General features: G+C 40.3%; 1 protein-coding gene and 1 non-coding gene across 2 annotated transcripts; both read right to left on the reverse strand.

The window, feature by feature from the left end:
* Positions 1-14,850: 14,850 nt before the first annotated feature.
* On the reverse strand, positions 14,851-15,006 carry LOC136885829 (5.8S ribosomal RNA). The gene has a single exon (XR_010861625.2). It is a non-coding gene; the product is annotated as a 5.8S ribosomal RNA (ribosomal RNA).
* A 528-nt stretch (positions 15,007-15,534) lies between these two features.
* LOC136885368 (gastrula zinc finger protein XlCGF57.1-like) lies at positions 15,535-102,757 on the reverse strand. The gene is made up of 5 exons (XM_067157880.2): positions 102,733-102,757; positions 98,972-99,101; positions 82,494-82,577; positions 37,424-37,506; positions 15,535-16,507 (listed from the first exon to the last, which is right to left on the reverse strand). Exons 2-5 carry the CDS (start codon positions 99,035-99,037, stop codon positions 15,535-15,537), a joined length of 1,206 nt encoding a protein of 401 aa, XP_067013981.1. The 5' UTR covers positions 99,038-99,101; positions 102,733-102,757.
* Positions 102,758-144,179: the final 41,422 nt, after the last annotated feature.

Below are 144,179 nucleotides of genomic sequence, written 5' to 3' on the forward strand. Positions count from 1 at the left end.
TACAGGACGTACACAACATCGAAGTAAACAGGGGCGAAGAACACGAAGTCACTGTAACAGAGGATTTAAAACATTCTCTTGAAAGCAGTTCTTGGAACCCAGATTCGACAGAACTGCTCAAGCTGTGATTAAGTACGCAGGTCAGAGACCTAAAGCACTGGACTTGCTTCAGTGATGTGCCAGCTACGGTCAAGTTTATAGCTTGAATATAATGTTTTATCACAATCATTTAGTCTTTTTCGTGTTTAAACGCAGAACTGTGTTTGGCCACACAGTTCGCTAATATCTGTGGACCTTGAGCATTTATTGCAAACAGAAAAGTGTCATCTGCATATGGCAGATTATTTATTACGATTCCTTTAATAATGCAGATATCCTGTTTCCCTTGCAGTGCTTCAGAAAAACACATTTTCACAGCAGTTACTGAAGAGGAGTGGAATTATGGCATAGCCTGCCTCATCCCTCGCTTTATTTCTAAAGAACAGATGTTGGTGTGATCAATCTTAACAGATAAGGACTGATTTTAATACAGGTTGGCAACGGTTCGTTTGTCTTTTCTACCCAGACCAATACCATATAATATGGTCAATTTACTATGTAAACAAAAAATTCTCTGGACAACTGGGAATAAAGCAACACCAAGATGAATTAGTCTCTTCTGCAAGGGAACATCCTGCCTTTCATGAACAGTGATAACTTGATCATGACCAATGGTTTCTAGTTTAATGTGGAATCCGAACCAAAGGATGTCTTCTTCATCTCATAACTCCCATATTCCGTGGCCGCAACTGCAAACGCAGCCAGCTCAGCGACAATGATACTAGGTTATCATGCCCCCTGATCCTTATCGTCATATTAGGTCAGCAATACCCTTATGATAGAAACATCGGTCCTGGTCGGAATGGGCCTGTACTTTGTGTCGAAATTGGATGTCATCATCTAAGGCACCATTTGGATGGTCGACTGACAGAGAACACTAGCAAGGGAGATGTTGAGCTACAGGCAAGAGACCAAGAGATTTTAGAGTTTTGGGTAAATGTGTTGTAAGGAAGATATTTTAAGATGTGGTCACTTCAGCACTGCCCGCTCCTTAGGCTCGAGAGCTTCCTGAACTCTTTGAGATTGTCGTTTAGTCTTTCACGGCCGGTATCTTCGCTGAATGCCGTGGTCGAATTTCGTCAGTAGCTGTCAATGTTTCGCCGGAAACTGAGCGAGGCATTCTCAGGAATCCACTCTGTATGAAGGTCTGTAGTGTACTGAAGGTGTGGCATCCAGTAAATGAAAGAGCAACCCGAAGTGGCAAGAAATTTCTCTGAAAGGAAACATAAAACATTTTGTAGCAGAATGAAACTGCCGTGAAAGTGCGAATCTGGCAACGCTTGTGCCCGTCGAGTGGAATGGACGTGTTCCTAAAAGCTGTGGCTCAGCTTATCACGCCTGTCCGTTATGTATAACACAGGAAGGACTGTTTACTACTCGGCCATGTGTAGATATTTGAAACTGCACTCAACGTACAACAGCCACACCCAGAAATCTCCTGAGCTGTATGGTGATTATCTTCCTCATGACGGAACTACAACGTGTGTAACAATTAGCCAAGTCTACTCCATCTCTTCGTGATGTCATGATGGTGATGTCTAGCTCCTCGGCCCCTAATGGTACGAAATGTAAAAAAAAAAAGGTCCAAAAATTCATCTTCTGACCAGAATTCAAATCTTGATTGTGAATAATGAATGGATGAATTCGATTGTAAGATAATCAGCGGATCCAACTCACAATATTCAAAATTAAAAAACTCCAAAATCAATCCTCAGACTAGAATCCAAAAATCACGACGATGAACAACGATTATGAACATAAAACAATCAGTGGAACCGATACGCAATGGCCCACCTTCCCTCATGCTAACTTATAACAATGGTATGGTACTCCAAAGGACATCCCTGAATCAATGATGCTTTCTGTCTAAAGAGCTAAAATCCAGGTCAACGGCCCCTCATAAATATACGTATCTCTAGTAAAGCAGAACCATGTTAATTCTCACGTAGCGGTACTAATTGCAAGTAACGTAGACTCACGGTGTTTTTTTTTAACATAAGGGCGCAACCCAAAGGCAACGAAAACCAATGGCTTCCCTAGATACGGATACGAATCTCAGGGACGCGTAATATCCCGTAGTGTTTCTCACATAGTGAGTACTAATCACAGTAACCCGTACTATCCAGTGGTGTTCCCCAAATAATGGGTACTAATCAAGGGACCCGTACTATCCCGTGGTGTTCCTCACATAGTGGGTACTAATCACAGTAACCCGTACTATTCCACGGTGTTCCTCACATTGTGGGTACTATTGACAGTAACCCGTACTATCCAGTGGTGTTCCCCAAATAATGGGTACTAATCAAGGGACCCGTACTATCCCGTGGTGTTCCTCACATAGTGGGTACTAATCACAGTAACCCGTACTATTCCGCGGTGTTCCTCACATTGTGGGTACTATTGACAGTAACCCGTACTATCCAGTGGTGTTCCCCACATAATGGGTACTAATCAAGGGACCCGTACTATCCCGTGGTGTTCCTCACATAGTGGGTACTAATCACAGTAACCCGTACTATTCCGCGGTGTTCCTCACATTGTGGGTACTATTGACAGTAACCCGTACTATCCAGTGGTGTTCCCCACATAATGGGTACTAATCAAGGGACCCGTACTATCCCGTAGTGTTTCTCACATAGTGAGTACTAATCACAGTAACCCGTACTATCCAGTGGTGTTCCCCACGTTGTCTGTACTATTGACAGTAACCCGTACTATCCAGTGGTGTTCCCAACATAATGGGTACTAATCAAGGGACCCGTACTATCCCGTGGTGTTCCTCACATAGTGGGTACTAATCACAGTAACCCGTACTACCCCGTGGTGTTCCCCACGTTGTCTGTACTATTGACAGTAACCCGTACTATCCAGTGGTGTTCCCCACATAATGGGTACTAATCAAGGGACCCGTACTATCCAGTGGTGTTCCCCACGTTGTCTGTACTATTGACAGTCACCCGTACTATCCAGTGGTGTTCCCCACATAATGGGTACTAATCAAGGGACCCGTACTATCCAGTGGTGTTCCTCACATAGTGGTACTAATCACAGTAACCCGTACTATCCCGTGGTGTTCCCCATATAGTTGTACACGTCTCAGGGACCCATACTATACCGTAGTGTTCCTCACATAGTGGTACTAATCACAGTAACCCGTACTATCCCGTGGTGTTCCTCATATAGTTGTACACGTCTCAGGGACCCATACTATACCGTAGTGTTCCTCACATAGTGGTACTAATCACAGGGAGCCGTACAATCCCGCAGTGTTCCTCAGCAACCCTTACTATTCCGTAGTGTTTCTCGGAAGGCGGACCCATGGTGTTCCTCACTTAGTTCTACAAATCTCAGCGACCCGTACTATCCCGTGGTGTTCCTGGGAACGAAGACCCATGCCGTCCACAAACAGATTTGATTTGATTTGATTTGATTTGTTTATTTATCATCAACAGAGTTATTGATTCTCCAATTACAGATGATATAATACATTCAAATAATAACAATATTAACAGAACTTACTACTACCACTAATTATAAATAAGCAATATATAATATATACATATTTACAAAACACATTAGGAAGGAAAAAAGACATGTTTTGAAATGACCGAAGGAGGGAGGTATAACTTTCAGTTACTAAATGGGCAGAACAAGATACAAGGAACACTCTGTCTATGAAGCGTCCATAAGATGTCTGCGAATTTCACTAGCTGACGAGTGAAATATATCCACTATCCCGCTGATTTCGTTCAGGGATCTCAGGGCCTGCATAAACCAAGAGTTCCTGTGTGATTCCGTTCTGCACCTGGGTAAGTGAAAGGTGACAGCCTGTCGGGTATTGCGGGAAGGAACATGAATTGGTAGCAATTGCAGTAAACTGGGACAATCAAGCAAATTACCGATACATTTGTGTATGAGACGTGCGTTGACATACCTGCGCCTAGTCCTAAGCGACTCAATACACATATTTCTACAAAACAAATCATAATCTGTCGATGACAGCTTGATACCCAAACACTTTTTACTAATCCATTTTGAGAATCTGATCTGTACTCGCTCTAAGACATTAACTAAGTATTGCTGTGAGGGGATCCACACTTCAGAGCAGTACTCTAGACTAGATCGTATAAGCGAAAAATACAGGGTTTTCAATGGGACAACAGATTTAAAACTCTTGCAATTTCTTTTGAGGAAGCCTAACGTTTTAAATGCCTTGTTAACGATATTTAACACATACTCATTGAAAGACAGACCATTTTGATTACTAAAAATAATACCAAGATCGTTAATTTTATTAACACGCTTCACTTCTTGATTCCCTACATTATAATTGAATACATTAACTTGCATTTTTCTCGTGAAGGATATCGCACTGCACTTTGAAATATTTAGGGTTAAATGCCAGGTTTTGCACCAATCACTAATATTATTTATATCAGACTGTGACAATTCGCAATCACTCATCTTTTCAATTACCCTGTAGATTTTAACGTCATCAGCATAGAGCAGGTAGTTGCTCGAATGGATTTGTGATGGCAGATCATTAATAAATAGAAGGAAACATAAAGGTCCCAGTAGTGAACCTTGTGGGACGCCAGACATAGGCTGATAAGGGCGAGAAATGATACCCTCGTATTTTACTGAATACCTTCTTTCGTTAAGATAGCATTTAAACTATTCAAGCAAGCTTCCATGAATGCCATATGCTGACAACTTAGTCAGAAGAGCATTATGCCGCACAGAGTCGAAAGCCTTGGAAAAGTCCGTGTACACGGCATCAACCTGCTTGCAATTGTCCAGAGCGCTAGATATGAAGTGGGAGTACACAGCAAGATTGGTGGTAGTTGAGCGTTTCTGGACAAACCTATGCTGGTTAATATTAATTAAACCAATGACTGCACTGTACACGGCTTTGTATACGACTCTTTCCGCTACTTTGGATATGAGTGAAAGAAGAACTACTGATCTGTAATTGACAAATAAAGATCTGTCACCTTTCTTAAACACTGGAATAACATAGCCTTTCTTCCATTCCGACGGGAAATTGCCTGTACGAAGAGACCAGTTGATTATCGTAGCTAGTGGGGTTGCCAGCTCCTCAGCACACTCACGTAACACAATTCCTGGAATTTGATCTGGACCACAAGACTTCTTCGTATCCATCGACTTCAAGATGTTGCAGACTTCCGATGCCGAAGTTACTACTGATGATAAATTAATTTCCCCTAATTGTTCGGTGTTAGAATTACAGGGAACACTGGGTGGATGGAATGTTTTGAAAGTGTCAGCAAAATTATCCAGAATTTCCTTCAATGAGCTAATTTCCTTGTCTTCATTAATCATCATAGATGGTAGCCGCCTAGATTTTGATTTGCAATTAATAAATTTCCAAAATCTTTGTGGGTGTCTGATAATATCTTCCTCAACAGACCCGACATAATCCCTGTACTTTCTCCGCTGCATTTGTTTGTATTCCTTTCTTAGCGCCGCGAATTCGATGTAATCTAAAGGAAGTGAAGACTTTGCAGCTCGTTTCCTTGCTCTTTCCTTTGCCCGCATTTTGTCTGTAAGTTCTGAATCATACCAAGAGGGAAGACGCCTGGTCTACATTATGCGGGAAGGTACGGCGTCCTGAAGAGCGCTGTGCAGTAAGTCATAAAACAAGTCAACTGCGGCATCAAGAGATGGGCAGGATTCGAGCAAGTTCCACGGACAACGGGATAAGATATTTCGTAGATGGGGAAAGTCTGCTTTTGTCCAAACGAATAATGATTTTGTAGTCTGTGGTAAACGAGGAACACGGGAAATATGAAGTCTGAGCTCAAGCGCAGAATGATCTGATTGTACTAACTGTTCTGTTGCTTCACACTGGGTATTATTAGTGACTTTTTCATACACGAAAGCAAGGTCCAGGAAGTTATTTCCTCGTGTTGGAAAACCGCAAACTTGGCGAAGGTAAATTCGTTAGTGATCTCTAAAAGAAAGCAGGCTTCCTCGTTGACATGGGCGAGAATAGGATTAATAGATCCCGAATCGTCTGACGCCCAGGCTAATTGGCTTATATTGAAATCTCCGCACATAATAATAGTGTCATTTTGTTTTGCTACGCGATTGATTCGAGCCAGGGTTTCTCGGAAGTCTGCGAGCCGTACTTTCACCTCGTCCGGGGGCAGGTAACAGCAGACTATGTATAGCGCTCGGCCAGGGGATGGGGTGGCTTTCACAACAACACATTCCCAGTTTCCCGTTAAGTCAGGTCGTTGCACTGGACCGTACGCAGAGTTCACTGCTATTAAAACCCCACCTCCCTTGTTCTTACTAGTAATGCTATTTTGCATATCTTGGCGGAAAATAACATAATTGTCATTCAGTATTTCACTATTGTCGATTGAAGAGCCGAGCCAGGACTCCGCTAAACACACGCAGTCGTAATGTATGTCACTCAGAGCGACGTTAAAGTCCACGAGTGATTTCTGAAGACTACAGACATTCTGGTAGTAGATGCTAAGGCTGGACATCGCCGGCAACTGCTAGTAGTAGAACACTCAGCGTCAGGATGGATGTGTCACTGGCCGAAGGCTTGTGCTTTACACGCTGACTGGACGCCATTCTCTGCTGCTTGCCGTTAATACACAACACGTGGACACTTATTTGCAGCTTATTATTGGAGAGTATATCTGAAACACACGAGCGAGTTTAGCCTCTTTTTATCTACCTTGGATTCCCCAACCGAATGCGGGCAAAGGGATAGCCTCCGTCATAATGGTGCGTACTATACACTGGCACATTAAACCAATAGTCATCCCCTAACAGACCCATGGTATTCCTCTGTTTGTGGTACTAATCACAAGGATGTTGGATCTAAACACATGCAATTTGGTTCAAAATTCAGCATCCCTTGGTGTCGTCTCCCACCCACAGGAGTTTGTGTGTTTGGTCCGCGAGAGCTCATGTCGACCGGAAAACCAGGTAGGACACCCTACTCACCACGTGCGAGTCACTCCTCTCCCGCTGCTACGACAGCCCTCCTGGCTTACCGCTCTTACAACTGTCAAAGGCTGCCATGCAGAAAAGCCGCATAAAATGACTATACTCTATTTCTTCTGACCATAATATTTTTAAGTCTGATGGTGAGGTTGTGCTGTTGTGCCCCGACTTGTCTTCTGTACCGGCGATCCACATTACACTACCATCCGCTGGACTTGTTTTCCACAGAGTGACCGCACTTTTGAACAATCAGCTGACTGTACAGCTCACCTGACGTCGCTCTAAAGTCTCACACACATTCTAGAATGAACTGTCGATTATATAAATACGCCTCAGATCGCCCAGCTGGGCAGGTTGAACGAGAGGCTGTTCCTCACTGGATGTGCGAGCACACCGCACTGGACAGAGCTGGTTTTCTAGTCCCTTCGACTGCTGCTGATTTGGTTTCAGGTGATACATAGAGATTAATTCGTGTAAAATATCGTGCATTCATATTTCGAAACAATGACGGACTTGGGAGAGAAATAGAATGCTAGTGATACTTGGACTTACACGCTCTACCATATTTTTAACTACTTCACTCTTCAAGGAAATTTTATCTTCTGTGCCTGCCGTTACTCTTATTGGAACTCTCTTCGCACCAGTCGTGTCTCTCGGTTAACTTATCCCCGTCCTGCCTCGACCCCTCATCTTTTTAAACCTTGTACGATTGTACGGTATTAGGTATTGACTATCGCTTGATCATTCTCACTGTTGATTCTTTTGAATTGTGTTACTCATTCAGTTAAATTTATGTCACTTGTTAACGATTTGGCGTAAGAGTTTCCACGTCTATGCATCTGTACTTTTAAAACTAAACCCGTACCATACAGTCTCAACATTTGTCCCAGTATCCATCGAATTATATTTGTTATGGTTTGTATCCGCTGGTCGGCTGTGTACACACACGTATATCTATTCTAGTGAAAGGTTGTTGTTACGATTATTGACATTACCTTTTCATTTACAGTAGTTGTATATCTTGTCACCATCCCATACGTTCCGGATCCCTCTGGGCTATATTCCACTGCGCACAAAAGTGTTTAATTACATTTTTATTATTAGTAGTAGTAACATTAATATTAAACCTGTACTCTGTCATTGAGCAGTAGCTTTCGCCTAACATACGGTCACCACATATTGCCAGAACAACCCCAAATGTAACAAGGTTTACCATTTTCCACGAGCTGGCGGGCAATCTGTTTACCAGATACATTCGCATGACCATCTCTAGCTGTTGGATAACAACTCAGACGCTTAAGAGACCTGCAAGATTTCTGGCTACTCTTCCTTAGATCATTCTCCTCCATCGCTCCCGTTATTAGATATCGCTTTTAAGAGATCTTCGACAGCTTGGACGGAATCGGAGCTCAAAGGATCGTTGCCGAAGAGATCACGATAGTTTCTCACTATTTTCCTAGCTTATGTATAGGTATATAGTGTGCAGCCTCTGGGAAATAAGATACGAGAACAATGCTTGATAATATTTACAAATTCATCATATGATTCAGAAAAAGACTCTATATTCAGAACGTTCTCGTCCAGTGAAATGGTACATTTATCCCAATCAGCTTTCTTAAATGATATCTTCGTCGAAAAGGAACTCAGATTCTAATGATTTAGAGATAAGATGTATCGAAGACGATGCCACAGAACTAGCTGCAAATAGTGGATTGTGGTGGCGTTTTGTAAATTCACAGTGGGTCGCAGACAACGCTGAAAGGTATAACAGTCTGTAATGAAGATGTATCTAAAAGAACTGTCTGCGGTCAGATTGCAGCATATATCTGGCATACAACAGGACTATGCGGGATTGCTTGACCCACTGATTTCTCTGATAATTGAGATATGCCCCAGATACCGTAAGTTAATATTTGGATTATATCCAAGCCTCCATCTCGCACTGTTGAATGATGTTGGAAGTTTGTTATGCAGTAGAATTAGATCATACGAATCTGCCCATTCTACACCAGCATCTCCGCTTTTGTCCGTACCTGGGTAGCCCCATGTTGTATTATGACTGTTGGAATCACCAACCACAAACTTCATATATTGATGCTGGAAGGCTACACGAATCTAAATACAGTACCTGGTGGCTTATTAATTGAGCTCTACTGTGAGAGTTTCAATGTCATCACGGGAGAGGATCTGGATGTTGGATAGCACTGAGGGTGTTCAACCACCAAACGCATGCCCTTGATTTTTGGACGGCAAAAATTCTAGTTTCGGTGAGTTTCCTGAATGAATATTATTAGCATGTGGAGAAAACTGCGAGGGTATATATATTTTGTGCTGTCTTTCAGATTCTTAGAATTAAGTCAATAATAGAAATAAAATAATGAACATGCAAAACACTATTATGCAAACTTGCGTAAAATAAACCAGTAAATCCATACATACAGAGGACGACGATGAGCAGAAAATGGGAGATGATAAGAGTTAAACATAGTCTGTGCATTCCAGTAACTTCTAGAACGTAGCCAGGTGTATTTTTATATGTGTAGGGCTGATTTTACCTTGTATTATTTTAGTTGAAGTTTATCACAGTTTCAACTATTCATTTTTGTGCTGAGAAGACACGAGGCAAAATTGACGATGATTGCTTATGTTAGAAGTGTCACACTGTTATAAAAGAAATGCTGTCATATTTTTCCTCAGGACGGGACGTTAAATTTAGTGCATTTCTTAATGAATTTTTCAGACGTAATGAGGTACATGTTTGCAGTAGAGCAGTGAAATTTAGAGGAATTTTAAGTATGTTAATTTGCGAGATTTCATGTCCACTTATATAGAATCAATTGTGTATGCAAACTGGAGAGTTTCGGTCAACTTGCAATTTGTAGATGTCAATAATTGTAATGATAATTATTTATTTTGTTATTTGGCGTATGGATACGTCACTAGAAACAATTAATATTTACAATAATTCTCATACTACTAACATTAATAATAAATGAAATAGTAATTAATTCCACCATGCTAATAAGTTGAAGACAGAGGAGAGCTCGATTTTAATCTATCTCAGCAGTATAAGTAAGGTATTTAGCATTAGAGGTTGCCTCAGGACATTTTCTGGCAAACTAGGTAATGATAAAATTCATATCAAATATTTTGCCTTCCCATATGGTCGTTATTTTATACAACAATAGGCAAGAATGAATTCAGTCCCCGGAAAATCGTCGTGCAATTGTATCTAAAACGAATCTAAATCTTATATTAGAAAACCCGACACATGGAAGTATCTACTCGATACTTACACAAACAAAACCTGGTAACTCAGTTTGGAAAAATTCCTCAGCTAAATAATTTCCAATACTTGGGAAAATCATCCAACCATCTGCATTAAATCATGAAGTAAACAGAGAGAGATTTCTATATTAAGAGTAGGCCATGGAATCACATGGAAAAGGTACAACAAAAATTCAATAACCCGGAACGCTAATTTAAAATATTATTACACCGTAAGTAAGCCTGGAGAATTACACACGTCAGAAACCTTGATCACTGGAGAAAGATCATTATCTAAAATTATCGAAAAACAATACAGAGAAGTCCTCAGGGAAATCTTTGGCCCAGTATGCATATGAGTGTGGATGAATAGGAGGTCTCCGGAGTTATACCAACATTCCGAGAAAATATCAGATACAATTGGAAAAAGGCGATTGAAATTTGATGATTATATTCAAGGAATGGATGATGAAAGACTCACTAAAAAGATATTTAATTACACCTCCTCACTAAAAGTCAAGAATAACTGGATAATCGAAATCAAAAAAGACCTTCACGAAATCAGCATACCAGATGAAATTATATGGGACACGCCTAGCTTTAGAACGTTAGCGAACAAATATCTTTTGCTAAAAACCCAAGATGAGAACACCACTGCATCGACGGAAGAACGGATGAAAAACACAGCGAGGAAAGAAGATATTCTCGGAAGAGGAGAAAGTACACTCATCTGAAAAATAAGTACGATCGCGCTCCTTAGTTGGGCTCAACATTATGAAATAATAATAATAATAACAAGTAATGGAATGAGTAATAGTTACTATCAGTGTGGTATGCGATAAATTTGTCAGGAGGTGATAGCACAGGGTTCAGTCTAATGAGGTTTGAGGTCGATGTTGAAGTCAGTGTGATATGCGTCTGGAGTATTGTACATCCAAGTAAAATGAGAAACTTCGTAACTGTCCATAACTGTCGGTGGCAGATATGTTCTATGAAACCATGTGACTCAGTAAGACATGTTCCTAGTAGATATCCAAGATGCAACAGTGTAGATAATGCCGAGGATTCTTCGTAAAAAGGCCTGAGGGAAATTCGTCAGGACGTAATGTTTTGTAATATGATAAGGTCCATGGTTTGAACATTGAATAGGATCCTACATCCAGAGGGATCCGTTGTTCACCTAATACCTCCATTAATACCAGTAAAATGCATATCATTTTACAGAGATCCCTTTAGACTTGAGTTCATTCGTGAAGGCAATAATATCAACTGATAAGTTGTCTGAAAATACACGGATTTCTACGTAGATTTGTGCTGTAGTAAAAGGCTGTCCGTGGCGATATGTGTTTGCTCACTTGTAAGCCAGCGGAGAGCGGCAGGTATAAATCTGTTTGACGAGACAACAGGTGTTCGGAAATAAAAGGGCGTGTTACAATATTAGTGATGTTAAAATAAATGGGGGAGTTATTTGTATTTCAATTCTATTGCGTAGGAAAATGTTCAAGTGGATTCTCAGAAACAGTTCCGAACATTTGACTTTGTATTCCAGTTTTGATGTTTCCATAACACGGTCATTGTTCATATTCCCACTGAGCATTTAAATAATTATTTTGGTGTCAGAAGGATGTCCTTAGATATTTAGGGTTTCCACTTCTTGATATGAGGACATAATATGCAAAAGCCGCCAAGACCACACTGACATTTTGAGAAATTGAGAAAAACGTGCCTCTGTTTTGCAATCTGCAGTTATCATGTGTGTATTGGATAAGTGATATGTAAGTGGTTTTGGAATAATATGAGCAAAGAAAAATGAACATAAACTTATTATTTTCGATGTAAATGTGGATTTTATTTTGGACTTGGAGGGTTTTGGTTGGAACATGGTAGTAATCATCAATTCAAAATTCTGTCATGTACCCAAGTTAAGTCTCTGCAGTCAAGTATTTTGCGTTTAACAATGACATATTTCAATATTAAAAAGCTTTTTAAAAATGTAAGCTCAAGGCTAATTGTTAATTGAATTAGTTATGGTTCACCAAATAGATCTTGACAATGGAAACACGTTTGGATGTTATTGGCACAATGTGTTTCAGTATGAAACTATCCTGAACCTTTTTTTCAGGTGTAGCATAGAACAATTCATGGAAATATTTGATGTCGTGCATAGTCAGGAGTTTACATTAAAATGCTTGACGTGGCTTCCCAGCATGTTTGCATTTTGATAAAGCGGCAATGACTTTGCAAATTATCTGTAACAATAATAAACAGTATTGTCAGAATGGTGGTTTCATATTACAGCATTGACTCAAAATAGTACTAACGTACAGTATAAAATATCATAGCTAAACATACTTACCTTATCCTCTTTTCTCTCTCACGTTTCTGGTTGCCAGGATACGCTTTTCACTTCCGACCTCTACCTGGATCACATGGAGTTATTTTAACAGGACAATCTTCCATATTATTAACCACCTTGTTCATCAGGCACGTTCAATTAACTTAATTGAATGAGGCTTCACTTTGGTCGTCAGGCACGTTTCCTTAACCTTAAACATTAATTTTACCGGGAGAGTTGGCCGTGCGGTTAGGAGCGCGCAGTTGTAAGCTCACATCCGCGAGATAGTGGGTTCGAACCCACTGTCGGCACCCCTGAAGATGGATTTCCATGCTTTCCCATATTCACACCTGGCACCTTAATTAAGGCCACGAGCGCTTTCCTCCCAATCCGAGGCCTTTCCTGTCCCATCGTCGCCATAAAACATATCTGTGTTGGTGCGACGTAAAGCAAAATAGCAACAACAAACATTAATTTTATTGGATAAGTATGATAGCTGAATGATGTAAATTGGTGGTTACTCAGATTCAATTTTAGGGTCCAGATAACTCTCCTATGCTGATGGTCAAATAGTGTACAGCCTCAATTAAAAAGGTCTGGTGGTCACTTCCTGATATTTAGATGGTTGTGAAACAGGAAGCATAATGCACAGTTGTTTATGGAGCTATGCAGATTGAATCTCATGATGTTATTTTCTAGTTAACCACAAAGTGCTTTTCTATAAATAGCCCTTCAAGTTTTTTTGTGGTGGATATTAATTTCATCCTGAAATCGTCCAGCCGCAGCGTTATATTCATGTCATTGACCGCATTCCACTGTTTATGGCCATATTTGTAAACACACCCGCCATCATATTTCATTGCTTTTGATTGAATAAACATAGATTCTGTATGCATTTAAGTAAGTAGGCCTTCCTTGGTATCCAACTGTAATGTCTGGAAGTGACAAAGAGCCATTAACATCTCCTGATACACAAGAGTTGTCAATTCATGCTGAAGACCTGGAACAGGCAAATATCAGTTGACATGACGAAAAGGGTTCTGTATTCACTATGTCTTTTCAACACATGCAACGTTGAGATATAAGGGATTTTAATGACTTATTTGAGGTTCCATTAGAGAAAAGCAAGTGGCCAATACTCTGCCACACGGTAAAAAATGGAGAAACTTATGCACAAGTATACTGCAGCTCTCGCATACGAGTCCTTACTTAAACACGCCTCCTCCAGAACTATGTGATCTTCATGAAGAGCTACGGTCACTGAAGTTGAACTTTCAATTTGCATTCAGAACAGGTTGACAGACAAAATATTATAGTTCAAGAGTCGAGGGAACAGGTACAATTTTGAGGTACAGGGCTACTCATAATTAAAAGAACACACTAGTGACATGTAGGAGGGAGCAAAGGTGTGCTCAGTTTTCGCTTCACATTCTTCAGTTTCATACCCTATCATGACATGATTTTGCACTTATTTAATCCCTTGAAATATTTATTCAAACGTTTTTCCTGCAATTCTAGTTTTTACTACCTGTCTTTGCCATATGATTCTTCCGTGTTCATACGGATTACTTCTTATTCTCGCATCTGGACGGCTCTTCAATGAGTGTTAACGAGCACACTTCTGCTGTAGCCCGAAAACAGAAAAAGCGTCGTCCATGGCTGAGAACAAGCGGGTGTCATATACTTCGTATGTGTGATTGATGAAGAAATAACTCATGAAATGTCCTTTGATCCTTTCGCACACGGACCTGGCATTATGCCACCAGAAGATTCCATCTCAGAGAAAATGGCACAAAGGGACGGACATCTCTCCAGCGTACACCATGAGGTGTGCCTAAAAATTGTCGTTCTGGCTGAAGAACTTATTATTACTTCTCTGCTGTGTACGATCGCATGTTCCTGGCTATATCTACAGAATTGGAGAAGGTCGTGTGGAACACCGAACTCTCTTGCACTAGTTAGTGGGATGTAAAGCAAAATAACATTATTACTTATTCTCGTGCGGCTTAATGCCGGCGTGAAGTGAAGCTGGTGTGCCATCTAGCCCGAGTGCACCAACTGCGTGCGAACGATTTGCATCAAAACACGGAGAAGTGCGGCCAATCTTCAGTGTGGTTCAGCTACCACACTTCGAACGCAATGCCGCGTTCAGTTTTAGCAACCGACCCTCAGCCAGGCGTGGTCAGAGAACGCAATCCATGGACCGCAATATGCGTTCGAAATGTCGATGTTTATGTATCCTGCAGTTCACATGTAAACGCGCAATTTTGCTGCGTTCTTCATCGATCCACGAGCCGAGTGATCGACCGTTCAGGATGGTTTTTTTCATTTCACGATCGTTCTCTCCACTGTAAGTGGAGGAGAAGCAATCATTTTCATGGGCTTCTCGTCACAGCGCTAAGAAGTGTTTCGAGCAAGAGCGCTACGTTCATTTAAAACCTGCCCGCCAGGCCGAAGCCGGACGTGTGAACGGTTGTTACATGGTACTTTGAATATTTTAACGCAATACTGATCGTTCGTGTGCCTTAAAACCCCTACGCATTCGGATGCGAGCTAAATGATAGACCTTCTGAGTGAAAAATTTGCCCCGGACAGTTCAACAGAAAAGCTTCTCGTCTCTGTACGTTCACATGTGTTGCGAGGGTCAATTCTCCCGAAGAAATACTGCACAAGAACTGCTACAAACCTGTGTGAGTCCGCATGTTACCTGCAAGGTTGCCTTTCTATATGGATTTGCCACAAACATTATATGAGTTCGGCTTATCACTCGTGTGAGTCCGCACGTGTAGAGCTACGTGGGAATTACTGCTGAATGACTTGCAACAGACATTGAAGCAGTATGGCTTTTAGTGTGTGCGTGTGTGTGTTCGCATGTGGTATACTAGGTTGCCTTTCTGGGTGAAGGATTTGCCGCAGATATTGCAAGAGTATGGCTTGTCGCCTGTGTGAGTCCGCATGTGTAGTACTAGATGGGGTTTACTGTTAAACGACTTGCCACAAACATTGCAACAATATGAGTTCTCACCTGCGTGAGTCCGCATGTGATGAGCAAAGTTGAATCGCTGTCCAAAGGACTTGCCACAGACATTGCAACAGAATGGCTTCTCGCCTGTATGAGTGGACATATGATCTGTTACACCGGCTTTCTGGCTGAAGGATTTGCCACAGACATTGCAACAGTGTAGCTTGACGCCCGTATGTGTAAGCGCGTGACGTGCTAGGTTGGATTTTGTGCTGAATGACTTGCCACACGATTTACAATAGTTTGGCTTGTCGCCTGTGTGCATCCGCATGTGGTACGTTATATGAATTTTCCGCCTGAAAAATTTGCCACATACATTGCAGCAGTATGGCTTCTCGCCTGTGTGAGAACGCATGTGAACTGCGAGATTGCCTTTGATGCTGAAGGATTTCCCACATATATTGCAGGAATGTGGCTTGAAGCCTGTATGAGATCGCATGTGGGTGGTTAAGTGCCACGAATTTCTGAACTTTTTATGACATATAGAGCACTCGTTTGCTAGCCCACTTTTATGTAACTGCATATGCTCTGTCAGCATCGTCGTCTTTGTAAAGTATTTATGACAAAATTCGCATGTTAAGATAGGGTGTATCCTGAGATGTTCCCACAGACTGCTTCCACTGCCGCATACCTTTCCACAGTGATCGCACTTGAAGGCACGATCATCTTTGTGTCTCTTCAGATGTCGCAAGAGGCCCAACTTCCCGGCCAGGAATTTACCACACACATTGCACCTAAAACAAGGCGCTCTGCCACCCGGAGGTTGATGATCTTCGCTCCTAACCTCGGGCCGCGATCTACAGTGACAAAGTAAAAACATGTGACCAATAGTTCAACAGCCAACTCCACTATAACTCTCACACAAAGGAATTGCTACTGAACATTCAACTCACTGATATCCCATTCAGAGGGCTCATTATTCATGACATCATATTCCTGAGGGTAAACATCATCTGAGGTCAAATTCAGAGTGTAGTCTTAAATTTCGAAAGCTCTCACTAGTTACCAGGATGTGGTGCATCTTTTCTCTCGAATCACGATATCACGAGCAAGAAACTTGTGCCCATTTAGGAATGTACGAGCTCACAGGCAACCTCATTTAAAGAATGCATGAAAAGAGGTCCAGCCTAAAAAGAAAAAATACAAGCTCTCTAATGCAGCACACATTTATCTATTGAAACCTTATATATCTGTTCTCCTGCACAGTCAAAGTACCATGGCGTCGAGTGAGACGGTATAGTAAAGTTGCTCTTACTGCCCCCTGTTTGAATTGCAAGTTAATTAGCCGAAAGTTCTAATCCGTGTTGACAAAGTTATATATTTAAGTGCCTTTTTCTTCAAAAAGTAAAGGAAGTTGCTAAGAAGATATCGGCTCTCGGAGATTGCATGAAAGACTTGCAAGCCCGCCTAGACTCATCAGTCATTGCCGCCAACCCACCGAACATGCTCCAAGCGCCTGGTGGCGAGTTCCAGGCATTCAAGAAGCAGGTCAGCGAAGACATCTCCAAAATTAAAGAGAAGATCGGCTCCAGAAACAAGATGAAGTGTTGGACGAGACCAAACAGTACAGTCGCTCGAACTAACTTTTATTGCATGGTGTCCCGGAACAGCCGTCCGGGGACGTCTATATTAAAACGCTGGAAAACTGGAAAATAAACTATCGGTAGAACTTTCAATTCCTGATGCGGATCGCTGCCACAGGCTACGCCGCCGAAATAGAACGTCTGCTGAAGTGGTCTGACAGGGAAATCGACATATCACTATTAAGTTATTTCGATAGCATGAACCTGATCGAGTGTGACGCGGGAAACGAGCTTTGAAGGGCAGTGGTCTTATGCTGAGTCCCTCAAAGTGTGAGAAAACATATCCTTAATCAGACAAGGGATTTATGAGGACTGCGAAAATGCCAAACTCAAGCTGGACGCATTTGTGTATTACGAGGAGAATGAATTAAATCTCAAATATCCACGATGGAACAGTTAAAAATCATTGCAGGGAGAACGATGAACTCGTGAACTTAAGAAGTAATTATGTGCGTAATAAATAGTTTATATTTGTGTGTGTGTAAGTGTGTGCTTGTGAAAGTCAGTGGATATACTCACCAGGTTGCTCGGGTGAGCTTATTTTACATCTTACTTAATTTTTGTTTCCATGCTGCTTAGTTTCAATGTTTGTTGACCAGTACAACGGTAATGACAATTACCTGCATTCCTCTCCATAGCCCTCACCCTCCCCTTCTCTTTCGTCCCTACCACCTTCAACAGGACTTGTGTTGCAACAGTAGCTCAATAGCCACCCGCGGTCGCTACATGGTTGCCAACTAAATGGCCAGTCATTATTAGCCCATGTGGAGGAGGTTGAAGTTATTTTTAAGTGAAAAAGATACACATTATCGGAATCAGTGAAAGCTGGAGGCGTACATACATACCGTCATCAGCAGCTAACCTTGACAGATACTCAATATCGCGCCATGACTGCACTGCCAAAATAGGTGGTGGGCTTCTACTTTATTACAGAAATGACCTAAAATGCAAGATGATTTCTACTTCTGACCGACGACTTACACTGCGGCCGGAATTTATGTTTGTAGAATTAGACTGCAATAAAAAGATATTAATAGGGATTGCCTAGAAGTCGCCTAAAATAAGACAGACTGATGATTTTGAAGAGGCATTAGCAAGTCTTATCTCGGCATACCATGACATTATAATAATGGGCGACGATAACACTGACCTTTTGAAGCAGACTAGTGACGCGAACTATATGCTGAATTTATTTCTCGCTACAAACACGACAATTTTATCCCTCAACGCAATGTTCATTACTCTGACCGCACAAGTCATACCTTAATTGATCATCTTGTGACTAATCAACCTCAAAAATTAATTAAGCACGGACAGATCCCTGCTTCTGGCATCTCTTCACATGACCTATTGTAACGTGTGTTATTCTACACGAATACCTAAGTACAAACCACGCTGCATTACAATACGAGACTTACGACATACGGACCGGAACAAACTACCCCACGATGCATATAACTTGCCTTGGGACAGTATACGTAATTTTCACAACATTAAAGTAAACAAATTCAAATCACTGGTACTGGTAATATTTGACAAGCACGCACCAAAGAAACAGGTATCACCCGCCATTCTTCTGCGTGACTAACGGCCGAGATAAGATCTGCTATGTCCAGTCGTGACAAACTGTACAGACAATACAGACACACGCATAGCAGATAATTTCGAACGATACAAGATTCTGAGAAACAGAACCAAGCAGTTAATTGGGAATTCTAAATATAAATACTTTCAGGAACTGATGAACAGTAACGGCCCGAGACAAAAATGGAGTAAATTACGCACATTAGGTATAGGTAAAGCCGTACAGCAACATGTACCGAGCATATCGCTAGTGTTTTAAATTATCATTTCGCACGGACAAGAATAGCCTCTACTTCCTTCCCTAAAAAAAAATCAGTACCCTTGTTACAACAGCAGTCTGTGTATGAGCAATTCTCTGTTACAAATTTCAGCTCGAATGAAGTTAAAGGTCTGCTGATACACTCTATTACATCTAATGCCCCAGGTAACAATGACATTCCTATATCGCTTATTAAGTATATCGAGGGAGCTGTTCTGCCAATACTAACTCATGCATTTAACTACTGCCTGACAAATGGAGTTTTCCCAGATGTTTGGAAAGATGCACTAATTAGACCCATCCCGAAAAGCTCCAAGATCGATTCTCCTTCTGATTATCGTCCAGTGTCTATCCTACCACCCTTATCCAAGGATCCTGGACGTCTAGTTCATACAGAAGTTACTGAATACCTTACCAAGCATTCTCTCCTTATTCCCTTCCTATCTGGCTTTAGGAAAGGACTGCGACAGCTTTACTACGACTGACAGATGATATCAGACGTGGAATGGACCAACGGGACGTGACAGCACTGATATTATTAGATCTCAGTAGTGCCTTCGACACTGTCAATCCTCAGTTACTACCGCAGAAACTTCGAGAGCTAAATTCTAATAGTGTATCCATTCGTTTCTTTTCATCTGACCTTGACAATCGCCGGGAACGTGTGACAGTTGGAAATTTGAGTTCAGGATGGCAAAGTAAAACCCTCGGTGTCCCTCAGGGGTCGGTTCTCGGACTACTGCTATTTATCATCCTAATTAATGATATATCAAAAATCTGCAAATTGCAAGTGTACGCGGATGATGTACAGATTTACTATCATTCAAAACCGCGTGATATTGATACTGCAATTACTAAAATAAATTCCGACCTTCAACATCATTGTGACTATGCAAATTGTTACCTGCGTAACAATTTTTGCCTCTTGGGAAATATTTTCGAACTAGCCTCATGGCTGTGGAAAAACTGTGTTCTTAGAAGTGGTTCGCCGCTTCTTTATTTCTTCTTTTCAAAACTTCGCCGCTGAGAAGGTTATTTGTTGTCCAGCCGATCGTATGCACGTCCTGTCTGTGCCTGACTGTATTCTCCTGCACTCTAGTGGCGTAGGTATGTACTACCTCGTGAACTACGTTACCATTCAGGCGCTTACCCTCTGTGCACATGTGATCGTTGGGGCCGTGCACTGCGGAATCTCGGGAAGTCGCCATTGCTGTTTGGTGAAAAGGAAGAGATGGACGCGTGTGGCTTCTCTCTCCCTAAGGAGATGATTTCTCCGAAAATGTTCGAGCCTGGTTAAGGTTACATACGTAGGGCTTTTGCCCTGGTGAATTCTGCAAGTTGTTTTGGTTTATTATTCCTCGTCTGGAATTTGCACGTTATGTTTTTCTTCAAAGTAAGTAGCGTATACTACCGAAGCCGTCCTCACAACTTCATCTGGATGAAACTGTAAGTGTTGTTACAACTAAACCTTTACTGATTTTTGGTGAAAGACCTGAAAATTTTCCTATGTGAAGAAAGTGTGTGCGACACTATGTAACTGGCGTCATCTAATAACTAAGTCTTGCCTTGTGGAATTTCAAATTTTCGGCTTGTTAATTGGAACTTATAGCATGTGTAATTATGTCTGTTAAATTGGGGCTTGCGTACTGTGTGAAAGAACGTTTTGGATTCTTCGAAATCGTAATTGGGTAACCTAGTGTTTATTAATGGCTTTTCTAGGCCTAAAAGTTTTGTGCTAAAAGGCTATTATTTAACTAGAATAATTTAACAAGCGAGTCGCTTCAGGGATGTGGGTGTTACGTGTACAGTGTGTCCCGGTACCTTTCTTTCTTGCTTCTCTGGTTAATTTTATTTTAATTTAACTTAATTTTATTCTTCCTTTTGGGTTTTGGGGTTATTTTCTGCGTCTGTTTTCTTTGTCCTTTGTTAGTTTCCGCCTATTGTTGTTTGCGGCCTGTGATTGGTCCCTTCCTTCCCTTGACCCATTGTTGGTCGTTGCCATGGGAATGCTAAGGTTGTTGATGTTGTTGTGATGGTATTGATAATTTGTATTTGATGTGCCTGTGATGAAATCTGCCTTGTGCGCGGATTACCTTGGTCCATTTAATTTTTCTTTGAGATTTTAATTTTTCCTTCTGCTCATTTTTCCTCCCGGTGTTTCGGTGCTTATTATTATTAATATTTTAATTTCGTGAAAAGTGCACGTAGTACCTACCCATCCTTGCAGGGGGTCGTTTGACACATCCTGAAAAGGGGTTTTCAGTATCAATATTAAAAACTATTTCTGTCAAGGTTGTTTCTCACGGTTGAATGGATGTTAAAAAAAACTTTGGTACTGTACAAAGAAAACTTTTGGTTGTAAGAAAACTTGAGAGTTGATGAGGTGTTTCATAAATCTACATTATCTTACCAAGTCCTTTAAGAACTAAATAATTATTTTCTTTATAAACGGTCGACCGTAGGGTTTTGGTTTGAGTTTAAAAATTTTTAAATTTTTAATTTAATTATTTTCCAGCGAGGATATTCCTTCCTATTTGTTTATTACTTAATTATGCTGATTAAATATCTTTGTTCCCCAAGGTGTTGGTGTTTTCCTTTAAAAGGGGTGTTAATTTGATATGACCAGGTGTATTTTGTCCGCTCCTTTGGGGGCCCTGTTTTATTTTCTAATGGTAAGTGCCTTTTTTCCTTTTATTTGTCTTTGTCTAGCACGTTTCCACGTATCTGAACCGTGCCTTTGGTACACGGTCAGACCCTTGGTGCTGTCACTTGGGGTAATTATGCCTTTAATTGCTCTAAGTGTTACACAAATAAAACAGTTTATTAATGAACCCAAATAAGACTCATGTTATTATTATCGGTACCAGTAAAAACCTATATTAACTCAAGTAACAGGACATCTTCCCAATAATTTTAAACAATAAAATCATACCCCACGATACTTCAGTGACTAACCTATAAATTATTATGACTGAGACCATGAATTGTACTCAACAGGTGATAAGCACATGTAACGAAGTACATAAATGCTTATATCCCCTTAAACGGTTCACTATGTATTCTCTGTTCGACTTAAAGTACAAATAATTCGCTCTCTTATACTACCTATATTTGACTAGAGTGACACTGTGTTGACTGAAATAACCTGCGACAGTAACAAGAAACTTGACCGGAGCCTGAACGGCTGCATAAAATATATCTTTAACCTGGGATATGATGCTCATGTATCACCTTATTATAAGGAGCTCTCGTGGCTTCGAGTGCACCAGCGCTGTGAACTTTACATGCTATCACTTCTGCACAAAGTACTTTCTACTAATACACCCGACTATCTATCTTTATCTTTTTCTTACCTCTCATCCTATCATGAACATAATACAAGATCTGGCTCCTGTCTTCCCATACCTGTAAACCGCACTGCTGTGTACAAATGCTCCTTCATAATCTCTGTGCCTAGGCCATGGAATTTGCTACCTGCGTACATTAGAGATAATCCTTCTCATCGCATGTTTAAAGTGGCTTGCCACGAGCATTTGCTGGGTACATCCCACTTACTTGCTGAATAATTGTTGAGTGAATGAAGGAATGAATGAGATGAATGGATTACTGTAGTTTCATCAATTAAGTGTACATTATTTTGTGTATTTTAAAATTAAGGATTCTTTCATTATCATTATTATTATTATTATTATTAATGCTTTTGCTACTAATATTATTTGTTTTATTTGTATTCAAAATTATAAGTTATGTAAGTGTATACTCATCTAGTGGTTAAGTTTAAGAGAGGGCCTTGAGTCCTCTCTTCGCCACCAATAAAGGCATTATCTATCTGTCTACATAAAATACGGCGTATGCTTTGGAGTTTTGATCTTGTTCAACCACTCTGTGCTTTGTGGCAGGCCAAGTAATAATTTTTGTAAAAGCAGTTGTTGTTGAGGTTTTTGAGAGAATCTCAGTGTTGTAGATATTAATAATGTTTAGAATATTGTTTTCGACAGTTAGCAAGATCTGCTAAACCATGGGTAATCAATTTTGAATGTTATTTAGTGTCATGCAGACATACATATTGTGTTTATACATTGTTGTCATGTAAGTGAAGTATTCTATCATGTCAGAGTGAGGTTATTTCTAATTACATAGCTTTGATGTGCAATCAAAAAGAGGTGACCTTCATAGAGGGCGGTAAGTCTATACAAGGAAGTTTATACTTATTACCATGTATTACATCAGTCTAGGTGTTAATTGCTGTCTTTAACAAAGCCCGTATCCATCATGGGAACCACTAATCCTGATGAAATCTTGAAAAAGCTAGATAATAACAAGCACATTACGGCTCTTTTTCTAACACTGACGCATTCCGTTCTCCAGCAGAAACTGCCGTCGTAGACATAATGAAGGTGACAAATCTTGAAAAAGCTAGATAATAACAAGCAGATTACGGCTCTTTTCCTAATACTGACGCTTTCCGTTCTCCAGCAGAAACTGCTGTCGTAGACATAATGAAGGTGACAAAGGATATGGCTTTGGTAGTAGTGCTTTATTACAATGTTCTGATATCCTGAATTTGAACCCAAATGAAAACTATCATGCCTTTGAATATTCTAATAGTGTTCCTTTAACACTACAGTTAGAAGGAGCATGAAAATCAAGGCTTGAGAGAAATTTAAAATGACAGTGCATTGAATTTCATCGTAGGAGATAATATTGCTATGTAAAACAAGAAATGAGATTACTATTATTTCAAAAGATCACAGACAAAGTGATTATTTTTAGTGGAATGATGACATCGTAGGATAGCATCCAAGTCTGTGCCTGTCTCCCCACTGCAGAGTGGTTCTACATATTCTAGGAAAGAAGAGCAAGAAATACAAATTTCTAGGTTAAACGTGAGATCAGGCACATGGGAAAAGTCGATCACTCTGGCCAAAATATATTATAACATGAAGCGGCACTTCCCAATTCATGCTGCATGCACTGAGTTCACATGACCCAGTCGAATGCACGAATTCCTTACAAGCAAAGTAGTGGGAGGCTCGACCACATGTTGTTACTGCACTTTTGGGAAAATATAAGTGAACAAATACAAGGGGACATTGATTCCAGATACGACAGGCTAGACCTCTTGATCATCATACAATATATATTGATGTAGACACCACTAGACAACAGGGGCAGAAAATATGACACAGGATTGTATGTCATACGTTTCGCGGCCTATCACGCCAAGAAAAAGGAGCAGAAACTGTGTGACCATTCTTCTTTACATGATTATGTGATTTTTGTCACAAGTGATTTATCAGGTTCACAGTAAGTTTTTCAGTAAAAGGGTATTTTGTTTTGACGGATAAATATTCTCCACGAACCATCTACATTGCTGTAACACATGGCGCATTCCAGGCGACGGATATGGGTTTCCCACTGGTCTGCCGGCAGGAGCTGAGCGAAATATAATAGCTCTCGCGGACCAAACACGCGCAAAGTCCTCAATATCAACTTTGGCGGAGACTGAAACTTTCGGTACGAAGCAGTTGAATGAAGAGGTACTCTACCATTCTGTAAGTTAATGCAGAAAGGAGCTTAGCGTTTCTTCACTAGAAGAGCGGCTGAAAAAGGCGTCAGTTCCCCATGTCCGGAGCGGCGTAACTACCTGCTGCCATCAGCTCCAAAATGCTTGAAGACAAGACGGCCGTAAAATAATACCGTCACATGATTACAGAAATATGTCTCATGGAATCGGAACCAATGTTAGGGCGACCTCTGGAAAGGACGCGCGTTGGCAGTGCCCAGTCAGCATGAAAAGTATGCAAGATTTACCGTTGCATGGGCTGTGACGACAAAGCAAGCATGTACCCCCATTCTGTATCGCATCACTGAACTATGTCTGGATGAAGCAGCAAATTAGCCAGAGCACTGGAGAGAAGGCATATAGGGATCTGTGATGCACAGGAAAATTTGGAGTGTAGAAATGTCATGCGAAATGGGGTGCAGTTACTAAATGATGTACAACGGAAGCCGAAAAACAACTAATGGGATTGGCATTGGTATATAAGCAAAATTTGACGGCTTAATCTTCGAGGTGCGAAAGTATGACAATCGCTTGATGCAACTCGTCTACACTGGGAAGAGAAGGAAATTCTAATTTTTTAGTGGAACGCTCCAAAACTGGCCAGGGCATGGGCACTGCCTGACGAGAAGACCGCTGATTATCTTATCGTTGCTGGTAATATGAATGAATGTGTCGGACGGAGGAAAGAAGAACACACAGTCCATGGTGGACATAGATATGGATAGAAGAACGACGATGGCAAAAAAAATCCCGAATATGCAGAAAGTGACCATCACGAACACACGGTGCAAAAAGCGTGATATTCATCTAGTCACGTATTACAGTGGCTCCCATCCAACTCACACTGACTAAAACGTCGTGAGACGAAGGAATCTCAAAAGTGTTCTAGAGACAACAGTTGTTCTTTACGAAAGCATTGCGATGCAACATCGACCAGTCATCTGTAAGCTGCGGATGTCAGCAAGAGCCCAATAATGTGCAGGAAATGGACCAAATGGGATAAAATGACGGCGCCTGGAGGAGACCAACGTTGTTGCCGAACTTACAGTGCCACAAATCATCATAGTTAAAATGAGCCGGACTATATTTAAAGACGCCGCATACCCTATTCTTGGAACAACTAAGTCAGGACGACGATATCAAAAGATTAACTATGACACGTGGCTTCGGAATGACGATGTTAACCCGCGAGTGGTCGCTATATGATGTTTTCTTTCACATTATTTTTTATGATATTACTTCACAGTGATGAAAGGGAGGTGACTGTTACCTCTTCTAGCTGAGATTATAACTGTCATGAGTAATGCGATTCACATTTGAAGGGTAAGCACCCCTTCCCCTAGTCAGAACAAAGGTTCCAATGTGTGCGACTAACGACGTTGGTGTTATTTTGAAGTGGAGCGGAAACTTACTCATGTTGTACGCTTTAATATTTGTATTATGAGCACTTCTTGTTTCTGAAAATGTTATTGTGTTCAGAAACCTTGCTTTGTACGTAAATATTACTAGATATAATGCATGTGTGAGATTTTATTCTTTACAAATTCAGGACGGAAGTTATTTTTATGTGCACTGCATATGTTATTTTAAGTAGTAATTTGTGTCTTTAATAAACAGCTAATCATGTCCGGCTCCACGGCTAAATGATTAGCGTGCTGGCCTTTGGTCACATAAGTCCCGGGTTCGATTCCCAGCGGGTTCGGGAATTTTAACCTTAATTGGTTAATTTCGCCGACACGGGGGCTGGGTGTATGTGTCATCTTCATCATCATTTCATCCTCATCATGACGCGCAGGTCGCCTACGGGGGTCAAATCAAAAGACCTGCATATGGCGAGCCGAACTTGTCCTCGGACACTCCCGGCGCTAAAAGCCATACCCCATCTCTCTCTCTCACACACACAGCTGATCATTTCATGTTTAAAATATACAAGGTAGAAATTACGTTTCATTTCAGTACTAAATTTCTGCCTTACGTCCCATAAAATTGTGAAAATGTCATATTTATTTTTATGTGAGAGAAAGTCTCACGCGCGACCACTCGCGGGTTAAGTATGCAGCACGGTTGAAGAAACAGCTGTACCACGAGTTTCTTGCCCGTTGGAATGCCTGTAAAGCAGCCACTAGTAATGCGAAGGAGATCGTTTCTGTAACAAAAACAAACCCGTAAGCAGCTCTACATGTGAAATGTGACACGCGCGAACACGAGCGGAATATTTAACGGCTTGTCAAATCGAGGCATCGCAAAACGGAAGAAGTTCAACGATTTTACGTCATCAATGAGGAAACAGATGATTTGCTATTCGACTGGCGTACACGCGAGTACACTGACGGAACTACTTTGAAAAATTTCAATGTTGGAATTTCCATATCTACCAATCTCCTGCGCTGTAGAAGGTCCAATGTAGGAAATTGACGTCACCGAATTCCAGGCTATGCTAAAGGAAATGAAACCAGGGAAAGCCATCTGTCCTGATTTCCTTCTGGCAGAGTTTTGTTTCTCTCAATAGGGGGATGCAGCAGTGTGGCTAAATCAAGCTTTTCTGCTAGATCATCAAAGGAGGACAAAATCCAAAAGACTGGCGACGGATTATCCATTCAGATACAAGGAAAGTTCAGCCGATTTTTCTAATTACCACCCAAGCATACTTGTAAGCCACGCAGTGAAATATTTTGAACAAAAATATTAGCGATTTAGCCAAACACACAACAAGCCAAGCTGGATTTGTATAAAGTGTTGGCGCAACACGAGCAACCCACGGTGCTGGGCTGTTATTTGAGAGACACTGTGAAAAGAATAAGAGGCTTCATCACGACTTTCTGTACCCTGAGGAGGCCTTCCATTTGGGTACCTCATAACTTAATCAGTCAGCGCTACAAGAACATGGCATTCCAGAGCACCTTGGTGAGAGGGTATAATTGCTCTACGAAGTACCAGGAAGTTATGTTCAAGCTGCCGCAGGAGCGTCTAATGAATTCCGTATAACTGTAGGAGTCCGCCGAGGCGCCACTGCTGTTCATTATTGTGATGGACTCCGTTACATCAGAAATGCAGTCAATTACCATGGACACTTCTCTATGTAAATAGAATAAGCTTGATCTCCAGTGTCAAACAGAAGGCTGGAACAATCGATTAGCACAATATGTCCAGCGGCTGAACAAAAAAAAAAAGACAGAATATATGACATTACATCATCGAGAAGTTGGAACCATGCATGTTGATGGTGAAGATACAGCACGAGTAGAGAAATGTAAGTATCATGGCTCCACAATTTCTGATGTTGGTCAACTTATTGATGAAGAAAAATTAAGGATTTACAAAGCCTGGCTGAAGTTGGGAATGACAACGGGCGCCCTTGCGACCATCGGATGAAGGACCATGTGAAATCTATGATCTACAAAACTGTTATCATGCCTGTCATTTTCTAAGGCCAGCTAAAGAAGATGTAGAATGCCAACTAAGCATCATCGATATGAATATGCTTAGGTGGAAGGCTGGTAGAACTAGACTGGATCACATTTCAACTGCTGTTCTTAGAAAACGTTTTGGCATGGCACCCATCCAGAAGAAAATTGAGGAAAGGCATGTGTGCTGATATGGGCATGTGTTGCATGCACAGGACGATATATTGGGAAAGTCAGCCTATACACAGAAATCCGGTGAAAAGAGGCGCAAGGGACAAACAAGACAGCATATGGCAGCTAAAGTGCACAACGACCTGAAAGCTGTGAGACTACACACAGACATAGCCCGACACCGAACCGACTGGAGGCAATGAATCATAACACTGCACCCTGCCACCAAGCAGGAATACACTGAAGAAGCAGAATAACAAGAAGCAGATTGGTGAATATTCTGTTACAAAAATGGGATACAATGGATATTTTACAGATCCTATCATTTAACAAAGTATGTTCAAGTTCTCCCCTTTAAAGCCTATGTCCTAAAACTACGAAGACTTATTTTCACAAAATGGTGTTGGAATGACAGAACACTTCTGGATTTCACATTTAACTAACTCGCATAAATGAATTATAAAGAAATATATATATATAACTCATAAAAATAAAAAATTCAGAATCATCTCTGTTAATCGGGAGTGACGGTGTGACTATCTGTTGAAATTTTAGGAGTACCTACAAGAGGGGATTCCGTCAGTGTATTCTAGCCTGAATGGAATTTGCAATTCATATTTCTGCTTACATTCATCATAGATAGCAGATGATCAAAAGAATCAATTTATTATTTTTATCCCGATCATGTTACAAAATATCAAGACCATGAAGGAGTGGCACAGAGTAACACTTGACACTCTACAAGTTGAAGGCAACAGCATCATTAAGTGGTTAGTTCACAAATGGAAGGTAATCTCATCACTAATTGGTAAGCTAAAACATATGTGTCTTTCCACAAGTCAGCAATTAAGAAACTTTATGAATCTTAAAACAGGTTCTTATGTAATTCAGTACCAAACTGAAAAGGCGATTCTTTCAGACATTTTAAAAGAAGTAATTTAAGTTAAGTTCCTTCATGATATTTATAGACTGCTGAAATGAGAGTTAGGATGACATAGCGCCTGAGGTAAGATATAAGACGAAGTGGGAAGCGGTATATAAAGGTCCGGTCGACTGAATCCTTCACAAGCATCTAAAATCTATGACATACAATGACTAAGGTATGTAAACAATGGACTGTCCTCTGCCTTATATACAAAGGATAAAGGATACAAACGGAATGCTTGTCGCTTTGCTGGTTCGAGAGTGCCTCTGCACAAGATATATTTAGGGAGGAGAAAGCTAATTTAAACTTCATCCAAGAATAGAAATATGCATTTTGTGTGTGAAAAGTATTCAATAGCAACATATATATTGGTGGTCATAATACGAGATGGTTCTCTAACGTAGCCTAAATTGTCCTGTTACACAATGATTACAAAGAAACAACAGAATTTGAACCTAAAAGAGTTGACATATATGGGCGATGTTCAGTTGTGTCATTGTTCTACTCTGACTAATGAGAGAGTGTAAGTTGGTACTGGGTAATTCTGAGGACTGAAATGAATATTTCTTGCCACTAGTTGTGAATGTACAGTAAGAACAAGGCAATGCATCACATAACAGTCGAGAAGACTCCAACCACCCACAAAATCAGATAATCTTTCAGTATTCATAGTTTCCATCAGTAATCTGGTTTTGAAGTCAAATCTTAGGCTATGACTGGCCATTGCAAAACCTGCTGATAAGAGGTCTCGGATAAGAGCACCAATTCAAGATTATACAATCATTTCCCAGGGATTATCGAAGACCGTTTCACACAGTAACTAACAAAGGTGTGAGAGCAGAAAAACTAATTAGCAAGTAGTCCAAAGGCACACCTACAGTTCAAAAATCACTACTGAATTAAATGTTTGAAAATAGGACATACACTTGTGCTACTTTGTAATGTCAGTGACTTGGGCGATCTTCAGTTGTGTGCATCGTTCTGCTCTGACTAACGAGAGAGTGTAAGCTGGTACTGGGCAGTTCTGAAACATGCTCGTTTAGCATGTTCATAACATGTAGGTTTATCTGTGATTGCTAAGAGCTTGCATTAGCTCTCGTTTGACTTCACTAAACTGGCTATTAACTATTTCCCAAACTGTACCGCAGAGGGCAGCGCCCCTGCTTTGTAAACGGATGGTCCTTCCTTCCGCGATTCTTTGACTTTTATCTCCTTGACATGATATCTTTGTTGTTGTTATGACCTAAAATTAAAAAAGATGGAGTCGCCTCTACTCGGAGTAGCATTTTTGAATTATCGATGGGTTTTTATCAGGTTTAAACTCTGCCTGTATTCATATTCTGATATTTAATTGATCAGCTTCAACCTCAGGTAATGCGATCTGTGTTTTCGCTTTTATTTTATGTTTATCTTGTGGCTGTTTCACGTGCCTTGTAATCGCGACTGACTGATATACGTCTTCACCCCGCGATATGAATGGGTGTGTGTTTGCGGGCATTATTGTGGTGGTGGTGACGAGGTAACTGGGTCTCTACGAGAATTGTCATTATGTGCACGACATTATACTTCTTTATTGCCACCAAATGTTAGTAGGCTCTGGGTGTCGACACGGAGATACGTCGTACCCAGCGCCTGTGTTGGTGGGCTTGTACGTGGGCCGTGGGTCCATATCGTCCTGCTTATAACATATTTGCAGTGTGCACATTTCTACATCGTGTGTTGGAACTTACTTATGGCCAGGTGAGTCATACTACATGTGTTTACGATCTGTTTTGAAAAGAGGTTATTGACCCTATTGTTGCCCGATATTGACAATGCCTGAATGTTTGTGTGTATGTGTGAGAGCGAGCGAGGGGCTAAAAGGATGTCGTATCGGTCAGTTAATTTATGTTTCCTTTTTATTTATTCCTCGTACACTTGTTTTTTCACTTCGAGTGCGGCGTTTATTATTTTTGTCTTGGTCTATTTTATGACCGTTTTGCTTGTTCTTATGGCCGCCATTTTTGTTTCATTTTAATGAGGTGATGCGCACACCCGCTTTATTTTCCTTGCCTTTTGTGTGCTCTTTGGTGCTCCTGGCCATCTCGATACCTTCATTGCCTTCATGTAACTATTGTTCGCTCTACTCCGAGAGGCTGCGTGATCGTTTATCCTTGTGATGGTCATTGTTGATGCTGTAATAATGATGGAGGCTTGAGTAATGTTTGGTAAATGAAATGTGAACTACTTCGCGGAAAGAAATGACCAATATAAGTCCGTGAGGATCTTTTCTGTCAATGATTTTTCAATATGTTGTGAATACATATATATTAAGCAGTGAGCATATCGTAAGGTATTGTTTATCCATATATTTATGGTATGTTGTGCTCGAACTGTTACGATGCTAGCTTCTACTACCCTGGAGGACAAAAGCACGTATGTAAAAATGTTTTATGTTTCTTGGGTGGCTTCTTTTCTTGCATTTACGTTTTATCTTAATAAACCCTCATTTAATTTTATTTGATTTTTATTGCTGGTAGTTAGTTTCTTTTTCCTTGTCATGAATTATTATTATTAATCAACGTCTTCAGTTCGAGGCTGTTATCTGCCTCTCCTGATCGGAGTCCACGTCCTCGAATCTCCCGTCGTGTTTTTCGTATTGGGTTCGGTGCAGTTCTGAGAACTGAAATGAATGTTTCTTGCCACTAGTTGTGAATGTACAGTACGAACAATTCAATGCATAACATAACAGTCGAGAAAAATCAAACAAACATTTCAGAATTTGTAGTTTCTATCACTAATCTGGTTAGAGGTCAAACCTTAGGCTATGACTAGCCAATGCAAGAGCTTGGGTAAGAGCACCAAACCAAGGTTATAAGGCAAGGGGGGTAAATAAGGCCCACTTACAGATAGACTGCCGTTTGCCTTTAAAGTAACAGAGATACAAGAATATGTTTCAAATAAAAAATGTTCTTTGATATATATTTTGACCAAATACATACATACATACATACATACATACATACATACATACATACATACATTATCATTATAGACTGTTATGCCTTTTAGCGTTCAGTCTGCAAGCCCAGTGAATTTACTAAACGTCGCCACAATCCTCGATTTGCAACTAGTGTTGTGGCCTCATTTAGTTCTATATCTCTTATCTTTAAATCGTCAGAAACCGAGTCTAACCATCGTCGCCCTGGTCTACCTCTACTTCTCTTACCCCCCATAGCAGAGTCCATTATTCTCCTAGGTAACCTATCCTCCTCCATTCGTCTCACACGACCCCACCACCGAAGCCGGTTGATGCGTACAGCTCCATCCATCGAGTTCATTCCTAAATTAGCCTTTATCTCCTCATTCCATGTACCATCCTGCCATTGTTCCCACCTGCTTGTACCAGCAATCATTCTTCCTACTTTCATGTCTGTTACTTCTAACTTATGAATAAGATATCCTGAGTCCACCCAGCTTTCGCTCCCGTAAAGCAAAGTTGGTCTGAAAACAGACCGATGTAAAGATAGTTTCGTCTGGGAGCTGACTTTCTTCTTACAGAACACTGTTGATCGCAGCTGCGAGCTCACTGCATTAGCTTTACGACACCTTGATTCAATGTCACTTACTATATTACCATCCTGGGAGAACACACAACCTAAATACTTGAAATTATCGACCTGTTCTAGCTTGGTATCACCAATCTGACATTCAATTCTGTTGAATTTCTTACCTACTGACATCAATTTAGTCTTCGAGAGGCTAATTTTCATACCATACTTATTGCACCTATTTTCAAGTTCCAAGATATTAGACTGTAAGCTTTCGGCACAATCTGCTATTAAGACCAAGTCGTCAGCATAGGCCAGACTGCTTACTACATTTCCACCTAACTGAAACCCTCCCTGCCATTTTATACCTTTCAGCGCATGATCCATGTAAACTACAAACAGCAAAGGTGAAAGATTACAGCCTTGTCTAAGCCCTGTAAGTACCCTGAACCAAGAACTCATTCCACCATCAATTCTCACTGAAGCCCAACTGTCAACATAAATGCCTTTGATTGCTTTTAATAATCTGCCTTTAATTCCATAGTCCCCCAGTATGGCGAACATCTTTTACCTCGGTACCCTGTCATATGCTTTCTCTAGATCTGCAAAACATAAACACAACTGCCTATTCCTCTCCTAGCATTTTTCAATTACCTGGCGCATACTGAAAATCTGATCCTGACAGCCTCTCTGAGGTCTGAAACCACACTGGTTTTAATCCAGCTTCCTCTCAATGACTGATCGTTCCATCCCGTCCAAGGTGCCAGTGAATACTTTGCCTGGTACACTAATCAATGAGATACCTCGATAGTTGTTGCAATCCTTCCTGTTCCCTTGCTTATAGATAGGTGCAATTACTGCTTTTGCCCAATCTGAAGGTACCTTATCAACACTCCATGCTAATTTTACTACTCTATGAAGCTATTTCATCCCTGCCTTCCCACTATACTTCACCATTTAAGGTCTAATTTCTTCTATTCCTGCTGCCTTATGACAATGGAGTTTATTTACCATCCTTTCCACTTCCTCAAGCATAATTTCACCATCATCATTTTCCTCCTCCTCATGAGCTTGGCTGTTGACAACACCACCAGGATGATTTCCTTTTACATTGAGAAGATGTTCAAAATATTCCCTCCACCTCTCCAGTGATTCACTGGGATCTACTATGAGTTCACCTGAATTACTCAAAACACTGTTAATTTCCTTTTTCCCTCCCTTCCTAAGATTCTTTATTACTGTCCAGAAAGGTTTCCCTGCTGCTTTACCTAGCCTTTCCAGGCTGTTACCAAAATCTTCCCATGACTTCTTTTTGGATTCAACAACTATTTGTTTCGCTCTGTTTCTTTCATCTACATACAACTCCCTGTCTGCATCGGCCCTTGTTTGGAGCCATTTCTGATAAGCCTTCTTTTTACGTTTACAAGCTGTTCTCACTTCATCATTCCACCAAGATGTTCGCCTTTTCCCATCTTTACACACAGTTGTTCCTAGGCATTCCCTTGCTGTTTCTACTACAGCATCCCTGTATGCCACCCATTCACTTTCTATATCCTGAACCTGCTTACTGTCTACTCTTCGAAACTTCTCACTAATCATATCCATGTACTTCCGTCTAATTTCCTCGTCCTGGAGATTTTCTACCCTTATTCGTTTGCAGACAGACTTCACTTTCTCTACCCTATGCCTAGAGATACTTAGTTCACTACAGGTCAGATAGTGGTCTGTATCATCGAAAAATCCCCGGAAAACTCGTACATTCCTAACAGATTTCCTGAATTCGAAGTCTGTTAAGATAATGTCTATTATGGACCTGGTACCCCTAGCCTCCCATGTGTAGCGTCACCAAATATCACAAATAAATAATTGTATATGTATCCGTGGTTCCCACAGAGCTGAATTATGTAATTAATGTAATTGGGCCTTATTTCCGGCTCTAACATGTATTAACGCCAGCAGTGGAAGAGTACCTTAACCTCATCTCTATGGGCAATTATGAGGTCAAACTGGAAGAGGAAATGGCATGTTTTATAGATAAGAAGTTTTAAAAGACATGTTGATTAATTTGAAAATATTTATGTTGAATTTTTAAAACTGAAAATATAATATGGAACATTTCACCATGCTAAGTTAGGAGACCTGAATTTACCTCTTTAAAAGTTTCAGGGAGCATCATTTCCTCTCATATTACTTCGAGAAACGAAGCTAACGTGTTTTAAAAACTAATCATAACCACTACATGTAAAATTCTCGAAATGTAAATCACACAAACATTCAAAAATCCCTTAATTTTCAGGCAATGTCACTTTTAACTTTTCCTTTCACTTATTTAAAAAACGAATTTACTTTATGATAACATTTAATTCTGCATGAAATAAGAGTCTTTGATGTTTCGAAAACCAAGTCTGAAAACAATCTCCCTTGCCGTTTATAGTCAGTTCAACAAACACTACATCTCTTCTCTTGTTACTTCAGTAACGGTCACAGCGAGCGGCAATCTCGAACAGGAGTGAGCGGCTACTGACGCTCCGCTGGTGGTACGGCCACATGCATTTGCTAACGCAGGTTTGAGTTTCATCTATGCCGCCACACAACGCAACGCTCCACTCGCCACTTGCACTGTGGCCGAATACTAACGCTTCCCTCAGTTTTTGACTGAAGCCACTACTCACAATTGTTCTCACAACACTGAGATAACGCCATTCCAGATCTCCTGGCCTCCTGGCTTTTCTAAGTTACGTGCCAATACTGGGAATCGAATCCAGGCCGAGGACCTAGAATGCTACCCTGAGACCACCGCGGTAGTCTTTAATACAAAAGTCATGTGTAAGAACGTGTGTTCGACTTCAAATTCAGATCAATAACAATGTGTACACTGGATAGAAAATATAAAATTGTTTCCTTATTTAAAATAACCTCGGTCTATTTAGTATATTTGTGAAACTTTACGACCTAAAATAACATCGGGTTAACATATTTTTGTATTAAAATGAAACTAAATATTTCGTAGCAGCTGCAGGAAATAAGGCCCACATGTTGCAAAGCGTGGGCCTTATTTCCTGCATCATGACCTTGAGGGTTTTCGATTGCATCATCTTGTGTTCTTAACCAAATTCTATAAAATGTACACCGTTTCATTATTTATTTAATGCACTATTAAATACATATATTATTTTAATGCTATCCTAGCACTAACTTAACCCTTTTTTACTTCCCTTTCCAAAGAAAAGTTATTGAAATGAGATCAACTCCCCTTCTCGAGTCTTGGCTTTGGCCTAGCACACAAATACTGAGGAGAGCGGAGTTCTTACTTTCTCCAACATGTAGCAGGCATACACAGTAAGCAGACGTGTAGGTTCACTACCGACCACAGTGGGCCTTAATACCTGCTGGGCCTTATTACCGCAACTTACCTTACAATGATTTCCCAGGGATTATCAAAGAACATTTCACACAGTAACCAACAAAGGTGAGAGAGCAGAAATTAATTAGCAAATAGTCCAATGGCATACCTCCAGTTCAAAAACCACTATTGCATGAAATGTTTGAAAACAGGATATACACACTTGTGTTACTTTTTAATGACAGTAACAATTTTTTTTTTTTTTGAAATAATGTTATATCATTACATTATTATTTACCTACCTTCATGAGATAGTAAATTCACTTACTTGAAGAATTCTGAATTTTTAGGTAACCTCTACAAATTTAAAACTTCACTCGTAGTTGTCCATTTTATTAGTTTATACTAATTGTGTAAATGTGTTTGCAATGAACACCCTACTAGCACTTCACTGACAATGAGCACAAAAATGAAAAGTGGGAATTGGCGACAATCAGCAAGTGCGGCCTCAACACTCGAACAAATAAATGCAATACCACACTTTTTTAATGCTTAAAACAATGTGGAAATTTTATTTGAAAGCTATGATAACTAAGATGTACCACTAATGATCTGAATATTTCATGTCTACAATACATTATCTGCTTTAGCATTCACAAATGGAGCAATATGAATTACCACACAACACACTTAACACACAAAACAACAGACAAGATCATGAAAAAAAAGAATCTAACCAAAATGAACAATTTAAAAATGATATTTTTGAGTTATCACACTATTGGACTCAACCAACATTATATCGATTAATTAACCTAATTAAGTTAGTTTGAAATTATTGTGTTGTTTACAAAGTACATAAAACTTAAAATTTTGAATTTGTAGATTTAATTTATAATCTACAAACATGGCTTTTTCTGTGTGTCACTGTTTGTACGAATGTACAAGATTACTGAGAATATCAGGTGGTAATAGTTGCAGATGGCATTTCATATGATGGGAATGTGATGAACAAACAATGCAGTGACAATGAAAGAAAGAACACACTTTTCATGGTTCCTTAAAGGTATTGTATACAAAAACACTTCAAAATACTGGAGATTACTTTTGTAGATATATAGTCAAACAACTACATGACAGAACATTAAATTTGATCTTAAAGTTTCTAAATTTTTGAGATAATTTGAACCAATAAAATTTTAAGATATTAGTGTTTAAACATGACCTCGTAAAGAAGGGATTAAATGGATAAAAATGGCCAGATTTGGAGATAAACCAACCACCATTGAACACTACTGTGAACAGGTGCAAAATATTCCATACTGCATAGGTTTTGTAGTGTACGTACTTTGTTTCTTCTTTGATGTATGGCAACAGCTGATCATCAGTATGTTCTTCTATGAATATTTCCTCCTTAGTATCTTCGGAAGGCTGTCAGTAAAAAATAAGAAAAGTAGAATAAAGAAGTAAGGGAATAAAAATATACACGCCTTCACAAGAAACAGCTGAGAAAATAAATTTCATAGCGGCACAAGAATTTAATTTATCTCCCATTTTAAAAACAAAAGAATGGAAAGGTACAATCAAAAATCACTTTAAATTAAAAATAGGTGTCTATGTTGGTGGCAAATGGTACACAAAAATACGTTATTATCAAGCACTAAATATTAAATGAACAGATAAGAAGACGATTTAATGAAATACACTATTATAAAATTAACACTTTATCCTATTAAACACACAGCTCGTCCTTAATAAATTTATATTATTTACGAATTTCTACTCAATATGATCTTCTGTATTTAAAAACATGGTCAACTCACATAGAACTTGTGGAATTACTTCAAATCACACTATAAAACTGCTATTATATTAAAATTTACATTGGGGCCGATGACCTTAAATGTTAGGCCCGTTTAAACAACAGTAATCATCATCATCACTAAAATTTACATCGCATGTAATTATTTAATCTTTACCCTTTTTTGGAACCTAACTTACATAACGACCTGCTGCGTCTTAACGCAAGTACCTTTTGCCGCCATTTTTCGGATAATTGATAAGAGAGATAAAAACTTGAAAAACATAGTAGGATAACACTAGACAAGATAGTATAGAAAAGGAGGATAATTTGTGAATATGTAAATTAAAATTGCCTATATATTGGTGAATATTCAGCAGAATATACACTGACTGACAGAGCAAATGCAACACCAAGAAGGAGTGGTCAGAACTTCATGCCAATTGCAGGGTAGACTGACGTCACTGAGGTATGCCCATGATGTGAAATGCGCCGCTGTGCTGCGCACGTAGCGAACGATAAATGGGACACGGCGTTGGCGAATGGCCCACTTCGTACCGTGATTTCTCAGCCGACAGTCATTGTAGAACGTGTTGTCGTGTGCCACAGGACACGTGTATAGCTAAGAATGCCAGGCCGCCGTCAACGGAGGCATTTCCAGCAGACAGACGACTTTACGAGGGGTATGGTGATCGGGCTGAGAAGGGCAGGTTGGTCGCTTCGTCAAATCGCAGCCGATACCCATAGGGATGTGTCCACGGTGCAGCGCCTGTGGCGAAGATGGTTGGCGCAGGGACATGTGGCACGTGCGAGGGGTCCAGGCGCAGCCCGAGTGACGTCAGCACGCGAGGATCGGCGCATCCGCCGCCAAGCGGTGGCAGCCCCGCACGCCACGTCAACCGCCATTCTTCAGCATGTGCAAGACACACTGGCTGTTCCAATATCGACCAGAACAATTTCCCGTCGATTGGTTGAAGGAGGCCTGCACACCCGGCTTCCGCTCAGAAGACTACCATTGACTCCACACCATAGACGTGCACGCCTGGCATGGTGCCGGGCTAGAGCGACTTGGATGAGAGAATGTCGGAACGTCGTGTTCTCCGATGAGTCACGCTTCTGTTCTGTCAGTGATAGTCACCGCAGACGAGTGTGGCGTCGGCGTGGAGAAAGGTCAAATCCGGCGGTAACTGTGGAGTGCCCTACCGCTAGACAACGCGGCATCATGGTTTGGGGCGCTATTGCGTATGATTCCACGTCACCTCTAGTGCGTATTCAAGGCACGTTAAATGCCCACCGCTACGTGCAGCATGTGCTGCGGCCGGTGGCACTCCAGTACCTTCAGGGGCTGCCCAATGCTCTGTTTCAGCAGGATAATGCCCGCCCACACACTGCTCGCATCTCCCAACAGGCTCTACGAGGTGTACAGATGCTTCCGTGGCCAGCGTACTCTCCGGATCTCTCACCAATCGAACACGTGTGGGATCTCATTGGACGCCGTTTGCAAACTCTGCCCCAGCCTCGTACGGACGACCAACTGTGGCAAATGGTTGACAGAGAATGGAGAACCATCCCTCAGGACACCATCCGCACTCATATTGACTCTGTACTTCGACGTGTTTCTGCGTGCATCGCCGCTCGCGGTGGTCCTACATCCTACTGAGTCGATGCCGTGTGCATTGTGTAACCTGCATATCGGTTTGAAATAAACATCAATTATTCGTCCGTGCCGTCTCTATTTTTTCCCCAACTTTCATCCCTTTCGAACCACTCGTTCTTTGTGTTGCATTTGCTCTGTCAGTCAGTGTATGTATACATAAATGTAGGGATGGAGGTAATTCCGTGTATGTGTACATGTACAATTTAAGGAAAAGAATTATTATTATTATTATTATTATTATTATTATTATTATTATTATTTTATTACCGGACTTTTGTGGATCACAGAGAGGTGAATGAAGGTGCGGGCTGAATGGGTCTATCTACAACATCAAAGATTCTCTTAAAACTTTGAAACAGTAAAGGTTATATTTCTTTTCAAAAATCAAACTTAACTATGTATCAGGTACAATGACAGTTCTGATATAAAAGTAGAAACTCCAGAATAGTGAATTATTTGGGCTTCAAGCCCCTAATTTCCAACATTACAATATCGCCAACTAACGTTTACATAGACCAGGGGAGAAATCTCCCAAAACAGAGCACCTTGCTCCAACCGATACAAATTTTTCAGCCTTCCAGAGGCACTCCCTCAATGTTACAGTAGTATTAGCACTCTCAGGCTCCAACTTTAACCATGGAGACTGCGCTCCCGATTCCTTACAGCCCACTCAATGCAACATTATACAAAAAAATCGTACAAAATTCTGGCCTCTCTAGGCCCAACCTACAATTTTACAATTTTGTACACAAGGGTATTTATTACCCAAACTACTTGGCCTTTGTAGAAAAAAGAACAGGCGAAATTACTGGCCCGAACACAAAATGAAGGCGTACACTTGCGCTCTAAGAAAATTAAGTATAAAACCCTAACTGGGTTCACGGCCCGATGATGCAGAGGCTAATCCCAAATTACTGAGGTGACTAGAATGAAGGTTAATTTAACACTTTACAGAAAGGAGAAACAGTTACAAAATCGTGGTCACCTCAAAACTGAAGGGGAACTCAATAAGGTAACGCAATCTCTATCCCCGTTTTAAAATTAAAGGCTTTATGAAATTTTACATTGACCGAAAGAAAGTTTTCATTTTAGAAAACAGGAGGTTACATAGTTAAATGTTCGAACCTTCCGCTCATGTAAGTCTGCGGAGGTAGCTACAGAGATATAAAACTGGTTACCATTACACCGGCCGGTGAACTGCCTGGCGAAGAATAAGGGGCGCCGCCTCCTGTCTTGAAACACACACACAGAACTTCAACGATCAATAAGACAAGGTAGCTTGAAGGGCCGCAGCTTATGTATCCGAGGGGATTGTTCGAGAGGGTTCTGGACTAAATCCGGACACACTCTATCAATTTTATTGGCAAATTCAAAGGGTACAAGAAACCTCTTATTGGATGAAAAATAATTACAGAAAATTCGTGATTGGCCAAATTCAAAAACTGGCGGAATGAGAAAGAAGTGATGCAAACCTTGAAATACATAAAAAAATTAACTGAAAGTTAATTTACTTCAGGAAACCCATAAACACAAAATTTATTTCAATAACAAATTCTTTTACCTTGCACCAGAGTGCATGACATCAGTTTTTGTAATAACATCTATGGAAAAATGTCCAAACTTCTTGATGTACAGCAAAACAAAACAAAAAATCCAATCAGTTTAGGAAACTTAGAAATGACAAACTTCTCAATTATTCAGTAGTGATATGTTTTGATTAATGTCCCAACTCCATGCCGTAGCAGTTTCACGTTTTGTTCGATAGAGTTCATTATGGCACTTCTTTTGAATGAGTGAAGTTGAGGTGTTATTCTGGTCCAATTATTATCATTATAACGGAGATACCGTAGTTAATAGAGGTGAAAGGCATGAATGTGTGGATATATGAAAATTGCAAGATTGTTTTAAAACTGTTAAATTTGGCGGTTTTATTCCTTTTCTTGACCATTCATTCTTTTCAAATATTACATATTAACATATTGCTGAGCAAATAACATTAGAGTAGAAACGAGGTTAGCTCGTAATCTTGCATTACAAAATTAGAAAGAGCAACTATTTACAACATGAGCTTCAGTCTCCCAATTTACAGACTTCAGCTGAGCACAGCTGCTCCCTTTCAATCAACAGTCAAGGAGATGGAACTTCCAATGCTTTTACACCATTAGTAGGAGCATATTAGCTCCACAATATTATCTACGAGAGTACTCTCCACACATTATACCATTCCAGCCTTACAAAGGCAACCTTCAACCTTTACATCAAAACCTTTACAATTACTAGGAAGAGCGTCCTTGTTCTATGAATTTACACTTAGATGATCTAGGTGTTTTCCAAAGGTCTCACAAAATACAATGACATCAAGAAAGTGATACAAGTATTCAAATTTGATGTTCGAGAAGACCCCATCTAGCAGTCTAGTAAGAACTGCCCCCGTGGGGAGCACGAAAGGCACGCGGTTGTACTCATACAAGTTCCAATCCGTGGCAAAAGCTGTTAGATATTTCGATTCTTCAGATAGAGGTATCTGGCTGTACACCTGATTAAGATCCAGGATGGTAAAGAACTTGGCTTTCGAAACCACGAAAAACAAGAGTGAAGATCAAAAAGAGGCACCGATTATAACACCACCTTACGATTTAATGCCCTATAATCAATCACAGGCCTGAAGCCACCTTGTGTTATCGGTACAAGAAAAACGGGCAATGAATATGCCAACTTAGAAGGTCGAATTATACCATCCTTCAACATTTGATCGATGATCTCCTTAAGAGCTTTCGTTTTAGGTTGGGACAGTCTATAAGGCGGAAATCTTACTGGAATCGAATCCGTAACCTCAATCTACTATTCGATAAGGTCAGTAACACCAAGAGTATCAGAAAATACGTCAGGAAAGGACTGACACAATTTAAGAATACTGTACCATTCAGTTCATTCATTAATAAGCGATATTTAACGCAGAAGTAATATTGCGCAACATGACGCCAACTGTAAGGGCGTGATGATGTATAGAACGCGGGAACTCAGGAGGTGATTCCCTAGGCAGGGTGTGGCTATGCACAAGTGAAACAGAAGATATTTGTTTTGGGAAGTACCATACCACCCTAACAATATTTTAAGCGGGAGTAGTCGGGTTCACCCCATCACGGGAATCGAGTGATATCTCCTCTATCTGAAAGCTTTCCAGAATAATAAAAAGATCAAAAATTATCTCCAGAATTTTAAGAAGCCAATGATACGTTTAATGCTGTTAACAAGTAATGAGATTAATAACTACGTAATAATCCGACCACCATGGGAAACTGTTTAGTGGCTGCTTACCAAACTCAAGAGGGTTTCGAGGGAATTTACCGAGCGTCGCTTTGCTTTTGCTCCCTATAATAGCTGAGAGATGTGGAGGGAGGTTGTTCATTCGACGGTGAGATTGCTGCTAGTACGTGTCGCGTGTCTGTCTGTATTTGCGCCCGAAACCTTTGTTTAGGACAAAGACTGTGAGCAGTTGCGCTAACGTTTATTCAGTGGATCGGTGATCCATAAACTTTCCAGTAATTAATGAATCGTATGATTGTACTTAGACATTTTACAGTGAGGTCGCGAGTGCCTAACTAACCGACTGTAGGCAATGCCGTACATATAGACTTCGTCATGAAGCGGCACGGGTAACCACATAAATATATTGTGAAGTGCGGAAGACGTGCAAGTATAAACTAAAGCCATTTCTGTTATTCCCGCTAGACTTATGAGTCCGAATCAGTCGAGTATGAGATAATGACAATTCGCTCGACCAATTAAGTTGCTGATTCCAGATAGTGGATATATTGCCTACATACATTCGTGCGCGGTTAAGCAGCTAAAGGGAACAATGATTTTCAACGTCGCAGATCGCCAGTACTGATTTCTGTCTCAAAAATTAAATAAAAGTACCAGGAGTGATGTGATGTTAATAAATTAGGCATTTCATTCTAGTGAAGACCTGTGCCGTGTTTCGAGATACGTGTGATATGAGACTTTCCGACCTTAACGCAAGAAGACGGCCTCATGAACGAGCCATCCCTCAAGAAGACGGCCTCATGAACGAGCTACCCATGGAGACTGGATCGAGAGGATCGACCCAGGACCACATCGCTACCATGTTGGGTTAAGAAAGCATAGCCTAGCCCTGAAGGAGGGACGAGGTCAACAAATTATAGATAAGTGAACTACACTTGTAAGCATATGTTAGGATTGGGGGTTCGTTACGCAGAAATTTAGTAATTAAACATGTAGTTTAGAATACGACTTGATTATAGCCCATCAGGCCATTTATTAAGGTGATTTTAAAATCTCTAAATTGTAAATATAGATGTTTTTATGTGGCAAATAGCGACGTGAGTTATGTTACATGCTGGGAAGAAGAATGACTATTGTTACTTAAGGTCGTTTAGTGAATATTAGATCAGTATATTCTTTAGAATCTGTCGTTGGATAAAATTTTCGTCTATGTAAGGATCATTTGGATTAGTTTATCGTTCTCTCTGTTTGGAAGGATAGATATATCTGCGTAAGGTAGTGTTTGCATGGTGCCTGAATATGATTTATATTTGATTGAATCCTAAGTAAATTAAAACCACGTTGTATGCAGAGTCACTAAAATCTTTGACTATGTTTCACTCTGCCAAACAGGGACCTGAACCGTGGACCTGGAGGGTAACAGGCGGGTCATAAGCATAGATGGTGGTGATTTTTTTTGCTATTGGCTTTACGTCACACCGACACAGATAGGTCTTATGGTGACGATGGGACAGGGAAGGGCTAAGACTTGGAAGGAAGCGGCCGTGGCCTTAATTAAGGTACAGCCCCAGCATTTGCCTGGTGTGAAAATGGGAAACCACGGAGAACCATCTTCAGGGCTGCCGACAGTCGGGTTCGAACCCACTATCTCCCGAATACTGGCCGCTCTTAACCGACTGCAGCTATCGAGCACGGTGGTCGTGAATCTTTTTTTGCTAGGGGCTTTACGTCGCACCGACACAGATAGGTCCTATGGCGACGATGGGATAGGAAAGGCCTAGGAGTTGGAAGGAAGTGGCCGTGGCCTTAATTAAGGCACATCCCCAGCATTTGCCTGGTGTGAAAATGGTAAACCACGGAAAACCATCTTCAGGGCTGCCGATAGTGGGATTCGAACCTACTATCTCCCGGATGCAAGCTCACAGCCGCGCGCCTCTACGCGCACGGTCAACTCGCCCGGTGGTCGTGATTTTAAGAGAAGCAGTACGGTATAGTACTTTGTATGAGATGAGTTAGGCCCGATATGGTCAGTTATTAGAGCCAGATATATAGAATGAGAATGGGCTCCTCATTCTGTTCTGTGCTTAGGTTTGTCAAAAGGAAACGAAATGAGAACCCTCTTGTGATATTGTGTCCCGAACGCAGTGAAACTGGGTTGGTGGCTTCCTTGTTTACAATTTTTTTTTGAGCAAGGGGGAGGCTTCAATGGCTAGACGAACCTGTCAATGGCCCAGCACGGCATTCCAAGAAGTCGCAGCCATTTTTAAAAGCCAAGGTTGTAAGGGATTCTTCCTTTCGGGTAGAGAGTTATTGGTGACAATGATCCTCTTCCTTTTGTTTCTCTTCTCCATTTCCACGTACTTGTCAACATGCATGTGTATTGAATGTACACTGACTGACAGAGCAAATGCAACACCAAGAAGGAGTGGTCAGAACTTTATGCCAATTGCAGGGTAGACTGATGTCACTGAGGTATGCTCATGATGTGAAATGCGCCGCTGTGCTGCGCACGTAGCGAACGATGAATGGGACACGGCGTTGGCGAATGGCCCACTTCGTACCGAGATTTCTCAGCCGACAGTCATTGTAGAACGTGTTGTCGTGTGCCACAGGACACGTGTATAGCTAAGAATGCCAGGCCGCCGTCAACGGAGGCATTTCCAGCAGACAGACGACTTTACGAGGGGTATGGTGATCGGGCTGAGAAGGGCAGGTTGGTCGCTTCGTCAAATCGCAGCCGATACCCATAGGGATGTGTCCACGGTGCAGCGCCTGTGGCGAAGATGGTTGGCGCAGGGACATGTGGCACGTGCGAGGGGTCCAGGCGCAGCCCGAGTGACGTCAGCACGCGAGGATCGGCGCATCCGCCGCCAAACGGTGGCAGCCCCGCACGCCACGTCAACCGCCATTCTTCAGCATGTGCAAGACACCCTGGCTGTTCCAATATAGACCAGAACAATTTGCCGTCGATTGGTTGAAGGAGGCCTGCACTCCCGGCTTCCGCTCAGAAGACTACCATTGACTCCACAGCATAGACGTGCACGCCTGGCATGGTGCCGGGCTAGAGCGACTTGGATGAGAGAATGGCGGAACGTCGTGTTCTCCGATGAGTCACGCTTCTGTTCTGTCAGTGATAGTCACCGCAGACGAGTGTGGCGTCGGCGTGGAGAAAGGTCAAATCCGGCAGTAACTGTGGAGCGCCCTACTGCTAGACAACGCAGCATCATGGTTTGGGGCGCTATTGCGTATGATTCCACGTCACCTCTAGTGCGTATTCAAGGCACGTTAAATGCCCACCGCTACGTGCAGCATGTGCTGCGGCCGGTGGCACTCCCGTACCTTCAGGGGCTGCCCAATGCTCTGTTTCAGCAGGATAATGCCCGCCCACACACTGCTCGCATCTCCCAACAGGCTCTACGAGGTGTACAGATGCTTCCGTGGCCAGCGTACTCTCCGGATCTCTCACCAATCGAACACGTGTGGGATCTCATTGGACGCCGTTTGCAAACTCTGCCCCAGCCTCGTACGGACGACCAACTGTGGCAAATGGTTGACAGAGAATGGAGAACCATCCCTCAGGACACCATCCGCACTCTTATTGACTCTGTACCTCGACGTGTTTCTGCGTGCATCGCCGCTCGCGGTGGTCCTACATCCTACTGAGTCGATGCCGTGCGCATTGTGTAACCTGCATATCGGTTTGAAATAAACATCAATTATTCGTCCGTGCCGTCTCTGTTTTTTCCCCAACTTTCATCCCTTTCGAACCAATCCTTCTTGGTGTTGCATTTGCTCTGTCAGTCAGTGTATGATATGTTGGTACTAAGGGAATTAGAATTATTAGTTTATCTAGTGTGTATAAATAATACTCAGAGGATATGGGTTCACATCCTTATGTATTTTTATATGTGGTCATAACATTAGCTTCAGTGTTTGGTTTATCTTACTCGTCGTTTGTAACACGCGGAGTTGCTATTTGCGTGCGAATATTTCCCCAAAATGAGAGGGAACCTTTAGTAATAGCTTTATTTCTGCGAAACGTCCTTAATCCTGACCTCATGTTTTTATTTTGTAGGTATATTGGTGCTGTTCCACATAGGGACCTATTTGTGTTCCCTGATCTACTCCTACGCAAGGCATCATCACGATATTTTATTTTGTTTTTGTAACGTCATTCATATTATTCTTTGAAAAATACAGGTGTTAAGCCTTTATGGCATTTATCTTTTGCACTACGAGTGCGATCTATTGTACAGAAAATAGTTTGTAAAAACAAATTGGTCTAAATTATATATTGAAAATAGCAACTGAGTTCCTTATTTCGTAATTTAAAGTAATAGAGTAAGATTCCTGTCCTAACATACGCTCGTCACAAGAACCCAAAACGCCCATCTACCGGTTGCAGATAGGCTGGTGCAGTTATTGACAGATAGGTAAGCAGGTAAGTTCGGTAATCCATTATTGTTTTATGCCCTGTAGAGTATAATACATTCAGCCTGCTCCTCAGGTAGATGTCTAAGATCTAACAACATCTCATCTTGTGTAGGCGAAACAGACGAACATGATACAGAATTACACTTTAAAAGAGGAATCTTAAAATTATTAGCAAATCTGAAGCTGCATGACTTGCGCTGAATGTCGAGTACCAGAGCAGTATAAGACATGAAATCAGCCTCCAATATTACAGGGCAAGACATGTGTTTAGTCACAAACAATTTTATTCTCCAGGTGAATTCAGAAATACGAATTTTAGCAAAGATGACACCTATAATTTGTAATGGAGAACAGATAGCTGAAACACATTTGACAGAAGACGAACAATAGACAGGAAACTTACAACCAGTTTTTAATTTAGAATGCCATTAAGCGGAAATAATGGAAAGGACACTCCCTGAATCTAATAGAGCAGTGACGGGTTCATTATTCACTTCAATTTTAAGGAATGGCACACATGGGGGGGACTCCGCCGCAATTCTGAGGCATTATCTGGGGCACTCAAATGATAAATTACTAGACACTTTACCCTTACCAGAGCTTTTACTGGGTTCAACAGGGGCTGAGCCTGGGGAAGTTGAACATTCCGACTAAGCCGATGACACTAGTCACGTTCTGTTATCGGAGTTGAGTAGGAGGGGGTGCTATTGACATTAGTGCATTTCATTGACATGATCCTGCTCCATTCTTTGCCCCACTCGATTATATCAATGGACACTTTTTGCGCAAATGTTCCGTCGAACCAAAAGCATAACAATTGCGGGTGGTGAAGTTCGGCGAGGTGGAGACCGAGAGCTATTAGAAGACGGAGGGGGCTGCTTGGCGACTCCTTCGGCTGAAACAGCCCTAGCCTTTAACTCTGAAAACGTTTGAGGAGGAGATGCAAAACATAGGTAAGACTATAAGGAGGAGAGATGCCTTCAAGAATAGTTTGCACTATTTGGTTTCCGGAAAAATGCGAACACTCAGGTTAAAACTTGATATCTTGGATGAAGGCCGCACGATTTTCATCCAGACGCTGTACCCTAAAATAGGACTTTAGGATCAATGATGACATTGCTCTAGCCGGAATGAAATTTGCCAGGAGGTGGGCACTGAAGTCTTCTATGGATGATCTACCAGCTATGGCCTTAACTATTTTGCCCGAGAGGACGCCTACGGAAAATGGGTAGATGATTTGTAGTATCTGAGAATGCGATAGGGAGAACAATAACGCGTGGTCTTGAAATTCTGCCAAAAACCTTAGAAAAGAGATTACTTCATTATCGGAGTTTACTGAAAATTTAGAAATTCCCTTAAGCAACATAGCCAATGGATGAGGCAAACTACTGAAACAGGGTGACATAGTTGGTGACGGCATAGAAGGATGAGAGGTGTCTAACATAGCATTATTTAAAAAAAGGTGGAATTTGTCTCGGATGACCAGACTCGGTTTCCGAAGGGGCCGAAGTTTGTTGAGTTGCCACATATTTCCTACTTACTACAGATTTACAAGAATCCTCCTCAGTAGGCTAGTTCACTAAAGGGGGTTGGTCCGTTTTGAGAGCAGCTGCCCCAGTCAACAATTGACTAACTCTAGTTGACATATCTGATAGATGTTCAGCCAGATTACTAGCCTCCTTAGCATGATCTTTTGATTTGACAGGCAATAGGTCCCTAGCCCTGTTATAAATATGAAACAGTCTAGACTGTACTCTCTTAAGTTGGTTAGCAGATGGAGCTCTTACTTCAAAAAGCTCACTACAGACGCTAGCTCGGTGATATTATCAGTGATAGTGGATAGAGCCTTATCAATTTCTTTTTCCCCAAAGATTGGGATACAAATAGGTAATTGTAAGGATTCTTTAAGTTTGGCAATATCTGCCAAAACCGTGCCTCCAGATTGGACTTTTCCGATGAGTAACTCATAAATTAATTCCTCCTTGCGCAAGTACCCGGGAGTACTTCGCGAGGAACAGACATGTTGCCAGAAAAGTTTAAAATTTGGAAAAATTCCCAGCAACCGGGAAAATTCTTAGAGTTCGGCGTGGAACCTACGTTTAGCCGTCAAATGGGGCTTAATCAAGACCCATTCAACAACGCTCTGCTACCACTCGTAACCGTGTTTTGGTGGATCGCAGAAAGGTGTGTGCTTGAATGGGTCTAACTACACTATCAAAAATTAATTTAAAACTTTAAATAAAGGTTATATTTCCTTTCGAAAAGAAACTTAATATTTCGCTTAGTGAAATAACAATTACAAATTTGCGGATTAAAATAGAGAAACCCGGAATAGGGAATTCAACAATTTTGGGCTTCAAGCCCCTAGTTCACACATTTACAATTTCAAAAGTGATATGATTTAGACAAAGATAGAAATCTTCCGAATTCAGGAGCACTTTCCTCCAGCAAATTTTCAGCCTTCCAGAGGCACTCCTCAACATTACAGCGGAATTTAGAAGTCACAGACAAGAGCATACATGCTCTCCCACTTTAACGAATTTTTTACAGCCTACTCAAGGCAACATTACATCAAAAATCTTATAATTTCTGACCTCTCTAGGTCCGTCTTACACATTTACCGTATTTACACAGGGTATAATTTACCCAATTTACTTGGCCTTCGCGGAAAGAAGAAAAGGTTAAATTAATTGCCCGAACACAAAAGGAATGGAGGCGTACACTTGCAGTCCTAGAACACTACATATAAAACCTTATTTGGGCTCTCGGCCGGATGATGCAGAGGCTAATCCCAAACTACTGAGGTGACTCAAATGAAAGTTAATTTAATGTATTACAGGAAAGAAAAAACAGTTACAAGGTCTAGGTCACCTCAAACCAAGTTGAAGGGGAACTCGAGAGGGTAACGCACTCTCTATCCCCTAACTGAAGTTAAAGACTTTACAAAATGTTACATTAGCCGAATGGAAATTGAAATTTTCGAAAACAGTTTACATAGCAAAACATTAGGACCTTCCCCTGGTGTAAGTCTGCGGAGTTAGCTACAAAAATCTGTGGCTTGGTTCTAAAAGGGCCAATGTCAAAAAACCTGTTTTTGAGCTATGTGCATTTGAAGTTTTGCTTATAGTTTTCCAATTATTTTTTCAACAACTAACTTTAAATAACTTTATACTTTCTTTGTGGAAATCACTTGATTAAACACTAATCTTTTATATCGTATTCTTTAAAAATTGCCAGGTCTCTAATCTTCATTGGTAATCTAACATTATTGGTAAGGGCTTATTTAATTCAGCGTTAACTGTTCGTTTAGTACTTAACAGAGGCATTGGCCCTTTTAACATGTTGCAAGCCAGGATAAGACGCGTTTGTATCAGTTAATATCTCAATTTCGATTTTAAAAAATGACATTGGCCCTTTTAGAACCAAGCCACAGAAGTGTCTGGTGGCCATTACCTTGGCTGTTGGTCTGCCTGGAGAAGAATGTCTTATCACACGCACTTTCTCAGAAATACGGCGATCAAGAGACAAGTTACCCGGAAGAGCCGCAGTTTATATATGCGAGGGTAGGGTTCTAGAGGGTTCTGGACTAATCCGGACACACCCTCTCAATTGTATTAGCAGAATCAAAATTTACACCCAAAAAACTAACAAGAAGCCTGTGATAGGCTGAAAAAATTACAGAAAATTCCTATTGGCCAGATTCAAAACTGGCGCAATGAAAAAAGAAGTGTTGCAAACTTTGAAATACATAAAAAATTAACTGAAAGTTAATTTACTTCAGGAAACCCATAAACACAAAATTTATTTCAATAACAAATTCTTTTACCTTGCACCAGAGTGCATGACATCAGTTTTTGTAATAACATCTATGGAAAAATGTCCAAACTTCTTGATGTACAGCAAAACAAAACAAAAAATCCAATCAGTTTAGGAAACTTAGAAATGACAAACTTCTCAATTATTCAGTAGTGATATGTTTTGATTAATGACCCAACTCCATGCCGTAGCAGTTTCACGTTTTGTTCGATAGAGTTCATTATGGCACTTCTTTTGAATGAGTGGAGTTGAGGTGTTATTCTGGTCCAATTATTATCATTATAACGGTGATACCGTAGTTAATAGAGGTGAAAGGCATGAATGTGTGGATATATGAAAATTGCAAGATTGTTTTAAAACTGTTAAATTTGGCGGTTTTATTCCTTTTCTTGACCATTCATTCTTTTCAAATATTACATATTAACATATTGCTGAGCAAATAACATTAGAGTAGAAACGCGGTTAGCTCGTAATCTTGCATTACAAAATTAGAAAGAGCAACTATTTACAACATGAGCTTCAGTCTCCCAATTTACAGACTTCAGCTGAGCACAGCTGCTCCCTTTCAATCAACAGTCAAGGAGATGGAACTTCCAATGCTTTTACACCATTAGTAGGAGCATATTAGCTCCACAATATTATCTATGAGAGTACTCTCCACACATTATACCATTCCAGCCTTACAAAGGCACCCTTCAACCTTTACATCAATACCTTTACAATTACTAGGAGGAGCGTCCTTGTTCTATGAATTTACACTTAAAAATCTGTTGAAGAAAATTCACACTTTTGAGGTCTATCAAAGGCACAACCTACATTTAACAAAATTAAACAGTATTTACTGTCTTAACTGCTCAACAGTGTGATACATTTAACATGAAATAAATGGAGTTAAACAAAGGTAACAAGTGAAGGCCTACAAGACCTACATTTAAAATAAAAGGTTACAAGGGGGCAAACTCTGACACTCAGAAATGTTCATTACATGCATAAAACCCTATTTGGGCTTATAGCTCGACATTACAGAGGCTAAGCCTATACTACGGAGGTGACTATAGAGCGTTCCAACCTTAAATTGCAGTATAGGGTAGATGGAGCGCGCTGTTGTGAAATCGACTCGTGAAGATCACGCTCGAGTGTGACTCAAACAGGGCGTCCCAGTTCCACATTTTTCCTTTGTAATTTTGTAACTTTAAGTTCATTCATAAATCAATGTTTGTAGGATGGTAAAATAAATACAACATACCTTAATCACTGGCGTTGCTCTCAGACATTGGACGTACACCTTCTATCCTTTCTGCAAGGCCTGATGTTCCCGATTTGGATGAACCGGGTTCGGGAGATGAACTTGAAGATGATCCGGACGATGAAGGAAAAAGTATTAAAAACTTTTCATCGTCGACATTGCCCTGTACTTCGTCTGCTTTCCACAAATCTCTTTCATTTTTCTTTACTTCGTTGACGTAATATGCCCAATTGTCTTACGTTTTTATGGCTTAAAAATGTTAGTTCAGCATTTGGAACAAAACCATGTTCATTACCCGCGTGGACTAAGGCAAATCACGGTCCTCGGCTTTTCGGTGGCTTAAGTCCCGAATTCACCCCTTCAATGGCGGCCTGCCGTGTACTTTTCACTGTCGTATCCTTCCATTCTTTTGTCACTGTCTACCCAGTATTTACCCACGATTCATCTTTGTAAATTATAGCTTTATTTTGTGCCCTGAAACGTTTTGTCTCTCTGAGATATCTGTATTTATTTATTTATTTATTTATCGTATGATGAATCTGCACACATGTATATAGTTCAGGGTAAACGTGCGTAGTCACAAGTCCGTACAATACTATAACTCAAGGTTTTGACCCAATCAACTGCTTCATCCGATGTGCGGTGAATGTCCATTAGCGTTCCTTTAAAAGCTCGAATTGGGCAGTCAGCAACAATGTGGTGGATTGACTGAGAAGAGACACCACAATCACAATCTGCAGAGCTAGTCCAACCCCATTTGCACAACAGATAACCACATCTGCTTTGTCCAGTTCTTATCCGATTGATGATTCTCCACTGTCGTCTTGGAAGATCAAATCCTTGTACTCGTTTAGAAGGATTCTCAAACAGATGTTTGTTCACTACTGAAGACTGATCCCACTGGGCTTTCCATGAACTGTTAACATGAAAAGAGGTTTTTTCAAGATCCATTGCTGTACGCCAGGGTAGTTTCCTTGATTTCAGTCGTTGATGTTCAGTGTGCGTAATATCTTGATGGTTGGGTAGTTGGGGGTTCTGCTGAATATTCTTCCAAACCTTTAGAAGAGCTTGTGATCGTCTTAGGGCTGGAGGTGGAATATTGCTGAGAATAGGAAGCCATAGTGTGTTAGTGCTCCGAATGCAACCCGTGATTATGCGCATTGCCTGATTGAGTTGTACATCGATCTCCTTTCTGTGAACACTATTGATCCAAGAGGGGCAGCAGTATTCAACAACAGAATATGATAAGGCTAATGCTGTTGATCTTAGAACATGAGTATTGGCTCCCCATGATGTACCAGCAAGTTTCTGAAGAATATTATTTCTAGTTTTTACTTTAGCAGCTACATCTGAGAGATGTTGCTTGAAAGTCAAAGTTCTATCAAGGGTTATTCCCAAGTATTTTGGTGTACTGCAGAATGGCAACACTTCACCTCGGAATCTGACTGTTGGTTTGTAATTAGACTGTCTGTTGCGTAAGTGGAATGTAGATATAACTCTTTTTTGAGGATTTAGGTGAAGGCAACATTTCTTGAAGTATACATCCAAGGCTTCCAGATCAGTGGCTAAAGTAGTTTCAGCATCATAAAAGATGGAGCACTGAATCACCAAACAAATGTCATCAGCATAAATGAATTTTCTTGGTGATGTGTCTGGGAGGTCGTATATGTACAGACTGAAAAGAAGGGGGGCAAGGACTGATCCTTGAGGTAAACCATCATTTAATTTAGACACTCTTCTTCTGTCATTATCAGCGTAGATCTGGAAGTACCTATTACTGAGCATATTGCTAAGTAAGGCCTAAGTTTACGACATGGGATCACATTCAAAAATTTTAGAAGGAGTCCTTCTCGCCAAACAGTATCATAGGCAGCTCATAGATCCAAAAAGGCAGCCACGCTTACTGATTTCCTCTCATATCCATTTTCGATATATGTGGTGAGAGACAGTACTTGATCATTACAACTTCTTCCAGGTCTAAATCCTGCTTGCTCTATAGGAATGTAGCTGTTGATTGTTTCATAAATTCTATTGTAAATCAGTCGCTCAAGGAGTTTATATGTAACACTTAGAAGTGCTATTGGACGGTAGCTTTCCACTTTAGATGGATCTTTATTTGGTTTCAGTATGGCTATTATTTTTGTTTTCTTCATCAGAGGTAGTATGTTTCCAGTTTGCAGAATATTAGTGAAGAAGTTGGTTAACCATTTTATTGTGGCTGGTCCGCAACGAGCCAAAAATTCAGGATAAATTCCATCAAATCCTGCAGCTTTTCCAAGTTTCATACTATTTATTGCGGCTTTAGTTTCCTCTTCTTTGAATGGAGTAGAGAATTCAGAAAACTGCGGCGCTGCTTTTTTCTTGATGTTCAACTTTAATTTGATATCCTTTTTGGTTCGCTTGTCTTTTGTGTTTTTGGAAACTGATATTAGATGACCAGCAAAATCATTCAGATTGATGGCTGTTTTTGATCTCTTAGTTGCAGGGTTTGAAGAATCCAGTTTCCTAATTATAGACCAGGCCTTTCTGCTAGAATGGGTGTAATCTAGGGATTCCACTGTTTCATGCCAGATCCATCTTCGACTCTCATCCAAGGATTGGAGGAGACGAGCTGCTTTGTCTGAATTAGGATGTTCTTCATATTCTCGTAGTAATTCCTCACTCTCCGAACTCCAGCCAGTGATATACTCCTTACGATATCCTCTAGGGATGCATCGTCTCGCTGCACCTTTTAGAACCCCTACAAATCTGCTGTAGTTGTTGTATATTGGTTTGATCCATCTTATATTGGAGTCTGTTTGCTTTGCAAATTCAGTCCAATTGGCTTTCTTGATGTTCCACCTTGGTTTAGGATGTGATCGAACAACAGGTAAAGACATCCCAACCTCCAAGAGAATAGGCCTGTGTTGACTATGTGGGAAATCGTTCAGCACTGTACGTCGGACTTGACTGTGTGAATTATGAAGCCGATTTGTGAAACAAAGATGTGGGGTGTAGCCTCGAGACCAGCGAGCTGATAGAAAGGTAGGCAGGTCCTTAGCATCAAAAATCAGATTCAAATTTTCAGTTTCCATCCAGTCCACAAGAACTTCACCATTAGAGTCATCATTGTTATATCCCAAAGATGATGATGACTGTTGAAATCACCGAGATATAGAGTAGGATACTGCAGAGAAGGTATAGGAGGATTAGGCCAAGTAATGTCTGCTGGCTTGTACACATTAACTATTGTCAAGTTTTCAATGTTAACTGTAGTAGTAAAAATGCCATTTTAAGAGTTTACTGATAGTAATTGGTAATTTGTTATATCATTCCTGACGTAAGTTGCAAGGCCATAATTTTGATGATAGTTAGACGCTACCAATTTAAAGCCTGGAATTTTCCCCCTAATTTGTAACTGTAGTTCGTCTGCTGTCTGTGTTTCATGAAGCACGATGACATCAACTGCATATTTCAGTGCAATCCTGGAAAGATGCACACATTTCGCTCGACTAATCCCTTCGATATTCAATTGACAAATGCGCAGCGATGATCCAATTCTACGAACTGGAAGGTTCTGAAAAGGACCACACATCCCCTTCTTGTTCGCTCTTTGACCGAGAGGTCGTTTCCGACAGTTCCGTCTCATCTTAACACTGTTGCTGTCTTAGCACCACCCGGGGGACACGTGTAGGGCAGTGTAGTGGTTAAACCTTCGGACGTGAAGCAACCTAGACCCCCTGAGATATCTGTGCCTCTAATTAATAATTTCATCGGTTTCAATGAAAGCTGTTTTATTACCCCGTCTTAAATAACGGAAGCCTATATCATGTGAGAAGCGATACAACGTAGTTTTGGAAAATCGTGGCAAAGAATCTTCTCCATCCATTTGCCCGACTCGAAATCACGTTCAATGTCGGTTGTATGTTAGCAAATAAAAGAGAGTGAACCACCCGACGCACTCCACTTCGCACAATTTCATCATATTTAATTATCCTTGCATTTTTCTGTCGTCCTTCTCTTTTTTGCTTATGTTTTTGCGGGAGTTCGCAAAGGACCTTGTGTGTGTGTGTTCCTTCCTTACAGCATAGATTGTTCTTTCGGAACAACCTGTAGCTTTAGCTGTTTCACTGACTGCGCTGCTCATATTCATAATTTTTAAAAATAATCCAGGACACTCATTATAATGTTGCGTTATTTTCCCCTGAGTTTACCTAGGGAACGTTTCTTTTTAATTTGACGATCCATTGTACATCCTTCTGCGCTTTTTCTTCGAAATAAGAACTCCCCATCGAGCACGAGCACGAACTGACAACTACACAGACTACACAAACACAACAAACACAATCCACCTGTCCTCAAGAACTATACATTTATCACTGATCTTGTCCGGCCCCATGGCTCAAATGATTAGCGTGCTGACCTTTGGTCCAGAGAGCCCCGGGTTCGATTCCCGGCCGGGTCGGGGATTTTAACCTTCATTGGTTAATTCCAATGGCTCGGGGGCTGGGTATGTGTGCCATCTTCAGCATTAGAATTCATCACATTCTTATAGACACGCAGGTCGCCTATGCGGCGTCAACTCGAAAGACCTGCCCTCGGCCTCTTCGGAGGCCACACGCTATTAAATATCTTTATTTTATCTTTATTTCATCAATCTTATTATAATGATCAAATGAACACCACTGCACACGGCTGTCAGTATATTTAAAAGCTCAGCCAGCCGAGTCACTCGTGAAACGTAAACAATCGAGACGTTCTCCCTGTCATACATTAAGAGATAACGAGATAAGGACTTGAGGTATGATTTAAAAATAACTTCCATATCTGAAGACCGTTTGCTTTGCTTTAACCACGCCATGATCCTTCTGCACTTTTTCTTCAAAATTAGATCCCCACGCACGTGCACGAACTCACGAACCACAGAAGCGACATACACTTTCCCACAAGAATTGTACATATGTCATTGATATGTTTTTAATCACTATTATACATACTAGTGACGAAATGAGCACTGAACTGCATCCGACTGTCTGGAAATGTTAAAAGCGCATGTTTGGGAGATCATCACCGGTACTTTAGCCAGCCAGACAGACAGCCAGCCGAGTCACGCGCGAAACCAAAATTCAAGAAGATATTCTTCCTGTCACAAATTAAGAACTAAGCAAGATAAGAACTTCGGGATTGTTTTAAAAATAACTTCCATATCTGAAGACCATTTGTCTCGCATTGACCCCGCGACTGACTTTTTCGTGCCTGCACATAAAATTCCCTGAACATGACTGAAAATAAACGCATATACTGTATTTTGTTATCATGATAAACTTATCTACATCGAGCTGAAATGTTTTCTTACCAGCAGTGAAAAAATTAGGAAAATTAAGAATTTAAAATAGGAGTTATGACATGATAAGTTCTATGCAATGAAGATTTTGCATTTGGCGAAACTTTTCATTATATTACCATTTTCACACTAAATTACTTCTTTTTACATTTTTTGTTAACGGCATCAAATGCGCCTTGAAATTCTATACATAACACGACATTCACCCATTTTAACCGATACCATTCTGATTTACGGATATTTGGCAAACCCGCTGCATTACAGTAGGACAGCGCTATGCGCAAAACATGTGAAAAGGAAAGAGACGGAATTATCCCATTACTGCTGTACTGCAATTTAAGGTTGGAACGCTCTATAGATGCGAAAAAAGGTTTAAGTTACAGAATTTAGAAGACAGAAAATGTTACAAAATCATTGTCACCTCACAATCAAGTTGAGAGGAAACACAAGAGGGTATATCACTCCCTAATGCCTGATTTTGGTTAAGTTCTTTCGGCTTGGATTAAACTTAGATTTATAGTTTGAAATTAAAATTTTTAGAAATTTAAGTTACATTACTGAAGATCTGAAACCTTCCCCTCCAGCTAGCTCTCAAAGACTATCAGATTTTAATCAGGATCTGCATTACCTTGGGATGGTGGACCTCTCGAAGATGGACGAGGCGCCCGATCTCCTTTATAAACACACTCTAGCTGGAGCGATCAATGAGATAAATTGATCCAAAAAGTGCCAGCTTTTACAGTAGAGGGAAAAGTTCCAGAAAACTCTGTGCTAAGGCCCGACACACCCCAATTCTTATTGGATAATCAAATAAATACCAGTTAATTTTGATGGGTGGAAAAATAAATGTACAAAATTTTTCATTGGCCAACATCCTAAGTTGGTGGGAAGAGTAAATGTTAAAATTTTGAAAATGAAAAAATTAAAACGAACTTTCTAGTTTAGGAAACTTTACATACAAAATGTATCTACAATATTAATAGTTCATCTTCACACCAGAAGGCACAACATGAGTTTATAGTAGAGGCATATATTGAAAAATGTTCAAAATTTTGTAATAGTCGTCTTAAATTTGACTTTAAAGAGGGCCTTATCAAAGGCGCTTAATTTATATAAACGGGGCATGTCTACCTCTGGAACAGACCTCCCATACTAAAAAGGCCTTCCTCTGGTGACATAGTTTAAAAAAATTGCTTTTTAGAAAAAATTGAAGTTGGAGTACGTAGTCGGAAAATTTCCTGATGAAAGTTCACGTGTAAGTAATTATGTCGATAACATGTCTTGAAGTCTTCCTTAAGCCGTTAGAAGTCTGGAATGCACAGTTCAAGATTGACGGCAAGAGCGGCCACCACTGCCGATACCTGAGTGGGGTCCCCCAGGCACCCCAAGTAACCTCAGATACATCTCTCTTGCTACCTTGAGAAGGTTAGCCATTGTGATGGTCCCACCAGGTCATGATGATGTAGTGTTACCGCACCTCATCCCTTGCAGGTAAGGATGGTGCTCAAGTATGCCGTTATGAAGGAGACTGGGCCACAGCGCGGTGGGCCCTTGCCGCATGGCTGCGTTACTCACCAGATGTTATAATTCAGACACAGATGGTAGAGAGAGAACTAAAACAGTAATTTACTTGGCGACAGAGACTGTTTTCATGGAGAGCGAGAGTTTGTTTATTTTTAAGCTGCAGTTTTACATGAGGCGGGCGGCATTGAGGATGAGTGGGTGGAATGCAAACTAGGTTTTGGAGGTGGGGGAGATGTAATGGCAGCCGGGCAACGGAGGAAAAGCAATTATTTTTAGAAGGGCAGGTTTGTACAGAAGTGAAACAATAAATCTTAATACACAAGCGGCAAATTAGTGGGGCAGAAGGCCTCCACTTTTCAACTATCAATTTTAAGATTGTGAGCTGTTAAGGAAAGAAATATAACTACTTCCTCACTGTCCTATACTGCAAACCCAGAGAATTATACAAGTTTTATTTAAGAGAAATGGACTCTAAAAAATATTTCAGTGGCTGGATTGCTTACCGATAGAGTGACCAGAGTTAAGAAATCCAAAATAATGCATGGCCCATGAAATCTGAGGGCAAGCTTGGCTGACGGTAAAAAATTCTTAACCATTACCCGATCTCAAAACTTTAGATTGGTGGGTCTCCAACCACGATTGTATCTCTCTCTAACATTCTAATGCGAAGATTTAAGGCTACTTTTAGCTTTCTTCCGCAGGCCCCTAATGTTATCAGGATCTATTGTCTCTGACAATATCTCATTGATGGACCAATGATTTGACAATGGCTTGTTAGGTACAAACTTAAACATGAGAGATACAGGCGTAAACTTATGTGACTCGTGAACAGGTGAATTAAGTGCAAAAGCTAACCAATGCAAGGAAGCATGCCACCTAGAATGATCTTCATGGTGAAAGGCCATCAAAGCAGATCGAAGAATACGATTCAACTGCTCAGCTAGAGACGGTTGAGGGTCATAAGCAGGAGTAGTTACATGTGATAGGGACAAAGCAATACAGAAGTTCTGGAATAAGTTAAATGTGAAAGCGCTTGCATTATCGGAAACTATACATTGATAAGGGTCAGCCCCGTGGTGTAGGGGTAGCGTACCTGCATCACACCCGGAGGCACCGGGTTCGATTCCCGGCCAGGTCAGGGATTTTTACCTGACCTGGGGGATGGTATGAGGTCCACTCAACCTACGTGATTAGAATTTAGGAGCTACCTGACGGTGAGATAGCGGCTCCGGTCTAGAGCACAAAGTATAACGGCCGAGAGGATTCGTCGTGCTGACCACACAACACCTCGTAATCTGCAGGTCTTCGGACAGAGCAGCGGTCGCTTGGTAAGCAAAATCCCTTCAAGGGCTGTAGTGCCATGGGGTTTGGTTTGGATTAATATATTGATAAGGACCAAAAAAGCAAAGATAGTATTAAGGCAAGTAATGGTCGACTGAGCGGTAGCCAGCTTAGTCGGAAATAACCATGAAAATCTAGCGAAGCCATATACACAAACAAGGACGATCTTAATCCCATTCCCCTTAGATTGAGGGAAGGGTCCAACGTAGTCAATGTAGAAATGCGCCGTAGGCCGAGATGCTTGATATGATGACAATAGCCCTAGCTTATAAAAATATGGTCAAGCAAGATTTACTTGATTCAACCATTTCTCTGACTTTGCCGTCCATACTGTTCCATATAAATAACTCTCTAATTTTCCCTCTGGTCTTGAATATGCCTAAGTGCCCCCGTAATGGGGTCTCGTAATAGTACTTGATGATAACCTTTCAATGGATACCAAGTCGAAGATGAAAGAATCATTAAAGTTTATGTCAGTATGGAAGCTGTCTGAAATCATGTGAAAATATACGTCCAATCAATTTACATCCAGATACATTGATAATTCAAAGTAACTCGCTCGATTGAGTGGTAAACTCTAATAAAAATTAAATATATGATAACTCATAAGCTCAGAACCCCCTGGTATCTAACAAATTCATGTCCAGAAGTTTAATATTGAAGTACAATCAACTACTGTTGAATAAAAAGGACTATATTCTATGGGTGAGTGAGCTGATTTCTTATGCGCAACGTTTAGTTCCGATAACATTTTATACGATGGACTGAATTATATATTATGAATGATGTATGTCAAGTTCACTATGCACATCTGCAAGTAATCGAGAATTTGTATATGAATCGATCGATTAGGACACAATTGAAGAAAATGGTGTGAATTATTGTTAGCATTCCCGAACATGAGAGTAACTTATGTCAAGGAAAATGTTCCTCGAATGTCAGAAATATTTAAAAGAAGGTTTTATGGCGATGGTTTATTCTCAAGTATAAAAACACACGCAAATGAATCGGTCATTTGGTAAGGGCACATGTCTATTTTTTTCAAATGAATTTTTCTCATATTCCTGTAGTTGAAATATAGACGTATTGATCCACGCGAAAAAGACACGACTAAGACTTATACGTATGGAACACGGGATCTGACAATTTTGTCATTCCATTCGAGAAGATCAGATATCCCACTGTATGTCCTTTTCCAATGGATTGCAGTGAGCGCTGGCAATGCGCTGTTAGTTTCCGCTAGTAGGAACATCTGCCGCCTTCCAGCTGATTCCGATGCATTTCTTGTATGTTGCAGTCGTAAATATGGCAAGCTCAAGTGATTGCATTGGCAGTATAGATTCTGATTGTGCTACAGTATGCAAGAGAAGAAAGAAAGGAGTAGTTAACTGCACCAATTACCAGCGTTTTCTTTGAAAAGGCTAAGATTAAAGGATTGTCCCATATTTACCACGTTGGTAAATCTATTGATGCTAGGAGAACTGGATCAAGCTGCAAGTATGTCTATATTATTACTACAGGAGCTACACACATTATATTTAGGTTACCGGTATACAAAATATCTTCCTTTGGGTTTTAGATGTCCCAGAAGGTGTTTTAACAGATTAATGGAAGAAGATACAATTACTATTTTGAGTTATGTTAATAACTTTGAAACTAAGGATGCACAGGACACATATTTACAATGTCTTAGTGAGTTTAAGGAGATTTATAGAGAACAGGAGAATCCAGAGGATTCTCTTCTAAAACGTAAAATACACAGTTTCACATATTATATTTGCCTGAACAGTCGGCGAGTACCAGTATGCAAACAAGCTTTCATCAGTTTATATGGTGTAAGTTCTAAGAAAACTCGACATTTATGCTTGTTACTGGTTCCTAATGAGTCGTCAAAAGACAAACAATTGACAGCTGTAGGGTCTCGACACAACATAATTACTGGAGAAACTTGTATGAGTATTAGCCAGTTCAAAGAATCATTTGATGTAAAAGAGGTGCATTATTCGAACAATACTACTAAAAAGTACCTGCCTGCTAACATGAATGTGAGAGCAAAGTATGACACGTATGTTAAATAGTTTCCGAACATGAAAGGCACAGTGAAATATAAGTTATTCCTAAAATACTTTAAGGAGAATTATGCATTACCTTCTGGTAGGCTGTTTTTTGCAAGGAATAAAAACAGAAAATGCGCAGTGCGCATTTAAATGATACTGCAAAACGCGTTAAAGCTGAATATATAGTAAATAAACGACGAACCAGCAAGTACTACAACAAAATCAAGGAAATAAAAGCCCAGTCTCTGAAGAATGATCATGTAGCAGGAATCATAATAGATTACATGCAAAACGTTCCTGTACATCGTATTCCCGAGCGGGAGGTTTTCTATTACAGGCAACTATGGGTATTCGTATTTTGCATTCACAATTTAAAAACAAACAAACCCAGATTTTATTCATATCATGAAGGTGATGCACTGAAAGGGCCAAACGAAGTATGCATATTTCTTAATGAGTACATTAATGAATGTGTCGCAGAAGCTTTTACTTACCTCTATATTTTCTCGGACGGATGTCCGGGAAAAAAAATAAGAATAACACAGTGGTATGTTTTCTATTAGTTTTGGCATCAAGTGGACGATTTAAACAAATATATCGTTACCTTCAGATTAAAGGACATTCCTTCAGTGACTGTCATAGAAATTTTGCAGTAGTAAAATGTAAGCTACATAAGGAAGATAGGATTTACACCCCAGAACAGTACATTGGCATGATTGTGCAATCATCAAGTATTATCGATTTCAAAAGATGGTGGCATGTTGTTGTTTGAGTCATCAGTCCATAAACTGGTTTGATGCAGCCCTCCATGCCACCCTATCCTGTGCTATCTTTTTCATTTCTACGTAACTATTGCATCCTACATCTGCTCTAATCTGCTTGTCATATTCATACCTTGGTCTACCCCCACCGTTCTTACCACCTACACTTCCTTCAAAAACCAACTGAACAAGTCCTGGGTGTCTTAAGATGTGTCCTATCATTCTATCTCTTCTTCTCGTCAAATTTAGCCAAATCGATCTCCTCTCACCAATTCGATTCAGTATCTCTTCATTCGTGATTCGATCTATCCATCTCACCTTCAGCATTCTTCTGTAACACCACATTTCAAAAGCTTCTATTCTCTTTCTTTCTGAGTTAGTTATCGTCCATGTTTCACTTCCATACAATGCCACGCTCCACACGAAAGTCTTCAAAAACACCTTTCTAATTCCGATATCAATGTTTGAAGTGAGCAAATTTCTTTTCTTAAGAAAGCTCTTCCTTGCTTGTGCTAGTCTGCATTTTATGTCCTCCTTACTTCTGCCATCGTTAGTTATTTTACTACCCAAGTAACAATATTCATCTACTTCCTTTAAGACTTCATTTCCTAGTCTAATATTTCCTACATCACCTGCCTTCGTTCGACTGCACTCCATTACTTTTGTTTGGACTTATTTATTTTCATCTTGTACTCCTTACCCAAGACTTCATCCATACCATTCAGCAACTTCTCGAGATCTTCTGCAGTATCAGATAAAATAACAATATCATCGGCAAATCTCAAGGTTTTGATTTCCTCTCCTTGGACTGTGATTCCCTTTCCAAATTTCTCTTTGATTTCCTTTACTGCCTGTTCTATGTAAACAATGAAAAGGAGAGGGGACAAACTGCAGCCTTGCCTCACTCCTTTCTGGATTGCTGCTTCTTTTTCAAAGCCCTCAATTCTTATCACTGCAGACTGATTTTTATACAGATTGCAGATAATTCTTCGTTCTCGGTATCTGATCCCTATCATCTTCAGAATCATAAATAGCTTGGTCCAATCAACATTATCGAATGCCTTTTCTAGATCTACGAATGCCATGTACGTGGGCTTGTCCTTCTTGATTCGATCCTCTAAGATCAGACGTAAAGTCAGGATTGCTTCACGTGTTCCTACATTTCTTCTGAAGCCAAATTGATCTTCTCCCAACTCAGCTTCAACTTGTTTTTCCATTCTTCTGTAAATAATATGTGTTAAAATTTTGCAAGCATGAGATAGTAAACTAATGGTGCGGTAGATTTCACACCTGTCAGCACCGGCTTTCTTGGGAATAGGTATAACAACATTCTGCCGAAAATCGGATGGGACTTCTCCTGTCTCATACATCTTGCACACTAAATGAAATAACTTTGCCATGCTGGTTTCTCCTGAGGCAGTCAGTAATTCAGAGGAAATATCATCAATTCCAGGTGCCTTGTTCCTATTTAGGTCACTCACAGCTCTGTCAAACTCTGACCTCAAAATTGGGTCTCCCATTTCATCAGCATCAACAGCCTCTTCATGTTCCAGAACCAAATTATCTACATCTTTACCTTCATACAACTGTTGGATATGCTCCTGCCATCTTTCTGCTTTGTCTTCTTTCCCTAGAAGTGGCTTTCCATCTGAGCTCTTAATATTCATGCACCTAGATTTCCTTTCTCCAAAGGTTTCCTACCGGGCGAGTTGGCCGTGCGCGTAGAGGCGCGCGGCTGCGAGCTTGCATCCGGGAGATAGTAGGTTCGAATCCCACTATCGGCAGCCCTGAAAATGGTTTTCCGTGGTTTTCCGTGGTTTCCCATTTTCACACCAGGCAAATGCTGGGGCTGTACCTTAACTAAGGCCACGGCCGCTTCCTTCCAACTCCTAGGCCTTTCCTATCCCATCGTCGCCATAAGACCTATCTGTGTCGGTGCGACGTAAAGCCCACAGCAAAAAAAAAGGTTTCCTTGATTTTCCTGTATGCAGCATCTACCTTTCCCAGGACCATACAGCCTTCGACATCCTTGCACTTCTCCTTCAGCCATTCTTCCTTAGCTACCTTGCACTTCCTATCCACTTGATTCTTTAATCGCCTATATTCTTTTCTGCCCTCTTCATTTCTAGCGTTCTTGTATTTTCATCGTTCATCAATCAGGTCTAGTATCTCCTGAGTTATCCACTAATTCTTAGTTGATCTTTTCTTCCTTCCTAACATTTCTTCAGCAGCCCTACTGACCTCATTTTTCATGACTCTCCACTCTTCCTCTATAGTGTTTCCTTCAGCCTTTTCATTTAGTCCATGGCAACATGTTCCTTGAAACAATCCCTCACTCTCTTTTCTTTCAACTTGTCTAGATCCCATCTTTTTGCATTCTTTCCTTTCTTCAATTTCTTCAACTTCAGATGGCATTTCATGACCAACAAGTTGTGGTCAGAGTCCACGTCTGCTCCTGGGAAAGTTTTGTAATCCAACACCTGGTTTCTGAATCTCTGCCTAATCATAATGAAGTCTATTTGATATCTTCCTTGTGTCTCCAGGTCTCGTCCACGTATACAGCCGTCGTTTGTGGGGTTTGAACCAAGTATTGGCAAGGACTGAATTATGATCAGTGCAGAATTCAACCAGCCGACTTCCTCTTTCGTTCCTTTGTCCCAATCCAAATTCTCCTACTGTACTACCTTCTCTTCCTTGGCCTACCACTGCATTCCAGTCTCCCATCACAATTAGATTCTCATCACCTTTTACATATTGTATAAAATCTTCTATCTCCTCATATATTCTTTCAATTTCTTCATCATCCGCTGAACTAGTTGGCATATAGACGTGCACTATTGTGGTGGGCAGTGGTTTGGTGTCTATCTTTACGACAATAATTCTTTCACTATGCTGGTCGTAGTAGCTTACCCGCTGCCCTATTTTCTTATTCATTATTAAACCAACTCCTGCATTTCCTCTGTTTGATTTCGTGTTGATAATTCGGTAGTCGCCTGACCAAAAATCCTGTTCTTCCTGCCAACGTACTTCACTTATATCAACTACATCTAACTTTAGCCTATCCATCTCCCTTTTCAGATTCTCTAACCTACCACAACGATTCAAACTTCTAACATTCCACGCTCTGACTCGCAGAATGTCAGTATCCATCTTCCTGATGATCGCCCCCTCTCGTGTAGTCCCCACCCGGAGATCCGAATGGGGGACTAGTTTACCTCCGGAATATTTTACCCGGCAGGAAGCCATCATCAGTACATCATTCATACAGAGAGAGCTGCATGTCCTCTACGGCTGTAGTTTCCCGTTGCTTCCAGCCGTGTAGCAGTATCAACACAGCTAAGCCATGTTGAGTATTATTACAAGGCCGTATCAGTCAATCATCTAGACTGCCGCCCTTGCAACTACCGAAAGGCTGCTACCCCCCTTTCGATGAACCATTCGTTAGTCTGGTCTCTCAACAGATACCCATCCGATATGGTTGCACCTGCGGCTCGGCTATCTGCATCATTGGGACACGCAAGCCTCCCCACCGCGGCAAGGTCACATGGTGGCATACAAATTACAAATGATAAGTTTTATCAACTACTTCTTTTGGAAGATGAATGTAATGGATGTAATGAACAACATTACTGGTTTAGTTTATCAAAACGATTTATGTGCATTGTTTGGGATATTTTTGTAATTTTTGGATTTCTATGTGCTAAAGGTTGATTAAAATGAGACATTGTAATGATAAAATGTAATTTAAAACAAAATTAAAGAAACTGGAATGAAAAATGTGTGTTTAATTTCTGAGAACATTCCCTTAGAATAGGGCACATCTCCAGAAAACAAAATTTGAATTTTTGTCCTTTAGGGATGGAATTTGAAATCTCTATTATGGGAATAAAAGGCCTTTTAACTATTATATGCATTGCCAAATGCAGCTTTGGTACTTTCACTCATTCACTTTTTGTTCACTTTTTTGTCTCTCCTATAAAATTTACTTTTGTAGACATGTGCCCTCTTCCAAATGGCTGATTCAGTCTTATCATTGTTATTACCGAATAGGGTTTTCTTTTTACTAAAAACAATGCAAGAACGGAAATGAGCATCGACACTGACATATATACAGGTTGCAGACTGATTGAATCCGTATACAATAAGTTAAGAACTTCATTTTCATGTATTAAACTGAGATTCACAATTAAGAGTGAGGAAAGGTTCAACCTATCCAATACTAGGTATTTTGTGTAAGATGTTTACAACATGTTATGTATTGTTACTAGTACCGGTTTTGATGCTTAGTGGCATCATCAGCTAGAAGTTACAAAGTGGGCAGGGTACATAACATAAAACGGTGTACATAATGCACGTAAAGCAAAGTACAAATGGTTAACAATTTTTTTACATTTAGAGCTAAATGAACAATGGGTAAAATATGATGGAGTAATGTAACGCGTAACAGGCGATATTGTCTAATATGGTACATTGGTGTTATGCAATAAAATTGGTCTGATGAATGAGAGTAAAAATTTTGGTACCGGTATATATAATAAAACAATGAGTTAAAATTGATGTCTACTCTTCTGTTATTATCAATGGAGATATATAAGTGAAGGTCCAATGTTGTGTGTGGTTGGCAAGGCCATAAAATATTTGTTTGTGGCTGGTAAGTCTAAAGTTGGGTGGTTGAGTAAGGGTGTATTTTAAATTAAAGTTGCCTCAGCTCAACACAGTCCACCTCTTCTCACACATGTTGAGCTGAGACAACTTTAATTTAAAATTCAACTTTATTTAACCACCCAACTTTAGGCATACTGGCCATAAAGAAATATTTGATGGCCTTGCCATCTACAAACAACACTGGGCCTTGACTTATATATCTCAAGTGATAATAACAGAAGACTGGACATCAATTTTATCTCATTGTCCTATTATATATACCAAGATTTTTATTCTCATTCATCAGACCAATTTTACTGTATAATGCCAATGTACCATATGAGACTATAATGCCTGTTATGTATTACATCACTCTATCATACCGGGCGAGTTGGCCGTGCGCGTAGAGGCGTGCGGCTGTGAGCTTGCATCCGGGAGATAGTAGGTTCGAATCCCACTATCGGCAGCCCTGAAGATGGTTTTCCGTGGTTTCCCATTTTCACACCAGGCAAATGCTGGGGCTGTCCCTTAATTAAGGCCACGGCCGCTTCCTTCCAACTCCTAGGCCTTTCCTGTCCCATCGTCGCCATAAGACCTATCTGTGTCGGTGCGACGTAAAGTCCCTAACAAAAAAATCACACTATCATATTTTACCCATTATTCATTTGGCTCTAAACATAAAAAATTGTTAACCATTTGTACTTTGCATTACATGCATTAAGTACACAGTTTTGTCATGTACTTTGCCCACTTTGTAGCTTCTAGCTGATGATGACGCAACTAAGCATTGAAACCAGTACTAGTAACAATAAATAACAACATGTTAATACCTTATACAACATACTTAGTATTGAATAGGCTGAATCCTCAATTCTAACTTTGAATCTGCATAATTATTACATGCTAATAAGAAAAGTAAATTGTAAAGATATAAATCATTGCTCTTAATAGAAAACAAAAAGGAGAGTGTTGTATCAAAATAGTACGGTAATGTATCCTTTTTGGTATGTGATACTGAACTAATCATATTGCACAAGTTGCAGGTTTCATGATGTCAAGTCAGGTGGAAAATTATTGTACTGAGATATCCAAGAGTATGGTCACGCATGACTAAACCGGGCCGGAACCCTGGCGGGTCTGGAAGATGCATTGAAACAAACATAATGATAATATTTGGGTGGGCTTTGTTGTGTAATTTAGGTAAGTCTCTAGCTGTGAGGACAATATGGTCCATGTGGATAAGTTTTTGCTGTTCTTACTCAATGAATAAGAAAGATAAATCCTTTATGAGTGTTTTCCAATTTCTTTGAATTCTGGTTGGACCACTGAAAATGTCGCATTAGCAAAAGTGTTTTCGGTTTTTGTAATATACTCATTCCTCTCTACTAAAACTGTGATCCCTCCTTTGTCTGCTTGAGATACTATGATGTTAATGTCATTAACCTTGCTTTTTAATCCTCAAATTAGATTTGTGTGGTTGGAATCAGAAGTATTTTTTAATTCCTTGGTTACTGTCGGTAACTTAATTTTTATATTGTATGTGGTATCATTCCATAAATCTAGGGGGAGATTCAAAATATTTGACTCAAACTCTGCTACAGTGTTGATCACGTCACTTTGTTTCACGGGCCAATTATGCTTTAATCCTTTGCTTAACAGGTCAATTTCTTTTTCTGAGATGTTTGTGTTGGTCATATTAACTATGGCTGGTGAGGTATTAAAAGGTGGGATTTTTATTTTTCTACATTCCTTATGTTGCTGAAAGGAACTCCATTCTATTGGGGATATGTGTTGATATGCTGCTAAGTGTATCTTGTATAACTACATTCAATTGAGACTTCTTTCGATAGAATGTTTTAGTTTCGTACTTAAGCCAGGTTTCATTGGTTCCACTTCGGGTTTTAGTTAAATTGGGAGCAGGTAAGTCTTTCATCTGAACATGTCTCAAAAATCTAGGGACCAACTCAAGTCATGGACATTCTTTTAAATAAGCTGTGTCTTTACTTATGTTACAGATTTTAACCTTTAAGCTGGGGTATTCGTTTAGCTTATAGGGAGCCTGATTGGCTTTGAAATAATATGTTACAAATCTCATGACTGGTCTGCACTGAAATGTATATTAATTCAACTATGTTACAAAAGTTTATTGAGATCCACCTATTCAATTCACATTCGGTTCTTAAAATAAAGATTTACATCCTGCCATACTAATTTAACACGACATGTTTTGCCCACTGCATGGACATCATCAGCCGTGATCTCATGCCTAAAGGATGAAAATCAGGAACCTGATTACTCTAGTCAAAGTGTTACATACTGAAAAATGCATGTTATAAAAATGAGGAAACTTGTTTTAAGCTCACAAACGACAATTTACACAATTCAAATGCTGCTAAAAATGTGCGTGAGAATAATGGTTAATGTCTGTATTTGCATGAATGATAAGAATGTCTATGGCTCAAATTATGGCCTCAAGTTACACGTTCAAAGCATTAATGGAACCTGGTTTAAGGCCACTCAATTTGAAGTCGTAGAATGTTTACGATGATTCTTAAATAGTTTAATCATTGAAAGAATACACTGAATATTCTTGTAGGAAGCTTGTACTGTAATCATAGATTGTACAGCTGTGTGGCTGACAGAGATTTTGTTGTTGTCATTGTACCGGGCAGTACACCCCTACGCCGCACTTTTAAATCGTGCACCAATAAATCCTCCTCTACAGGAGAAACTCTTGACTTAAAACTGGATCTACTTAAAACTTTCCTCTGAAGATGTCACTGTGTGAATTTTGACGTGTTTTTGTTTACTATTTATCAAGAAGTTTGGACATTCTCTCATAGATGCCACTGCCTAAAAACTATGATCATGCACCCTGGTGCGAAGTGAAAGAACTTTCCTGAAGAAATTTTGTACTCACAAGTTTTCTCTTTACTAAATTTTGTTCATTCGTCCTTGGGTTGGCAATATTTATCATTTGAAGTTAGCCAATCAATTATTTCTGTAATTAATGTTCAGCCAATCCCATATGTCTTCTTAAATTTTGTGTGAAACTGTGTACTGTAGCCAATAAAAACTTGTGGGTGCGTCTTAATTATTCATGAAAGATCTCGAACCTTCCCCGAGGGTATAAAAACTGCTGATTTTCTTGTCTATCGGCTACATGATTACCATCTAACATAGTGTATGGGCGTGTAGCAGGAGGCGGGAAGCGCCTCGTTCTTCAGGCAGCAGCTCTTCGGTAAGATAAGGGCCGTTTAACATCTTTATTGTCTTGCTAGCTCAGCAGTTTAACCCGCGGGAAAGGTCCGAAACTTTTACTCCGTAACCCACCTTTCTAAAAATGTAAAATTTGTGGCGGCTTATGTAAACACTTCATAAATCTGTAACTGTAGTTCGGGGATAGAGAGTGCTTTACCCTCTCGAGCTCCCCTTCATTTTGGTTTGAGGTGACTACCTTTTGGTAACTGACTTTCCTCTCTTCCTTAATGTATTAAGTAATTCTTATACAAGTCACCTCCATAGGTTGGGATTAGCCCCTGTTTCATCGGCCTAGCGCCTCTTAGGTTTTAAGAAGTTTCATGTAGGAGTGCAAGTACTCGCCTCCATTCAACTTGGTGTTGCGGGCCAATTACTTAACCTGTTATTTTCTGTTAAGGCCCAGTGGATTGGGTACAAGATACCCCCAGTTCAGTTGTGTAATTGTGCCTTGATGGCAAGTGATTGTAAAGTATGGTGTTGCCTTGATGAGGCTTGAAAAATTGAGAGTGTGTCAGCTCTTTTCTAGTGTTGGGAGAGTGCCTTTGGAAGGCCAGATATTGTAATATTGGCAGATATTGGAGCAAGGGCTCCACGAATTAAGGGATTTCTGTCCTTGAATTAATTTGCGGTTTGGTAAATTTGAGCTTGGTGGTCAGGAAATGTAAAATTGGGGCTCGAATCCTATAACATTTAAAGATCCCTAAACTTGTGCTTTCGAGCTCTTGTTTGTAAAATTATACCTTGTCCCTGATCTTTCATTGTTATTCCACCTAGTGAAAATTTGTTAAATCTTGTTGTCTATTGAAAATATAACCTTCGGTTAAATTTTAAGTTCAGTTTCATATTGTTGATAGACCCATTCCAGCCCGCACCTTCTTTCACCTCTGCATTCCACGGGTAAACCCGTAACAAGTGGTAGCAGGGCGTTGTAGAATTGGTCTCAATTAAGCCCCTTTTGACGGCTAAACGTACTCTAACAATTTTCTCAGTCGCTGGAATTTTCTTTTGCAAATTTGTCCGTCTTTTGTCATCATGCCCGGATCTCGCGAAATCCTCCACCCCAGCTATTTGCGCAAGGAGGAATTGATTTATGAACTAACCATTAGAAATGTTCAATCTGGAGGCACGGTTGCGGCCGATACCACCAAGTTTAAAGAATCCCTTGGATTGCCAATTAGTATCCTAAACTTGGGAGAGACAGATATTGATGAGGCTCTTTCCACAATCACTGACAATACTACTGAGCTAGCATCCGTAGTTAGTTTTTTTGAAGTGAGTGATCCATCTCCAAATCAACTTAAAAGAATACAAGCTAGACTGTTCCATTTTTATCATAGAGTTAATGATCTACTGTCTCTTAAGTTAAATGACGTTCAGGGGAAGGAGGCTAGCGCTCTTGTTGAACACCTTTCTAAAATGTCCAGTAAGGTTAGTCAATTGTTATTTGGATCTGCTACTCCCAAAACTGACCAGCCCACCGCGGTGAACATAGCTAGTGAGGAGGATTCTTCCATGGGTGAAAAAGGTAGAAAGTCTGTGGCAACTCAACAAGCTACTGCCCCATTGGAAAATGAATCTCAGCGCCGTATCTCAATCCCACCATTTGTGTTGAATAATGCAGTCTCTGAAACAGCTTCTCCGCCCATTAGGCCTTTACCTACTATGTCACCCGGGTTCAGTAGTTTGCCTCATCCTTTAGCGATGTTGCTTAGGGGCATTTCTAAGTTCTCCGTTAACTCTACTAGAGATGTCATTTCATTTTTAAGATTTTTAGTCGAGTTCGACGATCACGCTCTTGTCCTTTCTCTTTCTCCGTGTCAAATTCTTCAAATTATTTACCCCTACTCCATAGGTGTCCTCTCGGACAAGATCGTTAGGGCAATTGCTGAACAATCAACTATTGACGATTTCCACGCACACCTTCTGGTCAACTTCATTCCCGCTCGAGCAATGTCTTCATTAATACAAAAGTATTGTTACCGAGTACAGCGTCTGGATGAAAACTTTGCCGACTTCATCCAAGATATTAAGTTTTATATAAGGGTGTTTGCTCTTCATTTTCCAGAAGGATCAAATTGTACAGGCCATTGTGTAAGGGATTTCACCTCCCTACCGGTCATATCTGTGTTTTGCGTCGCGTCCTCAAACCTTAGCTGAATTAGAGGCGATGGCTGCCTTAGCCGACGGAGTTAGATATGCCGACACATTACGTGTCGCGAAGGAGCCCCCTCCGTCCTCAAGTAATTTCCGGCCTCCACCTCGCCGAACTTTCACAACCCGCAAATGTTATGCTTGTGGTTCGGCAGATCATCTCCGGAACAAGTATCCTTTGGTTAAATCTAGCGGGACAAAGAATGGAACAGGGTCTTCCCAAGGCTGTTTTAAATGCGGCTCGTTTTCCCATATTGCCAAGAATTGCCCTAATATTAATAGCACCCCGTCCTGCTCAACTTCTGGTGCAACTTCCACGAACGCCAATAATCAAAAGTGACTAGTGGCATCGGCTGAGTCGGCTTGCACACATTCTTCAGGCTCAGCCCCTGTTAAACCCGACGAAAGCTCAGGGAAAAGTCAGGACTCTTCTAATTTATCATTCGAAGGTCCCAAAGAATGTCTTAGGTTTGCGACGGATACCCCCGCACTTGTACCATTTTCTCAAAATTGAGTTGAATAACGAACCGCTTAGTGCTCTGTTAGATTCTGGGAGTGTGTGTTCCATTATTTCGGCTGAATGGTATTCCAAATTAAGGTCTGCCTGTAAATTTTCTGATTATTGTTCGTCTTCGGTTCAATGCGTTTCGACTAACACGTCTCCCTTAGAGATTTTAGGTTTCCTCTATGCCAAAATTCGTGTTTCAAAATTTACTTGGAAAATTGAACTGTTTTTGGCTAAGCACTTGTCTTGCCCCATTATATTAGGAGCAGACTTCATGACTCACTCCGGTCTAGTGCTCAACATTCAGAGCAAGTCGTGCACCTTCAAGTTTGCCAATTATTGTAAAATTCCCTTGTTAAAAAGTAATTCTGTCGTGTTCATCTGTTTCGCCTACCCAGGATGAGATGTTGTTAGACCTTAGACATCTAACTGAGGAGCAGGCTGAGAGTATTCGTAAGTTGTGTCAGTCATTTCCAGAGGTTTTTCCGATACTCTTGGTGTTACTGACCTTACCGAATACAAGATCGAGGTTACGGATTCGATTCCAGTTCGATTTCCACCTTATAGGTTATCTCCACCTAAAATGAAGGCTCTCAAGGAGATCATCGAGCAAATGCTGAATGATGGTATTATTCGACCCTCTAAGTCGGCGTATTCATCGCCCATTTTCTTGGTTCCGAAACCCCAAGGTAGCTTCAGGCCTTTGACTACAGGGCATTAAATCGGAAGGTGGTGTTACAATCTGTGCCCCTGCCCGACCTTCACTCTTGTTTCTCATGGTTTCGGAAAGCTAATTTCTTCACCATTTTAGATCTTAATCAGGCGTATAACCAGATCCCTATAGCAGAGGATTCCAAACACCTTACTGCTTTTGCCACGGATTGGAACTTGTATGAGTACAACCGTGTGCCTTTTGGGCTCCCCACGGGAGCAGCTGTGCTTACAAGACTGCTAGATAGGGTCTTCTCTGACATCAAATTCGAGTAATTATACCATTATCTTGATGATGTCGTATTTTCTGAGACCTTTGAAGAACATCTAGATCATCTGAAAGAGGTCCTTAATCGCCTTCGTAAGGCAGGGTTAACTGTGAAGTTATCTAATGTTGCTTTCGCTAAGCCTTCCATGTCATTTCTAGGGCATATTGTGTCGCAGTGGATCATTCTAGAACACAGGACATCCGTGATTTCAAACCTCCTAAGGACATCAAAGGCATTACCACATTTATAGGGATGGTGAATTTCGTCAGGAAATTTATTCCCAACTTCGCTAATAGAGCGCCCTTGAACTTACTTCGTAGGAAAGGCGTCAAATTTGAGTGGGGGCCTTCACAACGAGTCGCTTTCGAAGACCTGAAACTAGCCCTTTGTAACGCCCCTGTCCTTGCTATGCCTGATTTCTCGAAGAAATTCATTGTTCAAACCGACGTGTCGTCGTCGGCGGTGGCTGCAGTCCTTCCTCAAGAGACTGAAAACGGAAGGCGACCCATCGCCGTCGCCTATGCATCTAGGACATTATCGGCTCAAGAAGCTAAGTATTCCATCTATGAACTTGAGGGTTTGGCAGTCTTATTTGCACTAGAGAAGTTCCTTGTTTGCTAGTTGCTTTACGTCGCACCGACACAGATAGGTATTATGGCAAAGATGGGATGGGAAAGGCCTAGGAGTTGGAAGGAAGCGGCCGTGGCCTTAATTAAGGTACAGCCCAGCATTTGCCTGGTGTAAAAATGCAAAACCACGGAAAACCATCTTCAGGGCTGCCGACAGTGGGGCTCGAACCCACGATCTCACAGCCGCGCGCCTCTACGCGTACGGCCAACTCGCCCGGAGAGAAGCTCCGTCTCTATCTGGAACACGTCAAGTTCGCCTTGGAAACTGACAACCAAGTCTTAAGTCGTACTGGACGTATAGCCCGCTGGGCCATTAGAATTTCTGCTTTCTACTTTGATGTTAGGCATATAAGAGGGTCTGAAAATGTTGTGGAGGACGGACAAAGCCGTATGTTTTCGAATGACGCAGAGACCTCTGAACAGGAAGACAGTTCTTCGCTGCCCGAGCCCATAACTCCTGGTGTAAATGCCATTCTAACAGATGCTCCCATGTTGTTTAGAGATATGGAAAAATATCAACGTGAAGATCCGACGCTGGCCCCTATCTTGGAAACCCTTTCTTCTGGGGAACATGTCGTCCCTTATGTATTGAGGAATGGTGTTTTATGTTGTCCGTCGGGGCATGATAAGAAGATGAAAGTTGTGGTTCCAGCTGTACCTATAATCTTCAAGTACTACCATGAGACCCCATTAGGGGTGCATTTAGGCATCTTCAAAACTAGAGAAAAGATCCGAGAGATAATTTGGAAATGTATGGACGGTGAAATTCGAGAATTAGTAAAAGCTTGTAAATCATGTTTGCTCAGTAAACCCGCATTGTCCACTAAGCCAGGTCTTCTATCTTCTCATCAAGTGTCGCGCCCCATGGAACGTCTTTATATCGACTACGTAGGACCCTTCCCCCAATCAAAGGGGAATGCCAACAAATTCATTCTTGTGTGTGTATATGGTTTCACAAGATTTTCCTGGTTATTTCCGACTAAGCTGGCTACCGCTCAGTCCACTATTGCTTGTTTAAATACCATCTTTGCCTCTTTTGGTCCGTCCGTGTCAATATATTGTTTCTGATAATGCTAAAGCTTTTACCTCCAATCTCTTCCGAAAATTCTGTTTTGACCTGTCCATATCACAGGTAACTACTTCAGCGTTTTATCCTTAACCATCTCTGGCTGAGCGGGTCAATCGTAATCTGAGATCGGCTCTTATTGCCTATCATCATGGTGATCATTCCAGGTGGGGCACATCCCTGCATTGGTTAGCCTTCGCTTTAAATTCGGCGCTTCATGAATCTCATAAGTTCACTCCAGCTTCGTTGATGTTTAAGTTTCTACCCAACACGCCGCTCTCTAACCTTTGGTCTCTTAATGATATTTTACCTGAGGCAATAGATCCCGATAATATTAGAGATCTGTGGAAGAAGGCTAAGGCCAATCTTTGAGTTTATCATGAAAAGGTTAGGGAAAGATATGATCGTGGACGGAGGCCCACCAATCTAAAGGTAGGAGATGAAGTCGTGGTTAAGAACTTTGTTCCCGCGGGCAAGCTTGGGCATCATTCTAGATTTCCTAACTCCTGTTACATTGTTGGTGAGCAAGACAGCCACCGAGAGGATCTATAGGGTCCATATTTCACAGATTAAGTCTGTGTAATATCCTTGTTAACTCAGCCACTAAACTTTGCTGGAACTCTGAAGGTTATATTTTTTCTAAATATTACGCCTTCTGCTCTTTGTTCTCTTTTCCACTATGTACATACGTGTTATTCTGGTTATTCTGCTGTCCTTTCCCTTGCAGCCAATACCAAGCCCCCGCCTCCTGTAAAACCACTCCTGTGGCTAAAATTTTCCACGCCGCTGGCCCCTCAGCCTCACCAACAAAGATCATACCCTAAAATAAAAAGTCACCAACAAATTCTGCCGCCGAGATTTGACTGTTTCAGTGCCCCGCAGCCGTTCGTCGCAGTACAGCCACCGAGGTGGGATACGGGCCCACTCCACTCCCGTGATGTCTTCCTGTGTACAACGCGCCGGAGTCCATCTTCCGGCAAAGGCTGAAGTGCGGCGCACCGACCACCAGCTCATCTGGGGACTGTACATATATCTTTGATCTGCGGCGTCCTTCACCACGACTGCCCCTCTCAAAGTAGCGAGAGAGGTATATCTCAGGGAACTTAAGGGGTCCGAGCGACCTCAACTGGATATCGGCAGCGGCGGCAGGTCTTGCCGTCAAAATTAGCGGCAGGTATTTCAAAGTATACAGCAACAGAGACACTCCAAAGCCGGAGATCAACTAATTTCGACTGATCTACTAAAAAAATACCTTGAAATTTTTTAAACGTTCTTCAAAAGACTTCTTCAAATCAACGTTAAAAGACTTGGGAAATTCTTCTTAAACTATAAATGTCTCGTCCATATTCTTCCACAAATCTTTTTGCAAGGAATTAGAAACTTTCTTCAACTAATGATTATTTTTTAAATTCTTCAGGGTCACCACTTGGAAGGACATTTGGGGGGAGGTCTGTACCAGGCGGTACAACCCTACGCCGCACCTTTAAATCTTGCGCCAATAAATCCTCCTCTACAGGAGAAACTCTTAAAACTGGATCTACTTAAAACTTTCCTCTGAAGATGTCACCGTGTGAATTTCGATGTGTTATTTTGACGAGCAGACAGCCAGATGGCGTCAAATTGAAATGTCTGCACACGGTAGCTGAGGCCATACGATTATTATTATTATTATTTATCAATAAGTTTGGACATTCTCTCATAGATGCCACTGCCTAAAAACTATGATCATGCACCCTGGTGCAAAGTGAAGGAACTTTGTTGAAGAAATTTTGTACTCATAAATTTTTTCTTTACTAAATTTTGTTCATTCACCTTTGGGTTGGCAATATTTACCTTTTCTCTCCGCCAGATTTGAAGTTAGCCAATCAATGATTTCTGTAATTAATGTTCAGCCAATCCTGTATGTCTTCTTCAATTTTGTGTAACTGTGTACTGTAGCCAATAAAAACCTGTGGGTGTGTCTTAATTATTCATAAAAGGTCTCGAACCTTCCCCGAGGTTATAAAAACTGCTGATTTTTATTGTCTCTCGGCCACTTGATTACCATCTAACATAGTGTGTGGACGTGTAGCAGGAGGCAAGAAGCGCCTCTTTCTTCAGGCAACAGCTCTTCAGTAAGGTAATGGCCGTTTAACATCTTTATTTTCTTGCTAGCTCAGCAGTTTGGCATGCGGGAAAGGCCCGAAACTTTTACAATGAAACCTACCTTTCTAAAAATGTAAATTTGTGGCGGCTTATGTAAACACTTCATAAATCTGTAACTGTAATTTGGGGATAGAGAATGCTTTACCCTCTCGAGCTCCCCTTCATTTTGGTTTGAGGTGACTATGTTTTGGTAACTGATTTTCTTCTCTTCCTTAATGTATTAAGTAATTCTTATACAAGTCACCTCCATAGGTTGGGATTAGCCCTTGTTTCATCGGCCTAGTGCCTCTTAGGTTTTAAGAAGTTTCATGTAGGAGTGCAAGTACTCGACTCCATTCAACTTGGTGTTGCGGGCCAATTACTTAACCTGTTATTTTCTGTTAAGGCCCAGTAGATTGGGTACAAGATACCCCCGATTCAGTTGTGTAAATTGTGCCTTGATGTCAAGTGATTGTAAAGTATGGTATTGCCTTGATGAGGCTTGAAAAACTGAGAGCATGTCAGCTCTTTTCTAGTTTTGGGAGAGTGCCTTAGGAAGGCCAGATATTGTAATGGTAGGAGCAAGGGCTCCACGAATTAAGGGATTTTTGTCCTTGAATTAATTTGTGGTTTGGTAAATTTGAGCTTGGTGGTCAGGAAATGTAAAATTGGGGCTCGAAGCCCACAACTTTTAAATATCCCTAAACTTGTGCTTTCGAGCTCTCGTTTGTAAAATTATACCTTGTACCTGACCTTTCATTGTTATTTCACCTAGTGAAACTTTGTTAACTTTTGTTGTCTATTGAAAATATAACCTTCCGTTAAATTTTAAGTTCAGTTTCGTATTGTTGATAGACCCATTCCAGCCCACACCGCTTTCACCTCTGTATTCCACGGGTAACCCTGTAACAGTCATTATACCTGTATTTGTACTGCGAGTCCGCAGTCTTCTTATTTTTCTGAAGAAGTGAAAGAGGTTCACGACTGGTGTGTTGCCATATATGTCTTTACTAGTTGAAGTGATACCGTCCTCTTGTAATATTAGTCAAATGGGGATGCTTGTGCTTAAAGTTGGCTACAGCTTGAATGTTAAAATTGACTATTGAGGGATGAGTCGTGAAGAATCTGTAACAAGAGGAGGGTAGAAGGTATTTTATGATTAGAGAAAAAAATGTTTAAATTTGATGGAAAATGCTGTGTATACATTTACTTACCTCCACGACCTTTGTGGTGTGAACTAGTTACCTTTGCAGCGTCAGAATGAATGACACTTACACTTCTTGTATTGTATCTCTGTGGAATTGAGTGAAGGGGGTGTGGCAGATGAGAGGAGATGGGTGAAGCTTTGAGCTTGTGTGCTGCTGGCTGTAGGCTGAATATTTACAGTGTAAATGGCACAAACCTCTTTGGAGCAGCAACAGAAATCAAGGCCTTTCTGCAAAACAACCCACAGAAAAACTACTCTTCACACAACTGCATGCATGGGACTGACATGGCATTTCCTCCCTCCTGCAGCACCACACTTTGGTGGAATCTGGGAAGCAGCTGTCAAGAGTCTGATATATTACCTCAGAAGAGTGATGGAATCTTATCACATCACCAGCAAAGAATGGACCACTCTTAGAACATATACTCATATCCTCTCACCAAATATATTTAGATGTGTTGTAATTGTGTCAATTGTCATTTGCGAACTTACAACAAGTTTCCTCATTTTTATAACACACACGTTTCTCTATGTAACTCTCTGACTACAGTAAGCAGGATCCAGATATTTAAAATTTATGCATGACATCACAGCTAATGATGCCAATGCAATAGGCAAAGCATGTCCCATTAAATTAGTATGACAAGATGTATACCTTAATTTTAAGAACCCAATGTGTATTGAATCATTGGACTCAATAAACTTGTGTAACATTGTTGAATTTATCTACGTTTCAATATAGACCAGTCATGAGATTTGCTACATACTATAACTGTAACATATTCGCATTGAGTTGAACCCTGTACACAAATGTTAGATTAATGTTCTATAGGAAACTACCAACTCATAATATGACTATAAAAACAATCATAGATCAAGAAGGCAATCTTCTTGTTGGTGGAAGACTGCAAAATACTCCAATATTAGTGGAGTGGAAACATTAGAAATTCTCTATAATATCATCTTACAAATATAATTGTGATCGCAGGACACTTCTGACTACTTGATGCTGGCACAAAACTCTCTGAGGGACAAGTTTAGGGATGTCATCAGCAAGGGGGATGGAAAGATACCACACTCATGCACAACTCAAGTGTTATAAGTTGAATGCAGGTACCTCAGAACAATAAATGTGAACTACACAAATGGTGCATGTAACCCCAACTCACCCATTCCTTAAAACTAGCATAGACTATGCTGCCCAATTCTCATAAAAAACGTGTGAAATCGAACAAGACCAAACTGCCTAGCCAACAAGGCTGCCTACATAGACATGATACCTGATCTCACCACAACATTTCTCTCCGCACTTTATCAACTTAGTTCTCATAGAGGTCAACCCCAGAACATTTGCAGTGATAATGGCATGAACTTCTTTGGAGCAGCAACAGAAATCAAGGCCTTTCTGCAAAACAACCCTCAGAACACCAACTCTTCACACAACTGCAGGCATAGGACTCACATGGCATTTCATCCCTCCTGCAGCACCACACTTTGGTGGAATCTGGGGAGCAGCTGTCAAGAGTCTGATACATCACCTCAGATGAGTGATCAATTCTTATCACTTAACCTACAAAGAATGGACCGCTCTTACAACACACACTCACATTCTCTCACCAAAGCATTATGATGACCCTTTTTACACTTCTTACCTAACTGCATACCATTTCCTTACAGGAGAGCCAATTACTACACTCCCTGATCATGATTATACTTCCTCATCCATCACAACCTTGCCCACATGGCTATACATTCATCAGCTAACCCAGAACTCCTGAAAGAGGTGTTGAAATGAATGTGTAAATAAACAGGCGATGAAATATCCCACAGCAATATGGTCACACTGAAAAGAAAAGACGACATGCATGCTATTAAGTGGACAATGGCTGTGATGAAATGTGTATCGTGTTAGTTATGAATTCATTCATGTAACGAATGTTCAGGTGAGTAACGGTGAACTTACAACGCCTATTCACTAATGCTATCCCTTACAAAGTATGAAACAGAAAGGCAAGACAACTCTTGAATGGCTTATTTATTTATTGCATCTTCAAGTAATATTATAAGTCACAATGGACTAATAACGCCACAGACCACATTAAGAAGAATAGCAATGTTCTGCACTTGCCACGAGATGGCTAAGATGTGCGTAGTATATAAGTGAATGCTCACAGTAAGCAAGCATATCACCTGAACCTCGTATCTACAAAATAATTGTTTTATCTAGAAATCAATAATGAAGATAATGAATAAGAATACAAATGTGTTTCATTTAGAAGCAACTAGTGAAATATCCTGTAATGGAAACAAAAGAATGTATCTTATAGTAATTCTGTGTTCGAAAATATTTATGAAGTCAAAAGTATTAGCAGGAATGATACCAGCTCCCAAATGATATAGAGTCTTTGGAGCAATCCTAACTGCTGCACAATTTATAATGGAAGATTATAGAACAACTTGAAGGAGAAGTTAAAACTAGGTAAATAATCTCATAAAAAAGGAATAATTTCCATAGGACTATCAATCCTGTGCAATGAAATGAAGGGTCAAACACTGATATCCCTTGAGCCATTTTCTAACCATTTTTATTACCTGACGATGACTTATTGAATTATGTACATTACCTTCTGCATTGACCCTGACTCTGTTAACTCTGATTTAACTTCTTCTTTCAGAGCTATCACTTCTGATACAGGTTCAATACTTTCCTGTGGAAAATAAGATATATTAGGTATGCTCATAACACACATCTAAAAGTATAGTCACCAACAAATGAACATGTATTCATTAATTGCCAGTATTATTATTAATTTGTGTCAGAGGTACCAATACATACAAGAAAGAGACAGACAACCGTCAAACAGCCAAGAAACAAGTCGAAGAACTACAAAATGTTGCAGTCAAAACAGGGTTAAGAATCTCTTTCGAGAAAACAGCATTCATGGATTCTATAAAAAAAGGCGACACGGACAGACTTGTTACATTGTATGGGGGATATCCAGCGTGTGCAAAAATTTAAATACCTGGGAGAAATACTCACCCCCAATGGAGATGAAAAGGAGGGATTAAAGGAGAGGGTGAGAAGGATGGAGCTGGCATTCAGACTATGTCATGACACCTATAAGTCCAAGTCTCTCTCAATTCAAGCCAAGTTAAAACATTACTGCACAGTGTTTAGAACAGAGTGCCTTTATGGAGCAGAAACCTTGACGAGGATGGCTGACCCAGTCCTTGAAAAAAGAGAAAGAAGATTCTTGCGAAAAATCTTAGGCCCTAGAAAGTCGACGAGTGACCTAAACACATTCCGGTTAAGATTGAATTTGGAGCTCTACAAGACAGTAGAAAGAATCACGACTGTGATGAGAAAAAGGAGACTGACGTTTTATGGACATATCAAAAGAATGAACCCTGAGAGATTGACCAACAGGATACTTCTTCTGCAGGAAAGGTGGAAAAAACAACCGGGATGGCTTACACACGTGCACAATGACTTGGCAGAAATAGGTATCAAGGAGGAGGATATAAAAGAAAGGACATCATTTAGGAAGAAGGTTGCGGGATTGAGGGATGCGTCTGAAGAGCAACATGCGAAGCCACGGAACATCTCGGTGGAAGAACGAGCAAGAAGAAGTCAAAGACTCAAGAATCTTTGGCGAGAGTGTAAAGAGAAGGGTATCAGTCTGCGTGACAGAAGGAAGATTGTGTAAACGTGGCCCACAGGTGGCCGTATCGATTAATAATAATAATATACACGAAAAATTAATCATATATACTTATATATGAAGTACTCGAAAAATGTGCATATGAAATATAACATACAGAAGATCATACATAAAAATCAAAAAGGAAAAATCAGGTATTACATGAAAATATCTACACTACATATACAATATTTACACAAGTTGTGACCAGTATTTGACTACAAATTGTTTCCAGCCAGTGCCAGTTCCAACCCTGTACATGAATCTGGGCATACACGACAGTCCGAAAGATGCCTAGATGTCTGTTCCTCTCCACATTCACACAATGAGTCCCCACCATGCATGATGCCCCATTTCATAAGATTGTCCTTAGATCTTGCAACGCCAGTCCACATTCTGTTTAGGGACTCCCATATACACCATCCCTCTTCGTGACCAGGTGGCAACTTTCCTTCAATTTCAACATGTTCCAGATGATTTGAGTACCTCTGTTTCTATAGATCAACCCTAGCCTTTTCTGGGTCAAAATCAAGTGGAGCAGAACACTGTAGAAAACTCTTTCTGGACTTCAGTCGAGTTGGTGGTGGCTGATGTTCAAGAAGAGGGTGGGCTGAGATGCTGCAAACCTTTAATCTCTCGATATCAGTGGCCACCTAATGTCTAATATCAGGTGGGGCTATACCGCCAAGTGAATACAACTTCTGTATGGGTGTTGGTTTTAAATAGCCTGAGATTAGCCTGTAGGTTTCATTCAATGGGAAAAAATGAGAGTATCCTCCTATTCAATACATCATATATTCCGTCATTAGACAGAGCAAACAAATTCAAACATGTTTCAGCTCGCTTGAGCCATCTTCAGTGAAAAAATTAGGGGGTTGGAATAATTTACATAATATAAGTTGAAAAAATGCTAAAAAATATAATGAAAGAGCAAATGAAAAAACAAACAAAAGAGAGCCTAGACGGAAACAAAATTAGCACAAATATATAATATTTATATCAATATGCAGAGCAAAAAACAACTTATTGCGACAAAATTAAGTGAAACAGGTGTTAATTTTAAACAATAATTGAAACTAAAAACTGCATTAAAATAAGAAACAAGGGAATGAGAAAACAAATGATGCAGATGGAAATGAATAATAGTAGCACATGGTGAGGTTGTGGACCTCATAGTTTACAAATTATTGGTTTAGTGAAAATGACAAAACAGTTTGAAATTGCTGTCAAAATCATCCTAGTAGAAACCCATCACATCAAATTGGTCAGGAGGAGAGCGGGAGCAAACATTTTTGAGAAACCAAGCCTGATATAACCTGCAGGCGAAAAGCCGCGTATAAAAATTGAGAAGCTGCCCTTCCGACCCCCTTATAATAAGGCAAGACACCAGCCAACATTATGAAACATTAATGAAGAAAGGGACTGCTAGATTGAGAAGATATTGAGAATGCTGCTATTTCTAAAACCTTAAATTTCATTGGTGTTTTTTCTCCTGTCACAGGCTTTTCGCCTGCAGGTTATATCAGGCTTGGTTTCTAAAAAATGGTTGCTCCCGCTCTCCTCCTGACCAATTTGATGTGATGGGTTTCTACTAGGATGATTTTGACAGCTATTTCAAACTGTCTTGTCATTTTCACTAAACCAATAATTTGTAAACTATGAGGTCCACAACCTCACCATGTGCTACTATTATTCATTTCCATCTGCATCATTTTGTTTTCTCATTCCCTTGTTTCTTAGGTTAATGCAGTTTTTAGTTTCAATTATTATTTTAAATTAACACCTGTTTCACTGAATTTTGTCGCAATAAGTTGTTTTTTGCTCTGCATATTGATATAAATATAGTATATTTGTGCTAATTTTGTTTCTGTCTAGGCTCTCTTTTGTTTGTTTTTTCATTTGCTCTTTCATTATGTTTTTTAGCATTTTTTCAACTAATATTATGTAAATTATTCCAACCCCCCTAATTTTTCACTGAAGATGGCTCAAGCGAGCCGAAACATGTTTGAATTTGTTTGCTCCGTCTAATGGCGGAATATATAATGTATTGAATAGGAGGATACTCTCATTTTTCGCCATTGTAAAGTGAAAACCGTCAATACGGAATGATTCTAATACCTTGTAATGGTTTCATTCAAGGCAATATCGAATTTCTTTCCGTGAGGTGATTTGTGCCACACTGGATTAGGATATTCAGCAGCAGAGTAGCAGAGTGCTAGGGCAGTTGTCCTTACTGTCTGGGGATGAGCACCCCATCCAGAACCAGTTACCTTACGCAGTAGGCAGTTTCGTAATGAGATGTTTGCCTTCAGTTTGGTGCAGTGTGTGGCGAAGTTCAGAAATCGATCCAGGGTTAACACCAAGATAAACTGGGGTATTGCTGTATTCCAGCTCCATTCTGTTCCAAATCACACCCAGTACTTCAGTTACCTTCAAAATTTCACTAATGTTTGAGGAAGATTTCTACCAGCAGAGGATTGTTATAACCAATGGCTGTACTGAGAATGGTTTTGCTATTCTTTCTCACTCCTTATGTCAGAGAAAGGATGAGACTGAGAACAATATATAAAATGAGGAACATTTTCTAGCCATATTAGAAGATATCTTACCAGGGATGGAATTGGGGCCATCTCGTACAAAATTTTGACGGAAGCAGACATAGGCATAAACACTAAACTGTATGAACTGTTTTCATACGTACAATCATATTAATCAAACCTTAAAAGTTATTTGAACCAACTGTTCCAAATCATTTTTTTTCTCAGCATAGAGAAGTGATGTATCCCAAACACAAACCAACTACAAATGAAATATTTTACTACAACAAGGATGTTTTGTAATATTGTGTGAAGAACTGTGGGGATGAGAACACTTTCAGTTGAGGGTCAGCAGTGTTCGAGTGTTTATCTGCAGTTTTAGAAGACTTTTTATGATTTACTATGAGATCTTTAAATTTATCACCTGGATTCCTAACACCTTGTCGGCACTAAAGGGCTGGGTGGGGGAGAGGAACTGTAATCAAAAGCTTATGTTCCAATGTAAGTTAACTTACTAATAAAAGTGAATTAAAGTACACAATTCAAGAATATACTGACTTAACCCATTCAATACAGAAGACAGAGAACAGTAGCCAAACTAAGGAATGGATGAAAAGGATGCACAAAGAGGGGAGGGAAGTAATGACAAAGAGGAAAGCAAAATTTTTGTTTAATGATCTGTATGTCCCCAAAATGTCAGAGCATATTAAGAAAATGTTCTCAGAAACCATGTATTCTAGAGCTCCTAGACAAGGTTCTCTATATAACATAGAGTCTGACCTGTATTTGAGGAATAAAATGAGCTAATCACTATTCTGCCTTTCTAAATGAATTCCAACATCTGAGCAAAATACTTATTTTGAAAGAATGTACATTCAGATTTTGAGCAATTTTATCTCTTTTATGCCACAGGCTAATCCGCTCTTTCCTTAACACACATATCTTCCAGTACATTGTGGATGTGAGGGTAACCCAGTATAATCACACCTGTGTTGACATTTTGTTTAGCAGACTGATGTATCCAGTCTCAAAAACACTGACAAAAGATTTGTGATTTACTTCTTCTACACAAATTATGATAGGAGTAATAATTTGTAACATGTGGTTCTAATGGTGGTGCAGTAGTGTTGGAAGATATCAGTTTAAAAAAAGTACAATTGGCCAACCATACTCTGTTATAATCAGAGGGGGAAAATAGAAGAGCTGCAATCCCTAAACAAAGTAATTTCGATAGTGACAGTAAAAAGTACAGACTAATCCAACCCCAACCTTAATGCACTCACTAACAGTTTTCAATATTGGCACACACTCCTTTAGCATAATTTTAATATCTGTACAAGTCTGACGCAGGAGAGTTTTAAGAAATATTATACCTAGAGTTGTGGGTTACTGTAGTCACGTCCTAGTTCGTGAACCATGGGCAATGGCTGAGTGGCCTAGTAAGTGGTCCTGAGCGTCAGGATGCCAGTTGCTATGGAATGGAAGTGGGCATCTCGGAAATATTCTGAGTCGTGGCCCTCCTTGTGCTCAGGCGGCTAGGACTATGCAATTCACCGGTGGTCCATAACCCGTTAGAGGAGAGTTCCTCACTTGGACTATGTGCAAGTAGGGTAGCATCCTGCTTCATGAATTTACTGAGCTCAGAACATGTTAAGCAAGCCTCAGACCTATGGGAGTAACGGAGTCCCACTCCCATTTGACAGGCGAGGGACTCCTTGGAAACAACTTGGCGAACGAAATGGAATTCAATGGGGAGCTATCAATATTAATGGGGCTTATGGAAGAAAGTAGAACTGGATGAGTCAGCAAAGAGGATGCATCTGGATATCCTAGAAGTAAGTGATATTCGGGTAAGGGGAGATAACGAGGAAGAGATAGGAGATTATAAAGTGTACTTGACGGGTGTTAGAAAGGGAAGGGCAGAGTCTGGCATAGGGCTCTTTATCAGGAATACCATTGGACGCAACATACTTTCTGTTAGGCACGTAAATGAGCGAATGAGGTGGGTAGATTTGTCACTTGGAGGGATTAGGACTAGAATTGTCTCCGTGTATTCAATATGTGAGGGTGCAGATGATGATGAAGTTGACAAGTTTTATGAAGCATTGAGTGACATCGTGGTTAGGGTCAACAGCAAGGATAGAAAAGTGCTAACGGGTGATTTCAATGCAAGAGTTGGGAATAGAACTGAAGGATACAAAAGGGTGATTGGTAAAAGTGGTGAAGATACGGAAGCTAATGGGAATGGGAAGCGTTTGCTGGACTTCTGTGCTAGTATGGGTTTAGCTGTTACGAATACATTCTTCAAGCATAAGGCTATTCACCACTACACATGGGTGGCAAGGGGTACCAGATCCATAAAATAGACTATATCTTAACAGACTTCGAATTCAGGAAATCTGTTAGGAATGTATGAGTTTTCCAGGGATTTTTCAATGATGTAGACCACTATCTGATCGTAGTGAACTAAGTATCACTAGGCCTAGGGTAGAGAAAGTGAAGTCTGTCTGCAAACAAATAAGGTAGAAAATCTCCAGGACAAGGAAATTAGACAGAAGTACATGATTATGATTAGCGAGAAGTTTCGAACAGTAGACAGTAAACAGGTTCAGGATATAGAAAGTGAATGGGTGGCATACAGGGATGCTGTAGTAGAAACATCAGGGGAATGCCTAGGAACAACTGTGTGTAAAGATGGGAAAAGGCGAACATCTTGGTGGAATGATGAAGTGAGAGCAGCCTGTAAACGGAAAAAGAAGGCTTATCAGAAATGGCACCAAACAAGGGCCAAGGCAGACAGGGATTTGTATGTAGATGAAAGAAACAGAGCGAAACAAATAGTTGTTGAATCCAAAAGGAAGTCATGGAAAGATTTTGGTAACAACCTGGAAAGGCTAGGTCAAGCAGCAGGGAAACCTTTCTGGACAGTAATAAAGAAACTTAGAAAGGGAGGGGAAAAAGGAAATCAACAGTGTTTTGAGTAATTCAGGTGAACTCATAATAGATCCCAGTGAATCACTGGAGAGGTGGAGGGAATATTTTGAACATCTTCTCAATGTAAAAGGAAATCATCCTGGTGGTTTTCTGAACAGCCAAGCTCATGGGGAGGAGGAAAATTATGGTGAAATTATGCTTAAGGAAGTGGAAAGGATGGTAAATAAACTTCATTGTCATAAGGCAGCAGGATTAGATGAAATCAGACCTGAAATGGTAAAGTAGAGTGGGAAGGCAGGGATGAAATGGCTTCATAGAGTATAGTAAAATTAGCATGGAGTGTTGGTAAGGTACTTCAGATTGGGCAAAAGCAGTAATTGCACCTATCCATAAGCAAGAGAACAGGAAGGATTGCAACAACTATCGAGGTATCTCATTGAATAGTGTACCAGGCAAAGTATTCACTGGCATCTTGGAAGGGAGGGTGCGATCAGTCATTGACAGGAAGCTGGATGAAAACCAGTGTGGTTTCAGACCACAGAGAGGCTGTCAGGATCAGATTTTCAGTATGCGCCAGATAATTGAAAAATGCTATGAGAGGAATAGGCAGTTGTGTTTATGTTTCGTAGATCTAGAGAAAGCATATGACAGGGTACCGAGGGAAAAGATGGTCGCCATACCGGGGGACTATGGAATTAAAGGCAGATTATTAAAAGCAATCAAAGGCATTTATGTTGACAATTGGGCTTCAGTGAGAATTGATGGTAGAATGAGTTCTTGGTTCAGGGTACTTACAGGGGTTAGAAAAGGTTGTAATCTTTCACCTTTGCTGTTTGTAGTTTACATGAATCATCTGCTGAAAGGTATAAAATGGCAGGGAGGGATTCAGTTAGGTGGAATTGTAGTAAGCAGTCTGGCCTATGCTGACGACTTCGTCTTAATGGCAGATTGTGCCGAAAGCCTGCAGTCTAATATCTTGGAACTTGAAAATAGGTGCAATGAGTATGGTATGAAAATTAGCCTCTCGAAGACTAAATCGATGTCAGTAGGTAAGAAATTCAACAGAATTAAATATCAGATTGGTGATACAAAGCTAGAACAGGTCGATAATTTCGAGTATTTGGGCTGTGTGTTCTCCCAGGATGGTAATATAGTAAGTGAGATTGAATCAAGGTGTCGTAAAGCTAATGCAGTGAGCTCGCAGTTGCGATTAACAGTATTCTGTAAGAAGGAAGTCAGCTCCCAGACGAAACTATCTTTACATCGGTGTTTTCAGACCAACTTAGCTTTACGGGAGCGAAAGCTGGGTGGACTCAGGATATCTTATTCATAAGTTAGAAGTAACAAACAAGAAAGTGCCAAGAATGATTGCTGGTACAAACCGGTGAGAACAATGGCAGGAGGGTACTCGGAATGAGGAGATAAAGGCTAATTTAGGAATGAAGTCGATGGATGAAGTTGTACGCATAAACCGGCATGTGAGGTGAACGGAGGAGGATAGGTTACCTAAGAGAATAATGGACTCTGCTATGGAGGGTAAGAGAAGTAGAGGTAGACCAAGACAACGATGGTTAGACTCGGTCTCTAACGATTTAAAGATAAGTGGTATAGAACTAAATGAGGCCACAACAGTAGTTGCAAATTGAGGATTGTGGCGACGTTTAGAAAATTCAGAGAGGCTTGCAGACTGAACGCTGAAAGGCATAACAGTGTATAATGATAATGTATGGATGTATGTTCATCAGGAGTGTGCTCATATGCCAGGTTGAAGTCTGACACAGAATATAACAAGAAATATTAAAGGTAGAGGTTTTGAACAACAGTACACTCACATCTTGGATATGTTCAGACACCATTCTCTTCTGAATGCCTGTAACTCAGAACTCAAGAAGCACACATTTATTCTGAGAATAGACTTCATAAATTGCAGAATTTTAGCTTTACGCAGCTATTGGGTAATATGTCATCTGTAAATTAGCGGTTCACAGTGTTTGCAATAGATTATTACTGTCATGTTACAGTTATTCATTGAACATCTCTCTTCTACTGTCAAGGTTTTCGAAGAATTTGTGATGCCAGAATGATGTGCAGGATTTCCCTTTCATGCCAATAAAACTACAGACATATGCTGGGTTAATTTAGCTTCTTCAAATACCTCTAGACCAAACCTGAATCACACTCACTGACATGAAATTAGTATGTCATCAGTTTACCCTCTGAGCTATCAGATGAAGAGCCGCCACTGAACTGAAAGCCACACACTCAGAAGATTGCAATGGACTGTGATTAGATTAGTAACAGACAGTGCAAGGAAGGATGATGGAAACATCTCATATCTTCTCCAAAATTTTTCGCTGCATCTCCGCGTTCATCAGAGTGTTTGCTTTAGATGAGTTATACTCACGGTAAACTTCCAAGGCAGAATTTTACTACATATTCAGCCAACATTTGTGTCATTTTAAAGTAGTTTATATGATGCAAATCTGCCCTGGAAGTACTTTTGGAGGAAAAATATTTTCTCTACGAGAGCCAGGGACCTACTGATCATAACCTAATTCAATCTAGCACCCAACATTTTCCAACACTTTGGCAACTACTAGCACTGCAATTGGCGGATATGATACAAAATTATGTCTATCCCACAAAGATTCCATTACCAAACCATTCAGAATAAATATGTAACCATACACTCTCCAGAAATCCATTTCAATAACCAGCAGGAGTAATCAATCAACAATAGACAGTCAGTCAATGGGTACTTAACACATGAATAGCCATCAAGCCTCAATATTGAGACACTGCTAATCACAACTTTGTCACTAACTGGCCTAACCATGGTTCCTTCAATATCAAGCCCAAAACATTGTTTCAGCTTTAAGCCAATATTACACATAGAATGCACTGCCATCTCCCTAGTAAACTGTGGCATTACGACATGTCAATATTTTTCATTTTGGATCTAAAAATTATACGAGACATAATTTAATCACGTGTCTGTTGGGCATGGTTAATCTTATATGATAAATGCATGAAGCGCTTCGCATTTCTAAGTCGGCAATATGTGTACTGGACTGTAAAGTGTACTCTGATGCCATCTGTCTGTGGATGGTGGGACTACTAGTGTGTACTGACACTTAACTCAATAGAGCACGATGATCGCCAGACTTTACCAGTCCGCACGGGCTACTATGGAAAGTGACAATCTGTTGTGAGAACTGCTGGAAGTGGACACCTTGTGGCCAAGTCTGACTTGTGTTTGTCTTTTTTTGTTTTTTTGTTTTATGTCGCACCGATACAGATAGGTCTTATGGCGATGACGGGATAGGAACGGCCTAGGAATAGGAAGGAAGTGGCCGTGGCCTTAATTAAGGTACAGCCCCAACATTTGCCTCGTGTGAAAATGGGAAACCACAGAAAACCATCTTCAGGGCTGCCTACAATGGGGTTCTTCTGTTTGTCTAATATGATGGAAAAATCAACCACGATCGGTCAAAACAGGGCATTAAAACCCATCAGGGGATTGATTTTGCATATTTTTATTTTAAATGTTAATATTTTAAAACACATGTAAATATTTGATTTGTTTTAATTCTTCTCTGTGAGTGTTACTGTCACATAGGTCAATAACGGTAAGTTGCCTTGGATATCTCGCTGCGATGTAAGTACACATTTTATGAAATTCTTCAGTTTATGTGATTTTATCGTAATGTGTGTTTGTATTTATTTTGGTGTACTTCTTGTAGTGAGAATTCTGTTTTGGTAAGTCGTTTAAGCTCCAAGAGGGTGCCTTACAATCGATATGTTATTGTTTGATCGGTAATTTTAAAATTTTTTTTTGGCCTTTCTAAATTTCATTTTTCTCCTCTAATATAAATGTATTTCTTCACTTGTTTGGCATGACTTTCATGGTATTTTTTCCTTGAGGCATGTGTTATGGTTATTTTAATATTACTGAGTGACGTTGCTGTGTTTTATTGTCCGTAGCAATGATTATTTTCATTTTGTCATTCGGATCTCACTTATTGATACATCATTCCATGTGTTTTGACTCCATTATGACCGTGTATCGACCTATGTGCTACGTAATCACTAATTATCACAGTTTAAAAAAAATATTATTCTTATTATCACCAGTATATTTATTTTCATACAATATTAAATTCACTTTTGGTATTGTATGTAATTATGGGTTAGGTTTATATATGTTGATTATCACTACGTATAATTAATTTATTTATATTTCACGTTAATTTGGTTTATCCCTATGTTTTATTAAATACTAGCAATTGTACCCGTGCTTCGCTACGGTATTCCAGATTGTATACGGATATCGAAGTAAATTACTGTACATGAAGTGAATAATAATTTTTAAATTGCATGTAAATTGGCGTTATCCGAGAAAAAGCTTAAGGAGATCCGCAGACGATGTTTCCAATGTAAAGTGCGAGTTGTGGAGTTGTGGTGATAACGCCAGATGCACTTGTCTACCACAATTCATTATGTTTTAGAAACGTTGAACAGGGTGAAATTTGTGTAAGATTTTCACACAGTGCATTACTTTTCAGATACTTATGCGACAGCTTCAAACATAGAATTTGGCTCACATATGGCTACTGCGTGGGCCAATATTCATGTAGAATTCGATGATCCCATGTTTCCTATAAGTGAATCAAGCCATCAATTGTACGTGTACAAAGTGCAAAATTTAGGTAAATCCAGAAATAGAGAAAAATATAATGTATAAGGGATAGAGATACGACAAAAGGTCCTAGGAGCGAAGTTGTAGTTCATTCTAAATTGAACGGAGATTGTGCCATCCATTTTTAGATACAACTTACCGATTAGCCACGAAATACATCGAAAGGAAGGGCTGCACCGTCATTAAAATTGCCTCCATATTTCATAATTTTTTCGGGGGTAAAAAGTAAAATTTTTAAACATCTCGTAAATTTTCTGTCGGTTACATTCTAAAAGCTATAATTTTGCCAAATTTTAATTTTCTAACTTGTCTGGGAGATTGTGCTGCTATCTTGATATGGGGGAGTGGGTTAAAAATCAGGACTTTAAGGAAGCTTTTAGGCCCAAAATACCTGTAGGTTCTCGATAAATATCACCGACTGTGTTCTTATGCAGGTTTGAAACTCCCAGCATGTACCCCTCAGAGAATTATGACAATTTGAGATTTTTCTAGGGATCCTGAAGTCATCAGGTTGTCTGGTACCAAGTTTTAAATTTCGAAGATGCCTAGAATGGTCTCACTAATTTACGTCTGGTTTCATTTTTATGCCTTAATTTATGTATATATATATATATATATATAGTACAGTATATATAGTACAGACTTCCATTTATTAGTGTGGATAATATTTTACCCGCTTCCCTAGTGGTTCTAGGGGCGTCTTACACCCACAGTACGTTTTCCAGGTAGTAAGTCATACTTGAAAGTCATACTGGAACACACACACGTCCATTATCTCGGTCATTTCTAACAATTAATTTTTTCACCCTTTCTCACCCCCTATGCCAAAGGGGGCTGAAGTTAGACTTTAAACATCCGGAATGTTACTATTCATCTCAACGACCCGGAAAACTATGGCTTCGGCAGTATATTCTATTACTATTATATCTCACTCCCCCTTCCCCTACCCTAAAGGGGGCTAAACTTTGAGTTTAAAAAAATCGGAATGTAACTATTCATCTCAGCGACTATGTATTCGACACTATTATTTCTATATATCATTATTATTTCTATATATAACTCTCCCAACGCCCCCCACCATGAAGGGGGCTGAACTTGGACTTTAAAAAATTCCGGAGTGTCACTGTTCATCTCAGCGACCCTGAAAAGTATGGATTCAACACCATTTTCGATGATTTTTATATCTCAGCCCCTCGCCCCCCCCCCACTGCCCCTAAGGGTTCCTGGGCTGTCTAAACCCCACGTGGTTTGCCTCCTAATACTAAAAATCCGGAGTGTACAATTCACCTCGGCAACCCCGAAAACTATGTATTCGACACTATTTTCGTTTAATTTTATATATCACTCCCCCTCGCCCCAACCCAAAGGGGGTTGAACTTAAAAAAATTCTGGAGTGTCAATATTCATCTCAGCGACCCCAAAAAGTATGGATTCGACAGTATTTTCGTTAATTTGTTTATCTGACCCCCCCTCGCCCCCCCCGCCCCCCCCGCCACTAAGGGTTCCTGGGCTTTCTTACCCCCACGTTGTTTGTCTCTTGATACTAAAAATCCAGAGTATACAATTCACTTCGGCGACCCCCGAAAACTATGTTTTAACTTTATCTTCGTTTAAATTTATATATCACTGCCCCCGCCCCCATGCGAAAGGGAGCTGAACTTGGACTTTAAAAAATTCCAGAGTGTCACTGTTCATCTCAGTGACCCCGAAAAGTATGGATTCGACACTATTTTCGATGATTTTTATATCTCAGCCCTTCGCCCCACCCCCTGCCCCTAAGGGTTCCTGGGCTGTCTTACCCCCACGTTGTTTGTCTCCTGATACTAAAAATCCGGAGTGTACAATTCACCTCGGCGACCCCGAAAACTATGTATTCGACACTATTTTCGTTTAATTTTATATATCACTCCCCCTCGCCCCCACCCCAAAGGGGGTTGAACTTAAAAAAATTCTGGAGTGCCAATATTCATCTCAGCGACCCCAAAAAGTATGGATTCGACAGTATTTTCGTTAATTTGTTTATCTGACCCCCACTCGCCCCCCCCGCCCCTAAGGGTTCCTGGACTTTCTTACCCCCACGTTGTTTGTCTCTTGATACTAAAAATCCAGAGTATACAATTCACTTCGGCGACCCCCGAAAACTATGTATTTAACTTTATCTTCGTTTAAATTTATATATCACTGCCCCCGCCCCCATGCGAAAGGGAGCTGAACTTGGACTTTAAAAAATTCCGGAGTGTCACTGTTCATCTCAGTGACCCCGAAAAGTATGGATTCGACACTATTTTCGATGATTTTTATATCTCAGCCCTTCGCCCCACCCCCTGCCCCTAAGGGTTCCTGGGCTGTCTTACCCCCACGTTGTTTGTCTCCTGATACTAAAAATCCGGAGTGTACAATTCACCTCGGCGACCCCGAAAACTATGTATTCGACACTATTTTCGTTTAATTTTATATATCACTCCCCCTCGCCCCCACCCCAAAGGGGGTTGAACTTGAACTTTAAAAAAATTCCGGAGTGTCAATATTCATCTCAGCGACCCCAAAAAGTATGGATTCAACAGTATTTTCGTTAATTTGTTTATCTGACCTCCCTCGCCCCCCCGCCCCTAAGGGTTCCAGGGCTTTCATACCCCCACGTTGTTTGTCTCCTGATACTAAAAATCCAGAGTATACAATTCACTTCGGCGACCCCCGAAAACTATGTATTCGACACTATTTTCGTTTAATTTTATATATCACTCCCCGCCCCCATGCGAAAGGGAGCTGAACTTTGACATTTGAAAAATGGGGAGTGTCACTGTTCATCTCAGCAACCCCGAAAACTGTGGATTCGGCACTTTTTCCAATTATTTTTATACCTCGCATCCCCTGACCCCCCACCCCTAAGGGAGCTACGGATGGCTTACCCCCACAGTGCTCGTCTCCAAGTAAAAAGTCATAAGTGTACCAAGTTTGGATGAAATTGGTCCAGTGGTTTAGGAGGAGATGTGTCATTTACACACACACACATACATACATCCATTTTTATATTTAGTAAAAAGAAGAAGAAGATTATGCTTGCTTTATTATTACACAGAGATATTTTATTTTGAACACTGCAGAGATCTAAACTTAAACTGTATATCCAAAGAAATTATTCGAATCCGAGGAATGAATATTACTTCGCTCGCGGCATGCCCAATCATGAGAATGGCTTCAATAATATTAGTCATAAGTTTCAGAGTCTTGTTCATTGCAGAGGGCAGGATTCTTATTCTTAAGAAGGATAATTGGTGCCACAATCGTCCGCTCTAAGAAGTTCGAGGGTACTCCAGGTGACTCCAAGTCTTTCGAAGCGCTGCCGTGTAGTCGATTGACTTGTAAATGTGTAGAACATCGGGTAATTCTTATAAAAGTTGCTTGTTGAAAGAAATGAATGGCATGATATATGATAGCAAGAATGAAGAGCATGAAACCCGGCGCCGGCACATATGCCACTCCTCTCGAATAGCTCAAGACTTAACGTCCCGATCCGACGGACGAATCATCATCAACACCGTCATATGCCCTCACACCATATAAGACCAAAAACAGCTTCCTACGTCCTGGACGTACAATGGCTCCTTGAATATTGTGTTCTTTACCTATCTCTATGTACGTTGCCTAGCGACAGCGACTCTATGCATTTAATCTTGGTGACAGCACGTTGGATTGTCATATCCCAATGCACGTTTTCTGATGGTTTTTTGTTCATAACTCACCAACGAAAGCGAAAATGAAAATTCCGACTTCGAGGTGCATTCGGACCCCTTTCCATCTACCTATGTTCAAAATTTCAGATCTCTACCTGCTGTAGATTTTGCTGGGCATTGCGCACAGACAGACAGACAAACACTTCCTTTTATAATATTATAGATGTAAGATTCTAATGTGGTAGTTCTTGTAACAATTAATTGGAAGCTTTGGACAGCCCTTATTGTAAGGTATCTAATGTTAGGGTTTCTTATCTTTTCTTTACACTGTTGTGTTGTCTTATCCTGACTTGCCAGTTATGTAACTGCATCACTGTTGTCTTATCTTGGGACACATTCCTATTGTACTTGCGTGACAACGTTAATGTGAAAATGAATTGTTTTTGTCTTGATGTGGGGTTGTGTTTGTCTCTCGTGTTGTGTTGATGCATTGGGTTACTAGTACTGCCTCGTTCTCTAACTTATTAACTATGGGTTTTAAATTTGTTGATATTCTTAGCCACTGGATTGTGTTTGTGATTTCAGTTTAAATTTTGTGTCAAAATTTTCTGATTTTGAGCGGGCCTTGTGTTAAATATTTTTGTCAGAATATGTTTATGTTTTAACTTCATGTGATGTATTGCAGAACTATATTTCTGTGGGTATTGCGGGTGAAAGATCCTTTCACTGCGGTCTGTCAAAAGTCACTCAAAGTAATCCAATCTACATTTCATTCTTCATTAAAATGTTATTTTATTTAAATTTATGTATTCTACAAACTTGTTAAAATAATCTAAGTATTGGTGCACCATTTTTATTTATTAATGGAACAGTATTGTTTTAAAGAAGACTATGTTTATTCTATTTTATTTCATCTCTTTAATAATTTTCTCACATTGTAAAATTATTGTTACTTAACAAATTATTTAAAGGTTTTCCATTTTTATTTAATCTCAGATTTTATCCATAGTTCCCTAAGATCACAGACTTTTCCTTACATGATATGAGACTCAGCACATTTCCTGGTTTCCACTCGTGTATGGTAAGTTATTCACTTGAAATTGTGTTATGTTTTATTGTTTGTTTTTCCATTCCCTTTGTGCACGTTACCCTATGTCATTGTCTAGCCTAACATCATTCCTTGTAATAGTTTGGGGGCATTGCAAAATGCTAGAGGCCAACTGTCCGCTTGGCAGCCCTTATCTGGTGGCTTATGCCATCAGAATCCCTTCCCTTGTCCCATGAACAACGTTTTTGTCACAACTTTGTCCCATAGATACACATCAATACTGTGGTTTTTAGTTCCTAAGGGTTGGCAGCTTTGTGTAGTGCGCTGTGGCATATTCCCAGAAAAAGAAACAAAACAGAATCGTACTATGCCTAGATGCTCATGCAGAAAATGGTGACTTCTGGTGTTAATACTGAGGAGGCACATAGTAAATTATGCCCCAGCCAAACTTATTCGGCTAGTAAGGGTTAAATTTTGACCTCTATAAAGTTATCTGGTATAAGACTTACAAGTGATGCACTCGTTGTTCCTTCAAGCCAGGCTGGTTCCTCTTTGATCTTTACTTCCATGTTCATTTCACACTGCAACTGAAGTAGTTAGAAGATACTGGGGTTGTAGAAAATTTCCAATGATGTTACACTAAAACATAGGCCAGAAAAATATATTACCTTATTGTTGCCACTACTGTTTATGTTCTTTGTCAACAGGCTAAGCAACAAGCTTGTAATTTTATTTGTCAATTTTATGATCATACCAAAAAGACTCAAAATGTTACATGAGTGTTGATATTGTGATCATACCTATAGGACCTCAAGTTTTCTATGACTAATACTACGTTCATAGCCATTCTGTTGATATCTAGATCACAGTCAAAGGACCCCTTGTTTTACATGACACATTATCATTGCGTGTCGTACTACCATTCATAAAATTACGCACTTTTTTCTTTTAAGTGACTCACAGTTTCTACCCCCATCATCATCTTATATTGTATCTTATACCGATCCAGAGTTCACTTAATCCTTTTCTTTTTCATATGCATTGTTTTTCATGTTTTTTATGTTTTGATCGGCTGACGATGACCTGGACTATGGTCGAAACCGGTCCCAATTCTAATTACTATTAAATAAGAATGTAATCACTATATTCCTTTCTCTTATGTATTGAATAGGTTGAACCGCTTTTTCAATTATTCAATTTTAACGTTAATACTTTCAATACGGAACAACGAAATTTTTATCTTTAAATGACACATTATGTCGTATTCACAGCTATATAACATACAGTTTTATATGGAACTGAAACCATAGCAAGATGACCTTCCTTGTTAAAAATTTAGCGTACATCCCTTGTGATCGAATTGCATAAAACCTCTTGAAAATTCAGTGACTATTCCATTTGCATATCACTCCGATCACCCGGGTCAATATCTTGGAATCTTCCTAAAATTTTTATATTTTGCACTTGCTTCATAACTAACTGAACAAGTTCACAGTGCCTTGAGATTTGTTCTATCAAACTTTTACTTCTTAGGTTCAAATTCTGTCAAACCATTCTCCTCTCATTAAGCTGATTCACTACCTCTAAATCTGAGACAAGTTCTATCCATCTGATCTTCAACATCTTCTTATAACATGGCTTTTCAAAGGATTCAACTCTGTTTTTCTCGGCACCATTTATAATCTGTGTTTCACTTCCATACAGTGTCGTACTCCATACTCAGTGTAACCATAATTTTAAGTTTTTCAATCTGTTGAACTAAAGAATATGATGGAGAACAGATTGGAATTTAGGCAGGATTTAGTGATGATATTTATCGATATTGAGAAAGGATATATCAGTGTACCACAGCAAGTAGTCTTGGATGCATTGATAAAAAAAGAAGGCAGGGAGAGGAGAAGAACCAATTATAAAAGCCATAAACAAAAAGTGAGTAAGTAGGATGAATACTATGATAGACAAACTGCTTCAAAGTAGAAACAGGACTCAAAAAGGATGTGTTTTATGCCCTCTAATCTTTATTACATCCATAGATGAAATCCACAAGAGTATACAACAAAAAATGGGAACCAAAGAGGTAAAGGTCTTACTCTTTGCAAATGACAGTAATATGGGGAGAAGGCGAAAAGGAAGTACAAGAATAAGATACTGTATGGAATCAGGAGATAGAGGAATATGGAATGAAAATAAGTGTGGAAAAGTGTACGATAGTAGCAGTTATGAGAGGTGATAGAGTAGGAAGAGCGAATATTGGAGGAAATGGAAGACCATCAAAAGTTATGGATAGCTTCAGTTATTCGGGGAGAATAATTGCAGAAGATGGGAAAATAAACCAAGAAATCGGAAAGAGAATTGAACAAGCCAATAGGTTTTACCAATGTGTGAGATGTATGGTCTGTAACCGGGATGTTCCAAAGGAATGCAATTTTGACATATGCAGCAGGTGCATAGAACATAAAAGAAAAACACGTAAAAGCACAATCCACGGGGCCAATATAAAGTTCCTTAGAGAAATAATAGGGAAGACATAAAGGGATAAAATCAGAAACATATTAATCAGGGAGAGAATTGGATTCCCTGAACTGAAAGGCAATATAGAGATCAGTAAGCTGGAATGGTATGGACACATCATGAGAATGGAAGAGAATAGAGTTCCAAAGAGAGTATTTACGGAAAAAAATCATAGGAGAAAGACAACGGGAAATGCCCTGAAAGGTGTGAATGTATACGGTGAAGGCAAGTACAGAGAAGAGAGGAGTAAAAGTAGAAAAAAATATTCGAGGAAGGAACGGACTGGTGGAGAGAGAAAAAACTGAGGAGGTTCTTGATTCACAGTTCAACCCAGAAGACTGGAAATGGAAAACGAAGAAGAATCTGTTGAACTGAAGACAAAAATTTATACAATTCTGCTATCAGCTCATTTCATCGAACAAAGTCACCTACCTATACTTAAGTGTCCTTTCTTTATTTTTCTATGCATGTCATGTCTAATGGCACAACATGGTGGTGTTTACCAGAGTGCCTGTTAAAAGGAGTTACGTGTCAAATAATTGGTTTAAATGTTTAGCAGTTTTTATTGTTCCCCCAGGGGTATGAAACTTGTCTGTGTTGAATGCCTCGAGTAGTGCCTCACAGAATTCATTTCAGCAAATAGCAGCCTTTGCTGGTCACTTTGTGATATTTTGCTGTAAATGTAAACATACTGCACTAACAATGAATACTACAATTCCTTCTACAGGTAATACAAATTTCATTTCTGTTGCAAACTGAGTCAACGCATATGCATTGCCAGGGAACACATTTCTATGTTAACACATATCTATTCAGAAAACTATATTTCAACTATATTTCAATGTAGGGGACTATACGGAAGTGTGCCATGTTTACTTGTTCTGGCCATCACAGGTTATTCTATTAATATATTATTGGTTTTACACGTACTAACTTTTAGAGTTTCCACAGCCAAAATTTAGCCTATTTCTGAAGATTTTTCTTCCATTCCTATCAGTAGTTTAATGTTGCACTAACAAGTCCAAGGGAAAAGGATAGGATTAGGTATGCAGCAGCATTAATTAAGGTTAACTGATAAAATGGGGGAAACCACGGAAACGTTTTACAGGCTGCTGATCCTGGGATTCGAACCCATGCAGACTCACCACCACTCGTCCCTGAAGATCTTTTACACGCCACTAAATTCTTACGAAAGAGAGGCAGCCTAACTAAATCATCATAAGTAAATACCGAATATAGCTGTTGTGTGGTAATAATGTGATACGGAGACCTCCATAACAACACTGATATAATAAGAATTCTACACATGATAATTTTACAGATATCCTAAACGGAAACCTCTCAAGATTTCGAACACTACTACCATATGTCGCAGCCTATAGTGTAAAGAACAACTCAACACTCACAGCGTCAATATTAAATTGCACACAGAGGTAAATAACACAGCAACACAATAATTAAAAATTAAACACTACATATTGTAATTTTTTTTCCGAAACTACCATCCGCTTTTCTTAACCTGCGTAGCTCTTCAGAAAAAATCCTCATTCCACTCAATTTACATATACGATATATTGCTACTGCACACGACTTGCCGCCACCTGCAAGGCAAAGGCTGGGAGTATTCAAAAAGCAAGCTAGCTATATGCATATACATTTTTAATGATTAATTAAAAATAAAATTTAAGAAAAATAAAAACATTAAATATTAAAAATATGTAGATGCTGAAACTGCGAAAGACTAGTATTAACTTCTTACTGTTCTCAATTGAGTTCTATAAATTTCGTAAAAGTTAATTATTGAATTTGAACATTACCCACAATATGTTAGAGGTTGTGGACACGGTGGAAAATGATAGAAATCACAATTCCTCAATGAAGAAATTCCGCAACACAATTCTCGGCTCGGATAAGCTGCACAACTGGCTAATACGCGTCTTATACAACAACATACCTGCCACTTCGAAACAAAACCGGAATTATTAATGTAGTTTAATCACTTAAAACAAACTGTTGAAGAATAAATATGATTTGCATCAGTCAGCAGAAGAGGCTGATTTCGACGGTATGGATCGGTGAATAGCTTATGTTTACAACAACAACTGTCAATCAATCAATCAATCCTGATCTGCCCAGGTGGCAGATTCCCGATCTGTTTTTCCTAGCTTTTTCATAAACGATTTCAATGACATTGAAAATTTATTGAACTTCTCCCTTGGTAAGTTATTCCAGTCCCTAACTCCCCTTCCTATGAAAGAATATTTACCCTAATTTGTCCTCTTGAATTCCAACATTTCCTACTTTTAAAGACACCACTAAAACTTATTCGTTTATTAATGTCATTGCTCGTCATTTCTCCGCTGACAGATCGGAACATACCACATAGCCGAGCAGCTCGTCTTCTTTCTCCCAGTTCTTCCCAGCCCAAACTTTGCAACATTTTTGTAACGCTGCTCTTTTGACAGAAATCACCCAGAAAAAATCGAGCTGCTTTTCTTTCGATTTTTCCAGTTCTCAAATCAAGTACCGGTAATCCTGGTGAAGGTCCCATACACTGGAACCATACTCTAGTTGGGGTCTTACCTAGGACTTATATGCCCTCTGCTTTACATCTTTACTACAACCCCAAAACACCCTCACAACCATGTGCAGAGATCTGTATCCTTTGTTTACAATCTCATTTATGTGATTACCCCAATGAACATCTTTCCTTATATTAATACCCAGATACTTACAATGATCCCCAAAAGGAACTTCCACCCCACAACCACAGTAATTAAAAGTGAGAGGACTTTTCCTATTTGTGAAACTTACAACTTGACTTTTAACCCCGTTTATCATCACACCATTGCCTATTGTCCATCTCACAATTATAATGAGGTAATTTTGCAGTTGGATACAATCTTGTAATTTATTACTCTGTACAGAATAGGCTAACTACATCTGCAAAATGCCTTACCTCTCCCTTTACTCTCATAATTTATGTATATAAGAAAACATAAATGTCCAATAAATCTGCCTTGAGGAATTCAATTATTGCAGGGTCAGATAAAGCTTCATCTATTCTAATTCTCTGAGATCTATTTTCTAGAAATATAGAATCCCATTCAGTCACCAGTTGCACTCATTTTTCCAGTAGTCTCCTATGATCCACCGTATCAAATGCTTTAGACAGGTCAATCATGTTACTGTCCATTTGACCTCCTGAATCCAAGATATCTGCTATATCTTGCTGGAATCCTACATGTTGATCTTCAGTGGAATAATCTTTCCTAAAACAGAACTGCCTTCTATCGAACCAGTTACTAATTTTGCAAACATATCTAATAAAATCAAAAAGAATGCCTTCCCAAAGCCTAGGTACATACAATGCATGTCAAACTAACTGGTCTGTAATTTTCAGCTTTATGTCAATCACCCTTACCTTTATACATAGGGACTACTAAAGCAACTCTCCATTCATTTGGTATAGCTCCTTCAACCAAACAATAATCAAATAAGTACTTCAGATATGGTACTATATCCCATCTCATTGTCTTTAGTATGTCCTCAGAAATCCGATCAATTCCAGCCGATTTTCTAGTTTTCAACTTTTGTATCTTATTGTAAACATCATTGTCTTACACCTAGAATTTCGTGGTTCTCATCTTTTACCTCTTTGTAGCTTACAAATTCTTCTTTCACCAGAATGAATTCTCCCCTTCCGGACATTCCTATCCTATCTCGACGATACACACTACAGTTCTGTGGGAAAATTTCTGCATCCATTATATCATTTCTCAGCCATCATTCAACTCCTATTACAATATCTGGTAAATATATATCTATTAAATTACTTATTAAAACACCTTTCTTTAGAGTACTTCTACAGTTCAACATTAACATTTTTTTGTCATCCCTACTTGACTTCCATATACCTGTACCCTTATCACCGCTCCCTAGACAAGCCTGCTTCCCTGAATATACCTCCCTATTACCCTTCCAAACAAATTTCCTAACTTATACGCACCATTGCAGTTTAAGTGAAGGCCATCTGAGCGCAGATCCCTATTTCCTACCCACCCAATCATCATCATTATCAGTCGGTTTACTCATTGCTGAGCGTCGTGACCTCATTTCTTCACTTCATTAGTAACTACATCCTTAACGAGATTTTTCCATGCTGAGCGGTCTTCAGCTCTTCTTAAGATATTGTGAAGAGGTAGACCGGTGATCTTCCTTGCTTGGTCTAACCATCTACTTGTTGTTCTGCCTCTTGGTCTGGTGCCTTCAATTTTGCCTTGCAGAATGGTCTTTTCTAAGTTGTCTCCTTCTCTCCTCAAAATGTGTCCCAGGAACTGGAGGTAACTTTCACTAACGCGGGAAGATAAACGTTTTGTGATGCTCAGTTCTTCTAGGATTTAGGAAAGGATGTATTACTAGTGACAACTACACAGTATGCGACACTTCTTCTTTATAATGGGGGCATTTGTTCTTCTTTCTGTCCATGGTATACGGAGCATTCTCCTCCAACACCACATCTCAAAGGCATCTATTCGGTTCTTGTCACTAGCCTTCACAGTCAAGGTCTCACATCCGTACAGGAAAACAGAGAACACCAGTGATTCCAAGAATCTCAGTCTCACTGTTTTGGATAATGCCCGGTTCTGCCAGATCTTTGTGAGTTTAACCATTGTGGCACGACGTGGGACAATCCGTAAATTAAGATCTACAGAAATTTCACTCCCAGTTCCCACATACCCGCTCCATAGTCTCATTTAAATACCCAGTTACCCTCCAGTCAATATCCCTCTTACACAGTATTCAACTGATAGCAATCTCTGCTCCCTTAAACAATGTTGGTACTTATACCAGCTTGCCTTATGATGTTGGTACCAAGAAAAAACACTACCACCTTCTCCTTCCCCTACTCATTCTCTTCTACTCTTCTCAGCATCTGCTTCAACCTAATTACTGGATAAGACTCTACCCTGGTTCCCATTCCTCCACACACTTTCCCCACATGTCTAACAATGGAATTCCCCATGAGCAGAGCCTCAACCCTACCCTAATCCTTTGATCCCCTCCCGTCCTGGTTAGCTCTATCTTTCCTGATAGCTGCAGAAGCTACTTCCTCCTTTTTCTCCCTCCCATGACCCTGTTCTTCCTGTCTTTTCCTATCCTCTACTCTATATTTCCCTTTCCCACCTTTTCCCTTCCTTCTCTGCCACTCATCTCAGCAACAGTTCCCTGTTCCTCATCTGCCCTCTGTTGCTCTACCTGGAGTGGCTCGTACCTATTTCTCACAGACCCCTATCAAGAATTCTGATCCTGAACAGAGCCCTTAGCCTCCAATCTCTTTCCTTTTAGAACATTAGACCACCTGTCTTCTACAATTTCCCCCTTTTCTTCCCATTACTCTCTTACACCTGCTGTAACCTGTTTATTGTTTGGGGTAGGCCTACCTTCTTTCCTGTCTTCTGTGAGAATCCTAATTATCTCCCTCAACCTCTCCAACTCCTCCCTCATACCCCTCAATGTCTCGCTGCACCCACAGTTCCTAAACTTGCACTCCTTAGCCATTTTTTACGGAAAAAGAAAACGAAAGATAACATGTTTGTGAAAAAAAAAGCAAAAATGAACAGAAAGAATCAGTCATCAATAAATTTATTAAATATTTCAATTAAGGTCGGAGTGAGGGTTGGCAGTAAACAGAAAACACTAGTAGGAAGGGGAACAGACAAATTCACAAGGCGTGTCATAAATTGACGACGGGGAGAATCAAATTGTGGACCCTGGAAAAAAATGTGATTGCTATCTCTATGTGGGTGTCCACACACACATAGGTAGAGAGGTTAAAAAGATGGAAACGGTACTTATATTACGGTGTAAGCGCATGATTAAATCGAAGGCATATTATATTCGTGATATGCCGACGAATGTATGAACCATAAAAATACCGAGGTTTGTGAGGAATTTGCGTCTGAATTTCATAACAAAAATTTGCCTTTTATATGAATGGAATGTTCCCGGTCCTCCTGTCACGAACTATAGCTGCATCGTGAAGTACAGGAAGGAAGTCAAAGGGAGGAAGTGCTAGATGGATATGTGCTGTATTTTGGGTACTCGCTGCCTCAGCTGCAGGATCAGCTCGCTCGTTTCCAAAAATGCCGGAATGACCTGGGATCCACACTCCTGATTGTTCGAGTTGATACAATAAATATTTCACATTGTAGAGGTGCCAATTATAATAGGGCTTGTGATAGGTTAATGCTTGAAGTACACTTTAAGCGTCCATATATATAGTTTCTCGCGTGTAATGATTTTGCTGGACGTGGATTAGGGCATGTCTAATCGCAAATAATTCTGCAGAAAACATAGAAAGTATATGGTATGGTAAACGGAAAATTTCAATTATATCGACATTGCCCGGACTTACAACCGTCAGTATAAATACTGACGTCTTTCTCAGAGAAGGAAATTCCTAGTCTTTTGGACGCAGATGGACTCCGAAAAAAATGTGTGCTAAAGGCAAAACATGGGTTGTAGAGGATATTACGATTTTAGGTAGAAAAAATAGGCTATTATTAGGGACTGAATACATAGAAATTGTAAGCAAACTTAAAATGTATCGCTCTGTGTGCGCAAAACAGTTTGTAGGCCTGATATAGAGCAGGAGTTAGTTCACATCTCGGAGGTTGTTGAGTGTAATTCTCATGTAGAATCTATAATTTTGGAATTAATGGTGATCGAGCAAAAACACATTTCTTTAGAAGGTATTCATCACCTAAAGTTCTTCTTCGTATCCACAGTGGAAATTCACCCGTTTCCACCTGTAAGGTTGTTTTTAGTGCACCTATACATATTCGAAGCCCTTTATATCGAATGGTATTTAGATGAGTTAATGTGGAAGGTGCGTCCATATCTATAAAAATGCGCGATAATCCAATACAGAGCCTGCTGTAGCACGGTAAAGCGACAAAGCCACTAATGGATCTTTCCCCCAGCTTCTACGCGTTACTATCTAATGGATTTTGATATACCCGTCCATTTTTGCCAAATTACGTTAACATGCTTTTTCCACGTGAGCTTATGATCAAATATGATACCTAGCTATGTATGTTGAGAAGAGAACAGCACTGTAAATCCATCAAGAATTAAGGAAGAGTGGCCATACGACCTCTCATGAGTAAACAGCATTGCCGTACATTTGGGAATCGATAGAGTTAATCCATGGGTATCCAACCACCTAATTAAGTCATGCATTATGCTAGGTAAGATCCTCCTGCACTCAGAGATGCTCTCATGGAAGATATACTGTATATAGCAAATAAGTCAACACTCTCGCGTATGGTGAAATTATCTGGTCTAATTCACGCATATACAATGCATACAAAACACCGCTTAAAATGTCTCCCTGTAGTAAGCCGATCGAAGACTGTCGACCTGGAAAGGGAGCATGTGGCGATTTAACGATAAGGATGCGGTATGTAATTTTTGTAAGAGTAATACAAACCTGTACGGAAATCCAGCTGACCCATACTGTTCCTATAGTAAATGTAATAGGACGAAGTCATATGCACCTTTCATATCTAAGAATAGGGCAATCGTACTATTTTTGCGATATCGTGCTAACAGAACGTCAACAATGAAGGTATTAAGGGGATCTTGTATGCACCTTCCTTTAAGGAATGCATATTGGGATGTTGTAATGAGGTGATAATATTCTATAATCCAAACCATTCGGTTTAAGAGTATTTTAGGAATGTGGGCGTTTACCAGGTTTACGTATTGGTAGGAGATGAAAGATGTTCCATTCTGAGGGGATATGACCGGCAGCTAAGATATTATTAAGATACCCTATTCAAGCAGTAACCTATGGGCTTGAAGTTGGCAACAACTCAAACATAGTATAAGTTATTGAATCTGGGCCAGGAGAAGAACTTGTAGAAGATGCAAATATCTGAGAAAATTCACGGAGTTGAATGGGTTGTAATAAAGTGGAATGTAGAGTAGGTTGGGAAACTGTTGGAGGGAAAGGGAAGGGAACAGTATAGTCCGGAGTAAGGGAAGTGATTAAGGGACAAGAATATCGCGTGGAATTGGTGAATGTGGGCTATGCTGGGCAGCACGTGTGAGAGTTGTAATTGCATTCCACAAACAGACAGTGGGTATTTGTGAAGTCAGGGATGATATGAAGGTTTTCCAGGCTGTCCTGTTTTTTCATGAAATACTTGTTTCACTCTAGCAATATGACGATTTAAACTTAAATAGTTTTGTAAACACCGGGGTAAGTGTAAATTCGGGGGAAGTGGAACCCATGGCTATTGTCGTATGGAGAATATATATGAAGTGGCGTTACTTGAGAGAATTTCATATTGCTACTTTTGATAACACGCGGGAATTGCTACATACCCAAAACTCTCGGCAGTAAAGCTGTAATACACTACTCTTTGGATGTGCGTCATTTACACTCCTAGTGTGAGCTAGTGCGACATATGGTTTTACGATTGCTACGGCAAGAAGTGTAGAGATTTTTAGGTTAAACCAGCAAGTATGATTTAAATAATATCTTAACATGCTGTAATAGTGTAGTAGATGAAATTTGGTTACTATGAGTGAAATAAGTATAGGTTTCTCTTGCCCCAGATTAAATTGTCACTGGGGTAAGTGCAACCCATTAGGTTCCACTTCCCCCATCAAGTTAGTAATCAAACCACTTGTTCCATTTGTTCCAGAAATGGTTCTAAAAGCTCAACCTCCATCATATTCCAAGGATGATCTGAAGATTGCTGTGAACTTAGTTAAAAGTGGACAATTAACATTATATAGGGCTGGAAAAACATACAAAATACCTAAACCAACATTATTTAAATATGTCAAAGGACAAAGAGGTGTTAAAAGTGTGACTATGGGTAGACCTACTGCTATCCCTTATGAAGAAGAGAAGATAATTGCTGATGGTATCAAAACAATGGAGAAGTGGGGTTTTGGTCTCTCAAAAAGAGAAGTTTTAGACACCATAGGACGCTATGTAAATGAAAATAATATTGTGACCCCGTTCAAGAATAGAGTACCAGGTGACGATTATTTCAGCAGGTTCAAGAAGACATTTAATCTGAGCCAGAAGAAACCTCAAAGTGTAGAAGTAGCTAGAAAAAGAAGTATGGACCCTTTTGTCATTTCAACCTATTTTAAATTCCTGAAAGAAGTCACCGATGGCGTTCCTCCGTCGCAGATTTATAACACCGACGAAACCAGTTTCTGTTTGGACCCAAATAGAATCAAGGTCGTAGGTGAAAAAGAAACTGCTGCCCATAGAGTAACAAGTGGTCCCGGGAAAGAAAATATCACAGTGTTAATGGGAGGAAATGCTGCTGGAGGAAAACTGCCACCACTAATTGTATTCAAGGGGAAGAATGTATGGGACTCACGGATTGCAAAAGAAGGAGAAGAGTATCCTGGCATGACTTATGGATGGAAACTAACACATTCAATAACTTCTTTGAGGACAATTTCTTAAAGAATATTCCCTCAGAAAGACCAGTAATTTTGATCTATGATGGCCATAGTTCACACCTTGGTATATCTCTTGTTTAAAGAGCTAAACAAGAGAATGTAGTGATATTGAAGTTACCACCACACACAAGCCATGTTCTCCAGCCAATGGACCTAAGTGTATTCAATCCCTTGAAATTAAAGTGGGACAAAGAACTCATAAAATGGCAACGAAAAAATTATGGTTATAAGTTACCAAAATCAACGTTTGCATCCATCATATCAAGAATTTGGTCAGAACTAGATCCTACTATTCTACGGAGTGGATTTGAAACGGCTGGGGTATTTCCATATTCCAGTGCAGTAATCCCGGAAGAAAGTTATGAACCGTAAGTCTATAGGAGATGGTTAGGTTTGCAACAAGGTCAAAGCAATGTAACTCATCAGTCATCAACAATTACCCTTGCAGAAGTTCTTCCATCTTTGACATCAGAAGTGTCATGTGAAGAAATTCTCCAAGCTCTGCCATTATCAGTATCTAATGAGTAAACTCCCCCATCAACATCGGATTCAAATGATATTGCTTCCCCAGTATCAACATCAAGCACACAAAGGGTCTCATTTGAAGAGTTGCTTCTAGAGCAAGTAAAACAAGCAGCAAGAGTCAATCATGGAAGAAAAAGAACCTGTGGAGGGGCAGAAGTTATCACGTCAGAGGAGGCATTTCTAAAGCTGAAATAAAGTGAAAGGATAAAGTCTGAAAAGCAAGTGAAAAAACCCAAAAAGACAACAGTGAATCATGAGGAAAGTAGTGACGAAGATAATGCTGAAGAATGCACAAATGACTTGGACGATTTTGAACTGGAAGACAAGATCAGAGAAATGGATGATGAACATAACTTCACAAATGTAATGCAGAGAGATTTATCAACAGCGCAGGTGGGTGATTGGATTCTTACAAAATTTTGTCATAAGAAAAGAATCAAAATGTATGTTGGAGAGCTGACGGAAAAGGAGCTATGCCTGGAAGTGAAATTTGCTCGAAGAATTCGCTCAACATCAACATTTCATTGGCCCAACATTCAGGACAAGAGTATAATTCAACCTGAGGAAATTTTTTTATATCTACCACCTCCAGCATTTGAGAAGCGACGCACATTCAAATTTGATATCTCATTTGATTCTTATAATGTTGGTTAAATATATGAAAAGTATGAAAATTAAGGATAAATTACATTTCTGTTAGTATTGTATGTCAGATTGAATTATTTCCACTTACCCCAATGATATTTCTGTGATATATGGTACATTAACAGGCCTTAGGTTCCACTTTCCCCAAGCATCGCGGCAAGTGTAAACGCTGACCAAGATTTATGTTTTGCGTTCCAGAATGGAAACCATTAAAATATGTCTGCATTTTAATTCATCTGAACTTAGAGCATCCTTTTCTGAACCAGTATATAGAATGTTAATAAAATTGAATGGCAAATCAATGTACACTTGCATATAGAATGCCAACTATATAAATATGCGGTTCCACTTACCCCGGTGTACCAAAGAAATGACATTACAAAATTATTTAAGTTCAAATCGTCATATTGCTAGAGTGAAACAAGTATTTCATGAAAAAACAGGACAGCCTGGAAAACCTTCATATCATCCCTGACTTCACAAATACCCACTGTCTGTTTGTGGAATGCAATTACAACTCTCACGCGTGCTGCCCAGCATAGCCCACATTCACCAATTCCACGCGATATTCTTGTCCCTTAATCACTTCTCTTACTCCGGACTATACTGTTCCCTTCCCTTTCCCTCCAACAGTTTCCCAACCTACTCTACATTCCACTTTATTACAACCCATTCAACTCCGTGAATTTTCTCAGACATTTGCATCTTTTACAAGTTCTTCTCCTGGCCCAGATTCAATAACTTATACTATGTTTGAGTTGTTGCCAACTTCAAGCCCATAGGTTACTGCTTGAATAGGGTATCTTAATAATATCTTAGCTGCCGGTCATATCCCCTCAGAATGGAACATCTTTCATCTCCTACCAATACGTAAACCTGGTAAACGCCCACATTCCTAAAATACTCTTAAACCGAATGGTTTGGATTATAGAATATTATCACCTCATTACAACATCCCAATATGCATTCCTTAAAGGAAGGTGCACACAAGATCCCCTTAATACCTTCATTGTTGACGTTCTGTTAGCACGATATCGCAAAAATAGTACGATTGCCCTATTCTTAGATATGAAAGGTGCATATGACTTCGTCCTATTACATTTACTATAGGAACAGTATGGGAATGAAGTGAACTATACGTGAGAGGAGTATGCTGGAGATTTCTTATTTGATTGTGTATTGATGTACAGTATGTTTGCTTATCGAAAGTGTGAAATGCGCTGACATGGCTACGGAGTTAAGTTACTCTCTGCCGTAAGCATGGATTTCCGATACCATGTGTGCTGTATATAGGATAATGATCGCTAGAATGTGTGTCCGATAGTGTTTGCCATATGATTATGAGAGCCATTTGGGACCTACGAAAAGTTAAATCCACGGCACTTGAAGGTGCGCCGGAAAGATATATATTCTCGTTGGCGATCCATCATTTAATAGTGTGAAATCATGCTGCTGAGACTAAGCTAGGAGATGAAGTCCCCTTGGTGTATCATGTTCACTTCCCCATAAAGTATGGTGGCAATTAAAGTCCTCGAATATAAAAATGTGATCTAAAGCGTAAAATTGACGAGAAAACTGTGCCCATTGACTTGCGATAATGTAAACATCGGGAGGGCAGTAGACATTAACGAAATATATATTACTATGGCGGAGGTATGAGGAGTTTGATAAATGAGAGGAAAAATATGGTATGTAAGATTTTGTTGAATGAAAAATGCTACACCAGTTCTTGTCGTTCAAGTTTGAAACCCGGTGAATGAAATATGGAACAGCTGGAAAACCATGTTTCCTGAAAAATAATATTAGAAAAGGTTTCGCAGGTTAATAATTGTAACTGATGTTTCTAAGTACTATGCTTTTTCCATTCAACTGTAGAAAGCGAATCATACAAGGCCATCATATTGGCTATTTGATCCCTTAACTGATATATGACGTGTGATTGTTGCTCCTCTCCGCCGGCATTGTGTTATAAGAGACCTAGGAATTTTTTAATTTCTTGCTGCAGTTGACATTTTTGCTATTGCAGAAGATTTGCTTGTCATGGTTCTGAAGTGCCGATACCCTTAAAAGGGGGAGCGGTAGAAGTTGAGGGGTAAGGTGCAGAAGGGATTACTTGGTGTGATAAAAAAAACGGATTCCTGTGAGGGAATTCGTTCATTGCGTAAAATTGCCATATACCCCTCCGTATCAAAGCCAGGGGCTGGAGTGGGTCTTGAAGACTGCAGTACCAATTGGGTACCTTCCGTATGAAGGTGTGGAGTGGAGTCGTTTCGAGGGAGGGGTAAGTGGTGTGCTTGCTTCTGCAGGTAGTAAATGAGTAGCGCAACTTTCGCTTTAGCCGCCTCAAACGAAATATATTCGGTACTCATGACTTTTGTTTCCTGCTGGTACTTATGCTCTGGACATCCGAATGATCCGGTTGAATGACTACCCTTACAATACATACATTTTTTTAATTGTTCTGTACACTGATTGGTAGTATGCGCAAGTGAGCGCTTTCGGCATCTGACAAATTGAGCTTTGCTCTGTTTCTCTGTGTGAACGTACCGACATAATATTGGTGCGAAAATGAACTGTTCAACTTTTAAATAGACACTAAAAGGAGATATATACTGTGGCAAAACCTGGGTTCGAAAAATGATTTTGACAGACCCTGTAGGCAGATACTCAGTTTGCACATTATTGACTACACGGCTTTGAGTCGTTGCATTGATTTAATGGGAACGGTGGATTGTATATATGTGAGCATACCTCCTTCTGTGAGGTTTTTATCAACGTCTCGGATCAGGCCAACACGTAAAACATTTGAGGACGGAATATATGCTTTCAACTGTAACATGTCGAGACTGGAATGGCGCAAAAAATCATTAGCCTGCAAAGCAGTAGTAAATGTCACCTGCAAACGATACCTTCCCTTTAGAGTAATGGCTTTCACATTTAGAGCATTTCCATGAAAATATCGCCCATGTGCCATAGGGTGTAACTGACCGAGATGCTGGTTTATTTTTAGATTCCATGAACACTGTGAATGGGCCATAATGAGTTGGGGGTTAAAATTCCATTTCTATTTGAGCATTAGAACCATTATCCACTTGGTTACACTGTTGAGCATTGTTCATTATGAAGTTGTTGAAGACCTGAGTTTTGATGCGATTCATTTTCATTTGAAACTTCCACTTCCTGATTCACTGGTATTTGATTATTCAAAATATATCCGCCTCCCCCGCCGGGGGTGGCCAGCGTACCCACAAATAACTAGTAACTGATAATGATCGAGGAACACCCGCTGTAAAGGAAGCACTCGTGGTATATTCAGCGCACTAACGAACTGAAGCAAACAACCTGACTGAGCTGTCATTGAGTATACGACACTTACTGCAATGTCCCCCTATGTCTGGCTCAAAGAGGATGTATAAGAGAGAAGGAACCTCCACGGATATAAACATACGGGAATACACAATTTCGACTTCATTTGCTTCACGGAAGATAAAGAATACGACAGCGGGTCCAAAAGTCGTAACGAATGTCGACAGCCATGGAAGGAAGGATCAACTGACTGAACTTTCATGTTACAATTCTTCGTATACTAACGGAAAATAAATCGTAAAAATTTCAGTGTTCACTCTGCAATCTTCTGTGGATTTAAATACGTCGCCACATTTCTCCATTTGCAACTACTGCCATGGCCTCATTCAGTTCTATATCCCTTACCTCATAATCGTTAGAAACTGAGTCAAACTATCGTCATCTTGGTCTCCCTCTACTCATCTTACCCTCCATAATAGAGACTATTATTCTCCTAGGTAATCTATCCTACTACATTCGTCTCACATGACCCCACCACCGAAGCTGGTTTACGCGTACAGCCTCATCCAACTAGTTCATGAATAACTTAGTCTTTATCTCCTCGTTCCGAGTACCCTCCTGCCATTGTTTCCACATGTTTTTACCAGCCATCATGCTCACTACTTTCATGGCTGTTACTTTTAACTTATAAATAATATATTCTGAGTCCACCCGGCTTTCGCTCTCGTTGGTCTTAAAACACACCGATGTACAGATAGTTTCGTCCGGAGACTGACTTCCTTCTTACAGAACACTGTTGATCGCAACTGCTAGCTCACTGCATTAGCTTTACTACACCTTGATTCAATCTCACTTAGTATATTACCATCCTGAGAGAAGACAAAACATAAATACTTAAAATTATGTACCTGTTCCTGCTTTGTATCACCAATCTGACATTCCATTCTGTTAACTGTCTTACCTACTGACATCAATTTAGACTTGGAGAGGCTAATTGTTATACCATACTCAATGCACCTATTTTCAAGTTCCAAGATATTAGACTGCAGGCTTCTGGCACAATCTGCCATTAAGACGAAGGCGTCAGCAGAGGCCAGACTGCTTACTATATATCCATCTGCCTGAATCACTCCCTGCCAATTTATACCTTTCAGCAGATGATCCACGTAAACTACGTAGAGCAAAGAGCCTTGTCTAACCACTGTCAGTATCCTGAACCAAGGACTCATTCTGCCATCAATTCCTACTGCAGCCCAATTGTCATCATGAATACCTTTGATTGATTGATGTTAATAATCTACCCTTAATTCGATACCCCCAACCAATATGGTCAACATCATTTCCCTCGGTACCCTGTCATATGCTTTCTCTAGATCTACGAAACATGAGCACAACTGTCTATTTATCTCATAACATTTTTAATTACCTGGCGCATACTGAAAGTCGAATCCTGACAGCCCCTGTGTGGTCTGTAACCACACTGGTTTTCCTCCAACTTCCTCTCAACCAATGATCGCACCCTCCCTTCCAAGATGCCAGTGAATACTTTGCCTGGTATAGTAATCAATGAGATACCTCGATAGTTGTTGTAATCCTTCCTGTTCCCTTGCTTATAGATAGGTGCAATTACTGATTTGTCCAATCTGAAGGTACTTCACAAACACTCCATTCTAATCTTACTACTCTATGAAGCAATTTTATCCCTGCCATCCCACTATACTTCACTATTTCAAGTATAATTTCATCTATTCCCGCTGCATTATGATAATGGAGTTTATTTACCATCCTTTCCACTTCCTCAAGTGTAATTTCACCACATCATTTTCTTCCTCCCCATGAGCTTGGTTGTTCGCGACACCACCAGGAAGATTTCCTTTTACGTTAAGACGATTTTCAAAATATTCCCTCCACCTGACCAGTGGTTCCCTGGGATCTATTATGAGTTCACCTGAATTAACCAAAACACTGCACATTTCCTTTTTCCTTCCCTTCCTAAGATTATTTATTACTGTCCAGAAAGGTTTCCCTGATGCTTTACATAGCCTTTCCTGGTTATTACCCAAATCTACCACAGGGTGAGTTGGTCGTGTGGTTAGGGGCACGCAGCTGTAAGCTCGCATCCGGGAGATAGTGGGTTCGAATTCCACTGTCTGCAGCCCTGAAGATGGATTTCCGTGGTATCCCATTTTCACACCAGCCAAATGCTAGGGCTGTACCTTAATTAAGGCCATGGCCGCTTCCTTCCCATTCCTACGCCGTTCCTGTCCCATCGTCGCCATAAGACCTACCTGTGTCGGTGCGACCTAAAGCAAAGAGCAAACAAAAGGTAATATCTTCTCACGACTTCTTTTTGGTTCAACAACTATATCTTTCGCTTTGTTTCATTCATCTACGTAAAATGCCTTGTCTGCATCAACACTTGGTTGGAGCCATTTCTGATAAGCCTTCTTTTTATGTTTACAAGCCGCTGTCATTCCATCTTTACGCACAGTCGTTCCTAGTCATTCCCTTGCTGTTTCTACTACAGCATCCTTGTATACCACATATTCTATTTCTATAGCCTGAACCTGCTTACTGTCCACTGTTCGAAACTTCTCACTAATCATATCCATGCACTTCTGTCTAATTTCCTCGTCCTGGAGATTTTCTACTCTTATTCGTCTGCAAACAGATCTCACCTTCTCAGGCCTAGGTCCTTGAGATACTTAGTTCACTACAGATCAGATAGTGGTCTGTATCACCGAAAATGCCCGAAAACCTCGTGCATTCGTAACAGACTTCCTGAATTTGAATTCGGTTAAGATATAGCCTATTTTATGAATCTGGCACCCTTAGCCACCCATGTGAATAGCCTTATGCTTCAAGAATGTACTCGTAACTGCTAAACACATGCAAGAACAGAAGTCCAGCAAACGCTTCCCATTCCCATCAGCTTCCATGTCTTCCCCACATTTACCAATCACCCTTTCGAATACTTCAGCTCTATTTCCAACTCTCGCATTGATATCGTCCATTAGCACTATCCTATCCTTGCTATTGAGCCTGACTGCGATGTCACTCAATGTTTCATAAGACTTGTCAACTTCATCCTCATATGCACATGTCGTGACCCGGGATGGATCCCACGACCTTTAATGAGAATGTTGTCTGTTGGCTCCCCGAGCGGTAAGGGATGGTGCTCTGGGTCTGGACAAACCAGCTACGTGTGAAGAAGTAGTATCGTAGATTCTTTCTCCAAAATATTTAATGCTGGCTAATTACAATATATACAGTTGAAGAATGATTGATTAATGGTGTAGCCAGCAGCAAGAACCACGAAGTTAATGTTAGGCTAAGTATAAGCCTTCTATTCTGACTAAGTCCTATACTGGACTTGATAATATAATAATGAATAAGATATCTCCTCTCAACAGACGGAGAATCAAGGCGATGCTCTCTAGGATGCAGATGGATGGCGAAAGGCCCCGGTTTACCTTTACGGTCCATTTTATACTATCAGTATCACCACACCCTAACTTTGTGGAAATCTCCTGAGCTAGTTTACATAAACAGCCCTGTATACCAAAATAACTTGTGGCTTTGGTAATATTCCTATTTGTCAGTGGACATACTGGACCGCGTACAGTACTATTCCCGATGAACAGTCCTACCCCATACTCGGCCTTTCCCTTTTTTAAACCAAGTAAAGTACAGTTTATAATCTCCCTCTCTTCCTCGTTATTTCTTCTTACCCGAATATCACTTACCCTTAATACATCCAGATGCATCCCCTCTTCTGACTCAGCCAGTTCTACTCCCTTTCTTCCGTGGGCCCCGTCAATATTGATAGCTCCCCATCGAATTCCATTTCGTTCGCCAATTTATTTCTAAGGAGGCCCTCGCCTGTCAAATGAGAGTGGGCCACCATTACTCCCATAAGTCCGAGGCTTGCTTAAAACGTATTGAACTCAGTAAATTCATGAAGCAGGATGCTACCTTACATACACATAGTCCAGGTGAGGATCTAACGGGTTAAGGACCACCGGTGGATTGTGTAGTCCTAGCCAATTGAGCACAAAAAGGGCCATTACACAGAATATGTCCGAGAACCCACTCCTGTTGCATAGCAACTGGTATCCCGAGCCTCAGGACCACTTACTAGGCCACTCAGCCGTTGGCCATGATTCACGAACCCGAACGTGACTACAGTAACCCACACCATGAACAATTTGTTGTTGTTGTTGTTGTTCTTCTTCTTCTTCTTATTATTATTATTATTCCGGAAATATCGTGGAACACAGAGGTGTAAGAATGTGCTGGGCTGAATGCGTGGACAAGGATTTGACAAGAGCACAATTCAATGCACTAAATTTTGAAATGTTATTCCTTCCTTCTTGTTTCTCTTATTTAAGATTTGGTAAATAGAAGATGTGAATAAACAATAACAACATAATAATGAGCTCGTTAGCTCCAACAACAACGACATAAAGTCCAAAATCAGGTACAAAAGTAGAGAGAATTATCAGGATGATAATATACGATGGATGAGTATTATAGCTCTGAAACAGGTACACTATTTTATAAGAGCAGGTTTGTTCCTCTAACTTCCATAGCCTAAGAGTCTGAGCTCCAAACTGTAATATAGTATTTACAGTCACTTCAGCTCAGTTATTTTCATTTTTTCTTTCCGGAAACATAAACAGGGGCAATGAGTGCCCATACTAAATGGGCAAAATTAAAAAAGGAAACGGTTGAAAATAATCGGCCAAAAACAAAATACAGGGGGGCGAAAAACCTGCGTTCCTTCAAGAAAACTCTTAAAACCCTAAGTGGGCTGCAGAGGCTAGGTCTATACTCCGCCGGGGCGAGTAAATTTAAACATTAAATAGCAAAATCTGTTAATAATTTTAGAGGATAAGAAACGTACCGAGATGAATGGTAGTCAACAGACGGTAATCACTATTGTCCCCTTACATTATAAAACAGATTGCTTAGACTGGCGAAAATTTTACATTTAAACAACCAGGTATAGTAATGTACATGAAATAAAAGAGTCCTGAATCCTTTCATATGTTAAGAAAATTCTGCCATTACCTTGATCTGCTGGGCCTTATGAACGCCGACTGCGTCCTCTGCCACTTCAGAATACGCCGCACACAATAAACTGGAGCCATGACAATCATAATACAGCCTTAAAGCGCCCAGCGTTTTAGAGTATCTCGAGGGGAAGTTCCAGAACACTTTCCAGATAGGCTGGGTGCTTGTACACACCCCAAGAATTTTCGTTAGAGAAAATATACACAAATTGTCCTTGATCCCGCCAGAGAGGACACTTAGGCTGAAGGTAGAGACATCTAATAGTTAAAAATCCAAGTGTCTTGCATAACATTAATTCAAGTTCAATTGCATAGTTGGCCTTATACAAGGCACGCAGTCTGACTGGATGGAGAAGGTTCACCCCCGGTACAGACGACCTCCCCGTAAGGTTTTAACACGGTATGAACAGCTTCGAAATCTTGAATCATGCCGTGCATAATTTTTGAGAAAACATATAAGTTGGAGTATCACTTGATAGAGAGTCCTTTCCTGTTTAGTTGTAGAAGTAAAGTAGATCAGATAGTGTTTGCGAAGTAGTAGAAGTTCGGGCTGTTGCGCCCAGAGTCGAGGACAAGAGCGGCCACCACTGACGATGTCAGGATGGGGTCACCCGGACCCCAAAGGTACCCAGAGATACCATTCTCCTGTGTATTTTGGGGAGGAACCTAGGCGATGGTCACAAAGTACCAAGTAGTATTGTTGAGGCCAAGGATAGAGTGGGCGGTTGGAGTCCAGCATTCGAGCCACTCCCAAGGATGATAGTCCCAAAAGAGTCAGTTTAGACGGAGTCTCGGCCGGAACGAGGCGCGCCCATACCCCACACCGGGATCTCTCGCTGGTTGTCACAACGTGGCCTCAGGTGAAAGTAGGGCACTGTAATAATGAACATTGGGGCAACAGTAAGTTACTCACAGACAGTGTTACATGTGGTCCAGGGAAGGTTGGCGACTTTGGAGGACTAGTGCACTGAGTTTCTGACACAGGTTTGAAGGCAGGGTCCTTAAGGCAGAATGGTAATGAAATCCTTAAAGGGAAGGTTTTCAAAAAAGGATTTAAACAAAAATGAAAGTTAACTTAGGATATAACTTAAATAAATACAATATTACACAACCCACAGGGGCAGAAGGCCTTCTTATTCTAACTTGTTTATATAAGACTTAAACTTATAGGATACTAAGGAAATATAATTAAATTAGCAACATCATCACTTGGTGGCACATAATGAGAAAGCAAAGGCCTTCACACAGGTTTTACTTGACACAGGTGTAGCCCTAAAATCCTTCCAATTCCCGCGTTACTCACCAAAACGTGGACAGGATTATGGAAGTCAAGGAAAATGAAGGGTCAATTAAATCTGGGGACAAACTTTCCCGCGGGAACAAGGCTTTTAACCATTACCTGATCTCCAATTTTCTTAATTGGTGGGTCTTTGTCCACGGTCATAACTTACGTTTACTCTCTGATGAGAGGCCTTAAGATTATTTCTAGCTTTTCTCCATAAATCCCGGATATTCTCTAGATCTATTGTCTCTGGCCAAAGCTCAATGATCGACTACGAATTTGACAAAGGAGTATTTGGGACAAATATAAACATAAGAGAAATTGGGGAAAACTTGTGGGACTCATGAACGGTCGAGTTAAATGCTAATGATAACCAGTGTAAGGAAGTGTTCCAATGGGAATGATCATCGTGGTGGAAATAAATTAGAGGGGAACGGTTCAGCTTGATCAGAAACAATATATAGACAGGGTACAAAAGATGACAAAATAGCACTGAGACAAGAAATAGTGACTAAACAGTGGCAAGCCGAAGAGCCATGAGAACCGTATGAAACCATCCACAGACACAAGAATGAATTTATTCACATTCCCTTTATATTGAGGGAAAGGTCTGACGTAATCCATGTACAATCGCTCCATAGGGCGGGTTGCTTGGTGTGAGGACAATAGTCCTTAATTGGCAGACAACGTGGTACTGCTAATCAAACAATACTTACATGCATTAACCCAGTTCCCTAATCTCGCCATTCATACTCTTCCAGATAAACGACCCTCTTATCTTCTCTCTGGTTTTATAGATGCCTAGATTTCCCCTAATGGGATCTCATGGTAATACTTGAAAATCATTGGTACTAACACTGCTGGAACGACAATTTTTGTCTTCTGATCGTGCCTCGAAGGGCCATACAGATCTCCATTCCTCAAAACATAAGAGACGACATGTTCCCCAGAAGAACGGGTTTCCATAATAGGAGCATGCATCGGGTCTCCACCTTGGCATTCGGCTATATCGTCAAATAACAAAGAGGCATCAGTGAAAATTGCACTTACGCCAGGTGGTTTGAAAATAGAAGGGGAACGTCTTTCCTCCGGATCAACAGAATTAGAATCGCCGGAAAACATTCAGCTTAAGCCATCTGCGACTACGTTCTCGGACCCTCGAATGTGTCGCACGTCAAACTGAAAAACAGAAACCCTTGTCGCCCAATGGGTGAAGCGTCCGGTACAACGGAGCCTACGTAAAATCAAGCTCAGAGCCTGATCGTCGGTCTCCAATTAAAATTTAACGTGCTCAAGGTAGAGGTGGAATTTTTCGGAGGCAAATAGGACGGCCAGTCCTTTCAACTCATACATACAGTACTTGGCCTCTTGAGGTGACAATGTTCTAGACGCATAGGCAATTGACCACTTTCCGATTTGATATTCCTGAAGAAGAATCGCCGCGACCACAGATAAAGAGGCGTCTGTCTGTAAAATTAACTTCTTGGTGAAATCTGGCATTGCCAAGAGCGGGGCGTTAAACAGAGCTAATTTCAGATCCTCAAACGCAGCTTGCTGCAATGGTTCCAATTCAAACTGGACACCTTTCCTGCGGAGAAGGTTTAGGGGTGCCGTCCCACTAGCAAAGATTAGGAATTCACCATGCTGATGAATCTGGCAACCCCTTTAGCATTTTAGGAGGCTCGAATCTACGGATTCCGTGAGTTCTGGAATGATCGACCGAAACTCCAAAAGGTGGCACAGTATGGCCCAAGAAGGACACAGATGGTTTAGCAAAAGGTACCTTTGATAACTTGACCGTCAATCCAGCTTTACACAGGTGTTTTAGAGGTTTATTTAGACCCGCGAAATGTTCTTCGAAAGTCTCGGAGGAAACAACATCATCCAGATAAGGTACAGATAATTAAATTTAATATCGGAGAAGATCATAACTAGCAGCCTATTAAGAACCACCACGTCCGTAGGGAGCCAGAAAGGCACCCGGTTGTATTCATACAGGTTCCATTCACTAGCGATAGCAGTCAGATATTTCGATTCTGCCGCTAGAGGTATCTGGTTATGTTCTAAGATGGTGAACCAAGAAACCAAGAAAAGCACGAATGCAAGTCGGGAAGGGGAACTGATTATAGAACTATCTTACGATTTAACGCCCTCTAATCAAGCCGCCTTGAGGTTTCGGAACCAGAAAAGTGGGTGAAGAATACGCCTACTTGGAGGGTCGAATGACACCATCCTTTAGCATTTGGTCTATGATTCCTTTGAGGTCCTTCGTTTCAGGTGGAGATAGCCTGTATAGAGGAAATCTTACTGGGACCGAATCCGGAAACTCGATCTTGTATTCAGTTAAGTCAGTCATACCAAGATTTTCCGAGAAACGTCGGAAAATGACTGACATAATTTACGAATGCAATTAACCTGTTCCTCAGGTAGATGGCTAAGGTCTAACGACACCTTACTCCGGGTAGACGAAATCATGGACGATGACACAGAATTATATTTTAAATAAGGTACATGGAAATTACGCCTAAATTTGAATGTGCAGGATTTACTTTGAAGGTCGAGCACGATACCAGAATGTGACATGAAATGTACCCCTAATATCACAGACCATGACAATTTTTTTTGTAACAAATAACATAAAATTAGATGTAAATTTAGAAATACGAATTTTCGCCTGAATAAATCTTCAAATTTCTAGTGCGGAAGAGTTAGTCAAAACACATCTTACAGAGGAAGAAACATATTCAGGAAATTTACAACAAAACTTCAATTTGGAATACCATTCTTCCGAGACAATAGAGTCAACAATTCTGGAATCTAAGAGGGCAGTAACATGCTCAATGCTTATTTCAATTTTAAGGAATGGAACAAAATCCGAAGTATCGGAGGCAATCTTGATTTACTCTTTGGGATCTTCAAAGATGGTCTTAGGTGGTCTTCCCTCTTTAGAAGATATGATTCCAGACTTAAACTGGGCTGAGCCTTGAGATGCAGATAGTGGCGAGGACTCAGACGGGCACCCTAGTCATTTTCTGTTGCTGTGGTTAGCAACGGTAAACCCAGAAGTAGGACAAGAAGGTGTACTATTTGACGATTTACAGTTCTTAGCCAGGTGTGTGAATGGCCCGCATTTGAAACAACCTTGAGAAGACGATCCTCTTCCGTATTGACTTTTAATGGGACAGCATAGTCACAATTTTTACCCTCAGCCCCTGACAATGATTTATTAACTTTATTAGAACGTTCAGAAATATGTTGAGCCAAGGAATTTGGCAAATGTTAGTGTTCATCTCTGATTTTAAGAGGAAATAGATCCCCTACACTATTATAGAAATGAAAGAGTCTAGCCTGAACACGTTTAAGCTGGTTTACTTTCCGGGTTGAACCGCGTTGTCATTTTCTGTACATTACATACAGTTTGCCAACGTTTCGAATACATCGCAGTATTCTTTGTCAAGGCGACTGAAATACCAACCATCAGTCAACCACTACTGATCTGCATTTAAGGCAGTCGCCCAGGTGGCAGATTTCCTACTGTTGTTTTCCTAGCCTTTTCTTAAATGATTTCAAAGAAATTGGAAATTTATTGAACATCTCCCTTGGTTATTCCAATCCCTAACTCCCCTTCCTATAAACGAATATTTGCCCCAATTTGTCCTCTTGAATTCAACTTTATCTTCATATTGTGATCTTTACTACTTTTAAAGACACTATCCAAACTTATTCGTCTACTGATGTCCTCCCACGCCATCTCCCCACTGACAGCTCGAAACATACCACTTAGTCGACCAGCTCGTCTCCTTTCTCGCAAATCTTCCCAACCCAAACTTTGCAACATTTTTGTAACGCTACTCTTTTGTCGGAAATCGCCCAGAATAAATCGAGCTGCTTTTCTTTAGATTTTTTCCAGTTCTTGAATCAAGTAATCCTGGTAAGGGTCCCATACACTGGAACCATACTCTAGTTGGGGTCTCACCAGAGACAAATAAGCTCTCTCCTTTACATCCTTACTACAACCCCTAAATACTCTCATAACCCTGTGCAGAGATCTGTACCCTTTATTTACAAGCATATTTATGTGATTACCCAAACGAAGATCTTTCCTTATATTAATACCTAGGTATTTACAATGATCCCCAAAAGGAACTTTCACCCCATCAACGCAGTAATTAAAACTGAGAGGACTTTTTCTATTTGTGAAACTCACAGCCTGACATTTATCCCTTTTTATCAACATACCATTGCCTACCGTCCATCTCACAACATTTTCGAGGTCATTTTGCAGTTGCTCACTATCTTGTAACTTATTTATTACTCTGTACAGAATAACATCATCTGCGAAAAGCCTTATCTCTGGTTCCAATTCTTTACACATATCATTGATATATATAAGAAAACAAAGGTCCAATAATACTGCCTTGAGGAATTCCCCTGCTAATTTTTACAGGGGCAGATAAAGCTTCACCTCTAATTCTCTGAGTTCTGTTTTCTAGAAACAGAGCCACCCATTCAGTCACTCTTTTGTCAAGTCCAATTGCACCCATTTTTGCCAGTAGTCTCCCATGATCTACCCTATCAAATGCCTTAGACAGATCAATCGCGATACAGTCCAATTGACCTCCTGAATCCAGGATATCTGCTATATCTTGCTGGAATCCTACAAGTTGGGCTTCAGTGGAATAACCTTTCCTAAACCCAAACTGCCTTCTATAAAACCAGTTATTAATTTTGCAAACATGTCTAATGTAATCAAAAAGAATGCTTTCCCAAAGCTTACATACACTTCATGTCAAACTGACTGGCCTATAATTTTCAGCTTTATGTCTATCACCCTTACCTTTATATACAGGGGCTGCTATAGCAACTCCCCATTCATTCGGTAAAGTTCCTTCATGCCAAAAATAATCAAACAAGTACTTCAGATATGGTACTATATCCCAACCCATTGTCTTTAGTATATCCCCCGAAACCTTATCAATTCCAGCTGCTTTTCTAGTTTTCAACTTTTGTATATTGCTGTCATAGGTAAATTTCCATACTTCCTTAGTATTATTAACCTCCTCTATCTGAACATTATCCTTGTAACCAACAATCTTTACATATTGCTGACTGAACAATTCTGCCTTTTGAAGATCTTCGCATACACACACTCCTTGTTCATTAATTATTCCTGGAATGTCCTTCTTGGAACCTGTTTCTGCCTTAAAGTACCTATACATACACTTCCATTTTTAACTAAAATTAGTATAGCCACCAGTTATGCTTGCCATCATGTTATCCTTAGCTGACTTCTTTGCTAGATTCAATTTCCTAGTAAGTTCCTTCAATTTCTCTTTACTGCCACATCCATTTCTAACTCTATTTCTTTCCAACCTGCACCTCCTTCTTAGTCTCTTTACTTCCCTGTTATAATATAGTGGGTCTTTACCATTCCTTAACACCTTTAAAGGTACAAACCTATTTTCATATTCCTCAACAATTGCTTTAAACCCATCCCAGAGTCTGTTTACATCTTTATTTACCGTTTTCCACCGATCATAGTTACTCATTAAAAACTCCCTCATGCCTGTTTTATCAGCCATATGGTACTGCCTAACAGTCATAAATTTGATCTCTTCCTTTCTTTCACATTTATTTTTAACTACGACAAAAACCGGTTCGTGATCACTAATACCATCTATTACTTCGGTTTCTCTATAGAGCTCATCTGGTTTTATCAGCACCACATCCAGGATATTTTTCCCTCTGGTTGGTTCCATCACTTCCTGAATCAGGTGCCCTTCCCATATTAACTTATTTGCCATTTGTTGGTCATGCTTCCTGTCGTTCTCATTACCTTCCCAATTGACATTTGTTAAATTGAGATCACCCGCTACAATCACGTTCCTTTCCTTATCGTTTCCCACATAGCTGATTATCTTATCAAATAATTCTGAATCGGCATCTGCGCTACCCTTTCCTGGTCTGTACACTCCAAAGACATCAAGTTGCTTATTATCTTTAGAAATGAGCCTTACCCCTAGAATTTCGTGATTGTCATCTTTAACTTTTTCGTAGCTTACAAATTCTTCTTTCACGAGAATGAATACTCCCCCTCCTACCATTCCTATTCTATCTCCAAGATACACACTCCAGTGCCGTGAGAAAATTTCTGCATCCATTATACATTCCTCAGCCATGATTCAACTCCTATTAAAATATCTGGTAAGTATATATCTATTAAACTACTTAATTCTATTCCTTTCTTTACAATACTTCTACAGTTGAGCACTAACAGTTTTATGTCATCCCTACTTGATTTCCAGTTCCCTGTTCCTTTAACACCGCTCCCTAGGCCACCCTGTTTCCCTGAATGTACCTACCTATAACCCTTATAAACACATTTCCTAACTTATATGTACCACTGCGGTTTAAGTGAAGGCCATCTGAGCGCAGATCCCTATCTCCTACCCACCCATTAGGATCTAGAAATTTCACTCCCAGTTTCCCACATACCCACTCCATAGTCTCATTTAAATCCCCAATCACCCTCCAGTCAGTATCCCTCCTACACAGAATTCCACTAATAACAATCTCCGCTTTCTTAAATTTCATCCGCGCTGCATTTACGAGATCCCACACATCCCCAACTATGTTGGTACTTATACGTGCTTGTCTTACGTTGTTAGTACCAACGTGAAACACTACCACCTTCTCTTTTCCCTCTTCTACTTTCCTCAACATCTGGCTTAACCTAATTCCTGGATAACACTCTACTCTGGTACCCTTTCCTCCACACACTTTCCCGACATGTCTAACGATAGAGTTCCCCATGACCAGAACCTCAACCCTACCCACCTCATTTGATGCCCTCCCCTCCTCGTCAGTCCTATCTTTCCTGACAGCTGCAGAAGCTACTTCCTCCTCCCTTTCCTCCATCCCATGACCCTGTCCCACCTGTCTTTTCTATCCGCTACTCCGCATTTCCCTTTTCTAGCTCTTCCCTTTCTCCTGCTTCCAAACTTCTCGGCAACAGTTCCCTGTTTCTCATCTTCCCTCGGTTGTTCTACCTGCAGTGACTCGTACCGATTTCTCACCGACATCTGTCCTGAATTTTGATCCTGAATGGAGCCCTTAGCCTGCAATCTCCTTCCCCTTAAAACATTAGACCATCTGTCTTCCACAATTCCCCCCTTTACTTCCAATCCCTCTATTACACCTACTGTATCCTGTACATTGTTTGGAGGCCTACTTTCCTTCCTGTCCTCTGAGAGAATTCTGATTATCTCCCTCAAGCTCTCCAACTCCTCCCGCATACTCCTTAATGCCTGGCCACACTCACAGTCCCTAAACTCGCACTGCTTAGCCATTTTTCACTAAATAATTAAAGGAAAAGGAAAATTAAGATAACTTATTCTGTGCAAAATAAAAATGAAAGGAAAGAACTATTGTCTAGGTTAGTTCACAAAGATCACACGACAGTAAGTTATTTAATATATGCTACTAATACACTACTATACTACTTATTTGTACTATTTCTATTCCTACAACACGCTAACACGAAGAAACTTGCTATTAATTACTGGAAACAGAATAATACACAAGAATGACACAATTCTTAACTGCAGTTAAGTCTACCCTAATTACAACAACAGAATATTAGTAAGAGAGTTACTACAGATACCACAGAAACGGTACTATAAATACAAATATTTCATCGTAATAGAATAAATAAACTACTTTCTAATAAGATGTTATAATACACTACAATAATTTTAAACTACGTTCAGACTAAGTACAGATATCGTTACTACAATACGCTACAATAATTTTAAACTACGTATTCTAATTTCTATTCTAATTAATTAACTACGTATTCTAATTACAACAGGTTATTTCCGAGCAAAAACAGAAAAGAAAATTACCATTAAAGTTCGAAATTCGCAAAACTACCCAAAATTATAGAATAGGCACTCTAATTTCTAATAAGTTACTATACTACACTACAATAATGTCAAAACTACGTTCAGACGAATCCTAGCTTCTTGCTAAGCACAAATAGGAATAAAAATTCCAATTAGGCCCAAATTTAGATATTCGCATGAACTACTCAAAGATTACCAACAAAGTTTTAACACTATACAGATTAATATTAGTACTAAGTTACTTTGTCCTACTATGCTGTAATAGAAATGAAACCTGCCGTTTGCACACGAATATAACAGGCAAGATACTATCTAATATACTGTATCTACACTACAATTCTACCCCTACTCGATCAGAGGTAACCAGTCTCCCAGGCAGCAATCACACTACAAAGAGTGGTTCCTGACCTTGGTCTATGTATCCTAGCCTTTCTGGCTGACGTAAGCACTGAATAAAAGAGATCTACATCATTCGGAATGCTTTCATCCGCACGAAGGTAATGCTTTCGGGGGCGGAAATAAACTCATCATCATCATCATCCTAAACCATCTCCAGTTTCCCGGGTGTGGTATATGTACCATGTACCTTGTACCATTCCTCCTCCACCAACTTGTCCCAATCATGACCTCTCAGCAGTACATCGTTCTTAACTAAATCTATCCATTTCCTTCGTGGCCTTCCCACGGGCCGTCTTCCTTCTACTTTTCTGTCAAATTCCTTCCTTCAGTTCTGTTAACTGGCATCCTCTTCATGTGACCTAAGCACTTCAGTCTTGATATTTGAATCTTATTGAAGAGAGAATCATCTATTCCTACTTCTTCTCTAATTTTCTCATTCCTAATCTTGTCTTTCCTGGTTTTCTGAATCACAGTGCGTAGAAATTTCATTTCAGCTGCCTGGAGTTTGTAATTATCTCTAATGGTCAGTGTTGTGGTTTCGGGACTGTATGTAAGAATTGGTGTATAATAGGACTTGTACAATGTCATTTTTGTTTTCATAGGTATTCGCTCATCCCACAGCAGGTGTCTTACCTGGCTGAAAAATTGTGCTGCCTTATTGATTCGATTGTTCACCTCATGTTTTGCTAGGTTGTTATTTGATAGAACGCTACGCAAAAAGAGCGGAACTAAACTGAGCTAACTAGATAAGGAATATTACAATGTAATTAACATGCAGATAATTATGATATCCACACCTTATGATTTATTGTTTGTATAAATTTTGTAGTCTTTTTTTAGCTCTTTCGTGCTGCTCTGTTTCTTTCTTATTAAACTCCGGGATATTTTCCAAGGCTGAACAGAGCCATCTTCTCATAGTGTTTCTCAGAAAATGTCGTACCCCATTTTGAGTCGAAGAAGGACGTTCACTTTCAAAAGTTGTCATGTGTATGGTGACTGTTTTCTTCACCGCATTGACGAATTCCGAGAAAATTATTCCGAATGAAGAAGTCTAACAACATTTTAGCACCGGTAGCCACTCGCAGGTCTGGTCTTGAATATAGAACTTGCAATTATGTTTTCAGTTTTTGTTCATTGAGAGAAGGGTAAGCTTGAAGAGTGACTAAAAAGTAATGTTCAGGGAATATCACACTATGCTGCTCAATATTGTTAAAAAGAAATAGCTTTGGCAAACTCAGGTAACTAGAAAATTGAACATTATTCCAATATTTTGCACAATAACATCACAAAATTCAATAGCAGGGGTACGATTATATGCCGATCCTACATCGTTCCTACATCCTTGCTTGTTAAAAGGTTCATTTGCAGTCTCTTCGTGCTTATAATCTCCGTGTACTTGTCTTTGTATCGAGATATCGATTATAGGAAATACTTTAGTATTGTTGATGTCGCAGAGGTGTGAAAATCATTAGAATTTGAAAATTTTGTACAAAATCACCGTTATTCATTCATATTTTTCTTCCAATTGAAATTAATCACATATTTAGTATTTGGTGTGCATTCTCTTTGATTGCATGACAGATTCAATGTGATTTGGCATGCATTCTACAATATAATTTTGCAGGAAACTTTGATTTCCTTATCAAGGTGCCATATATTAATGAATGTCTCTATGAGATTTATCTTGGTTGTAATGCTGTTTTTCATGAGTTTACTCTTCACAAAGGCCCAGAGATTCTCAATGGGGTTTAGATCTGGACTATTGCAGGCCAAGAAACAGTTTTTGCTTTGTTTTCAACTAGAAACTCCGTCACAGAATTTGCTAAGGAGATATTGCACTCTAAAATCAAAATAAAGCTACACTGGAAGGTTCGGTCAAAGTTTTAAGAGTATTATGCCAGCAGATTCGAAAACTGCAACAATACCCACTGACTGTACACGACCCATCATCTACGTTCCTATACCAAAGAAAAGGACTGCACAAACTACTGTACGCTTATCCTAATATCACATGCTAGTAAGGTGTTGCTAAATATCATACAACGAAGATTAGAACCTTACAGTACTTGTCTAAAACTCAAGCAGGCTTTAGGATAGATATCATTAATAATATGCGTTGGATGATAGAGAAAGCACAGGAGTTGATCAGAAAGCCTTTGATAGAGTAAATCACAGGACCATGTGGGATGTCTTTACATGGATTAACATATCTCTGTTTCAGATCCCAAATACCGATTTAAATTCACACTCTTGACTTAGTTATATGATTCTTCGAGTATTGATATACAGTTTTCCTGGACTTTTTCTGACCCTAACTTGGCAGGTTCGATCCTGGCTCAGTCCTGTTGTATTTGAAGGTGTTCATATATATCATTCCCATGCTGGTAGATTTAGGGCACGTAGAAGTGCTCTTGTGGGACTAAATTCCGGCACCTTGGCGACTCCGAAAACTGTAAAAGTACAGTAGTTAGAGGCACGTAAAGCCAATAACAAAAATTTTCAATACCGTTGTTGCAATTGTACTTTTTCTAATCTTCTGGGTTTATTTTACCTTCCTGTATATTATTTACTTCTCGTTAGCAACGCTGAGGTTTGAATTCGTGGACTCTTCTTATAGTTAACCCCAGGAATAATAACGGGGGTACTTTGTGCCCACTACCTGCTATTTCTTGCTCTGTTTCTTTTAACATTTGATATTCAAAGGCTAACTATGACTCCGAATGGTGTAGCTGGTTTGCTAATTTTTACCATGAGTGAGCAAGAAGTAACCCCCGTCCCCACCACTTATTTAGTATTGGCAGGATTTATAACGTTGTTGGACACTCACAGGAAAATTGAAATAGTTTCTTTGTTGATTGCTACTAGACATTACTAACTGGATAGTTCATGTGTGTACTCCAAAAGCATTGCACCTGATGGATGCTGGAATACTCTCCGTGATACAGTAGCTAATTTGTCTGAAGGTGACGACAGTGATATTACTGGTAGTGAAAACGAACATGGATCTGAGAATATAGTGTATAAGAAAGCGAGCTGGATTACCATCATGCAAGAGATACACAGAAAGACACAGTTCCAAAACTGTTGTCCGCCAGACGAGTAGAAATGTTCCATCAGACTGAAAGTAGAACATTGAAAATATTTGCATTTTAGCAACAGCTCAGTCAGCTGTTTATTTATGGGGTTGACAGCTGATAATGTTACAAAGTTGAAATAATGATCTCTTTAGTTGATTGTAAGGAATGTAAAATAAGTTGGTAAATATCTCCAATAATAAATATCAGAGATTAAGTGGTGTGTCACAAAGCACACCCCCGTTGGTATACGACATCAACCCTCCGTTGGTCGCGGGGTGAGCGCGGCGCTCACTTTCCTTTTTAAAGATGTGCCGTGCGAAGCTAAGTAGTACTATACTTCTTAATCACCGAGTAGCTGACTTTTGGAATGTTCTGAGCAAGTCCAACAATGTTGCAGGGTGCAGCGCGATTTTCATTAGCAGCCAGGCATTGTTAATGATCACAGTGCATTATAAGTTAGTGAGTCGCTCACCCGCGACCATTGGCGTTACATTTTTTCCAATTTCCACATTATTCTTGTCATATTAGCCTACAAGTCATGAATCAAGTTTCCATGATTTGTAATTGGTTATTAGAGGACAGGGATGATGAAGCAGTTCTCTTACCTGAAGGCAATAATGAAGATTCTGAGTACTCAGATGCAGAGCAACCCGCCAACAGCGATCACGACAGCGCATCTGATGTTTCTGGGGACGAAGCCCTTCCTGGTGAGCCAGTCGAGCCTGCTGTTCAATATGTTGGTCGTGACGACATTACTCTCTAGAATTCATCCCCCTCACTCGAACAAACGTAGGAAGAAAATATACATCGTGATTCATCCACCAGATGTCACACGTGTTGCACAGAATGCGAAGACAGTACGTGAATCGTGGGCTCTCTACCTCTCAGATAGTGTGTTGGAGAAAACTTTTGTTCCATACGAATGTTCGCTTGCGCATTACGAGAGCTAATTATTCTCGGGAGAGGGATGCTGTGGATACCAATATTGATGAAATCAGGGCTCTTATCGGATTACTTTACTTATCCGGTGTGATGAATTCCTCTCATCAAAATGTTGAAGATTTATGGGTGACAGATGGGACAGCTCCAGAAATATTTCGTCTAGTGATATCATACCGGAGATTTTACTTACTCTTGAGATGTCTCCGATTTGATTATGCTCAGACGAGAAATGAAAGGAAGTCCGTCGATAAATTGGCAGCGATACGAGAAATATTTGAGGGCATTGTACAGCGCTGTAAAGTTTGCTATTCCGTAGGAGAGTCACAGTTGATGAGATGCTTGAGTTTTTTCGAGGGCGGTGCAGTTTCAGGCAGTATATGGCAAAGAAGCCAGCAAAATATGGTCTCAAGAATTTCGCCCTGGTGGATTCACGGATGTTTTATATCTCAAACATGGAGATTTACCCTGGAGTTCAACCGGATGGGCCGTTTGTTACCGATAACAGACCAAGTGTCATTGTGAAAAGATTGACAGAACCAATAAAAACAATGGGTGTAATATAAAGATGGACAACTGGTTATCTTCAGTGGAGCTAGAGAATGAATTGGTGAGAAATAACAGTCTTACTGTTGTCGCTACCATCAGAAAGAACAAGACTGCAATCCCACCAGAAATTGTGAACACTATGCAAAGGGAAGTGAAATCTAGTCTGTTTGCTTTCGGTGAGGATGCTTTGTTAGTTTCCTACGTGGCACAAAAGAACAGGAACGTGATACTAATATAAAGTATGCACGATTCTGACGCGATCGATGAATCTTGTGGTGACTTGAGGAAGCCTACAGTCATTACGTTTTACAAACTTACCAAGGGAGGGGTGGACGTAGTAGACAGGCTTAAAACTCTGTACACCATAGCAAGGGTGTGCTATCAATGGCCTCTTCGTATATATTTCACATTACAGGATATAGGAGAAATCAACGCCCAGATCATTTTCCGAAGAAACACGAATGAAGAGATGACGCGAAGTAAGTTCTTGAAAACATTTGCTTTAGATCTGACCAAGAATCACGCGGCAAGGAGAGCTTCTACTAGTGGCATTCATTCCGATCTTCGAATGAGAATGCAACAAAAACTTGGGCTACCACAAGAAGAGCTGACAACTCTGCCACAACTAGACCAAGGTAGGGCGAAATGTGCCTACTGCCCGAAGAATAAGAATCGAAAAACAATGGCAAGATGCAGTAAATGTCAGCTCCCAATGTGTGGTCAACACACTGTCAGTATTTGTCAGAGGTGCCCTGGGAGTGTTGAGATAGGCATGGAAGACAGTGACTAAATGTACCCCGAGTCCACAACAGAGCATGCATGGTCGAAAAAAAGCATTTATCAGTGACATAATAATGTTAACTTGATAATTATTGGAATGTTAATTATGCATTTCACAACAAAAAATTTTATTGTAATTTGTAGTTATTCATTATGCAGTGTTAGATTCCTATTTATTTGCTGTAAAATATGGAAACAGATATTTCACATGTAGAATAGTAAGCAAAATGTCTTTAAAATGGCATGTGTAGCGTACTTTACCATGGTGTTTGCAATAACTATGTGCATTCTGTTTCAATTAATATTGTACTTAACTTAACCTATCAACAAAAAATAATTAAAGAATAAACAAGTATCAAAATTAAAACAATAACTGCAGAAATAATAACAATAAAGGCCTCAAAAATCATATCACATTACTGGTGAGCGCTCCCCTCACCCACGACCAGCGGCGTTAAGAAATGAGGCGCGACCAACGGAGGGTTAAAAAGAGGGTTGGCATTCCTATGGTTAAAATTGAAAGTCACACAGATAAAAATAGAACAAGAGTTGAAGCTTTTGGATGAACGTGGCAGTGGGTTGAGTGAGGAGATAAACGCGTAAAGCGGAACTTTCTTTCACACGTCATAGGAAAACTAGAATCCAGCTTTGAATTATTGATGCTAGTAAAATAAATTTTAAATTATCTTCTGGGAAATAAATTTAAAATAAGCTCTTAGTTGATGTAAACATCTGTGAGTTTCCCGCAAATATGTACTAAAGCTGGAAAAATGGTCATAACAGTTATAAAACCAGCTCCGCGGCGGAAATACTTGACGCGAGTGTAACGTCCAGCCGTCAGAGCAAAGGAACACCATGACTGTCTCGAGGAAGAACATCTTCATTAAACACTCGTATGCCTTTCAGCGTTCAGTCTGCAAGCCTCGTGAATTTACTAAACGCCTCAACAATCATCTACAGTAGAGTCTCGATTATCCGACCTAAACGGGACCTGGAGTATGTCGGATCACCGAAAATGTCGGATAATACGGAATAACTTTGAAAACGAACTAAAACAAACAGGAAGGCCATACTGTATTACGTACTATGTTTTACGGGACTCTATTTATTGTCTTATTAATTCAATTGTATAGTAGATGCAGTACTCTTTTCTTACTACGCCTGTAGCCAGATGCAGACGTCTTGGCTTGGGCTGCAAGAGTTTTGATGTCAGCATCTTGAAATTCAGCCCAGTCTAATCACAATTAAAAATCTGATCACCGGTTAATCCTTTAGCAAGAATTATTTCTTGAAATTGTCTTTTAAATTTCACAACCTCATCGGATTTAGCTGACAGTTCTTCTCCACAGATATTAAGCTGCCCAATGCCGTACCGTTTTTCCCACCGATCAAGCCACCCAGCAATAGCAGTAAAATCAGGGTCCCTTTATTAAACTCCATCTGGATATACACCGCCATTTCTTGCAGAATGGGGCCAGATATTGACAAGCCCTTTTCCTGGTTTTTAGTGAACCAAAGAAATAGTGCTTCACTTACTTTTTCGTACTCACATTTTTCATTTTTTTTTTCTAATTTTCAGTGCATCACTTGTTGCTCTCGAAGAGCACCACTTTTCAATTTATTCCCTCGTATGTTTCCAGTCTCCCACTGTAACACGTCCAACACCATAATCTGAAGCCATTTTTTGGAGAGTTTCCCCTTTGTCCAGTCTCTTTAACTCACTCTACTTGTCTTCCACAGAAACAATCACTTTCTTACGTTTACTCGCCATACTCACAGAGGATATGAAAACTATAACATCCGCACCTAACCAATACTACATTGCAAAATCCTACCGCATGACTGCTAGTGCTTGTCACACAGTCGCACCCTCCACACCCCGTGTCCCAGAATTGCATCCACCTAAAGTTCAAATTAAGCCTACCAGTGTCGGATAACACGGAGTGTCGGATAAGCGAAGGTCGGTTGAGCGAGACTCTACTGTATATGCAACTAACCCTGAGACCTCGTTTAGTTCCATATTCTTATCTTTAAAACTGGTTCTGACCATAGTCTTCTGTGTTTGCCTCTACGTCACGTACCTTCCACAACTACTTCATTATTCTCCTAGATAACTTACCTTCCTCAGCTCGCTTCACATGACCACCCCACAGAAGCCGGTTCACGTGTACCGCTTCATTTATCGAGTTCATTCCTAACTCAATCTTAGTACCATCCTGCCATTGTTCCCACCTATTTGTACCATTATTTCTAACAGCAAACAGACTGGTACACAGATAGACTTCTTTCTTACAGAACATTGCGGCTGCGCGTTTGGAGTCATGCAGGTGTCAACACCACTGTCGGCAGCCCTGTAGCTGGTTGTCCGTGGTTTCCCATTTTGATACCAGGCAAATGCTGGGGCACTTCCTTGCCACAGCTGTCCCCTCGTCATAAGACTTACCTGTGTCGTAAAGCAAATTGTAAAATAAATAAAACACATACTGCGAGCTTCACACTTACTGCGCTACCATCCTGGGAGAATACACATCCTAAATAGCTGAAGTGATCTACCTGTTCCAGATTTGTATCACCAACTTCAGATTCAGTCCTGTTAGGTTTCTGGATACTCTCTTCATCTATTTTCAAAATACTACTAGGCCACCATATCTCAGTGTTAGAGCAACAAATGCGAAGTTTCTAGATCCCAGGCTTTCAGCACAATCTGCCAAAGGCCGCTTACTACATTGCCACCTAACTGAATCCCTCCCTGCCACTTTATACTTTTCAATAGTTTATCCATTGAAGTACGAATAACAAACAGCTTTGTCTAATCCTTGTAACGCCCCATTCCATTCTCTGTACCCTAATTGTCATCATCAATGCCTTTGATTGCTCAATTATATAAAGTATGCATATATTATTTGCTTTACGCCGCACATCAACACAGATAAGTCTTATGGCGTCGCTGCGATAGGAGCGGCCTACGAGAGGGAAATAAGTTTCCGTGGCCTTAATTAAAGTACAGCCACCTTTAGGGCTGCCAACAGTGGGGTTCGAACCCACTATGTCCCTGATGCAAGCTCACAGCTGCACGCCCCCAACCACACGATCAACTCGCCCGATAATTATAGTGATTATATTATGTTATATTATAATGAAAATTTAGTGTGGCTATTTCTAGCCGGGTGCAGCCCTTGTAAGGCAAACCCTCCGATGAAGGTGGGCTTCATCTGCCATATGTAGACAACTGCATTATATTGTTGTGGAGGATAGTGTTATGTGTATTGTGTGAGTTGCAGCGATGTTGGAGACAGCACAAACACCCAGCCCCCGAGCCACTGGACTTAATCTATAAAGGTTAAAATCCCTGAACCGGCCAGGAATCGAACCAGGGGCCCTCTGAACCTAAGACCAGTACGCTGACCATTTAGCCAACGGGTGGGATATTATATTATATTATATTATATTATATTATATTATATTATATTATATTATATTATATTATATTATATTATATTTGCGGCTGAAGAGGGCATAGGCCTTTGAATAGGAGCAGATGCAAAAAAAAAAAAAAATAACAGCGAAAATATTTGTTTTCACTCGGTGACTAATTCCTTCTCGCTTCTGTAGTGTGGCGGTTAGTGTGATTAGCTGCCACCCCCGGAGGACCGGGTTCGATTCCCTGATCTGCCACGAAATTTGAACAGTGGTACGAGGGCTGGAACGGGGTCCACTCATCCTCGGGTGGTCAACTGAGCAGAGGTGGGTCCGATTCCCATCTCAGCCATCCTGGAAGTGGTTTTCCGTGGTTCCCACTTTTTCTCCAGGCAAATGCTGCGATGCTACCTAACGTAAGGTGACGGCCGCTTCCTTACCTCTTCCTTGTCTATCCCTTCCAATCGTCCCATCCCCCACCAAGGCCCCTGTTCAGCATAGCAGGTGAGGCCGCATGGGCGAGGTACTGGTCATCCTCCCCAGTTGTATCCTCTGACCCAATGTCTCACGCTCCAGGACACTGCCCTCGAGGCGGTAGAGGTGAGATCCCTCGCTGAGTCCGAGGTAAAAGTCAACCCTGGATGGAAAACAGATGATGAAGAAGACTTATTTTCTTCTTGATCGGTTTACCCTACAGGGTTGGCTCTTCCCTCGGACTCAGCGAGGGATCCCACATCTACCACTTCAAGAGCAGTATCCTGGAGCGTGAGACTTTAGGTTTGGGGATACAACTGGGAATAAGGACAAGTACCTCGTCCAGGTGGCCTCACAAAAGTTCAAATAAAGCGTACAGGAATGTTTTGAGATATTTGAGAGCTATCGGCTGTCCTGCGAATACTTTTCTGCAGTTTCCTATTTTACTTGCAGGCAAACAGCCGATTCCTTCCAACTCCTCACCCAGTTCCATTTCATCTTCATTTTTCTAGAAAAATGTTCAAAAGTTGAGGATTTTTCTTTCATTAAAAGTATTTTACCCCTGTTCAAGCAATTTTGCCAATGAGCCTTATTTGTTCAAAATTTAACGATTACAATCTCTCAAACATTTGTAGTCATTTTTCCGCAGATACTTGCGCTGGCCATCTGTGTAAGTGAACGTGAACTATTGTTATACAAGGTACTTGTGTTTGCAACTGTTAGATGTCGCTACCATCGGTCTAAGTGCCCCCTCTGGCGGGATTAAGGACAATTAATTCCTAATCGAAAGTTAATTTTCAAAGGTGTTAACCTTTTGAAGATTGTTTAGTTATTACGTCAAAATTGTAAACACTCCTACTGTTTCCTTCTTCCTTGGTTATCTAGCAATCAGCAATTTTGTTAATATTTTCTCTAGCCAATTAGAATAGGGTTGTGTACAGGCATCCAGCCTAACTGTAAACAGTACTGGAAACTCCCCCTCAAAATGCTGTAAAAGCTGGGCGCTTTAAGGTCGTCTAGTCATCTTCATAGCTCCAGTCCAGTGATTGCGGCGTGTTATCCGGAGGCAGGGGCCACAGGTCTGTGTTCGGAAGGCCAGCAAAACAAGGTAATGGCAGGAGTTCCTTAACAAGTGATAACGCCGGTAGATAACTTGAGGGGAAGGTTTAAAACCTCTTTCATTTTATGTAAATTTCTACTTCAGTTGTTTAAATGTAGATTTTCGGTAAGTCTGAGGACTGTTCAAATCCTTGCTAGGAAATATAGAAACTAAGGGAACAAAGAGTGTTCACCCTCTGTTTGTTGCCATTCAACTTGGTATGGGGTGACTAAAACTGTCTAACACATTTTTGGCATTTAATATTTCGTGTTCAGTCAGCCCTCTGTAGGATAGGCTTAGCCTCTGCAACTTTGGGCCATAAACCCACGTAGGCGTGCGAGTGTTTCGCCTTCCAGCCTTTTGTTCATGACCGATCGTATTTAAGCTCTTCGTTTTACATTAAGGCCATTTAGAATGGGCACGCATTGTCCCCGTTTATTTTGTAACTGTTGAGCAGAAGTGACTGTAAATTAGTCAGGCAGAAGAAACTTGTGGAGCTCAGACTCCTAGGCTATGTGGACCTGTTCAGAGCTCATTCACTGTATATTATCTTGTGGTTAATTCTCTCTAATTATTATACCTGATTGTTGGAATGACAGTCCGCTGTTGCTGTCAAAGCTGATGAGGTCATTTAATTGTTCTTTGTCCCAAATCTTCTGTTTATCAACTATTAAAGTAAAAAAGGAAAAAAAAAAGGAATAAAATTTCAAAATATCCTGCTTTATGTTCTGGTCATTTCCTTGTCCGCCCGTTCACCCCAGCACCTTATTACTCTCTGTGTTCCACGAAATTCCCGTATCAATTATTATTATCACACCTAACTCCATCATCCTTCTCTGTGGTGTAGTGGTTAGTGTGATTAGCTGCCGCAGGAGGCCCGGGTGCGATTTCAGGCTCTGCCACGACATTTGAAAAGTAGCACGAGGGCTGGAATTCGGTCTACTCGGCCTCGGAAGGGCAACTGAGTAGAGGGGTGATCGATTTCCACCTCAGCCATCCTCGAAGTGGTTTTCCGTCATTTCCCACTTCTCTTCCAGGCAAATGCCGCAATGATACCTAACTTAAGACCAGGGCCGCTTCCTTCCCTCTTCCATGTCTATCCGCTCCAATCTTTCCTCTTCCCCACAACGCCCCTGTTCAGTAGAGCAGGTAAGCCTGGCGAGGTACCGGTCATCCTTTCCAGTTGTATCCTCCGGACTCAAAGTCACACGCTCCAGGACACTACCATTGAGGCGGTAGTGGTGGGATCCCTCACTGAGTCCGAGAGAAAAACCAACTAACTGCATCACCATTGTATGCACGGTAAATTATCTGAATTACATTTGATTGTGGACACTTCGTCATCGTAACGAACTAGTGTGCTCATAGGCTGCTCGGAACACACGTGATTACAGCTCGCACGGTGCAATGTATCGAACACAAAAGCTTGGAAATTGCATTTTCCTTAGTTTTAACATGTAGTTAGGACACTGATCCCAGTTTGACGGCCAGATGACCTTCCCGACGCCAACCTTATGTAGAGAGATGTATTTAAGAGTGTGTGTCCAGAACACATCTCTTGAAAGGCCACTGAAAGCGGAGCCCAAGGGTCTCTGAGCTTCAAGGGCGCACACGGGTCCACTAGTTGAGTCTGGCATTTCTTCCAATAGATCCACGCTCTTGCCCTTGCTTTTCATTGCTCTTCATTTTGTTATCTCCTGATTGGTGTTCACGATCATCAAGTATAATATTATTGTTGTTCGTCCAACCAGCTACTTTTACGGGCTTCGTTGACGCCGCTGTGTCGGAATTTTGTCGCGCAGGGGATCTTTTACATGTCAGTATACATACTGACACGGGACTGACGTATTTGAGCACTTTCCATAACCACAGAGTCGAACCTGCCAACTTAGGCTCAGAAAGCCAGCGCCTTAATCGTCTGAGTCATTCATCCCGGTATATAATGTTGTGTCAACAAGGGTTACCCGGTTCGATTCCCACTGTTGCGTAAATCACGAGTTTCCGTTTCTGCCTGCATTCTGCGCAATGCTCATGTCTAATGATGCTAGGAATCGCGGTACTCGACACTTTTGAGTCCAGGCTCGGACTCGTTTCGCTTGTGAAGGCATGACGTCATAGTTCGCTCTCTCGCCCGCTCTTCGATGAGTGGAGAATGCTTGTTAGTGATCGCTGAGCGACAGCGCGTAATCATATTCCACTGCGCTTGACCATCTATTGAACATCTTGTAAAGTGTTGTCTATCATCTACATATATAAAATAAGAGTTTTGTCTGTAAATTGCTCAGAATTTAAAAAGGATGGTATTTCTGTATCGGTCGTGTCCATAGTAATAAGGAAATGCACTATTTAATTATCCGTAATTTCTGGCTGTCTCTCTGTCTGTCTGTCTGTCTGTGTGTATGTATGTATGTATGTATGTATGTATGTATGTATGTATGTATGTATGTATGTATGTATGTATGTATGTATGTATGTATGTATGTATGTACACGCATCACGAGAGAACAGCTGAAGGGAATTTAATGAAAATCGGTATGTACAGTCCGGTAGTAAGTCGCTACAATCTAGGCCATAAATAATCTTATTTACCCGAGAGGAATTGTAGTTTAGGGAAAGCCTAAAATTCAATTCTCAAATATTTATGTTATTAGCGGTCCTATTAATGAAAATCGGCATGCAAAGTCGGGCAATAAGTTACTATAATCTAGGTGATAATTAATCTTATTCACGCCGAAAGAAATGGTAGTTTATGGGAAGGCCTAAAATTTAATTCTCAAATATATATGTTATCAGTGGTCCTACCTTAATGAAAATCGGCATGCAAAGTCGGGGAATAAGTTGCTATAATCTAAGCTATAAATAATGTTATTCACAATGAGTGAAATAGTAGCTTAGGGGGAGGCCTAAAATTTAATTCTCAAATATTTATGTTATTAGTGGTCCTATCGACAAATACTACATAACTAAAGTTATATAATTTTAAATTTCCAATCATTTATGTCTTATATATTTTTACCGTACAGTAAATGATAACAGAGATATTCATGAATTTTGATTTTTGTTGCTAAGTCCATAAAGCGCCGAGTCACAAGAAAATAGGTAAACAGAATTTAATGAAAAACGATATGCAAATTTCGTAAGACACCCTAATATCACAGAGTCGAAAGGAAACCTAATACAGAAAGCTCATTACATTGATCAACAATTAGATTACACTGACCGTTGTTTGTTGGGGTGTACTTTGTGTCCCTGTTGCAACTCATCTCCGATAGATGGGGTTACTGCAGTATACCGAGTTTTTTTAAATTTCCTTCACGTCGCATCGACACAGATAGGCATTCACGCGATGATGAGATAGGAAAAGGGCTTGGAGTAGAAAGGAAGCGGCTCTGGCCTTAAATACGGTACAGTCCCAGCATTTGCCTGGTATACAAGTGGGAGACAACAAAACCATCTTCAGGGCTGTCGACAGTGGTATTCGAACCCACTACCTCCCGGATGCAAGCTCACAGCAGCGCGTCCCTAACCGTACGGCCAAATCGCCGGGTCGTGACGAGTATAACAGCGTGCCTGAATATCGGCGGGAAGTACATGAGGAGTTAGATAACTTTCTTCTTAAGCATACCATTCCTCTGGTTCATAAATATTACTATATATAAAAATGGATGTATCTGTGTAAGTGACAAATCTCCTCCTAAACCACTGGACCAATTTCAATCAAATTTTGAACACTTATTATTTGCTATCCGGAGACGAGAACTGTGGGGGTAAGCCACCTCTAGCCCCCTTAGGAGTGGGGGGTTAGGGGGGTCAGGTAAAAAAATAGAAAATAGTATCAAATCCGTAGTTTCTGGGGTCGCTGAGGTGAATAGTGACACTCCCGATTTTTTATGAGTCAAAATTCTGCTCCCATTTGGGTGGGGCCGAGGGGGGCTGATGATGGATGTATGTGTGTAAATGACACATCTTCTCCTAAACCACTAGAACAATTTCAATCAAATTTTGAACACATATTATGTGCTATTTGAAGACGAGCACTGTGGGGGTAAGCCACCACTAGCCCGCTTAGGGGTGGGGGTTAGGGGTTGAGGTAAAACATAATCGAAAATAGTGTCGAATCCATAGTTTTTGGGGTCGCAGAGGTGAATAGTGGCACTCCCGATTTTTTAAAAGTAAAATTTCTGCTTGGGTGGGGGACGAGGGGGGGGGGGACTGCTGATGGATGTATGTGTGTAAA

The sequence above is a fragment of the Anabrus simplex genome, chromosome 14 (genome assembly GCF_040414725.1).
Source record: "Anabrus simplex isolate iqAnaSimp1 chromosome 14, ASM4041472v1, whole genome shotgun sequence".
Taxonomy (NCBI): domain Eukaryota; kingdom Metazoa; phylum Arthropoda; class Insecta; order Orthoptera; family Tettigoniidae; genus Anabrus; species Anabrus simplex.

Coding starts and splice junctions, on each gene's coding strand:
- LOC136885368 (XM_067157880.2), bottom strand. CDS start 99,037: ATGAACATGGAAGTAAAGATCAAAGAGGAACCAGCCTGGCTTGAAGGA. Junction 82,578..98,971: donor GAACAACGAGTGCATCACTT/GTAAGTCTTATA, acceptor TATTTTCCACAG/GAAAGTATTGAACCTGTATC. Junction 16,508..37,423: donor TACATCAAAGAAGAAACAAA/GTACGTACACTA, acceptor TTGTCACTGTAG/ATCGCGGCCCGAGGTTAGGA.